The 126,805-nt window shown below is 39.7% G+C and overlaps 6 protein-coding genes across 18 annotated transcripts; 2 read left to right on the top strand and 4 right to left on the bottom strand.

The window, feature by feature from the left end:
• Positions 1-6,685: 6,685 nt before the first annotated feature.
• MYADM (myeloid associated differentiation marker) lies at positions 6,686-16,250 on the bottom strand. Of its 4 annotated transcripts, XM_039335096.1 has the most exons (4): positions 15,909-16,247; positions 11,754-11,798; positions 9,358-9,404; positions 6,686-7,646 (listed from the first exon to the last, which is right to left on the bottom strand). In XM_039335096.1, the coding sequence occupies exon 4, from the start codon at positions 7,633-7,635 to the stop codon at positions 6,730-6,732; it is 906 nt and encodes a 301-aa protein (XP_039191030.1). In that variant the 5' UTR covers positions 7,636-7,646; positions 9,358-9,404; positions 11,754-11,798; positions 15,909-16,247; the 3' UTR covers positions 6,686-6,729. The 4 variants fall into 4 exon arrangements, with proteins under 4 accessions (XP_039191030.1, XP_039191028.1, XP_039191031.1 ...); XM_039335094.1 differs by lacking the exon at positions 9,358-9,404 and having other exon boundaries at positions 15,909-16,250; XM_039335097.1 differs by lacking the exon at positions 11,754-11,798.
• Positions 16,251-22,082: 5,832 nt separating this feature from the next.
• ODAD1 (outer dynein arm docking complex subunit 1) lies at positions 22,083-52,831 on the bottom strand. 2 transcript variants are annotated; one of them, XM_039335091.1, is made up of 16 exons: positions 52,667-52,831; positions 51,215-51,383; positions 48,698-48,780; positions 45,618-45,717; positions 43,714-43,903; positions 42,657-42,779; positions 42,459-42,572; positions 41,420-41,487; positions 32,218-32,405; positions 30,595-30,720; positions 30,300-30,382; positions 28,887-29,055; positions 26,879-27,042; positions 25,962-26,065; positions 24,311-24,389; positions 22,083-23,549 (listed from the first exon to the last, which is right to left on the bottom strand). In XM_039335091.1, exons 3-16 carry the CDS (start codon positions 48,762-48,764, stop codon positions 23,505-23,507), a joined length of 1,620 nt encoding a protein of 539 aa, XP_039191025.1. In that variant the 5' UTR covers positions 48,765-48,780; positions 51,215-51,383; positions 52,667-52,831; the 3' UTR covers positions 22,083-23,504. The 2 variants fall into 2 exon arrangements, with proteins under 2 accessions (XP_039191025.1, XP_039191026.1); XM_039335092.1 differs by having other exon boundaries at positions 48,698-48,777.
• Positions 52,832-63,169: 10,338 nt separating this feature from the next.
• On the top strand, positions 63,170-79,959 carry EMP3 (epithelial membrane protein 3). Its single transcript, XM_039335090.1, has 5 exons — positions 63,170-63,383; positions 70,445-70,530; positions 75,951-76,053; positions 76,595-76,735; positions 77,523-79,959. The coding sequence occupies exons 2-5, from the start codon at positions 70,453-70,455 to the stop codon at positions 77,690-77,692; spliced, it is 492 nt and encodes a 163-aa protein (XP_039191024.1). The 5' UTR covers positions 63,170-63,383; positions 70,445-70,452; the 3' UTR covers positions 77,693-79,959.
• On the bottom strand, positions 79,700-104,507 carry TMEM143 (transmembrane protein 143). 5 transcript variants are annotated; one of them, XM_039335081.1, is made up of 8 exons: positions 104,375-104,484; positions 103,681-103,876; positions 100,569-100,676; positions 98,097-98,291; positions 95,052-95,188; positions 87,710-87,989; positions 85,992-86,202; positions 79,700-85,886 (listed from the first exon to the last, which is right to left on the bottom strand). In XM_039335081.1, the coding sequence occupies exons 2-8, from the start codon at positions 103,873-103,875 to the stop codon at positions 85,738-85,740; spliced, it is 1,275 nt and encodes a 424-aa protein (XP_039191015.1). In that variant the 5' UTR covers position 103,876; positions 104,375-104,484; the 3' UTR covers positions 79,700-85,737. The 5 variants fall into 5 exon arrangements, with proteins under 5 accessions (XP_039191015.1, XP_039191014.1, XP_039191013.1 ...); XM_039335080.1 differs by having other exon boundaries at positions 103,681-103,892; positions 104,375-104,435; XM_039335079.1 differs by having other exon boundaries at positions 103,681-104,025; positions 104,375-104,426.
• Positions 100,556-116,500, top strand: SYNGR4 (synaptogyrin 4). Of its 5 annotated transcripts, none has more exons than XM_039335088.1 (5): positions 100,556-100,695; positions 106,451-106,608; positions 107,791-108,028; positions 110,151-110,287; positions 115,976-116,500. In XM_039335088.1, exons 2-5 carry the CDS (start codon positions 106,513-106,515, stop codon positions 116,192-116,194), a joined length of 690 nt encoding a protein of 229 aa, XP_039191022.1. In that variant the 5' UTR covers positions 100,556-100,695; positions 106,451-106,512; the 3' UTR covers positions 116,195-116,500. The 5 variants fall into 5 exon arrangements, with proteins under 5 accessions (XP_039191022.1, XP_039191023.1, XP_039191019.1 ...); XM_039335089.1 differs by lacking the exon at positions 100,556-100,695 and adding an exon at positions 104,660-105,125 and having other exon boundaries at positions 106,464-106,608; XM_039335085.1 differs by lacking the exon at positions 100,556-100,695 and adding an exon at positions 104,660-105,125.
• Positions 116,501-117,546: 1,046 nt separating this feature from the next.
• On the bottom strand, positions 117,547-125,901 carry KDELR1 (KDEL endoplasmic reticulum protein retention receptor 1). The gene is made up of 5 exons (XM_039335078.1): positions 125,586-125,901; positions 124,060-124,160; positions 123,033-123,191; positions 120,762-121,014; positions 117,547-118,300 (listed from the first exon to the last, which is right to left on the bottom strand). The coding sequence occupies exons 1-5, from the start codon at positions 125,674-125,676 to the stop codon at positions 118,266-118,268; spliced, it is 639 nt and encodes a 212-aa protein (XP_039191012.1). The 5' UTR covers positions 125,677-125,901; the 3' UTR covers positions 117,547-118,265.
• Positions 125,902-126,805: the final 904 nt, after the last annotated feature.

Genomic DNA, 126,805 nt, shown 5'->3' with positions numbered 1-126,805 from the left:
GTTCAAATCTGTTCAAATGCCACCAGAACTGAACAGTGTGACTCTTTTGTATTGTTTGTATTATTTACGCTTTCAGTCCCAGACTCCATGAATAGGAAAGAGGACTGATACTTAGTATGAAAGAAGAAGAAGAATCCAAACAGCCAAGCCTTTTAGGTGTTACACAAATTAATCACAAGCTTTGGAGTTTCCAAGCTCTCTTTCTGAAGCAAGGGGACTAGATCAGGGCTTTTCAACCAGTGGTACGGGTACCACCTGTGGTACATTGACACCTGGCAGGTGGTACACGACCATCCTAGAAAAGTGGTAGCGGGGGAGGGGAATGAGCTGAACCAGTGGCAGCACCACACAAGCCTCAGCGAGAGATGGCTGGAGCTGCAGGGCTGTCAGGGCTCAGGAGAAGCGCCAGGATCAGTACTGCTTTCCAGCTGATCGGCGCTTCTTCGGGGCTGTCAGGGCTCAGTGGAAACACCAGGATCAGTACCAGGCTCCAGCTGAAGCTCAGCGCTGATCCTGGTACTTCTGCTAAGCCCTGAAGAAGCACCAATCAGCTGGAATGTTGCAGCATCTCCAGGGTCTTGTGATTTACATTCAGATGCTTGGCAACTGATTCATATTTATGGCAGTCACAGTGTCCCAGGGTCATATGAAGTGACCAAAACCTGCTACAACCACCCAGCAGATGGCGGGAATAAAAACCAAACACCCCCTACCCCACCTCCACTGCCAATCCTCAACAGAAATGCTCACAACAATGGAAACCTCGGACAGGAGGAAGAGCGCCACTGGGCGGGCAGGCAGGTGTCTTGCTCGGCTGTGGCTTGGGGTACACTTTTTTCAGTGCCACTGTAACTTCGAAGAGTCACTAAGCAAACTGTTGTAAGTCAAGGACTACCTGTATTTTATCACTTTTTTCCTTTTTTTCCTTTTTTGACATCTTGCTAGGTGACTGCTGGTACTTGGATGTTGCCATATCCTAAAAGTGGTACAATGGTGAAAAGGTTGAAAAGCCCTGGACTAGAAGACCTCAAAGGATAGATGTTGGGGGGGAAAAAAGTGAGACTGGTAAAATAAGGGAGGACCTTCAGAGGTGCAAAATGGATCTCGACAGGTCCAGAATATTATTACCAAGCATTGCAAATGCTGCAGCAAGTGAGATATCTATATGATACAGGTAATCCTCGACTTACGATCATCTGGTTAGTGACTGAAGTTACAATGGCACTAAAAAAAGTGATTTATGGCCAATTTTCACACTTATGATCTTTGCAGCATTCCCATGATCATGTGATCAAAATTTGGGCGCTTGGCAACTGGTATGTATTCTTGACAATTGCATCCTCCCGGAATCATGGAATCCCTATTTATAACTTTCTCAGCCAGCTTCCAACCAGCAAAGTTAATGGGAGAAGTCAGATTTGCTTAACGACTGCATATTTCACCTAACAACTGCAGTGATTTTCTTAACAACTCTGGCGAAATAGGTAAGGTAAAATGGGGCGCAATTCACTTAGCAACTGCCTTGCTTAGCGACGGAAATTTTAGGCTCAAATGTGATCCTTAATCAAGGACTACCTATAGTCCAGTGGCAGATTCCAACTGTTGCTTTTTGTTTTTTAAACGCCCTGCAGACAAATACGCACATCTGCACACTTCTTCAGTTTAAAGAAGTATTGTGTTTTTGGCTCCATGGTGATGTATATGCACTTTTAACAAAAATGATATAATTTCCTGCCAATAAGTTTCTCCCCTCTAAAGTTCAACTCTTTTCAGAATTAATACTTTGCTTGCCCTGATTGCAACAGTGAAGGGATATCTTTTGCTTCCTCAATTTGCTTTCTTTTAGCAGTTTTGTGCTCCTTCCAGATACATACATATGTGTTCCTCCAGCCACCCACTCTAGTCCAACAAATTTTGTAGCCATACCTGTCAAGTAAGAGTTATAGCTCATAAAGCTCAAATATATTCACATTTTTGTGGAAGTGCACAGCAGCTATAACCATCCCAAAGAATCATTATCACAGCTGTTGGGGGAAGGGGAGAATACTGAAGGAAAGTAGAAAGGCAAATTTGAGAGTATGTCATGTGCCTCACCAACTAAATGTGACAGGAATTTAATAATTCTTATCCAAATTGGACTACCAGATCTTGCCTGCAAAACCACAGAATACCACTAGGGGGCAGTATTGATAGGTCTCTTTGCTGCCATCAGAAGGTCATCCAGAATTTTGCAGCTCAGATCTGCTAGTCCTAATTTTAAAAAAGTGGGAGGGGTCAGCAGGGGAGAGATCCCTTATGACTCCAGAAGCCTCAAAAATGGCAGAGCATCAGCACCAGATTTATAACGTGCTTGTTAGTGTAGATAAACATGAATCCAGAAGACAATCTGAACCTCCGATGGTGAAGGAAATAGTGTTTCATTAAGCCACGTTTAGAAAATCCATGCCCATAAAAATACTCCCTTCCACATACGGGGCTTTCTGGTCCTTCAAGTTTGTCCTCTTCAAATTTGCCAACCTGGAAATAAACAAAGAACAAAAAGCAAACACTGCTATTCCACCAGGAACTGATCGGTTATCAAAATTTCCCCATACTGCAGAGAATGAAAATTGTTTGCATATACCAGCGATGGCGAACCTTTTAGAGACTGAGTGCCCAAACTGCAACCCAAAACCCATTTATGTATCATCGGTGCCGGATGGGCACGGCCCATTGGGTGGGCGTGGCTATGGTGGTAATGGCAGACTGGGTGGGACTAAAAAGTTCAATCAATCAATTCCAACTTTGCGAGATCTTTTTTTTTTCCCCCCCGCAAGAAGTTGAAATTGATTGATTGATTGAACCTTTTTTTTTTTTTTTTTTGCACACAGCGGCGGAGTCCTAAAGTGAAAAAGTTTTATAAAACCCAGCTGAAGGTCTAGGACTGGGGTGACGGTGTGCGTTCTGAGAGAGCTCTGCGTGCCACCTGTGGCACTCGTGCCATAGGTTCGCCACCACAGGCTTATACTGTACTCCAGTAGTGGAATTCAAATATGTGAACAATCAGTTCTCTATGTGGATGTCACTTCCGGAAGTCCATTCTGGGCCTGTGCAACAAAAAATTAGCTACCGGTTCTGCCAAAGTGGTGCGAACCGGCTGAATCCCACCACTGCAGTACTCCCATCTATAGCCTTACTTCATATACAAAAAAATCTATATAAAAAAGGAACTGCAAAGCTGGCCAGCTACCTTTCCTTCTCCAAGATCTGGAGCTAGAAAAAATGGACAGGCAAGAATTTCTCCAAATTGTTGGCAGTCCCATCGATGGCAAGAACAGAGGGCCAAAACTAGGAGATGTTTTTCTGTTGTGACTCCTTCTGTTGTGACTGCATACCATAGATTTATTTAACAAATAGCTGTAGACCACTGTTTTTCATTTTGGCAACTTTGAGAGCCAGAATTCGGTTCCCAGAATTCTCCAGGCAGCCTAGCTGGGGAATGTTGGGAGCAGAAGCCCATTCATTTAAAAATGTTTGAAAAACACTGGTGTAGAGTGAAGAAGACATCCAATGGAATGAGACTTATCATTATCCAAATAAAAAAGAGTCTTCCAAGAAGCTTTTTCTGTAATGCCTTGGGAACTATAACAGAATAAGAATTGAAAGGGATCTTGGAGATGTTCTAGTCCAACTTTCTACTCAAGCAGGAAACCCTGTATCATTTCAGACAAATGGTGTCCAATGTCTTCTTAAAAACCTCCAGAACTGGAATACCCACAACATCTGGAGGCAAGTCGTTCCATTGATTAATTGTTCGGTTAGGAAATTATTCTTTAGTTCTAGATTGCTTCTCTCTTTGATTACTTTCCATCTGATTGCTTCTTGTCCTGCCTTCAGATGCTCTGGAGAATAGCTTGACTCCCTTTTCTTTGTGGCAGCCCCTGAGCTATTGGAACACTGATATCATGTCACCCCTAGTCCTTTCATTAAACTAGACATATCCAATTCCTGCAACTATTAACCTACAGTCCTGTTTATGTGCTCCTGTTTTAAGATGATTATGAATATTTTTATTATATTATTATTGATGTTTTATTTTTGGTAAATCATCTAGCTGCATAGTGTTCTAAGAATCTAACAAATAAATATATAAATGGGCTGGCTATAAATTCTGTAAGTTCGGTATTTCAAAAATAAATTGAAAAGTTAGAGAAAGAGATGAAAAGACTACTTTTACTGAAGTTTTAAACAGTTAAGCCAAAAATAAATCAGCTCCGCTCTCTAATAACAATCCAATATTGGAGGATCATAGAAGCCTGCAGCTGCTATCAAAATGGTGTAAAAGTCCATTTGTTGAAGTGCCCTTAAGTCAGAAAAAAGCCTATTATTCCTGTAGCTATTCAGCTTCTTGGTTTCCAAATGCACTATTTTTTTCTTCAGAAATGATAGAAATAGGATTGCCACACTCCATTGTAACATTGCTTCTTTATTTTGTACACATAGATTCATTTGCATGTTTCAAAAAAAATACTCAATAAAAACATTGTAGATGAAGTTGCATGTAACTGAGACAAGAAGGAAGCTTACATTTCTGCCTATACTGCATGACATTACAAGTATTTTTATTTTTAAAAGGCAAAATAGAATGGTAAATGCAGTAGAAATACATACAAATAATTTCTCTTGCTGACCTAATGGGAAAGGACTGATGTGTTTTGAAATACAAAATTGGAAAGCAATATTATCTAATACCAAGTACTTGGAATATTTAAAAAAATATTGGATTAGTAACCATAAAGAAGCCAAAAGTTATGTATTTAATACTTTGCAAAGCTTGTATTTTTCTACTATGTTCTTTTTATTTAAAAAACAGAGGATGTCTTACACTTTAAAAAAATATCAAAACGTAATGAAAAACATTTATACCATTTTTCTGTAAAAGAATCTATTAAGTTAAGAAACTTACAGGCAAACATGTTTAACTCTTACTTAAATGCTGCTCCACTACTGTTTTATCTTTCAGCCTGGTGTAATCACAAATAAGTGGCTTTCCATTTCCCCAAATCAAAGCGTGTTCCTTGTAATCTCCTCAACTTTTTGTTAACTTTTGAAAGCAAAAACAAACAAACCTCTGCCTTTTTTAGAGTAAAGTTACTGCAAGCCTCAACAGCTCCTGCATAAGTCATTTTGCAGGACATGGGTGGATTTCTATTACAGATTTACAATTAATTCCTCCCCAGCAACCATGGAGAATAAACCCAAAATAGTGGTGCAAAGCTAGCCACCCCTCCAGCCCTACTTCAGTACAGTCCCCATTCATCCCAATGGAAAATGCAAGCAGCCAATGGCTCTACTGTAAACATCTATCTTTCCCCCCCAAAATTATATATTCATAATGAAAAACAGCAAGTATATTGGTAAGGGCAAAGAGTTCCGTCATCTTTGCAAGACGACAGAAAGAGGAGGAACCCAATATTTTTAAGGCACTAAAATGGAGGAATATATATATTTTTAAGGCCAAATAAAATATGTACATCAAGGCTCTGAATTCTTCTTTTCGGCTAGCAAAGTTCCTATTTTTGCTGCATACTTTTCCTCTGAATCTGACTGATGGTGGCTGTTGGCATGCATTTCTGAAGTTAGTAGTCTGGATACAGTGTGTAGCCAAGGTGGCAAAGGCAGAGAATGGGGAACCCTAACTGCAAGCTAAGCAATTTAAGGAAAATGCTAGGAAGTGGATTCTTGCAAGAATACAGGTAGTCTTCGATTTACGACCACAATTGAGCCCAACATTTCTGTTGCTAAATGAGACATTTGTTAAGTGAGCTTTGCCCCATTTTACGACTTTTCTTGCCAGAGTTGTTAAGTTAGTGACACGGTTGTTGAGTGAATCTGGCTTCCCCATTGACTATGCTTGTCAGAAAGTCTCAAAAGGGGATCACATGAGGCCAGGACACTGCAACCATCATGAATGTGAGTCAGTTGCCAAGCACCTGAATTTTGATCACATGATCATGGGGATGCTATAGTGCAGGGGTTCTCAAAGCAAAGCTGGCTGAGGAATTCTGGGAGTTGAAGTCCACAAGTCTTAAAGTTGCCAAGGTTGAGAACCCCTGCAGTGGTTGTTAAAGTGTAAAATATGGTCATAAGTCACTTTTTCCAGGGCTGTTGTAACTTTGAATGGTCACTAAATGAATTGCTGTGAGGACTACCTGTATCCTGGAGTGTAACAAATGAGCGTCACAGCATTCTCCCCAACAAGGATACTGCAGCCCCCCCCCCCCTCGACTTTTTTTCCCTTGACTGGCACCTGCAATTCCAACCACCATCACCACCATTAATAACCCTGAAGCTCCTGACAAACTATACTGGTGAAGATACACGCATGGGAATAGCCAAAGAGGATTAGGCAGAAATCTTTGTGAGCCATCCCAAGCTCTGCATACAACAAATGATCATTTGGCTATTATGTGCAATAGACCTGGGATGGAGAGAGGAAAAGAACTATTATGTAGCAAGCACAGAGCATGAATCCAGACTGAGAGCAAGGTAACTGAGAAGGCTGGAGAGAAAGAGTACAGGAGAGAAAGAAAATGAATTAGATCAGGATTGCAGGCAGAGGAGAGAGACAGAAGAAAGGAACAAATAAAAGCAAAAGAGAGAAAAGCATGATCCCTTCCTCTCTTTCCCCTTTCTTCTTCCCTTCTTTTGAGCACTGCTGCCTTGATTCGCCTTACTGCCAGCCACTGTCTACCCCTGGATAAATATCAGCCGTGTAGAATACACCAGGTCACCAAGGTACACCAGCAGATTGACAGCGGTTAGAACAGCTATAGTAAGATTCTTGTCCCAGTCACAGAGGTTGGGACTTCTACAGTATGAGGGTCGAGATGGCTGTCCCCCATGTTTTCTGTCAAACTTGTAGATAGGCCAAATAATTGTGGCGGTGGCATACATGAGCACAGCCAATAAAGTGTAGCCACTGAGGAATTTGTTGAATGGACATGGCAACCAGCCAGTGCATTCACCAATGCAGAGGATAATCACCACAAGGGATAGGATGAAACAGATGCAATAGACCGCCATGCACCACTTAGGAGCTTCTGGGTGGTCATAAAGAGGTGGTTCACTTATGAAGACAAAGATGATGCAGGCAATGAACGTCTCCACCACCTTCAGCAATCCTGGGACTGTTGCCATGTAGCCGGTCACTTCTCCTGGCTTAGCTCTGGTTATGCTGACCTCGGTGAGGTAAGCTATACAGGCTAGGCAAGAAAACACAGTGGCAGAAATGCGGTATCCCCGTTCATCATTAGAAAAATTCTGATGCCAAATGAAGAGCATCGGGTAGATGATGGAAGCAGAGAGACACATCAGAGTAGCATACATGGCGAAAGTGATGGGGAAGTTCTTCCAAGAGACCGGCATGCGATGCTGAAGGCCAGCAAACTCGACCACCAAGATGACAATGGTGATGGCAAAGCAGAAGCACCAGGAGAACATGCACCAGTCCCCATTGCGGCCATTCCAGGCGTTCCGGTTGGCCACTAAGCTGAAGGCCACACAGGTGAAAAGGGCTTCCAGGAGGCGAACAATGCCCAGCGTAGAGGTCAGGGCGCTGGTGTTGCCCACCGATTTTGAGCGGGTTACTGGCATTGTGCACAGATCTAAGGAAGAGAAGAAAGACACATAATGCAAAACTTTTATCACATGAAAATATACAATTTAGAATACATTTCCTAAATTTAGGGATAAGGAATATAGAATAGTGGGCAGATGTAAGAGATAACCAAACTTAGCTTGAGGGAGGGGTCAAACGCATCATCAGTCATGAGTCCCTGCGTGCCCACAATAGATCTATATCCAGCCTATCTTGAATGCCTCTCTTATCACCCGCTCATTTCCCTTAACCGCCAGTTGGTCAAATTATTGCAGAGTTTAAGCTTGTAATAAATCTTTATATTCATTTGAACTGCCTGAATCACCTGATTTCCCCAGTGTTTGACAGTAGCCTTCTCCAACCCTGCAGCTTTAAATAAGTTGATTCCCCGTCTTACCATTCCCAACTAGAATTCCATTCTTCCCTAGTAATAATCCAAAATAACTGCAGGACTACAAATTGAGGAAGACTAATTTATGTGCCATTGTCTCCTGAATACAGTAGAAGTGAGAGCAGGGATGGGAGAAATGTATCACTCCAGCTTTCATTGGACATGATCCGACGGCAGTCCCAGTCAGGATGGATTACAGATAGTCCTCAACTTACAACCATAACCGAGCACAGAATTATGGTCATAAATTGTGCTGGTTATTAAGTGGATCAGCATGTGACCCTGCCCAATTTTATAGACCTGTTTTGCAGCGGTCATTAAGGGAATGCCACTGTCCACAATGGCTTTTTTGTTTTTTTTTTGTTTTTTTTGCTGAAACCGGAAGTAACCACCACTTTCTGGCAAAAAAACATCTAAATCCTGGTCGCGTGATCATGGAATGCTGCAAATACAACCCACATGCGATCATGTGATGGGTGGAGGCCATCAGAACTTTGAATCTGGATCATAAGTAGCCCCGGGGAGGTACATTGTAACTTTGAATGGTTGCTAAGTGAACAGTCATACGTTGAGGCCTATCTACATATGAAATCTAGTCCAGTGTCTGGAGAATTAAAGAATCACAGGGCTGGAAGGCACCTTGGAGCTATTTTAATTGAACACCCTGCCCACAGCCGACCTTATTACATCCCAGACAAATGGCTGTCCAATTTTTTCTTGAAGACCTTTAATAATGGACCACCCATAATTCCAGGAAGCAGGCTGTCCTATTGATTAATTATTCTCACTGACAGGAAATTTCTCCTTAATTCCAGATTGGATCTCTCTTTAATGAGCTTCCACTCACTGCTTCTTGTCCAGCCCTCGGGTGGTTTGGTGAATAAGTCAACCCCCTCCATCATGAGATTGTCCGTTAAATTTCAGAAGACAGCTATCATGTTACCCCCTAAACCAGGGGTAGGCAACCTTGGCTCTTTTATGATTCGTGGACTTCAACTCCCAGAATTCCTGAGCCAGTATGGCTCAGCTTGGAAACTTCTCCCTTTCCCCTCAGCATGGCTGGCTCAGGAATTCTGGGAGTTGAAGTCCACGAGTCATAAAAGAGCCAAGGTTGCTCTTGCATCCCTGCCCTACCCCTTCTCTTTCTTAGGTTATACATGCCTTGTTCCCTTAACCTTTCCTCACACAGTTTAGCCTCCTGAGCAGGGGTGGGCAACTCTGGCAACTTTAGGACTTGTGGACTTCAATCCCAGAATTCCTGAGTCAACCACAGGTCATAAAATTCCCATACTAGCCCACCCCTGCTCCAGAGACTCAGAAAGCTCACCAGCCAGATGCCTATGTCCTGTGATAGCAACTGTTGGACATCAAAATCTACAAAGGAAAAAGAGGATAGTTCAACTAAACATAGACAATTTAATTTTATCCGTCTATTCTGAAGTTTATAATTCATTTATGTTATTTATGTATGCTATTCCTATGGGGGTTGGATTTATAACTAGAATTCTCCAGATAATATATAGTTCTTATCTTGATTTGCAGTACTTTTTTTTTCAGATTTGCTAGCTCACTAAATGCAAGTAAAGATTCTCAAGAGCAAAATTCTCAATAGGAGATAGAATCTAGAATTGACCCAACATTTTACTGAGGTAATTAAAGAGTTACACTTACAAAAATTGTAACTTGTAACTCCTTTGATAAACTTCAGTTAACTTAAACATTACCCCAGCCTGGCAGATGACCCTTGGGCTAAAATTGATTAAGTTCACCTCTCTGGCTCCAGTAGAGAAATGGAATTTCCTCAAGATAAATCTTTTCTGTCAAATGCTCCACTTTGATGCCAGACAATTGCATGTCATAAAAAGGATCTGCACATCTAAGATCACCCACCACAAAGGGATCCTCTCTGGATCTCACATACCCACAGGGCAAGGGCATCTCATTTTATATATTTAATAGGCTTCACATCAACTTCACAGCAGAACCCCTTGTCACTATATGTCCTATCATTCTCAGTTGGCCTAGAGCGGCTGAATCTTCCTTTTGCTGTCTGGCTCTTGGAAGAAAACCTGCCTCTATTTCAAACCATTGCCCTGCATTTTTCACTGGATAACCCAGTTTGGAATCAGATCAAGAAAAGTCTTCTAATGGGCTTAAAATAGGTACAAACTAGTAACAACGTACAAAATAAAGCTGTTTCCGTTTGTAAATGGAGATAAATCTTCCCGGCTTACACAGCATATATTATGAGTTGGCTATAAATAATGGAAGCTGAAGTCGAAAAGACGCAGAGGTTGGAGAAAGCTGAGTGGTATATTGCCCACCCAAAGCTGATATAGCACCTTCCTATTAGGTCTGTGGCAAAATAAGACGCAATTGGGAAATGGACAAGAATTTCCGGTGATAGTTACCCCAATTTGTCTGTGTCTCACAATTACATTACACACAATGGGAATTGCTATTTTTCAAGCGAAAATTGAGAAACATTTACTTCCTGCAGAAGTTGAAATGCACGGACAGCAACAAGGGCTGAGAAAGGGTGGAGACTTGCACAAGGGAGGGGTAGGAGAAAAACTGTGTTATCCATGTAAGGGCAGGAGAAAATCCCCCTTTGTCCAATGTTGGACATTTGGTTTTAATCAAGCTCTGCTTCTGAGCTGAGGGTGGGGGGGGGAGGAGAGGAGAGAGAGGGAGGAATCCCAGGCTTTAAGCCAGCTTCACTGTCTCCTTTCTGAGTCACCTCCCAAAAAATGCAGCCCACCCTTCCTTTTCCCTCCTGCAAATCCCGAAGCAAGGATTTCCTTTCCTGTCAGCTCCAAAGTGAGAAATGTTTCCAAGCAGTTCCTTTCAGTAGGCTGCAAGTGATAGGTAGGGTAGCCTTGTCCTCTCTGTGTATGGCAAGAAGAAAAGGAGAGCAAGAGCAGAAAAGGAGGGGGGGAGAGGGAGAGGGGGAGAGAGAGAGAGAGAGAGAGAGAGAGAGAGAGAGAGAGAGAGAGAGATGTTTGAAAGTAAATTGTAAAATGGCTTTTAATTGCCTGTTAGCACTCACTATATGGAAACTGTGTAACTGTAGAGGATATTTTGCAAGAGGCCGGAAGATTGTCCTATCCTACCCAGGCACACACAGCCATGCTGCTTCCCTGGGGACTACAGGGGGACACGGATGACAGAACAGCAGATTTTACAAAGCCAGACTAACCTACAAGCTGCTGTTTTGCACACAGTCAACTCAAGAGGAAGAAACTGTTAGGCAATGTCGTTTTTTTTTCAGGTGACAGAAAAACAAATTGCCTGAATGAATCCTGCTATCTTTTCCTTATCTTTGCACTAAGAAAATGAGGGTAGGATTTATCAATGTTCTTCAACAGGCTGCTTCTAACTATACAAAGAGCTTTCTTGATAACTTCAGACTTGTAACCTTTGATCTGCAGCCTGCAATGGAGCCGTCTAGAATAAATAGACTGTTTTCAATTTGACGCTACTGTGCATTTGAGTTGATTCATAACCTTAACATTTTTTTACAAGCACACTCTCTAACCAATACCAAAGGTAAAATTATATATACATCTCTCTCCATTCCTCTCCTGTAAGATGCATTTAAATTACTGTTTGTATCCCACCCTTCTTTTGCTGGTGTATGATTGTAATAAAGGTTCGATTTAATGCTGAAGGTAGAACAAGAACAAAATTCTACATGAAATTTTACTGCATTCATTCTCTCACCTTGCAAAATACATTCAAAGATGTACATACACTTGATGAAGGAACCTGCAAAAGTCAAGTTCATCAGTGACTTTAAGGCTGCCTCGGAACATCATAACAGGAGCAGAATGTAAAGGAAAATATAACTGCTATCTGAACAATAATGGATAAACAACTAATCAAGGGACATCCTCATGGACAGAGAGAAAAAGAGAGATTGAAATTTGCATTTACTAGTAGTAATGCTGACAGTTATTGAGAAAATATTCAGCCACCGTGCACTGGTGCAAAAAGCCTTGAGCGAAGAAGAGAGGGCAACGCCCAGGGTGTAGGAATACTTCTTACACACTGCAGGATACAATTGAAGCGTTGTTTCAAGTACAGAAAACTCTTGAGAGGCAGAATCTTAGAGGAGGTGGTTCCTATTTCCTGTTCCCTAAACCCCCCCCCCCCAGAATTGTGTCCACAGAAGCAGAAGAAATGGAAAAGAGCAGAACTCACTGGATAAAATGAGAGTTGAAAAGTAACACTGGGTGATGAGTAGAAGTGATTCAGAATATAGGTAATCCTCGACTTGCAACCATAATTGAGCCCAGAGTTACAGTAGTAATTTGTGTCATTCATTAGTGACCATACCCAATTACTATCTTTTTTGCATGGTCATTAAGCAGCAGTTATTAAGCAAATGGAAAAGCCATCAAACCCATTATACCCAGTGGGGTTTTTGTTGTTGTTGTTGGAAATCAGAAATAAATGCTGGTTTCCAGCAAAAAAAAAAAAAAACTAACTAAAAGGCCAAAAATTGCAGAACACTGCAGACAGACATGGATGCTATCAAAATGTGATCAATTGATCACAGGGTGGGGGTGGAAGATGCTTGGTAGTAATTTCTTGGCTTGTAATCTGGGGAGATCTGTCTTAACTTGGAATGGTCGCCAAGTGACCAATCTTAAATTGTGGACTTCCTGTATCTAAAAGCTCTATCCTTGCATCTCTCTAGATCAGTGTTTCTCAAAATTATCAACATTAAGAGGTATGATATGATGGCTGGGAAATTTTGGGAGTTAAGTTCACACATCTTAAAATTCCTAAGATTGTGATACCAAGGGGTCACTCCTTTCTTTTACGTGAACTGTTGCTTTGTAGATTAAACTACAGAATATATTTTATAAATTAAACAGATTAAACAGATTTCAGTTGCAATAGCCAAGAAATAGCTGTTATTATTATTTACTGTCAAAGCCCAAGGGATTTCTTATCTATCCTTAAAGAAACATGATTTCCCGTTTCCAAAGCATGGCATTAGATTTTTAAAGGTTATTTTTCTGTACATATGACTGTATGAAGAGAATTAATGTTTTGGAAAATCTGTTGAAAAATCTATTAGTTTTGCCCCATGGAATGGAATGTTGCTGGTGCATGTTTGCGTCCTCAACTTAAGACCACAACTGAGACCCAAAATTTCAACTGCTAGACAAGGCAGAGAATCACACCTGGTTTTACTTTTTTGGCCACAATTGTTAAACTAATCACTTTGCATGTCAGAAACCAGCTGGCACAGTCACAAATGGCGATGACACGACTTTGAGATGCTGCAATCATTGAAAATACATGCCAGTGCCCAAGCACCCCAATTTTGATCATGTGACTGTGGGAATGCTGCAGCATTGTATAGCAATGTTGTAAGTGCAAGAACTAGTTATCACTCTCTTTTTTAATGTCGTGGTAATTTTGAATGGTTGCTGAACAAATGGTTGTCAGTCAAGGACTACCTGCAGTGGTTAAGGCACCTGGCTAGAAACCAGGAGAGTGTGAGTTTTAGTTCCTCCCTTAGGAATGAAAGTTCACTAATTGACTTTGAGCCAATTACTCTCTCTCAGCCCAGCCTACCTCAAAAGGTTGTTGTTACGGAGAAAATTGGAGGGGGAAGGAGTATCACATACATTCGCCATCTGGAGTTATTTATAAAAATAATAAAGCTGGGATTTTTTTAAAAAAAATATTTTAAAAAAGCATCATCATGCTCTAGTAGTGCAAGGTTTTTCAAACTTTTTTCTTCCCAATCCAAGATTCCGTAATAACTTGATGGAGCTCCAGAAGAAATTAAGAGGACAAAAAGTTCACTCACTCAATCACAGTCTATTTTCTATCACAAAAGCTTTGTCTCTTGATTGAAGGATTCCAGGAAAAAAAAAATCTTAACAAACAGGTTCCACAGCCTGGAAATCTTTGAAATTTTCTGCCTTAGTGGATAACAGAAAGACTACCAAACTGGGCTGCAAAACTCTGAAAGACCAATAGATGGCAGCAAAGAAATCTAAAAAATGTAACTGTTGGCTGCCATCTAATGGTTTTGTTTGGATTTTTTGCAGCCTAGATCTAATAGTCTTAGTCCAATAGTTATGTAGTAATCATATTGCAATACCAACTAGGGAAGTGGGGATGAATTAAAAAAGAAACAATGCTTATCAGCCGAAAGTGTTACTATATTATAAACAACTAACAACAGCATAGAGCAGGGAGGAGAAATCTTTACAGTACAGATTTCTGTTTTCTGGAGTTTTGTCATAATGCTACCAAAAATAGGCTAAGGGTAACTAAGGCAAAAATATGCATTCTGCAAAAATAAGATTTTTTTTAAAAATACACATAATGGTTCCTACTATCAAGCATCTTGTGAACTGGGAGCATTCACAATGAAGTACATGACATAAACTTATGGATGTCAATCATGTCACACATAGATACATCCCCTTAGTAAAATACCTCTCTTCTCCTTACAGAAAAATGTATTCAACAACACAGCAATACACATTTTGTTATTCCATAGTGTCCCATCTACTGTACAATTATCCTCTGCTCTCATTAAATACTGCCCAGATTGTGCTTTGAATTGTAACATGCACAACACTCAAGACACACTTAGATGAAGCTTCAGTCTTGATGTGGGCCACACCTAGGATCCATTACAACATCCTTGCCTCACCAGACTAGCTTTAGGAAATATTGATCTTTTGTCCTGAGAAAATATTGCAGTACAGTATTAATAGAGAGACAGACACATCTCCCTTAATTAAAACGTTTGTGGTACCAAAAGAGCTGCATTCTTGGGGGAGGGGGGAAATGGGACCCTTAACTCTATTCAGACAAAGGTTTTTTTAAGGGCACCCATTATTTTCATCTACTGGCCAACCACAAGGTTGCACATTTTTTTCCTGTTATTCTTTGACAGTTATTTCAAATTATACTGCCTTTAAATCTGAAGGATCTATTTAGTTAATGCATTGAAGAAAAGTTTTCACAGATTTTGTTTGTAAACCTGTAAATTATGTAATAAAGCTGTGGATGGCACCATTTGAGCTAGGTTCATTTCAAAATCTCTTCAGAATTTCCTTATGGAGAAATCAGGCCTGGACTATCTTGAAATCTTTGCTCCCCCCCCCCTTTTTTTTTTTTTTTTATAAACCAGGGGTATCCAGCCTTGGCAACTTTCAAGACTTGTGGACTTCAACTCCCAGAATTCCCCTGGGATTAAAGTTGTCAAGGTTGGACACCCCTGCTTATACACTTTGCTGCTCATTTGTTCCATTAAAACAGCCTGTTACACACACTTCCCTGGAACAACACAGACACACCCGATTGCCAAAGCCACACTGGCAATGCATGCGTCTCCCCATTAAAAACAAAAAACAATACCTCCCTGGTTTTGCCTCCTGCTGCAAAATTAAATCAAGGGGCGGGGCCTTTTTTTTTTTCTTTTTGCAAAAGGGAAAAATCCGGAATGGGGCACTCTGATACGGCAACCTCCCCCAACTCCCTCGAAAAGCAGCTCTGCAAAAAGGTCGCGTGTGTGCGTGGGGGGGCAGCTCAACAAATGCACCTCATTTCCTCATAAACACTCAGCAATCCCCCCTCCCATTTCTAGCCTAAATATTCTCCCCCGGCCCAATTTGGCTTTAATTCTTTAAATTTCCCCTCAGAAAGCAGGAAACTAAGGCCACACCGAAAGGGTGGCTTTAAACTCTGGACGCCCCTCAGTTGCACACACTGTGTTTTTTTTCTTTCTTTCTCCCCCTCAACTTTTAAGAGCCCCGCCCCGCGGCTGCCTGAACTCCTTCTGAACTCCCCCCGTCCCACCCCAGCCCCGCTGTTCTTCTCCCAGAGCCCCTGTCTTACTTCCAAGGCGGTAGGGCGGGCGGACGGAGAGTCTGCACCGACGGAACCTCCTCGCGCGGGGCGAGGCGAGCTAGCAAAAGATGCTCCTCGTCGGACCGAGAAGACGAGAAGCGCCCGGGTTGGGTGGGTCTAGGCGGGAGGGCAAGTTGGGTGTGGCGCTAAAACGCCGGAGAAGGAGGAGGGGAAGAAGGGTGGGCCGTGGGCGGACGGAGAGGAGAGCTGAGGGGGTCGGCAGGAGCTCTGTTTGTGGCCGTTGCTGCTGGCGACCGGGAGCAATAAGCGTGACGCCAGCGGACCCACCCGAAAAGCAGCTTGGCTGGAGCCGAGCGGTGCCCACGTGTCTTTTGCACGGCGCTCCAGGTTGCCCTCCAGTTCACCGGTTGCTCTGTGTCTCTCGGAGCTGGGAAATCCCAGCTTACCAAATGTGGATGGCTCAGGGAGGGGTCCCCGCTGTTCCCTGGGCTTCATGGCTTTGAACGGGCGGAGAGGGGAGTTCCTGGAATCCATCGCCACATCTTGAAGCAGTGCGTTCGGTTGGCGGGTTGGGAATAGAGTTAGTCCTCGACTTACAACAGTTTATTTAGTGACTGTTCGCAGTTCCAATCGACTTATGAGCTTGAAAAGAATGCTGAAGCTGTTATTTAGTCTGAACTTTTGAATAATATGATTTTTTATAATTACCCTGGATTGCTCATTTCTGTTTGGCCTTGCAAGGGAGCAGAAAGATGATTCTTACAGAGTGGTGATGTGTTGTTGGTTTAGTTCAGATTTTTTTCAAAAGTGGCAACTTTAATGTGTGTATTGGAGAATTCTGGGAATTGCACACATCTTAAAATCGACAAATTTAAAAAGCATTGGCTTAGTGTGCTATGTGACAGCAGGGTTTCTCCATAATTTACCTGAGGAGTTTGTGACACAAGGGATACAGGTAGTCAATGACTTACAACTGTTCATTTTGTGACCAAAGTTGCATCCATTTTAAAGAATGTGACTTACAGGTCCTTGCACTTACAACCATCACAGTTTCCCCCCAGTCACATGATCAAAATTTGGGTGCTTGGCAACCAGGATGTGCTTATGACAGGTGCAGTGTCCCAGGTCATATCATCTCCATGTGTGACCTTCCCAGCCAATTTCCAACAAGCAGAGTTAATAGAAGCTAGATTTGCTTAATGACTGTGATTCACTTAACAACTGCAGTGATTCACTTAACAAGGTCATAAAGTCGTACGTGACTCACTAACAGCTGTCTTGCTTAGCAAGAGGAATTCTGTTCCAATTGTCATAATTCGAGGACTATAGTTGAATGAAACATATGAAGAACAGTTGCAGGGATTGGGTATATCTAGTGAAGAGAAGGACAAGGGGCGACATGACAGCAGTGTTCCAATATTTGATGACTGCCACAAAGAAGAGGGAGTCAAGCTATTCTCCAAAGCACCTGAAGATAGGACAAGAAGCAATGGATGGAAACTGATCAAGGAGAGAAGCAACCTGGAATTAAGGAGAAATTTCCTAACAGGGAGGACAATTAACCAATAAATCAGACTTGCCTTCAGAAGTTGTGGTTGCTCCATCACTGGAGGCTTTTGAGAAGAGACTGTGGTATAGGGTCTCCTGCTTGAGCAGGGGGTTGGACTAGAAGACCTCCAAGGTCCCTTCCATATCTGAAACTGAATTACCCTGGCTCTGTACTTCATTCTGCTACAGCTTTTAAAAGACCTTTTCTTGTTTGCCTGCTTACATCACATTTTGTATTCCTTTTAAAAGAAACCAAAAAGGGGAAGAGACAATGATTGTGAATAGCCCCTCTGTTCTTTAGAAAGGAGGAACTTCCAGGGAAGATGCTTTGACTACAATTGACCCAGCCTGTAACTGGGCATGCTGGAGAAATCTCACCATGGTTTCTCTCTAACCTTAGTCTTTCTCTGTTTCTCAGCAAGGAAAACAGCACAGAGACAAAAAGAGCAAGTCATTTGTTATAAAGACCAAAGCTGGGGAAAGTGTTGTAAATATCAGCCAAAATGATCAAAGGGAGAAGGATGGAGCAAAGGAAAAAAAGGGTAAAAAGAGCTTTTGATTTAAGGTGAAAGAAGGCATTGTTGAAATTAATGAAGCTATAAATACACAGAACTTTTATTTACCTGTACTAAAAAAATATATGAGACGTTTGCTTACCCAGTGGCATTAGTAGGCAGCGATTTGGAATGAACAACAACTAAAAGACTTACAGGCAGTCCTCGACTTAACAAGCATTCATTTAGTGACCTTTCAAAATTGAGAAAAGTGACTTTCAATGGGTTCTCACATTTATGGCTGCTGCAGCAACCCCGTGGTCACATGATCAAGTTCGGGCACTTGGCAACTGGCATGTATTTATGATGGCTGCAAAATCTTGGGGTCATGTGATCACCATTTGGTAGCTGTCCAGAGGGCTTCTGACAAGGAAAGTCAATGGGGGGAAGCTGGATTTGATTAATCATCACGTGAGTCATTTAATAACTGTAGTGATTCACTTAAACAGGGGTCTTCAAACTTGGCCCTTTTATGACTTGTGGACCTTCAACTCCCAGAATTCCTCAGCCAGCATAGCATAGCATTTAAACATGGCAAAAAAGGTCGTGGAATTGGGCATGACTTACTTAACGACCGCCTTGCTTAGAACAGAAATACTGGTCCCAGTCGTGGTCATATGTTGAGACTGTATTGAAGTAACTTGGGGAACTTCCTGCCACAGGAGCATATGCTTTTAAAGAGGGGTTAAACTAATTCCGGGAGGGCAGGCCTATTTCTAGCTGCTGGTTGCAGTACTAACCGGAATGTCCCCAGAGGGAGTTAAAAATAGTCAGAAGGACTGCCAAACTGCACAACTAAAGCCAGATTTCCTCCTTGTGGTCATTGTACATGCAACAGCAGAAAAGGATCAGGCTATAATTGTGTGGTTGTGGATACCATCTTGACTTTTCTGACCCTCCCTGTAACATCCCCGAGTACCATACAAAGCTTCCAAATTTGGGAGCAGTGAATTTGTTTACATTTTTATGTCTCCTATTAGTACAGAGTTTCCCAACCTTGGGAACTTTAAAATGCACGGACTTCAATTCACAGGATTTCACAGCCAGCCATGCAAGCTGGGGAATTCTGGGAGATGAAGTCCATGCATTTTAAAGTTGCCAAGATTGGGAAATCCTTTATTAACTGTGTTCAGAATAACAGACCTGGAAAGGGCCTTAGAGGTTTTCTTGTCCAACCTGCTGTCTTAGTAGAAGCTCAAGGATGCATATCACTCCTTGGATCGGTAGAATACTACACCCAGCTGATATATATTCACATTGATGGTCTTTGCTCAGCCTCTGTTGTGCCTGTTTGAAACCTAGGCAATACCCAAATGGAGGACAGGCTAACCAATTCTATATGATCTGAAGCTGCTCTCGTATGGAAGAGAAATCAGGAGAAAATACGACTATCATCAATACAGCTAAAAATATCAAAGATGTCTTGCTCCTGGTATGGGAACATGAATACCATGTCTGAAACAAGGTATTCTGGGAGTTGGTCCTTTGGTCTAGTATATTTTGATCCAAATCTGGCAGAAGTTCTTGCTTCTGTTTAATGGAGGCTGGTCCGAGAACCTAGGAATTTTACTCAACTATAGTTTTCCTGGCTTTCTAAACCACCGCCTTGATTTCCTTGTTCCAATCGACCACAATGTTCTCCTCCCAATTGTGCATTTTGTCATTCTAACTCCACAGCTTACTTTTTCCAAAAAGTAAGAATGCGGCTGACACCTTGTGGCTAATAAACAGTCCTACAAGAAGGCTTGACCTCTTTCCACAATTGGTCAAAATTACTCTTAATAAAAATGAGTCATTTTCAAGAGATCCTTGGCCCTTGGAGACACTGCTTTGTATTTAGACTGGCAGTAAAACTGAAATGGGCTGGATTAAACTAGTTAGGTGAACTCAGACATTATGTGAGTATCATGGCTTGGTGTGGTGGATGAACTTTGCCAACAAGATATGGTGCTCTAAATCATAATGCATTTGTCATGTTGTACAAATGCACACTATGAATCAGACTGCGGTTTAGACATTTCTTTTTAACCATACAGCAATCTGCAATTATAACTCTTGTTTATTGTTCCTTTATACAGCCTGATAGTGGGAGCTTTGTGGGCAGTATATAAAAACTGTAGAAAAGCACAACTATAAAAACAATCAAAACAATAACATCTGTATGGAAAAGAGCACTACTTGTAAAATAAAAACCAGGATCAGCTGCAGTTATTTTATGTTGTAATTACAGCATAAAATCACAGTACAGGGGCAATAAAATAGTTAAGTTGGAAAAGCCAGAATGGTTCTTAAAATGACAGGAAAATAAAAAGGTCTTTGCCTGAAATTTAAGAGACCATAATACGGATGCCAGGCAAAATTATTTGGAGTTGGTGCTGCACAAATGGGACACCATCACTACCAATGCTCTATCTCAGCAGTCACCTACTTTTGTCTTGCCAGGAACAGATACCTGGGAAAGACTTTAAAGTTCATAAAACTGAGCAACACTGCTTTTGAAGATGTGACCCTTAGAATAGGATGAAAACCAATTGACAAATAAATCTACTGCTGAACAGAACCTGTGCCTTTTGTGGATTAAGGTGCTGATTAACTCTCACCCAGTGCATTACTCCAGCCAGCTTTAGATCAAGATGCTGACTTTTTCACGTGTATGTAAGTTAAATTGGATACTGTTGTCCACTTATTTCATGAAGAGGCCAGTTTGTCTTAATCTTAATCTAGTGTGGCTTCCAAACAGGACTAAAAAAGCAGTTAGTCCTTTGGGGGAAAAAAACACCAAATACACAAGGTTATGTGTCAAAAAATTCAAGATAGTGGCCACAATCATGCCATCAGGTAAGGATCATAATTTTTTTTAACACAACCCTGCCCCTGTCCAGACATCCAAATAGTTGCAAAACAAACTCTTTCTTCTTCAAGAAATAGTTCCTTTCCAACACTATTGGCCTACATCTATAGATTTGGTTTAAAATAACCAAGGAATTTCCTCTTGGAGTCCTCTCCAAGTTGCGCAGATGTGAACCAGTCAGAAACAGAGAAAAGCAAATTACATCCAATCTTGCTTTGCTAGTTTTCTAAGAATGCTGCATCTTTCAAGCAGTGATATGCCAAACTCACCAGATGATACATGGCATCTCCTCCAAACTGGGAAGGCCTCCATAAGAGAAGCAAAGTTGTCTCTTTTCAGAAGAGTCCATTGAGCAAATGAAACTGAGTCACCAGATGTGTTGGGTTTTGGAGTGAAAGTCAAGATCACAGTTTTGGTTAGCGAAAGATTTTGACTATAGCAATCTCCAAGAATCAGATACAACTGAATGGAAGACCAAATTGTTTGGATTAACAGCCACAATCAACTCTCAATGCTTTAGTTATAGCAATGAAAATTATTGTTGGTAGTATTATTATGGTTTTTGTATGTCCTTAAAAAGTTAAATAGCATAATACTCTAGACATATATTACTTCTTGGGATAAAATGAGCTTCGTGGCTGTCTCTTGATGGGACCCTATTTTCCCAACAATGGGACTTTAGATACTACAGGTTGAGAACATTGTTAGATGCATAGGGTTTGTGTGTATATAAATAATGTCAGTTGCATAATTTAGTGCATATTATTTAATCCTTTGCTTGCTCATTACATTTACATCCACTGGGTTTACCACTGTTAATGCTTAACTATGCCAATATTATGTGAACATGCTTATGTGTTCATACAACATGCTAGATTAGGCTAAATGGCATTAGGTAATTTGTGGTTGTATTATGGCAAATCAATCATTGCTTTAGTGTATTGTGAGAAGCTAGATCATTACACTGTTAGATAGTTTTCTTGTTGGGTCAAGGTGTATTATGTGAGCACCACAATTGTGTTTTGTTAATCAGGGCTAAAGGCCTAGAACATTATATGAACCCAAATTCAGTGCTATGGCAGAGCTATTCTTCAAATTAACATTTTTCCATAGGGGATGCTTAAACTTTGGTTCTTCATTGCAAATTAGTTGCAGGGGTTAGTATCAGGCTCCTAATTTGGATGAGCAGGGAAATTACCTCTCCAAAGAACAGCAAATGCTCCAACAAAACCATCAAAAACAAACCAGTGTTGTCAATTAAACCTTTTAATCATCCACTTTCGATTTACACTGATCATCAAAAAAACCACGATAGTCTTTTTCACTTGCCACAGGACTGTGCATGTGTCAGCCCATCTGGGACCAGTCTCCACTTCTCCACCCATCCCAAACACAGATATACACACATCGCCCCTGCATTCCACACCCACAGGAATGGCAGAATTGAAAGCACCTATCTTCCTTCAGTGAAACTATCTGATTTTTTTTTTTCATGATGATCATCTTTGAGAGAGGAACTGCTTACCTAAGATACTTTTCTGGGACTCTGCCAAGAGGCCTGGAATAGAGGCCCTGTAGGGGAAAATCATTTGGGAGTTGGGGGAACAGCTTAAGTGGTTTTAGCTTTGTTGAAATAATGGGGGATCTTTTTTTTAAAAAAAAAATACTTCTTCCAAAAAGGGGGCTTAAAGAGAATGAAAAAAATAACTAATGGGAAGAAACTTCTCCTTTGACACACACCTCGATTACTGCAGTTTTCATGTATTTTTCAATTTACTTTGGGGGAAAAAACTTTTGCATATGCCACTTACAGAGCTCTAACTGGCAGTTGTAAATGGGAACTTTGTGTGGGACTGATACAGCCTCTTATTATTAGATGATCATGTGGTGAAAACCACACTCTAGGAACATGCTAGGTTTTTTTGTTTTTGTTTTTAAAGAAACACCCGTTCAAGATGTGGCTAAGTGCTTTAAATAAACCCAATTCCTGCTCAGATACATCAAAAGACACAATATACCCCTTGTGGGCCTCAAACACTCTGACAGCTAAGGAGACTAACGGTAGAAGGAACTGTTGTTGATACAAAATGCTGCTGGGGGAATAAAGCAAATTTGGTCACTTGTTCCCAAAAAGGATCTTATTTTAGAAGCTGGAAATTCTTGCTTCCTTCACCGGAATGGAGGCAAAGTAAAATACCACTGCTATATAGGCCAAAATGTTGCAACTGCGTTCTCTCTTTGCACGATAATGTGGAGTCAGATTAAAGGCATACTGTATAAACAAACAGGCAGCATGGAAGCAAACAAGTTTGGATGGTATGACAGTTATGAATTATGTACCACTGACACAATACATCTGTCCTGATCACATGAGCAGCCCAGAAAAGGAAGGAGGAAGGTTTTCCATGCTCGACAGCAGAGTGAAGACTCCTGCAGGATGAAGGCTACACTCAGCCACATCAACCTTTTCCAGACATGAGAAAGGATGTGGCAGAGGGCAACGGTGTAAAGAAAAATGTTTCAGGAACCACACTTGGAATGCAAACCTGCTTCAAGTTTTCTTCTTTGGTTGGCACAGCCCAGCCTGCAGTTAGATTCCTATTCACGTCTGGAGGCCTGAGGTTATTTCTTGTCTGTGCTAGTCCCAGGATACAGTCACTGAACTGCGCATTACGTGCTTTTCTTTAGAGAAAGTGCTGCTGCCTTGCTTTGGATCTGGAGGAGAGAGAAATCCATTCTATTATGGTTCAAGTAAAAAAAACATATTGGTTGGGGAAAGGTGATTTTCATCTATTTTGGATTAGTGTGTGAAAGAGCGCTGACTTAGGGGTACCAGATCCGAGTTGCAAAAAAAATAATAATTCTTGACAACTATTAGATAACAACACAGAGAAAGCTAACTGCTGCCTTCCAGATGTTTGCAGCTCAGATTCGGTAGTCCCAACACTATTGCCAAGATTCACATCTCTGGTGAGAGGTGGGAGAGGAGGCTGCTCAAAGCTGCTTCGGCAGGAGAGTTGCTGCAGCCCCTTATGCTCTGCAATGTTCCAGAGGACACCTTGAAGTGCAAAGGCTCTCCAGCGCCCACCCTCTTCTGAAACCAGGCTCCCTGGGGCCAGCAAAAGTATGGATTTGCTGTTGGAAGGATTATGTGATGGCTGAGGAGTTTGGACAGTTGAGGTTAGTCAACAAATACAAAGAAAGGAACTGAGACAGAACGTATGACCTACTTTCAAGGACTGCATTTGTAGGAAAATGTTTCTACAACGGGTTGGAACCACTATAGAAAGCAAAATGTGGCCAACTGTAGGAAATCATCATTCGTGAACAAGTTCCTTTTTGCACACACATGCATTCTGCATAAAATAGTCTATTTTATATAAATAGTGCACATTGGTAAAACAAGTTTTAAAGCATCCCAGTGTGTTAATTTTCATCTCAATACAAACTTAGCTCACTCTGTCTCTTGAACTCACCTCCTTTATTACTTTTTCTCTGAGCTCCTCATGAGTTAAAGGTCTGTTGTCCTCTTCTTGTATTGGCTCATGGCCAAGTCTGCAAACCCCAAAGAATGATCTGATTAACATTGTCCTAAATACTACAAATCTGTCCTTTAAAAAAAAAATCCTGTTCTTGAGCTATTCTAAAATCTGATTGCTCCTATGAGATTAGAAGAATAAGGGAACATTGATTTCATATTCCTCCCAAGAGTTTGGGCTTCTATTTTTTCCTCTTTTTTAGTTTAACCCACAAAACGGATCCTGCTGTATTCTATTTTATGTAGAATTCCATGTAGACTAGAAAACAATTCAGAAACTGGAGCTTTTCCACAACTGCTATCCCTATTGGCCTTGACCTCTAAATACCAGAATCCAAGCATCAATAAGGCCTCTGCCACATTATGCCCCCTCATCCCAGAGCAAATGTTGCAATATGGGAAATAATGTTCTCTGTTTTATAATTCACTTGTGACTTTGACTCTCATCAGAGAGTTTGAGCATCAAACTAAAGTAATTTTATGTCAATGTATGTCTTTGTTTTACTGATTTTTTTTTTATTTTACTGTTCCAGTTCTTGCTTTTTAAAAGTTTGCTTTGTATTCTTTTGCTGTGGATGTTTCCTGGCTTGAACGCATACACTACTTTTTCTATGCATTCTACTCTATGGAATCACAAATTTGGTACCTCTTAAAAAATAATTATATAAAATCCATTCTTTAAAATCCCATCAATCCTAGAGTTTAACTCAATCTTCAACCCCACCAAGCCAAAGTATGCAGGATACAGACCCCATATTTTATTAAGTCATAAAATACTTTGAATTTAGGTCAGATTGTTTTAACTCTGTCAACAGTAGTTTTAAACCATGATTAATCACTTGGCATGTGGGACACATCTGGCCAACTGTGTTAACAAACCATACTTAAATGAACCACGGTTCAGTGCAGCCTTCCCCAACTGGATATCTTTCAAATGCAGAGACTGCAAATCTCCATGAATTTAGTCATTTTTTCTTTGTTTATTACTTCCCTGTGTCACTGTTTATACTGCAAATTTAGGACAAGGGCTTGTCCTTTGTTAAATGCCATGCATAAACCTAGGGCTATTCGTATAAAAATTAAAGTAATAACAACAGTGACATTGCAGGCAAATCCAATTGACTCACCATGGATCAAGGGTCTGTACCCCATCAAATGCTACCTAAATATCCCTACCAGCAATCCAGCCAATAATGTGGGGTTCTGAGAGTTGTCTGTAATATCTGGAGAGTCAAAGATTCCTCCCTCATCCCTGATTTAGTCCAATTTCTTGCTCACGACAAAGAATTCAACGCTACAACTTCTCTATCAGACGGCTGCCCTGTGTGTCTAAAGATTTCTGATGAGGAAAAGCCCAGTAAATTAGTTCCAGCTGTCACGCTGCTCTTAATGGAAGGAACACTGAATCAGCATTCACCTGAAATTTATACAACCCAAAGCCCTTAACAATTCCAGGTTAGGGGACACCACAACAAAAAATAAGTTTCCCATGCCTCGCTCTGAATTTAATGTGGAAATGGGGACACGCCAAATGGAGATTTAGCCGGATATCCTTCTGGATTGTCTGGTTAATAACCAGCTCTCCTTACCCAGCTGTGGGTGGCCGAACAGTCATCGCTGTTGGCCGCAGCCCTGGTGTCTGCCCTAGAAGCAGCTGTGCTGTCTCCACAGTGTCATAGGGCTCGTCCTTGTCCTAAAAAGAGATCAAATTTAGAAGTAGGGAACAAAAGACCATTATTTACCCTCACCTAAAGATTTAAATTAAAAGAGACCCACTAGGCTACATGTATTAATCTGCCAGAAATGAGCAGTATGTGGCTCTTCAGATGTAACCGACTACTACAGCCTTAGTGTCCTAATAGACAGTAAATAAAACATAGAGGGAGCTGTAGTTCAGCAACATCTGAAGGGCTGCAGGTTGCCCACAAGGTTATCCCATTCCAATATATCAACACTAAATGGGTTGCAGCTATTATTAAAAAAAATTAAGTTTCTAATTTTTATATTTGCAGAAATATCACACACACACACACACAATATCAATAAACTATTTAAAAATCTGGGAATGAGTTAGGTAAAGCAAAACACTGAGAACTATATTGGATCTATGTAGACCTATGAGTACACGGGACCAAGCAGAGGTTATCCTATAGCAGGGCCGTCCAACCTTGGCAACTTTAAGACTTAGCCCTTCAATTCACAGAACATGGCTGGCTGAGGAATTCTGGGAGTTGAAGTCCACGAGTTTTAAAGTTGCCAGTTAGACATCCAGGTCCTATATAGCTTCAGTTACATATTTTTTCTGCAAATTCTAAGTGGATTTTTATGCAATAAAACATCTTCCAGTTCCCATTATAGCAATCTAAATTAGGTTGGGTAAGCTGGGAAAAGGAAACTGAAAGTCACCTTTTCCTAACCTGGGGGTAAAAAAAATCCATGCAACATTTTCTCCACACAGAGAGAAATGAGAAATGACCCGTCTCCAGTCTTGTTGCTGTCTGCATACCTCAGCCTTCTTGAAGGAATACATTGTGAGCAGCTTATTGACCTTCTGTTCAATTATGCTTAGGTAAATGGCAACGTTCTTATCCTGAGCAGTTGTTGTCCCGCCCAGCACTTTTTCCAGCGTGGAATGGTCACACTCCAGTTTCCAGAAGAGAGATTCAATTGCTTTGAGGAGGGGAAAAAGGAAAGTGAATCCTGATGCTTGCCATTAATTGCCATGTCCTTCATAAAGAAGCTAAGAGATCCTCTGCCTGCGCCTAAATTAATCAATGGCTCTGCACTGCACCTGGGGAGGGGGGGAACCTGCTTCCAACACCAATTTCCATGGGATAGACCTTGTCCAATCTTCTGGCTAGGATTTGCATGATGGATGGTGGGATAGTTGGTTTTCCAAGATAAAGGAAGACTAAAAAAAGCGCAGCAAGAGAAGTGATACAATCTTTTTAAAGGCCCACTTGTCTCCTGCTTAACGTACAATCTGCATACATGTGTGGTGTTGAAAAAAAGGCTTCTTTTATGCTGTCTGAGGGAACTGGCCATCAGAGCCACCAGGTAAGTCCAGGTTTTCATGTTTTGAGGAAAAACGCTCTCTTTTTGACAATATACCAGGGGTAGTCAACCTTGGCTCTTTTATGACTCATGGACTTCAACTCCCAGAATTCCTGAGCCAGCCATGTTGAGGGGAAAGGGAGAGGTTTCCCAGCTGAGCCATGCTGGCTCAGGAACTCTGGGAGTTGGAGGTCCACAAGTCATAAAAGCGCCAAGGTTGCCTACTCCTGCACTATACCCTTCAAATACCCAGCCTACTAACAAAGATGAGTTTATAAATGTGGCCTTTGGAAGTTGGACTAAATGCCCATTTCCGTGGCCATATTGTCTGGAGCCAGTGGGAATTTGCATCTACTTTGCCCAACTTTCTGCTCAAAGGAGGAAGCGTCTTTCTACATCCAGGTTACCCCCCATACCATCTGAACCTTCTCAGCAAGCAGTTTTTCCTGTTGATCAATGAACAATCAGCCAGTCACTAACCAATTCTCTGAGCTTCTTATTATTATCCTCTTTTCCTTCTCATGGTCCTGTGTCGGTAACTACTGAAGCTAGGTAACCATCATTTCCCCCCCCCCCCAGTGCTAAAAAATAGAATGTGACCATCTTTGAGGGACCAACATTTACTGGAAGGAGGAGATGCATTAAATGAAACCCCTACCTCAGTATATTGGGTAGTGTCACACTGAATAATGTTGGCTTACTGCTTGTTTGGATCATACACATCGCCACAAACTCGCTGCTTTTGCTGTGTGGGTGCAGCATCTGACGCAGAATATGGGAAGGGTAGCTAATCTAGTGCTAATTACTGTCAATGTGTGAACATCACCTTTGATGTCCATTAAGGTTCCTGGTTCTCCTGATATTCGCTGCCCATCATCATAGGTGGCTATAATTAAGCTTTTGGTCTTGAAGTCTCTGGGCTCCACATAAATCAATTTTTAAAAGTCAAGGAGAAAAGGGGTGATAGGGGGCAGTCTGGGGTACTAGGGGAGAGCTCTGAAACCAGTTTGGCTTCTGGTAACTTACCGTAAATGCCGGCGTATAAGGCGACTTCCGCGAGCGCTGAAATCGGCGCCAAAGACGGGGGTCATCTTATACGCCGAGTCGTCTTATAAGCCGGAAATACTGGTAGTTTCCGGCGTATAAGACGATGTTCTAGGAATGCGGCCCGGCTATAAAGACGGGGGTCGTCTTATACGCTGGGTCGCCTTGTACGCCGGCATTTACGGTAACAGATGACCTGGAATTCCACAATTGGCTCTAATCATCCTAGCAACAATCTCAAGAGGTGCCACAGTCCCCCAAAATATTGTACTCTTGAAGTAATTTAAAAAAAACAAAACCCATAGCTTTCATGATGAGGCAAGAACCAGTCCCCAGCTGCAAAGCTCCGGAGGAAAACTTGCTCATTATTACTTAACCATTAGTAAGCAACTCCTTCTTCTCCCTTCATCGCTCACCGCTTTTAAGCTGTTCCCAAATCTTGAGGACCCTTTTCAGGTTCTGCTCAGCCTGATTGGCCTCTTTCACCGTCTCCTCCTGTTGGGCTTCAGTTTCGTGGAGCTGCAACAGTTGCTGGGCCTCCCTTTGACTGTTCCGCTTTTGAATCTCCTGGATCTCATGACAAAGCTGGAAAAGCAAAGTTAAAAGATGGAAGGAACTTATTTTTTTTACCAACTACAGAGACATAGACTGTCAGGGATGGAAGGGGCCTGGGAGATCATTTGTTCCAGCCCTCTGCCTTGATCAGGAATCCATTAGACAATATCCCCATCAAAAGGCCATCTGCTCTCTGTTTAAATACCATTCTCCCAAGTTAGTCTCTTCCACTGTTGAACATCTCTTACGAAAGAAATATTATCTGATGTCCAGCTAAAATCTCTTTCTTACTTAAAATTATTTCTTTCTCAATTTCTAGAACAATTCAGAACAATTCTCCCCTTCCTTCTACATGATGGCTGTACAGAAGATAACTATCAGGTATCCCAGAGATTTCTTTTATCCAGGGTAACCTCAACCATTGTTTCCAACTGTTCCTGTTGCTCTTTCCAAGGCCCTCACCATCTTGCATTCACATGTTCCAGTCTGACACTGTGCTTCCTAAAATATTCCAGGCCTGTTGCAGAATAGAGGAATGACAAGTTCTCTCTTATACTTTTGTTGAAGCAGCCTAGAATGGCATTTGCTTTTTTTTTTTTTTTTTTTGCAGCTACATCACACTACTGGCTCATGTTTGGCTTGTGATCTTTCAAAATACCCAGACTGTTTTCACACGTACAACTGCCTAATTTGTTTATTTGTTTGTTTAAAACTCCCCCCACCATATTCATGTGCCTTTTGATCTGTCCTATCTAATTGCAAGATTTTGCTTGGGGTGAAAAACAGCAAGATGAATTTCAACCATCAACGTTAAAATCCTTCTAAATTCTGATATTGCCCTCATCTTTGTTATAGAGGCATGATGGCACAGTGGTTAGAAACCAGTATTGCAGGCCAATTCTGCCCACTGCCAGCAGTTCAATCCTGTCTCAAGGTTGACTCAGCCTTCTATCCTTCTGAAGTCGGTAAAATAAGGACCCAGATTTTGGGGGGCAATATGCTGATTCTGTAAACCACTTAGAGAGAGAGATATAAAGCATTGTGAAGCAGCATATAAGTCTAAGAGCTCTTGCTATTGCTACCTCTACAAACCTGACAAGATACATTCATGTGTATATATGCATTTATAAATTTCTAATTCAAAGAGGAGTGGATAGCACTTCAGTTCAGTGGTTGGGAAAGTCCCAGAGACAATCGTCTCTAGAAAATACTGCCCTTCTTAAAAATAAAAAAAAAAAAGAGAAAGAAGAGGAGAGACCATCTTTTCAACTCACCTCATGAATTTCTTCCCATAGTCTGTCCTTCTGGCTGTTTTGCTCATTGACATAGTTGAACTGAGCAAAATTTCTTTCCCTATCTATAGAGAGAAGGGCAAACATTATAGAAGCCAACATGTTAATAATCAGGGCCCAAATATCCAAGAGGCACTGGAGGGAGAATGGCTCCCAAATGTTCCAATCAATGGGCTCTTCCTGAGGCTGACTGACCTCAGTAGGCTGAGGCAGTGAACACCATCTAGTGCAAAATGATCCCTGTTTTTTTAAACTAACTGCCATTCACATACATCACCTTTAATAAATGTATCCAGAGCCATATTCAGATCTTTTGAGCCAGTGAGCTCCAGGAGTTTATCAAAGGCATTGCTGTAAGATTCAAGCAACTCTTCCTCACTGTCTTTCCGTCTCCGTTCTTCTTCTATTGAGAGGGAAAAAAATTAAAATAAAAGAAGCCCCAGTTCTTCTCTAATATTACTGTGCTAAATCTCTCTCAGTGTAATTCCCAACTCTGCAGTGCTCATAAACTGTTGAAGCCTGTCCCTTCTAACCACTGAACATACAAAACATTTATGTTACCATTAGATTGTTCCATCAATACATTTTTAATAACGTTTTCCCAAACTGTGTGCCAAACGTGGCTGCTGAGTGCTGTGCTAGAGATCTGAATTTGCTTTCATTCATATTTAATAGGGTCACTCCCAAATCACGTCTGTAACAATTTCCACCTTCTGTCTTATTGAAAACTGCAATTAGATAACATCTGGAAGTCTCTCAAAGGGTGTGAGATGTGGACCACTGCATTACAAAAACCAAGTCATGAGGCTACTGGAAAGCAGACCACAGGAGCCAAGCTATCCCCATCTAGAATCCCTGCAATTTATCAGCAAGCAACTGTACCAAGCTGATCCAAAGGCCTTCCCAATTCATCAAACAACAGAACAATGATTTTAAATAACTCTTACATTGTTCCTAAGTACCATCTGTGAAGAGGCCTTTGCCCATTTCTTAGACAAACTTCTTCTAAGATCTACATAAGTGAATGAAGCCTGCTTCTTCTTTTCACTGCACTGTTTTTACCCACATGTACATTTAAAAACAGACGTCTAAACTTCTCTAAAATTCTCCTGACAACCAAATGAACTTCCTTTATAGCCCCCTGTACCAAAAAGTAAACAGTACTTGAGGAAATAATTGGTATAGTCACATAACTGTTTACTCATTGGTCCTTTTTATACATTTTGTTGTTAATTTTAAAGTTTTATCTTTCAGCGCCCAATATATCCCGCCCCCACTGCCTTTGTGAGGTTGGCCCCAACCCTTCTGTCTTTTTGTAAGGGCCTAAAGACGTGACTGTGCCAGTTGGTTTGGAGCCCCAATGGGGAAACAGCGCAATGGAGGTGGTTGATTAACAGCAGATCCCACCTCCCCCCCCCCCACACACAGACACACTCCATCATAGCTCCATGTGTCCTTAGGTTGTAAGGTCTGATTTTAACATTTTATGTTTTAACTAAGATGTAATTGTAAGCCGCCCAGAGTTATCCTATGATAAGATGAGCGGCCAATACATTTTTATAGATAAATAAATAAATAAATAAATAAATAAGATATTTTAATGCTTTAAACCTTTGAACTTCTTTATACTGTTATTTATGGCATTGCAAGGTGCCCAAAGTCACTTGAGAGTGAGATGGACAGCCTATATATTTAATAAATAAATAAATGGCTTGCTTCAAGTAACTTAACAGGGACAGTTATCCAGAAGTCAGGCACAGAAAGTTGAATACCAGAACCGCTCGCTTTTAAACCAAAGAATTCCTCCTGCTTCATAGCTTGCTTTCCACAGGTTCGAAGTCACCTTCCCCTGCTAAAGATGGAAGCCTGCAAGTCAATCATATACATAATCAATACACACGTTTCTTTGCCTTGGCTCTCAGTGCTTCTTCAGTGAAGGTCCTTTCCTGCAGCTTGGTGTTGACAAATTCAGACATGCGCCGGTCATTCTCCAGGAAGCGCTCCAATTCTTTCATCTCAGATATGTACTGCTTTAAGTCCTTCTCTGCTTTGTCCCGCAGCTGGCCCAAACGGGTCTGAGCTTCATCCCTAAATTTATCCCAAATAAGAAATAAGGGCAAGATTTCAGAGGTGGAGAGAACCAAGAATCCTGGTTCCTAACTTCTCTTCGTAAGGTCAGGGCACAGAGGATTCCCGTTTGCGAAGAAGCTGAAGGCATCCGTGGGCCAGAAAGCTTCATCCAACTTTAGCCCAGTAACCTTCTCGCAATGGACTGAGTACAGGTTGAATCCCTGGTATGTCTAATTAAAAGAATTTCTGCTAAATTTGAATCCCAGCTTATCCAGCTTGGGATCTTCCAGTTAGATCAATTGATAATATTCTGGGGGGGGGGGAGAAAAGAGATGAGGTTAGGGGAAGGAATCTCTAATGCCAATGAAATAAATTTTATAAAGCAGACTGAACATTTACTTCACTAGTAGATGGGACTCCAATCTCTCCCCCCTTTTGCTCCTGCTTATTAGTGTCTGCCTTTCTTCCTTGTAGTTTTGTATTAGAATCACAGAATAACAAGAGTTGGAAGGGATCTTGGAGGTCTTCTAATCCAGCCCCCTGCTCAAGCAGGGAACCCTATACCATTCCAGACAAATGGTTGTCCAATCTCTTCTTAAAACCTCCAGTCATGCACCCACAACTTTGGGTCAAGCCGTTCCACCTATTAATTATTCTCATTGTCAGGAAACTTCTCATGAATTCTAGGATGTTTCTTTAATAATCTTTTATCCACCACTTCTTGTCCTGCTTTCAGATGCTTTGGAGAATAAGTTAGCCCCCTCTTCTCTGTGACAACCCCTCAAGTATTGGAAGACTGCTATCATGTCACCTCTAGCCCTTCTCTTTGCTAGACTGGACATATCTGTTCCCGCAACCATTCATTGTATGGTTTGGCCTCTAGCCTCCTAATCATCTTTATTGCTCTTCTCTGCACTTTTTCTACAGCCTCAACATCTTTTTAAGTGGAACTCTTGAAAAAATAAGAAGCAAACAATGTAAAATCTGAACAATCCATTAAATAACAAAAAAGCAGGGGGAATAGCAGCTTCTCCCAGCCAAAAAGAAAAGGCATATAAATTTATAAATAAATAATAAAAGAAGAGGGCCTCTGACCCATTAGGGTGCACGAATGTGAAAAAGACAGCAAGAATTAAACCTTGCTTCTGCTTTATGTAGGACTGCTAGAATTGACACTTGCTAGAATTCTTCTCAACGGCTTTTTTAGTTTTTGCCATAAACACATTGACCATGTCACGAATCACAGTCTACAAGCACAGGCATCGGAAATAAGCTGTGGCAATGTCAAAGTGTGACGTGATACCACTGCAATATAACACAATTAAGTACTTGCATTTGGATATCTGAGGTGAATACACAAGTCATGCTATTTGTGTCAAGGGACGTGTGTTGTCACTGCCCACCTGTTACAGATGCCCATGCCTGCTAAGCTTGTAGTTCTAACTCTTGGTTGGGAAAAACCTAACACTAGTTTAAAGTGTGCAAAATCAAATCCTCATTGTTATGTGCCATATACCTACAAACTAAGTGATATGCTCTCAGCAGCTGAATCAAACTAAAGCAGCTTTTAAGAACTCAGGAATCGAGCTTCCGGTGGGAGGCGACGGCGATGGCGGCTAGCTTTTAGCCGTCCAGCTGGGGAAGTGTCAGAGCCGCGGAGCGCAGCACGCATCAGCTGGCCCGCGGCTCGGAAATCCCTTCCCGGGCAAAGGGAAGGGACAGAGAACGCAAGAGTAGAGGTAGAACCCCTGAACCCCCTCTGGATTTATTTCTAGAGGGGGTGAAAGGAGTGTTCCCTCGGAGCTCTTGCTGATCTCCGCCTCCCAGCTGTTTTTGCTTCCTAGGAAGCAAAAGAAACCGCCGCTTCTATCTCCGTGTTTACAGCATTTTGGTGAGTAATTTTTAAACGGACGGAGCAGTTTAAAGGATTTTTTGTTATATTTTAGGTGTTTATTTTTTTATCTTTTGATTTTTACTATTTTTCCTCCTTTTTTTTGTTATACTAGTGAAAGGATTTAAGATGGCGTTTTGAAACTGTCGGAGTTTTTTTTCCTTTCTCTTTTGTTTTACTTTCCCTTTCTAAGGACTGTTTTTTGCTCCTGCTTTTGCTTTTGGTTTAGAATTTTTTCTTTTGAACTGTTTGCTCTTTTACTACTTATTCTTTGGATTTACTCTGGACTTTTAATGACTATAGTTTGTCTCTTTTTAAAAAAAATTTTTTTTTTCTTTCCTCCTCCCTTTTTGGCTGGAGGGGAAAGGGAAGTGACAATTGTGCTTTTTAAAATGGCTTCAAAGAGGCAGCAGCCTTCCTCAGCACCTAAGGTTATTTCTTCTCCTATAACTTCCACTGCACAGCTACAACAACAATCTAAACATGTACCACCGGCTCAGCCACCACCCTCCCCTCCTCTACCTGGACTTTCAGTACAAGAGGTTAGAGGCATAATGGGAGAGATTGTAGTTCAAATGAGAGAGGAAATGAATCAATTTGTTTCACAGATTAAATCAGAAATTAAATCTGATCTCAAAGAAGAGATAACGGGGATAAAGTCTAAATTGCAAGAAAATAATAATGAACTACGACAAGATATATTGGCAGCTGTTTCAGGTTTGGCTACTGTGGTGGTTAAGCTCGACGCAAGGCTTGAGGAAGTGGAAGACAAAGTTGACTCTTTGGATGACAAAATTCAAGACGTGGAAAGGAAGGTGGACTCCTCACAAGAAGATATTTTGATGTTTCAGTACAGACAGATGGAGTATGCCCTGAGGATTAGAGGCCTCAAGGAAGATATCAATCAAGATTTGGTGGAGGTGGTCCTTACTGATCTGGCGCTGGCCTTGGATATGGATAAAGGAGAATTACAGAGAGAAGTGGAAAAAATTTATAGACTCAACTCCTGGATTGCTAAGCAGAAGAATTTGCCTAGAGATGTGGTGATTTACTTTACAAAGAAGTCCCTGCGGAATGAGATTATACAAGCCTTTTACAACAAAAGATTTCAGATTGCCGCCCAAGATGTCATCATTCTAAAGGAAATCCCATCCAAAATTTTAAGAAGTAGAAAAGACTTTGCTTTTTTAACCAATGAGCTTAAAGTTAGATCGATGCCATTTAGATGGGAAATTCCGATGGGTATTGTTTTGAGCCATGCTGGGACACGCTACAGATTGAACACAGTTGATAAAGCTAGAGATTTTTATACTTCGGTCCTGGGTGCAGGCTCAACTTCATCTGGTCGGAAATCTTTGAGTGGTAAGGAAGCTGAGCAGCAATCTGAGGCATTAGATTTGGTTTCCGCAGGGATGATAGAAGCGGCAAAGCAACGCCAGACGGAGGCTAAAGAGCAGAGGATGACTCGTGCAGCCTATAAGCGTAAAGAGAAGGAGCAACGTAAAAAAGAGCCCAAAGAGAGTTCTCCTGGAAGTGCTTCACCGCCGGTGGGAGGAGCAAGACCCAAGAGTTATGCAACACACGCAGCTCTGTCAGATTTTGATGGTGTCTTCTCCAGGCTGCGTGCCAAGGGAGATGGCAAAGTTTTTGACCTGGAATGTTAATGGATTGAATTCTCCTCAGAAACGGAAAAAAATCTTTTATTATTTGAAGCAACATACCAATGATGTTATTTGTCTACAGGAAACTCATATTTTACTTAAAGACCAGAAATATTTAGTTAATGCTCGTTTGGGATCTCATTTTATATCTCCTGCTCCTGGGAAGAAAGGGGGAGTTGTTATATATGTTAAACAAAACCTACCAGCTTGTCTGGTAGAATCAGATCCCCAGGGGAGATATGTGATGATTGAACTTGGTATATATGGTAAGAAAGTACTTATAGTTGGACTTTACGCTCCAAATCAACAACAGGAACAATTTTATAAACAGTTACATCAAAAAATAACTTTGCTTGATTATAGATCAGTGGTATTAATGGGTGATTGGAATGGTGTCTTAGATACACTAAGGGATAAGAAAGGTTCCTCTCCTTTTCTTAAACAAGCAAGGCTACCTAAAGCCTTTTTTGACATGAAAGAAGACTGGGAATTAAGGGATTATTGGCGGGAACGTAATCAAGAGGAGAGAGACTTTACTTTTTTTTCTGATAGACACCAATCTTTTTCAAGAATTGACTTTTTCTTGATTACCACGGACTTGTATAATAAAGTAAAGAATGTAAAGATTTTTCCTAGATCACTGACGGATCATAGTCCAGTTTGGATGGAGCTGATTCAAGAGAAAGAGGAAAGAAGATCCTGGAGAGTTAATGAAAATTTGTTTAGACAAGAAAAGAATGTTCAAAAACTAAAGGAGTGTTTAAAGGATTATTTTGCTTTGAATATGTATAAGGGGACTTCAATGTCAATGGTATGGGATGCAGGTAAAGCATTTATGCGCGGTGTTTTGATAAAAATGAATAATTTTTATAAGCGAAATCAGATTCAGAAACGTAGAGAACTTGAAGATGAAATTAAATTAAAAGAAAGGGCTTTGATTTTAAATCCTTCTGATGAGAGTATTAAAGAATCTGTAAAGTTATTAAGGTCACAATTTAATATGTTGATAGCAGACCAAGCTGCAACCAACTTATTATTTATGAAACAAAATACATTTTGTAATGCCAATAAGCCTGGGAGATGGTTGGCTTATCAATTAAGAAAGAAACAGAGACAAAGAATAATAGAGAAAATAAACTATAAGGGTAAATTAGTTTCTCAGAAGGAATTGATTAAAAAATCTTTTTTGGATTATTATCAAAACCTATATAAATCTACTAATATACAAATGCTAGATATAAATAAATATTTAGCTGAGGCAAGTTTTCCTAAACTGACTGAGGATCAGAAATATGAAATTAATGGTTTAATTACTAAGGAGGAAATTACCTCAGCAATTCAACAATTGAAATTAGGGAAAGCACCGGGTACGGATGGGTTAACAGCTGTTTATTACAAAGTTCTAATAGAGGAGATGATCCAACCATTACATGATCTTTTTAATGGTATTTTACAGGGTTTAGAGATTCCTCCTTCATGGCGTAGTGCTTTTATATCATTGATTCCAAAGGAGGATCAAGATCTTACCCTACCAAAAAATTACAGGCCTATATCTCTTTTAAATGTGGATTATAAGATATTTGTAAAAATTTTGGTAAATAGGCTTATGAGGGTGGTGCATCATCTTGTGCATAAAGATCAATCAGGATTTATAACAGGAAGGTATATGAAAAATAATGTCAGACAAATTATTAATTTACTAGAATATTTAGACAAGAACAACCAAGTTCCTGCAGGGCTCATATTTTTAGATGCTGAAAAAGCATTTGATCAATTGAATTGGCATTTTATGTTAAGAGTAATGGAAGAAATGAATTTTGGTGAAAAGATATTACAAGCCCTTACGGTAATATATCAAAAACAAACGGCACAACTTATTGTTAATGGAGGTTTGTCGGAGGTTTTTACAATAGAGAAAGGTACTAGACAGGGGTGTCCTTTATCGCCATTGTTGTTTGTTTTAACATTGGAAATATTATTGATCAAAATTCGAGAGTCTCAGGAAATTAAAGGAATATATGTTAATAAAAAAGAATATAAGTTGAGAGCTTTTGCGGATGACTTGGTTGTTACTTTGTCGCAACCTGATTATTCTGTAGTAAACTTATTACAGTTGATTCATCATTATGGTTTGGTCTCGGGTTTTAAGATTAACGTAAATAAGACTAAAATTTTACCTAAAAATATGTCGAGTCAGGAGAAGCAGATTTTGGTCAACTTGACGGGTTTTGAGATTGTTAATAAGGTAAAATATTTGGGGGTGATGCTGTCTGTTTCTAATGCAAAATTATTTAAAAATAATTATGAAAGGTTGTGGGTCAGGGTACAGAAGGACTTGAAGAATTGGGAAAAGTTGCAATTATCCCTCATGGGAAGAATTGCAGTGATAAAAATGAATATTCTACCCAAGTTTCTTTTTTTGTTTCAAATGTTACCAATTTTGAAAAATGAGATTAATTTAAATGAGTGGCAGAAGGGTCTCAACAAATTTATTTGGGCAGGGAAAAAACCAAGGGTTAAGTTTAAAATTATGCAAGACTTCCGTGAGAGGGGTGGACTTAAGGTACCAAATTTGAAATTATATTATGATGCGGTGGTTTTAACATTAATTAGTGATTGGGTAAATTTGACAAATTCTGAGATACTTTACTTAGAGGGATGGGATTTACTTTATGGGTGGCATGCCTATTTAATATTTAATAAAAAAATAGATTGGGCTTTTAAATCTCATATTTTAAGAATTTCTTTACTTAGGATTTGGAGAAAATATTATAAAAGTGATTTTAAAGTACCATTATGGGCTATACCTTGGCATGCGATAGAAGGAATAAAAAGAGGGGTTAAAATGGATATGGTGTCTTATAGACAGTTACTTAAATGGGATGGACAAAACTGGCAATTAAAATCACGGGAAGAGTTAGCACAAGAAAATTTTACTTATTCTTGGTTCCAATATAGGCAACTATTAGATAGATGGAAGATGGATTGTAAGGTGGGTTTTCTTAGAGAAGATGAAAACCTTATTAAGCAACTGAAGGATCAAAGACAAACCCACATTAAGAGAATTTATGGGGTTTTAGTTGAATTGGACTCAGAAACGGAACTAATTAAAGATTGTATGATTAGATGGGCGCAGAATTTTGGTGAGCCAGTTTCATTGGACACCTGGGAAACTATTTGGGTGAGAAATGTCAAATTTACTCAAGCACAGAACTTAAGGGAGAATTTTTATAAAATGTTTTATAGATGGCACCTTGATCCACAAAAAATGTCTTATATGTATCCTGACGTGCAACCCAAATGTTGGAGATGTGGTTATAAGGAGGCTTCTTATTATCATATTTGGTGGTCATGCAGAGAGATAAAAGCATTTTGGATTAAAATATGGTGGAATATCCAGAGAATTTTTAGAAGGAGGGTAAAATTTACTCCGCAATTATTTTTGTTAGGTATTGTTACAGATTGTGATACAAAGGAGGTTGTATTGATGTTAAACTTGATCACAGCCGCTAGGCTGTTAGTAGGACAATACTGGAAGAAGGAATCTTTGCCTACATTGCAGGAATGGTTTCTTAAAGTAGCTTATCTGGCAGAAATGGCAAAGATTTCGGCTTTCTTAAAGCAACAAACGCAAGAGAAGTTTTTTGCTGTTTGGGATAAATGGATAAAATTTATACAATTTAGATTGGGTATACAAAAATATTATATAGTTTTTTCATAAGTTTTATTTTCATATATATTATAGATAATTTTTTTATATATATAAATATAAAGTTTTTAATTTAATTTTTATTTTTATTTTTTAAGCCTATATTCTGCTCTGGGAAGCTCAGGGGGGGGGGGAAGGGAGGGTTTTTTTTTTGTTTTTTTTTTTTTGGGAGGGCTGGGGGATGGGGTTTTTTTTTTTATTTAATATATGTATTGTTTAGTTTTATTTTTCTGTATTTGTTGCCTCTTGTTTTGTATTATTTTTCCTTTTTTGTAAAATTTATAAAACTTTCAATAAAAAAAAAAAAAAGAACTCAGGAATCCAGATTCCTAGCTTTCTTACTGTATTATATTGTTAGCCTGTCTAAGTGTTCTGAGATGGATTAGGAAAGATGGTAGAAAGTATCATATGTGAGACTATACTTGGCTTCACTAATCATGCTGAGCCATGATATGCTTATCCATGTTTACCAAATAACTGGCTTGATTCTAAACCAAAATCACAATTTACAAACCATAACGGCTGTGTTTTACACATACATCCTATGTACACTCTGACTCAGTTTCTAGTTCTTCTGTTTATGGAACGGCAGGAAATCCAACAGTATTGGACTTGAGAACACCAAAACAAGGGTAGATTTCATAATTTGGTAGATCAAGGCACCAGATGCAGACTGCAATGTTCATGCCACCTTTAGCTAAAATCACAATGCAAGATTATCTTTATAGTATGGCTTGTATTCATGTAAAAAGAGCGCAGAATTTCAGTGACCTCAAAGCAGACTGTTATTTTACATAATGTATATGGCCACTTTTAATATTAAAGACAGAATATTAAAATATTTTGCAGGAAGCATGGTTAGTAATTAAGAAACTGCCACAATGCATGGATAGAGAAGAGTACCCATGAAGAATATCAAGAAACTTCAACTGGTGCAGAATGCAGCGGCATGGGCAATTGTATGTATCCCTAGATCAGTGTTTCTCAGCCTAGGCAGCTTGAAGATGTGTGGACTTCAACTCCCAGAATTCCTCAGCAACTATGGAGTTGAAGTCCACACATCTTCAAGTTGCCCAGGCTGAGAAACACTGCTGTAGGTGGGCTCACGTTACACATGTGCTCCGTGAGCTGCATTGGATGTCAGTTTGCTTCCAAGTCCAATTCAAAGTGCTGTTTCTGACCTTTGAAGCCCTACATGGCATGGGGCCAGGGTTATCTGAGGGAGCACTTCTTCCATACAACATCTACCCATCCCATACATTTGGACAGGGCAAGCATTCTGCAGGTCCCATCCACAAAAGAATTCCATCTGACAGGACCTAGAAGATGAATCTTTCCTGCTAAGGCACCCATCTTTTGAAACATCTCCCTTCTGAGGTGAGGTTAGCCTCAACCCTTCTAGCCTTTCAGAAAGACCTCAAAAAGTGGTTTTTACAGCAAGACGGGGGATTCCCTGGTCATTGGGAGGCTGCACGCTGGTTATATTGTATGTTAATGTCTTCACTCTTGTGGTCTTGTTTTATGTATTCTTACTGTTCTAAAATGTTTTAATTCCTGGTTGTAATGTGCACCACTTAGGGTCATTTCAGATGAGATAGGCAGCCATACCAATCGGACAAATAAAGTGAAAGTGACAGATAAAAGGGAAGGCAGCATGACATTTAAACAGCAATCATGAACTAGTGGAAATATAAACACTTTGCAATATAAGACCACATCTAGATCCATGGACAGGCTCCCCACAATGACTTGAGCACTGCTTTCCTCTAACCTTGCATCATAAGCTGCAGAGGAGGTGCTGACCACATTGACAATCGTTTTACGAGTCTCCAGCAGTTCCTGAGACAGACAAACACAGAAAGAAAATATTTGTTGCAACACAACCTTACATTCTGCATAAAAGCTCCGTGTCCTTTTTGAAGCCCAGCCCATTCTCTCCAAAACATCCTCATGTTCAACTTAGCAATAGGTCTATTTACACATTTTTCTTCCTAATTCTCTTCTTCCTAAACTCTGATCAACCTCAAGAATGAAATTGGGCTTAATGATTATTCTTTAGGGCAAGGGTGTCAAACTGCCAGTCCGCGGGCCGGACACGTCACCAAGAAACCGCGCCCACCCCACTGCCGCCAATGGAGAAAAAGCTGATATGTCACGCAACGTCACGAGTGACATGTCTGCTTTAGGGTGTAATTCCACAAGCATAAAGTATCCTGTAAGTGTGTTCGGAAAATCTGCAGTGGCATCAAAAGCTGAAGAAGCTTCTACTTCTATGGAAAAAGTCAGGAAATCCATTTATCTTCAGCAATGAAGTAATATGAGGTTTCTTAATGTTTTCATTAACAAATAAAGCAAGAATCTTCACCATATAATTTCATATGTATGCAACAGCTCACATTTAGGAAACTACAGAAATGGGTGACCAAACAATGGTCAACTTGGGCTTTTGACAGATTGGAATATTCTGGGCAACTTTTTTAACAGCAAATGTATGCAGAACCCAATGTTCACTTAAAGCATCAGAATTTCATTGTTAAATTATGTTCTCAGCTTTATAATCCAAAATAACTTTCCAAACTGCATTTTTTAAGCCCATGATTTTCTATTTGCCAATTAAGTATCTCAGTTTTAAAATACCAAAATAGCCAATCACACCTTTCCATTCTGGGCAAAAGTTCTTGCTAAGCAACTGAATCCCAGAATTCTCTAACAGAACCTCATTATCTTGTAACGTGACTCCAGTCTTCCTTGAAATTCTGTTAGTCAAGAATCCCAACAAATTTAACAATTTTCTTTTAAATTCGCTTTACCTCCTCTAAATCTTTGTACTGTTGTTCAAAGTGATCATATCCAACTCGGAGAATGTCTAGATCCTCACGTAGTTGTGAATTCAAGACAAGCTGAGAACTGAATTCGGAGGAGATCTGGAAACAGAGAGCAGAATGAAGAAAGTTTTAGACCACCTACAAGTTCTGGCACCAAATCTGGGTATCCCTAACTATTTTTACCTTATCTAGTTGGTTTTCTACTGTTTGAATCTTTCTTTGCAAATGGGCTCTCTGTTCCTGGATCAGGCTGTCACTGCCCACCGTCTGCTTCCGGTCGGCCAAACGGTTCTCCCAGGTTTGGATCTATTAACCACAAGAAAAGAAATTAGTTAATGGAAGTGAAATGCAGGTTATTTTCAGACCCAAGAAATTTAATATTTGGAGAAATTCATATTCTCTCAGCTCTTTTGCTCTAATGTTTGATCTTGGGCTCTAAATGCCAACTCCTGCTGCATTCTTCATCCCTATATTTAGTCTAAATCTTAAATTCATTTACTCCTGCACCAATTTCCAGTTTTCTTTATCTGGATGTGAAAGAGATATCTACCAAAAAAAAAAAAAAGGCAGTATAGATAGCTATGAACATACGACCATAATGAAGCCTGCCCATTACAGTCTTCTGTCATGATGGTCATAAAACGGGTCAGTCTTGCAACCAAACCGATTTTACATTTTTTTGCAACAATTGTTAAGCATGGTTTGCTGAAAACCAGAAGTACAGATTTTCAGCAAAACCGCTATAAAGTGCAGTGACGTGAACACAGAATGCTGCAAACAGCCATAAATGTGGCCATGTTGCCAAGCGCCCAAAGTTCGATCATGTGACCAGGAAGGGGGCCTGACTTGTTGGAACTTCAGCTCCAAGTCGTAAGTCCCTTTTGGGTCAGTCTAACTTTGAACAGTCACTAAGCAACTGGTTGTTAAATCGAGGACTACCTGTAATTGGTTTTCCCTAATGTATGAGAACATTAATTGCTAGAATTCTCAGCAATGTGACCAAAGGGCTATGGGCATTTTAAGAACTAAAAACCCAATACGTCAATTGGATGCCAAGTAGCAGACAGCTATGTTATACATTTCCACACTGCCTCTTAAGACCTTGTATCAGGACATGCCTGTGTCTCTTGTTCTTTCATATCACAACTACATCAACCTTCTAAGGTCCCAGAATTCCAGCTCTCCAACCTGCTGCTTCGTCCCATTTTAGAAAAATAAGTCTTATCCTGTCTCTCTATACCTCCTGATCAAGCCGAGTTATCCGCTTTTTTTCTTTAATCATTTGCTCCTTCACTGCATCCCGTTCAGTCAACAAGGATCGGAGAGTTTCACTTTGGGCTTTTTCTTTCTTCTGGTTGGCGTGGCCCTCAGCCACAGCCTGTTTGTATCGTAGATCTTCATTCTCTTTTTCCAGGCGCTTGACCTCAACCCTATCCGACAAAAATGAAGTGGGGATTTTCAGAGGGGGTAAAATAGCGCGGCGAGATGCAGCCAGGTGGGCAGGAACAGGAGGTTCATGGCTGTGATGATGGTGACTTTTGGTTGGGAGTGGTGGCAGTGCCAGTTTGGGAGAGTTTGTGGCACAGGGCAAGGAATGGTTAGAGAGCTATGAACTTGCAGCTGAACATGTGAATGGGGAATGAAGAGTACATGGAGATTCAGGTGTAATGTGCATTTACAAGGCAGCCGGCACAGACAATCCACTCTGACATTTGCATTAGGAAATCTGTGAGCATAATTGTCTGAGGCAGATAAGACTGTTGAGATGATAGGACTTGTCACTGTAAAATAAGCAGGGGAGATAAAAATACATGATTCCCTTAAAAATGGAATAATTTATGAGTGCCTACATAGAAAACCAGGAAGGAACATTCTCCCAATAGTAGGCAAAATGAAGTAGTCTAAATAAGAAAAGGAAAGAAAGTAGGAATTCTCTGGGAATACACTGGATTAAAGGGCTAAGATGAAGATGGATAAAATCCTGGATCAATACTGCACAATTCTGCAAGCAGACATTATGGTAGACGCCAATTATTCCTACAAAATGGATGGATATTTATACAGCATGGTGTGGGGTGAGCCTCATGGCCATGTGGCATTAAATAAAAGCAGCTCATATGCATTCACAATTGACAATTATACGTTGCTAAGAGCATAGCAGTTGTCATGTGCATCAGCATTATGTCAACATCTGGGTCAGCATATGAAAAAGGAAAGGGAAGAGAGAAACTGGGTTTTTGTTTTAATGTCTCAATTTTTAGTCTTCTCCGTGCAGTAAGCTAACATTGGAAATGAGAGCTCAAGAAATGGAAATCCAAGAATGCGTGTGGGGGTGTCATCACTAACCAAAAAAGATGAGGCTAAAAAAGTATGAAATTATGCAGGACTGGAAAATAATAAGGTAAGAAATCAGCTAATTGGCTAACATGTTCAAGGTTGGAAACAAACAACGTGGACATCTGAGGGAAGTTAAACTGTTTCTAATGCTACTTCTACCAATAACAATTGAAACAGACTTTGCAGATTTTCTATAATTTCACAGTGTCTGTGGAGATTCTCAGTTGTCCAGGTCATGGTTGTCCCAAAGGTGCTTTCTTTCAAAAGGCAACTAGACTTTCTTTGTTTTTTTCCTTGAAGACATTTTGGTTCTCATCCAAGAAGCTTCATCAGTTCTGACTGAATGGTGGAGAATGGAAGGATTTATGTTCCTTGCAGTCATGTGGTCCTTACATGACTGCAAGGAATATAAATCCTTCCATCCTCCACCATTCAGTCAGAACTGATGAAGCTTCTTGGATGAGAAGCAAAACGTCTTCTAGAAACTCCAGCTGCCTTTTGAAAGATAGCATCTTTATGTGTTTTGAAATTAACACCATTCAACCCCCTGGCCAAAATAGCAGCTGAAGTTCAATGCCTCTGAAGTATGGAGTAGACATAACAGATATGAGCAGCCTCTTCCAAATCACCTTCATTTCTCTTACTTTGCCCCTAATATAAGATAAGGTCAATTAAACTATAATGGTTTAATTCTTGCATAAAATGAAAGGGAAAAGTAGCTTCTCCTCCCACCCTATGCATGCCAAACGTTTCACAATCATTTTGAGAAATGAAGAACTGATGAACAATATTCGATTAAATACATACATCTGTCTGCGGATGGTTTCACGAGACTCCAAGGCATAAGCATGGCGGTCACCTTCTAAAAGGCGGAACTGGCGTTGGAGCTTGGCCAATTCGCCTTCAGCTGGTGGAAGACAATATCGTGGGAAAGGCAGGTGGAAAGAAAGAAAAATGATAAGAAAGACTGCCCAATATGGTAATTTTTTTGCTAGGTCCCCTCCCAATCTCTGAAGGGTGAAGTAGGAATCCTTCTGAAAGACCTATTTATCACACTTGGAACAAAACACCTGGGGTAGGGATCACTGAGGTCAATAGTCCTACCACCATCAAAGGTGTTGCACTTCTCCAATAAAATCAAATTAACCAGGAACATTTACATAAATACAATTATATTTTTATTTATCACAACAAGACATTTCATTTAAAAGAAATCAGTATCTGATGTGTCCAATGGAAGACTTTTTAACGCGGAAGGAAGGGCAGGATTGAGAATCTTATCTCTATTTTGTCGTGTGGCCCTGTCCAAATAGATTGTGTTAGTTTGTGTAATGAGCAAAAAGATACTTTATGATCTATGTATGCTTCTCTGCATAAACAGATGGCCAATATTAATTTTCTGAATCAAGCCAATTTTCAAGCTCCAGTCTTTGTGCCTAGACAAGATAGTGAGGGACCTACAGATGGTCACCAATTATTTTTCTTTCTTTGCTAAATTTAACGCACCGATATTACTTTATAAAAAGCACCTTTAAGAACACAGAAAACTAAACATTTCCACTTAAATTCAGTTTTGCCTTTGCCCAATCAATATATGTCATTGTCCTATCACAATCCCCTTAACAGTCTTTAGAGACCCTCTGGCCTAGATTGTTCCCTGAAGTTTAACCAGTTGGCATCAAATCAGGACAGTTACTCTTGTTACTCATTTACCAGAATATTTTATTTTCCACAAATCTGTCAAGAATACCAAAAGCTGTATCATCTCACACATATCCATACGGAACCTAACCAATGGGGGAAAAAAATCTGCTTTTCTCTAGGATGTTGTCTGAATTTCAGATCATATGCTATGGCAGGGGTGAGGAACTATGGCTCTTTTATGACCTGCGGACTTCAACTCCCAGAATTCTGGGACTGTAACTCCTCCCCTCTGCTATGGGATCAAACTGAGAATACACAAACTTACTGTCTAAACAACATAATGCTTAGAAACACTAAAGTAGCCACAGATATCTTGCTTGCTGACCTGGCGAGTCCCTCTGCCCCATATAATTTGCTTTTCCAGAAAGATCTCGTTAAAAATGTAGATGAGAAGTTGGCTTGTTGAAAAGCATTGTCTTTATTTAGAAGAACGTTATCAAGGTCCCATAGGGTTTGTTTGAAAATAAAAATGGTGGTGCTTCTTCTGAACATGTGAAATACTTGCCTAGAAAAGGGGAATATGTTTTTATGCTCCTATTCTGAGCTGGATACATGCTTTATTCCATCTCTCTGCCCGTTTCTGTCTTGCTTTGGACAATTCTGAAGTCAAGGACAGGCAGAGTTTCTTGCTCACTCACAGTTTAATGACTCACTCTCTGGTTCCTCTTATTACTAGTGACTCATGCCCCTGGCTATCCCCATATGCTAGCAATGACTTTTGTGTTTCAGCCTGCTTTAATTTACTTCCAATTTCAAAACCAATACACAATGAAGAGCTCTAGCTTAAAGACTAGCTCACAAAATGTACCAAGGCATGTGGAAAACAGCCATGGTGCCCTGGTTCTGCTTCTTTGGCCCCTTTATTATTGAATACAAAGAGCTTATTTCTTGCCTGCATTTCCAAAAGCTGGCTTCCTTAGCAGCATTTTAATCTGTTTTGAGGATGAGCTCCCAATCTCCTCCAATCAAAAATTAAGGGAATATTATCATTTGATTCGATGGGGAGACATGCAAAGATTCTGTTACTTCTATTTTTGTTCCTCACCATATTTTGCACTATTGTTTGCTCAGCTCAGCGAGCTCTTTTAGCTGTGCACATCTGCACACTTTACTATACAGCTTACATTTTCTCAACTTTTTTTCTCCAAAGGTTTCACAGCTTTCCATGGCAGTACATCAACATTTCCAAAACAAAACCACAGCAACACCTCCAGTCAAATACCCTTTATGAAACTGTCAAGCTATATTTGAAATGAAGATGGTACAGATATTTTATAACAGATTTAGACTGAGAAAAACTGCAGCACATAAAATAGACAATGAAATTCTGAGAAACCTTCAGGAAATCCAAATGTCAAAAATACACTTGCTCTTTTAAGTCCTTAGCTACTGCCTGCCAAATCTTTTGATCTATGGGGATAAACAGCTTTCCAACAGGAAAGAAAAGCAGGGGGAACTTGAATTATTATGGCAGATTCTCCATTAGTGATTTAAAGTGACAGTTATCCAACTCTTGTGCCAAAATATTGTATTGTATTGTATTGTATTGCATTGCATTGCAACGCAGTGTAGTGTATTGAATTGCACTGCATTGCATTGCATTATCAACTCAATGATAGCAGGGTACCAATAGAAGTTACTCTTAAATCACTGTTAAAGATATGGCTTGGAAGAAAGATAAACAAAACTTTTGGATTGCAGCCTGAAAGTAACTTTGGAACAACCACTGTCCCAGTAAGCTAGGCAAAATTGGACCATACCTTCACCAAATCCAGATATTAGCTAATGGAATATAACTAACTATGGACATTTTTCAGTCAGCAAAAAAAAAAGTATTAATGTCAATTATTAGAGACCCAGTATAGGTCATCATTATCATAAAAACGAAATAGTGATTTAAATACATTTGATCAACTCCAGTGGATTTTTAAGTTCCCAGAATAAACAAAAGGGGACCCCTAATGTGAGCTGTAAAATAGCTTTTTGCTTTTCTATTTCAACACTTAAATCATATTACAGGCCTATTTCAGAGGCTCCGATATCTCTAATCCCAGTGAAGAATCTGGCAGTGCAGATGGTTCCTACTGTGATAACTTCCTCTTCTCCCCTAAAAGTTACCCATATCTTCTAGGTCTCCATCACCACCACCACCACAATATCCTCTTCCCTCTCTTGGGAATTACCTATGCCTTCTAGGTCCGCATCACTACCATCCGAACGAAAGCTCGAGGCAGATTTGAAGAATGGCATCTTCAGTTTCTACCTGCTGTGAGAAAGAGAGAATGAGAATTCAGAAACATTATATCGCTTTCTGAAAATAATTGTTTCATAAAGATAGCGTGTGAAAAATGGCTAAAAGCCTCAAACTGCAATTAAGGAGCCCCAGATTCAAATCTGCTCAATCATAACATTTCCTGGGACTGGTTTTGCACATCATGCTGAGCCATCATGTGTTACACATCTGGCTTAGCATGTTGAATAAATTTACATATTACTGTTGTAAAACTGATTTATGACTTGGCATGTGGTACAAATCCAACCAATTTATTTTCTCCAATAAACTGATTTACGCAAACCATGGAACTGTAGAATGTGCCTTAACCACAAGCCTGTTTTGTTCTTCTTGTTTAGGGACGAGCAAAGTGTAGTTTTGCAAACTGCTATTGGACTATAGCCCCTATAATGACTCCTTACTACCTAAGCCACTAAGAATTGTTGGTCTACAGCAGGACTTCTCAACCATGGCAATTTTAAGAAGTGTGGACTTCAACTCCCAGAATTCCCTGGCCAATCATGTTGGAGGAGGAAGAGCAGATTAAAATACAAATGACTATCATTTAAATGGCAATGATGAAACAACTTAATACCTTTCCCTTTAAAGTGATACTCCATAAAGGTGAGTATTTCAGCTATTCCTGTAAAAGAAATCCTCATCAAATGCTCGCTTCTGATACTTAGTATAACTTAACTTGTACAATGTACTGAATATCATCCATTTTCTCAATTCAACATTTTTTTTCTTCCATGGTCATCTCCCAAAATAGAGCTATAATGCTGAAATGCACAACTTGTAAATGTAGTCATTCCGATAGTTTTGTGCCAGCTAAAAATTATATGTAATGGAAAGGTTTACCAAAAGTATTGACATACTCTTCTTCTATTAAATGACAAATAAAGATAAATATGTAGAGGACAGAATATAAAAACTGTGAACTAGAAAAAATCTTCTGTAGAATTGTTTGTAATTCTATTTGGGGAAATATTAAAAAGGAATATCTAGATGCATATCTGTTAAGATTCAAGCCTGGGTATGGGATGAAAATTGCATTGGTTGCTCTGCCTGGTAGCCTTTTATGTGAGACCAGAAGGAAGAAGTATCGCCCTCCTAATCTTGTCAGATTTGCCCACAGCTTTCATACCATCCAGCATGGTATGCCTCTGAACCGAGATTCTTACCATACCACCACGGTATGCCTCTGAATCAGGATTCATACCATACCACACCACCATGGTATGCCTCTGCAAGAGTGCATCCACCCTTTTTTAGGGGTTCTTCTTATTCCTGAACAGCCAATATCTTGACAGAGAGAATGAAATAGAGCCCATTATGGACTGCCACGGGCCCTTTCTCTCTTCTTATTTAACACCTACATGAAGCCACTGGATAATGTCACTCAGCAGCAGAGGGTGCGTATCACCAACATGCTGATGATATTAACCTTAAAATTTCTGCATTGGGATAGAAAAAAATGGTGCTATGAAGAGTCTGACTGGGTTATTTGGACAACTCTGGATGGGGAGGAACAGACTTCAAGTTGATGCTGTGCAAGGTAGAATGGTAAATTTTCAATCTAAGGATAAGGCAAGATTTCCTATACGATATGAGTAAGCCTGAATATGAGAGAACATGATGTAACATTGTTATGCCACATTTAAAATCAGGCTGTCACCAGGAGATAATGGAAAAATCTAGTCATATTTATCTCTTCTCCAAAGTGTTGAGATGACAGTCCCCAGAATCGAATATGGCCCTAAATTATGTAGCTTGGTATTCTGAGAATTGTGATCCCAACACAACTGGAAGGTAACAGATTACAGAGGTCTGCCTTCCAGGTTCCTTGAACTGATTGAACTGGTAGAGCTTACAGTTACTTTAGCAATTTTATTGCAAATGTCTGCAAGGTTGAAAAGACAAACCACTTTTCATAAAGTTAACAGCTGCATACCTTTTCAGCAGTTAGGTCCATTGCTGTCTCAAAATTTGTCTAAAGAACCAGCTGAAAGACCACATAGATTCATCAGTGATCCCAACACTGTTTAAAAATTATTTCTCTTGCTCCTTAGCTTTATCCTCTTTTCTCCAAAAGAAATATTTCATATAGCACAAATATTCTTTTAATGAGATAGAAAATGCATTCAACCCTTCCACTAAAGTTGTTTTTACTTAAAGCAATTCTAGGAGGAAACTTTAGCTAACATGCAGTTATTTGCCCAACAAGATTTAGGAGTTTGTTAGAATCAGTTTCATTTCAATATCCTTGCCTGAATAAGACTCGGTTCAAAAGCACAGAACCTTCTTCATTTTTATCTTCACATTCATCACTATCTCACAAACATTTCTCCTTAGACTAATAATTTCCTAGCATCTGAAACCTGAATTAAATCGGCACTCCCTCCCCAACAAAAAACAATAAAAGTACCTTGTTCTCTAGAGAACCCTATGACAAATATACAATTAATATTTAGGCAGTCAGTATTTTGGTATGCTCTGATACAGTCTTCTGCTCTCTTCTGCCAACATCACCATTGCTTTTGTTCAGTCAGTTGTTAGCAACCATCTCCAAGAAATGCATCAGCTTTCCACCAATCCTGATGAAAGATGGGAGGAGGAGAAGAAAAAATGAAAGTTATACCCGACTAATTGAAGTGATTCCTTTATTCATCTACAGGTAATTTAGGACGACAGCCAAATAAAATGGATTAAAAATTGGAAGTCAGAATAGAACAAAAAAAGGTTAAATGAATTACAATGAGAAAAAAAAAAAACATAAGAAAGTGACATTCCTTGACTTTTAAAAAAGAAAAAAAAAGTGCTTGATTGAGAGCTGTTAAACCATAGTTCTAGCACTTGTTAAAAGGGCAGTAAGATTAAATAAATTAAACAAGATTGCACAAGAATGTATATTTATTGTTAAACCCAAGAAACTTTTAAGTTTACCCAAGGACAGTGATACATTGCTTGGTTTCCTATCCCCATCATCTACTTTATATTCCATACATTTCTGCAATTTTCTATCATGTTATATGCTATAAAGTTCTAGTCTTTCAAGTTATGCCAACATCCTGTTCAGGCCGATCATTGTTAATTGTCCCTAGAACTTCAACATAACAGCTGCCTAGTCAAATACTGTACCATTTTTAAACCTTAGGTGTTGCTTTATTCTCTGCACTTTCTACCTAAAGGATGTACTTCCTCTACCCCAAAACCTTTTCTTGTATTTGCTTTATATTTAACCCTCACTCCAGGCTACTTTCTTTTCCAAACTTCCTTCTTGGACTTCTGCTTCTTTATAGAGTGATGCCACATTCTACTGTTCATTTTGGTTGAATCTCCCTCCAATGCCTGCATAATACGGTCTCAGACTCCTGTACAGAGTAAGAACACCTCCATGCTCTGCAGTGCTTAAGGTTGAGGTTGCCACTTTTGTTTATTATTGTCTTAAGGGCTTGCATGACTTTAATAACAAGTCAAGCTGCTCTGAAAATATCAATGATATAATAATATGGCAACTTTGCCCAGGATGCACCATCAGTAGGCTCTGAATAGTCCCATGGTGGGTACACAGACCTAGTCCTCGTTTCAATATGATTCAGAACTTGAGACCCCAAAGGTTAAATAACTGAAAACACAATAGTTCCTGGCAACTTGTGAAGCTATTACACTATGTGTAATAAAGCAGAATTAGAGGTTCTTCATAGGAGGCCCCGAGTCTTGGGATAACCCCGAAGCCTGACTTCACCAAATTCTAGTCCTGGGACTCTGACCTTGCCTGATCACTTGGACATCCAAGGACCTGGCGGGTCACGCTAGAGCCCCACACAGTCATGTGAAAATGGGGGAACAGTCGTACTCCCAATTTAACAATTCATACCAAAGCCCTTTCAACATGTCAGCCCTTAAGGTCCTGGAAGGCCACACGGGAGAGCTGCAAAATCACATGGCTACAAATAATGCTGGCAAGCCCTGTTTAATCACAGCAATCCGCCTAACAGGCCTCGGTTCCCTTCTTCCCTCTCTCCTTCAAACTACGGCGGCCTTAAGCCCCACCCCTCCCAATAAGCCCTTCCTCTTACCTCCCAGGCCCGCCCTCCCACTGCGCATGTGCGAGCCTAACAGTTCCCTCCTTCGTTCCTTCTTTTCTCTCCCCACCCTTCCAAGACTCTCGTCTCCCCCTCCTGCTCCCGCTCGGGCGGAGCCTCGTTGAGGGGCGGCGCGGGCGGGTTGTCATGGCAATTTTCCATCGCTGAAGTCTCATGCAAAACCACATCCTTCGTTCAGTTTGCCCCGCTGAAACCGGTTGCCACGGAGACGGTTTTCGGAAAGGAAACTGGCAAAGGCGGAGAGATCGGGTGGGGGATAGCAAGAGGAGCAGCCGGAGAGAGGGTGGGGAAGGAGCAGGCAGGCAGCCTGGGGGAGACGCGGGGACATCTTGCACCATCCGCGTGATTGGGAGAATGTGTGTGTGTGTGTGTGTGTGAGTGTGCCCGAGAGATAACTTGTGATGTACGTTTTCTGCTGGGCTGGCAAGATGTCACAAGCTGGTCTTTGCTCTGCTTTCCGTTCGCAGTGCCAGAGGATTAATGACAGAATTATTTTATTAATTTATTAAATTTATTGGCCACCCATCTCGCAGTTCATGGTTATTCTAGCTAAGCAGATTGCAATGTCATAAAATATGCAAATATAAAAACAGTTATGGATATAAAGCCAGATAAAATGGCAAAAAATTGAAACAAATAAAAAATCCTGGGATTGGAGTGGAGGGTTGTTGGTGGTGGTGCCTTCTCTATTTATTGCACCAACCACTGCCAGCCAAAAACTTCTCCTTCAGGACTCCCAAGCTAATCCTCAAAGCGAAGTTTTTAAGGCTTTTCTTGAAGGCCAGAAGGATGAGGGCAAATGTCACCTCCTGTAGCAAGTCCCAGAGGTGCTTTTTCAAAAGGCAACGGGACTTTGTTTGTCCTTGAAGACATTTCGCTTATCCACAAAGCTTCTTCAGTTCTGACTGACTGGTGGAAGAAGCTTCTTGGATGAGAAGCAAAACATCTTCACAGAAAAACAAAATCCAGTTGCCTTTTGAAAAAGCACCTTTGGGACAACCATGACTTGGATGACTGAGAACCTCCATAGACACTCCTATGGCAAGATGTCTCAAAGGACAGGGGCCAAGGCAGAAAAGGCTCTTCTGGATCCCACCAGCTGAAATTCCTTGATTGATAGGATCCGCAGTAGGCCCCTTCTGCCAGCATGAATGGGGCAGCCATTGGAGAAAGATGATCCCACAGATATCCTACAGACTGATGCCATACAGGGCTTTAAAGATAATAACCAACACCTTGAATTGCACGTGGAAGCACATCGACAATGAGTGCAGCTGTTGTAATAGTGGTGTTACATGTGCCTCCCTAGGTGCCTCCAAAACTGTCTGAGCTTCTGTAATCTTCTAGGGTAGCCTCATATAGATCACATTGCAGTAGTCCATGTTTGAAATGACCAATGCTTCAGTGACTGAGCACAGGGCCCCACAATACAAAAAAGGATGCAGTTGGTGCAGAACAGGACTCTCCTAGCCATGATTTGAGCAGGAGTCATGAGTTTAGGAGAAAAACCAAATTGCGCATTGGGTCTGCCTGGGATAATGCAACCCCATCCAGAACTAAAAAATTAGGGTGAGAGGTGTCACAGTTGGGATAACAGTTTTGTTGGAAACTGCCTATGGCACATTAAAGATGATGTAGGAAGTAAATTTCATAAATAAATGGACATAGAATGTCTTGGATACAATTCCCATGGAAAGCTTGAATGCATTTCTGCATGTTATGCTGCAAATCCTTGTGGCTTTAGAGGGAGACCTAGAACCTGGTAATTGGCCGCACAGTTTATCCCATTGCAAGGGGTAAGTTACTAAAACAATGACATTAAATTGAGTTCATGAGACTTGGGAGGGGCAGATTTGTGTAATACTACAATCTCCTTTAATAATTAAGTTGGCCATCAACTTAAGGGAGAATAACAGCTTCAGACTATGGATATTGTTAATTTAGAGCACCAGAGATCTACATCAGAATGTAGGGAATGTGAAAACACATCTCTCCATTTTTAAAATAAAAATTTTAAAATACACAATCCTCCATCAATGTGTATACTGCCTCTCTTCTAGAAACTCCAAATATAATACTCCTTTTTCTGATTGATGGGTACAAAATCCATGACTAGGAATAGATTTGTATAGTGTATTATTTCACACTGGTTCTCACATTAGTCTGAAGAGATACAGGATTGAAATGTAGTGAAAGATCAAACACTGCACATGTCACTGTGAGTATCATAAAACTGGAAATATCACCTCTCATCTGCTAACCTTTGTAGAAATATAAGATAGATCTGAATACTGGCTGTGCAAAAGCATATCTAAATTGTACATTTATATTGAAATATTATTTAATCCTGTATTTCTTCATTAAATTTTGTTGTTTATTTAAATCAGACTATTTTATTAATATTTGTAATGTAGATTTTATACCGACAATCTCCATATCAGTCTTAAAATATCACATTTGGTGCCATGATATAGAAAGGAAACTGAGGTTAAAACAAGTATTTTTAAAGAGAATTTGAATTCTGAGAATTTGCTACAAGAAACAATTGTGCAAACTATTATCATATTTAAATGGACTCTTAAATTTGGGGTGGATCAACTTGAATTCAGATTCTGTAATTCTAATTAGGGCTTCTTATTCTTATTTGTATTTGGAATAAAAAGGGCAGACCTTGAACTGACAGCTTTTCTGTGGGTATAGTCTTTGGATTTTGATTTGAAATAATTCCTTTGGGACCAGCAAATCTGTGAACCAATCAATCGATCAGCATAATAAATGATGCAGTAAACAGTAAAATGATAGAAATGATTGTATTATTCCTAACTGCAGGTGCTGGATCCTTTTTAAATGATTCTCTATGTTTAAGAAATGACTGCAATGAAAAACAAACACAGAAGAAAATAGACTGAGATATAACTTTGCTCCTTGGTGAGTCAGTCCTTTATTTGAAAAAAGAGGACTAGTAATTATGGGAAAGGTCTTAAAATGGAAGGAAGGAAGAAAAGGAAGAAAAAAAGAAAAAGAAAAGAAAGAAAGTCTACCCTTTAATTATTTTTTCTGCCGCCTGTATCAAAGGGGACTAATACCTGCCAATACTGAAAGTTTTTAAGAAGAGACTGGACAGCCATTTGTCTGAAATGGTATAGGGCAGTGGTTCTCAACCTTTTTAATGCCGCGACCCCCAACCGGTCGTAAGTCGAGGACTACTCAACAGATCGTAAGTCGAGAACTACTCAACTGGTGCAGCACCGTTTGCAGAATGGGACTTTTGGCGGGCTCAGCAGGGCAGAAACAGCCTGGGCAATTCCTATTGGCTTTTGAAAGCCAATAGAATTAGACTCTATTCAAGAGAGTCTATTCTATTGGCTTTCAAAAGCTAAGGAAAAGAGGAAAAAAATGGCGGATTGCATTGTTTGGTGACTTCCGTGAAATGGTCGTTTGACCCCAAATGGGGTCCCGACCCACAGGTTTGAGAACCACTGGTATAGGGTTTCCTGCCTGAGCACAGGGTTGGACTCGATGATTTCCAAGATCCCTTCCAACTTTATCATCATCATCATCATCATCATCATTATCATCTTCTTGTGATCAGTGCTTACCAACTAATTCCCAGAATTTTCATCAAAGGGTCTGCTGGCTTTGGAATGCTGGGAACTGAAATTCCAAGACCTGGACACTGCTAAGTCTGGGAAACTGTTATACTGTAATATCTCTATCACTGAACTTATTATTTATTTCTAGATAAATGAATACTTCGACATTTCATTCTGTTTCCTTATCTTCTTTATTTTCTTGCCTCCTATTCATTCTCTGGATTTGTCAATCCTTTTATCCCACAAGGCACAGCCATATTCCAGAAGAGGCAGTACTTGCTAAGAACTTCTGGAATCTCTTTAGGGAGCCGGTTTGGTCCAATGGTTAAGGCTAGAAAACGAGAGGCTGTGAGTTCAAGTCCCACCTTGGCCATGGAAGCCAGTTGGGTGATTTGGGGCCAGTCACTCCCTGAGTCCGACTCAGTTCACAGGGTTGTTGTTGTGGGGGTAAATGAACATAACTACTCCTTGGTGCTCACCTTAGGACCTTATTCCTCTTTCAGCTATTTGTCTAAAATGTTATAGGGCAGACATGTCAAACTCGCGACGTCATGTGACATCGCGCAACATATCGGAGCTTTTTCACCATTGCCGGCAATGGGGTGGGTGCGGCTCCATTTTGATGAAACCAGCCCATGGGCCAGCAGTTTGACACCCCTGTTATGGGGTCTCTTGCTGAGCAGGGGATTGGAGTAGAAGACTTTCAAGGTCCCTTCCCACTCTGTGATTCTGTATTCTGCTTGAATAAAGCTTACTTGGAGGGATTCACAGAACTCCATGAGGAAGAAAGGTGTATATGTAAAATACCACAGCTTTGTTTAAAATAAAATTGAAACATCTAATGCAATTTATTTGTTTCGTTCTTTCTTGATGGAAAGGTGTGATAGCAATCTAGTAAGTAAACAAAATGTCTTTTACTAGTCTTTAGGCATTTTGGTGATAAATTTGATGATAGTATATTTGTTAAATGTACAGTTTTTTTAGGCCCTCCAGATGGTATACATAACACACATAGCACTTCTTCTGTGACATAGGTTGGATTGGGAGCTGAGTTTATATGACTGAATGTGGCTCCAATCTGGCTATCCCTGCTCTTAATTCAATTCCTAAAACATTATACTACACAGTTAGATAGTAAATATACCATATATAATCAAAGACAATCTGCAGATAAGCCAAACCCAATTTTGGAGGTATATTTTGGCACCTAAAATTTTTGGGTTATCCATGGATATATACATTATAATATTAATCTGAATAATGACTTAAAGCTTGTTTTAAAATGGGGCCTTTCTTTTGCCCCTTCACGACGTGTGGAATATACATAGCTTGACTGTGTAATCCCATGCTTGTTTAATCTCAACATTGGAGATAATCATTAGGTTCGTCCATTGCACAAGTCATTAAGTGTTTAATATATGGTGTATTTTTTTAATTAAGCAAACTGAGTCCTCAAAGGTTATTGAGCAACAAACCAGAGTTTATAAAATACTTTTTTTTCCTTAATGTTAATTATGTCCAATTCTCAGAGACTGCCTGGACAAGAGACTGCACAAGCCTCTGCAGTTTTCTTGGCACTTCTTTTCAGAAATAGTTTGCCATTGCCTCCTTCCTAGGGCTGAGAGAAAGTGACTGGCCCAAGGTCTCCCAGCTGGCTTTGTGCCTAAGTCAGAGCTAGAATGTCTCCCAGTTTCTAGTCTGGTGCCTTTATCACTACACCAAACTGGCTCTCAAAGTACAAAATTAGGGTCAAAGAACAACTAAGCCCAAGACACATTATGGTTTAATATAGAGTTTGAATGGGATAGTATTTTAAGGCTGCAAAATTATTTTTAAGGGCTATGGAACTTTGAAAGTAGGTGGAGTTAACTTACCTTTTCTTGAAGTAAAATTTGTTCTATTCAGATATATATTTTGCATATGAATTGCTCTGGCTGCTCAGTTGGATAGGCAATTATACATTTTTTTTAGAGGATGGAATTAGGTTTGCAATTCATCTCTCTGTCCATCATTGTTAACTACACTGAGCTGTCAAGAAGATAGTAAATAATTGGATGAAAATAATCAAATTATCTACCTACTACAGACTTAGTATTACAAAGCACACTGTTGTTTTTTACACATAGCAGTATACATGGATATTTTCCCTGAAAGTGATGCAGTCTTGTGAAGTTGTTAACCAGAAATGCAACAGTGGAAGGTTTGGTTGAATATAATAGGCAACTAGTTTGAATGGCACTTTGTACACTATTTTTTTCTTTCCCTCAAGGTTCACCATTTTTAAAAAATAAATTTATGTTTCTGTTTCTGGCTACCTCTACCTCTATATATTTACTATAAGCATCAGATCCAGGTAGCAGAAATCCATAAAACTCCTGGCTGATAGCAAAGAGACGCAGAAAATATTAATCTCTCATTGCCATCTAATGGTCATCCTCTATTTTTGCAGCTCAAGAAAATAAGTTCAAGGGTTAGATCTCCGCTTTTATAACCAGGTACAGCAACAGGCTGTGATAGGCCTTAAATTCCAAATCTTATATTTTGGAGTTGTTTTACAAATGCAAATGAAAATCTGTGGTTTTCAGATTTCTAAAAGTATTTCTTTATACAATGTCTGATTAATTATTATTTGCCCCAATAAAATGATGTATTAATAGCCATTTAATGGGGATCTGGACAAATTCATTATTTGGAGACTATTATGCCACAAATATATCGGGAACACAACACCAAGAATTCTTGATTAGAATTATCTAGCTGACTGGGAATTTTTGGATAGCAATCTCAGTGCAGCTGGAAGGTACTCAATTTGTTTAAAGCATGATTGATTTCTTAATTAGACTTTTTAAATAATGATAACAGTGACTTGTTTATTAAGAATCTTTCTCACTTAGATGTGGTTCTTTGAAAAGACACTCACCAAACTACCTGTGGAATTGGATCACTTGAAGTGGATAGAAACTTGAAATAAAGCATTTAAATGCTTCTTTTCCATGGGTCTTTCTGATATTGCTTTAAAAATAATATATATTCACCCATTCAAATTATGTATGTATAGTGACTTGATATTATTATATGACAAGGATCTTTTAGTTTAAAGGCTTAAATTTACATTATAATGTAATTATAATAGAATGTGATAGCATAAATTCTTTATAGAACATGTTTTATTCTGTATCTTTACTGTGCTTAGCTATAACTGCAAAATATATAAAACTACTACTAATGACTAAATGGATTCTCTACATTCAGAGATAATATACCACTGAGCACCAGCTGGATAAGTGGTTGGCCACTATTAGAGAATTGAATTAGATATTAGTCTAGCAACATTTCTCTCTGTGTGTCTTTTTTTTTTTTTTTTGTACCTTTCCCCTTCAGTTCTTCTTCTCCAGTGCAGTAGACATATTTTCCTGCCAGGAAAAATAACTGCCAGCTGAGGATAATGCCAAAAGAATCTAAGGAGGAGAATTACAGTCCATGAAAGGACATGGCAGAATAATATTAGCTTGCCTTTATGGGGTCCAAGTCTATGTGTGTGTATTTGTTAGAGAATCAAAAAGAGCTGTGGAAAAAAATGCTATAAAAATAAAAGAGTACATGTAGTCCTCAACTTATGACCACAATTGAGCCCAACATTTCTGTTGCTAAGTGAAACATTTAAGTAAGTTTGCCCCATTTTACAACCTTTCTTGCCAAAGTTGTTAAGTGAATCACTGTAAGGCTCTACATTTAGGCAAAAAAACCCAAATGCACAGGTATAGTGTATAGGTGGTGCCTCACTCAACAGTAGTAACTGTGAGAGGGATCTCGGAGTCCTAGTGGATAATCACTTAAATATGAGCCAGCAGAGTGCTGCAGCTGTCAAAAAAGCCAACACAGCGCTAGGCTGCATTAAGAGGATAGAATCAAGATCACGTGAAGTGTTGATACCACTTTACAATGCCTTGGTAAGGCCACACTTGGAATACTGCATCCAGTTTTGGTCACCACAATGTAAAAAAGATGTTGAGACTCTAGAAAGAGTACAGAGAAGAGTAACAAAGATGATCAGGGGACTGAAGACTAAAAGGAACAGTTGCTGGAATTGGGTATGTCTAGTTTAATGAAGAGAAGGACGAGGGGTGACATGATAGCAGTGTTCCAATATCTCAGGGGCTGCCACAGAGAAGAGGGAGTCAAGCTATTTTCCAAAGCGCCTGAAGGCAGGACAAGAAGCAACAGATGGAAACTAATCAAGGAGAGAAGCAACCTAGAACTAAGGAGAAACTTCCTGACAGTTAGAACAATTAACCAGTGGAACAGTCTGCCTCCAGAAGCAGTGAATGTTCCAACACTGGAAGTTTTAAAGAAAAGACTGGATAGCCATTTGTCTGAAATGGTATAGGGTTTCCTCCCTGAGCAGGGGGTTAGACTCGATGACCTCCAAGATCTTTTCCAACTCTGTTATTCTTTTATTCTCTAGTTGTTAAATTGGTCAAATTATTGTTAAGTAAATCTGGCTTCCCCATTGACTTTGCTTGTCAGAAGGTCACAAAAGGTGATCAGGTGACCCCGGGACACTGCAACTGTCATAAATATGAGTCTATTGCCAAGCATCTGAATTTTAATCACATGGTCATGGGGATGCCACAACAGTCATAAGTGTGAAAACTGGTCATAAATCACTTTTCTTAGTGCTGTTGTAACTTTGAATGGTCACTAAACAAACTGTTGTAAGTTGAGGACAACCTGTAGTGATGCCTAACTCTGGAGCATTGTTAGATGGAATTTGCTTTGGGCTGTCCTGCTCTGAAAACCAGACTTATCAAAAAGAAAATTGTGCAAGAGGGTGACCCCATTTTGAACTCGCATAGTAAGCAACCCAAATAAAACATTAACGTTCAGAAACATCCTGTTGACAACCAAGTATATACTGTCAAGGCCATAGATTTTCCAGTTATAGGGATGTGAAAGCTGGGCCATGTCAAAAGTTGAACGAAGGAGAAGCAAATAGTGGCAACTGGAGAATATTACTGAGAATATCCTAGACTGAACAAATCATTTAGCCCTTGATGAAGCAACAGTAAATTGCTCATCAGAAACACTGAAAAAGAAGCTAAAGTTTAAACAGTTTGGGCACAAAAGGCAAAAACAGAAATCATTGGGGAAGACCCCAATCCTGGAAAATTGAAGGCAATTGAAAAAAATGTACGGGCAGTCCTCCACTTACATTTGGCAACCATTTGAAGTTACAATGGCCCTGAAAAAAAGGACTTGCACTTATGGCTCCTGCAGCATCCCCGGGGTCACATGATCAGAATTTAGGCGCTTGGCAACAGGCATGTATTTACGATGGTTGCAATGTTCCAGGGCATGTGATCGCCATTTAAGACCTCAGTTGGCGTGTGACAAGCAAACCTAATGCGAGAAACCACATTCAATTAATGACCACAAGATTCATTTAACTGCTGCAGTGATTCACTTAACATAGAAAAAAAGGTTGCAAAATCAGTTGTGACTCATTCAACAAGCCCCTAGCTTAGCCACAGAGATTCTCGTCTCAAGTATGGTCTTAAGTTAAGGATTACCTGTACAGAGAAGAAAAGATGGCTGGATTTCTGGACCCAAGCATGACTTTACAAGAACTCAGAAGGACCAGATCCTGATACCCATTCTTGGACAATGAAATCCATCAAGTCGTGAACAATTGGAACCGTCTGAATCCAACAGGGTGCCTGATATACAATACTATATGTATGGTAGCTTCTACGGCAGTGGTTCTCAATCTGTGGGTCGGGACCCCATTTGGGGTCGAACGGCCATTTCACGGGGGTCACCAAACAACGCAGTCTGCCATTGTTTTCCCCTTTTCCTTAGCTGTGCTACTCCCTCTTATTCTATGGGCTTCTGAAAGCCAATAGAATAGATTCTATTCAAGAAACGGCGATGTATACTGTAAGTGGTTGAGGGTCACCACAACATGGGGAACTATTATGGGGTCGCGGCATTAGAAAGGTTGAGAACCACTGTTCTACAGCCTCTAATAAGATGTTATGCCTGAATGTTGAGCTGTACACTCAAAATATATGAGCACAAGAGTGTAAGAACACCAAGACTGCCCCTTCCTCCCCATTCATCTTTTTGGGTGAGATACAGGCAGAAATCCAACAGGCGACTCTTTTTCCCTCCCTCATGGCCAGAAGTGAAGGGAAAAGCACTACATGTAGTCCTTGACTTACAGCCATTTATTTAGTGACCATTTGAAGTTACAGTGACACTGAAAAAAGCATTACTGTATTTCATACTTAAGGTCATCCCTATGATCAAAATTTGGATGCTCGGCAACTGGTTCATATTTACGACAGTTGCAGCGTCCAGAGGGTCACGTGATCCCCTTTTGTGACCCTCTGACAAGCTAAGTCAATGGGGAAGCAGATTCACTTAACAGCCATGTTACTAACTTAACAACTGTGGCAATTACTTAACTACTGTGGCAAAAGGCGGTCGTAAAGTGGGTCAAAACTCACTCAACGTCTTGCTTAGCAATGGAAATTTTGGGCCCCACTGTGATCATAAGCCAAAGACTTCCCATATCTGCCTCTCCTGGCAGCTACTGGCAAAAATGAGCCGGAGGCATCGACATAAGGGAGCGCCCCAGCCCTCCGGACGTCTACCAAAGCGACCCCCCCTTTCCCCACTTCCCTTCTCAGAGGCGTCAGGCCAGCCACGCGCTCTCTGTTCCCACCCAGCTGGCCAGATGCCAAGGGCAGGGCGAGGAAAACGTGGTACGAGCAGGATGAACTAAATTTGTGTTAAAAAGAAAAAAAAAAGCAAGCGGGGGCAGTCGGAAGAAGTCCTGAGCGCCAGGGAGACAGATCGACTGCACTTCTGCCCAGCCCTGCGCTGCCAACAGGTAACTAAACCCGCCCGGCTGGGTGGGCGGGAAGGGGGGAAAGTTGCGAGTGGGTCGTTCTGAGACCGATCGAAGTGGAATCGGTATGTGTATGTGTGTACACACTTTCGAAGGGGCTTTAGGAGGGAGGGGTGCGAGATCTCATCCGCTTAGACTTGGCAAAAGGGGTCTCGTGAAAGACGGGAAGGCAACGAAGGACAGCAGGCGATTGCTGTACTTTCTGGAAAAGGATCGGGAGAAAGGAGAGAAACAGCGCCGTCCTATTAGACGGCCGACTTACTCGCTCCCCTCCCCGCCATCTATTCTACCCTCCTAGATCCCCCCCCCCTTCCTTTCTCCAGCTTCGTTAACATTCGCGCCTTGCTTTCCGGGCACGGGTCGTTGCCTTCGCTGAAGTTTTTTTTTTTTAATTGTTTGGCACCATATTTTTGCTAGCCTGTTAACAGCAGTCTTTAAAAAAAAGAGCCCCAAGATACCTTTTGCTTCCATCTCTCCATCAACTTTTCATTTAAAATTATTGGGGGGGGGGAAGGGGAGAAACTGGAATGGCCATCTCCTGAATCCCCAAATTTTAGCCAATCGTGATTCTTAACAGATTTTCAAAACGCTAATTCTTGGGAGGCAGGGGGATGTTGGAGAATTAGCAGGAGACTGGAGTGCGAGAAAGTTTGGCATAAAATAAACTTTTAAGGCTTTCAGTTCTGCCCTTATTCCACACCCACTTTACTGGGGAAAAATCTGGGTGTGAGAAGTTGTAAGGAAGGGGATGGATGCGTAGGATCCTCTGGGTGTATGTCTGTGGCATTCCTCACTTCTGTCCTTGCCCTTTGTTGGAGCTGCTGCTAAAAGTTGTCATTCAGCAACATCTGGAAAACTACAGATTCCCCACATCTGGATTATATTCTTCCTAAAATGGGTCTATTGTATAACAATCAAATGCAAAATTTAATACACTTGCTGTACCCTGTTAAGTAATTTATATACAGACAGCTTTTGAAAAGGGCCTTTTGAAAATGCTGGATTTCATGCAGATTGCCTTATAACTTTAAGATTTAAATACAGTTAGTCCTCAAGTTAAAACCCCAACTGAGACCAGAATTTTGGTTGCTAAGGAAGGTGGTTGTTAAGTGTGTCACGCCCAATTTTACCTTTTTTGCCATGATTGTGAAGTGAAGTGAAGTGAAGGCAGTTAAGTGGCTGTTAAAGGAGTCTGGCTTTCCCCATTAATTTTGCTTGTCAGAAGCCAGCTGGGAAGATCCCAATGGTGATCATGTGACTCTGGGCTGCAGCAATCATTGTAAATACATGCTGGTTGCCAAGCGCCCAAAATTTTGATCACATGATCATAGGGATACCGTGAAGGTTGTAAGTGCAAAGAATGGTTGTAGATCACTTTTTTGACTGCCCTTGTAACTTCTTATTGTTGTTAATTGCGAAGTCGTGTCCGACCCATCGCGACCCCATGGACAACGTTCCTCCAGGTCTTCCTGTCCTCTACCATCTTCTGGAGTCCATTTAAGTTCACACCTACTGCTTCAGTGACTCCATCCAGCCATCTCATTCTCTGTCGTCCCCTTCTTCTATTGCCCTCAATCTTTCCCAGCATTAGGCCCTTCTCCAGTGAGTCCTTCCTTCTCATTAGGTGGCCAAAGTATTTGAGTTTCAACTTCAGGATCTGGCCTTCTAAAGAGCAGTCGGGGTTGATCTCTTCTAGGACTGACCGGTTTGAACGCCTTGCAGTCCAAGGGACTCGCAGGAGTCTTCTCCAGCACCATAGTTCAAAGGCCTCAATTCTTTGGCGCTCAGCCTTTCTTATGGTCCAACTTTCACAGCCATACATTGCAACTGGGAAAACCATGGCCTGGACTATACGCACTTTTGTTGGCAGGGTGATGTCTCTGCTTTTTAGTATGCTGTCTAGATTTGCCATAGCTTTCCTCCCCAGGAGCAAGCGTCTTTTAATTTCTTGGCTGCAGTCCCCATCTGAGGTGATCTTGGAGCCCAGAAAAATAAAATCTGTAACTTCTAACTGTCATTAAATGAATGGTTGTAAGTCAAGGACTCCCGTAGAATTTTAACTTAAATCTGGAGTCCAACGCACACATACTCAGAAAAAAGTCTCATTGGCTATATATTTTGCTGAATAAATAATGTACAGAATATTGTATAGTTCATTCTATGCAAACTTACATCTCTTTAGATACAACGGTGCTTGCTTTTAAGCTTATGCTGCACTATTCAAGGTTTCCCCTTAGTTTTTGCAGGGCAGGGAGTGCTGCTAAGTTTGCAGAACTTATTTTTGTGCATGTTACCTTATAATTATGCAGTGTTAAGCATCTTTGCAGAGTAACCAAACTTTCCAAGAACTGGGGGCCTTTTGATTTAGCAGTCAGTTAACTCTTTCGCAGCCTTCCTAGCCTAGCTATCCTCTGATCACCTCTTGGACTGGAGAAGGTTGTTTACTGCCTATGTCAGGAAACTCCAATTAGTTGGTGGGGAATTATTCAAGGAAGGGAACGCCTTTTTCTTCTGAAAAACGTCACTTGGCAGTTATGTCCATGTGAAACAGAAAGCAGAAGAGAATTTTAACAATCGAAGTTTAGTCCATGGAGAATTTCTGTTTAGATTACAAATGAAGGAAATGCCCCTTCAAACATCATAGTGCCGCATTAATGAAGAAGCAGATCTGAATGAAAAGACCATCACATGGTGGATAATGAGATCCACTAAACTGCAGCCCTACTCTGAGTTGACATATCTGTAATTATCCTCTTGTTTACACTCATATTGTCCAATTGACCTCCCCCTCCCAGATATATTGGGACTACAGCTCCCAGAATTCTCAGCTACAGAAGACTTAGCTCTCTCAGCCTACCAGACTGGGTCTCTTATTTTATTCTGAAACAGGGATACTTAACCCGGAGTCCATAGAGTTGAGTGCATAGATTTCACATGTCTGTGTGTCTGTGGACTTTTTGGGGGGGGGGGGGAAATATTTTATTAGTTTTTTAATTTTTAAGAAAAAGTACTCAGGACACACCATGGTGTTTGGGTAATCAGACATTCCAAAGTAAAAACATAAATAAGCAACTCAACTCAATACATTCACTGTCTCCTCTCTATTTCCCTTAAATAACATAATACGTTTAAAATATTTCATTTCTAAATTAAATTTCTATTACTACTAAACCTGTTTTAAAACTTTATCAGTTTACAATTACTAAAATCAAATTTCACTTTAACTCAACAAGTTATCAATTCAGGTATCCCTTCCAGATATATTCTAGTTCTTAATTTCTCTCATCCCTCTTTTTATCACCAATCTCATTTATTTCTTCTTCCATTACACAATAGCTATCTTAATTAAAAAATAATGTTAATTCACTTCAATTCATTACAGAAACTTCAAATTTCATCCAATTGATTGTCATACCTTATCACATCTATGTTATTGTACAAAAAATCATCTAAGTTAAAACACTCCATTAATTATTAAAACCATCCCAATCTAAAAAAATCAACATTTTTTCAATTCCAATACATAATTTTCATCAAAATAAATCTGTTATTCCAAAAAGTATTCTTAATCTATTTAAAATATATTTTCTAAAAATCACCCTTATATATATGTTTATATTTTTTCTTGCTTCTAACTCTAAATCATAATCCTTAAAACAAACCATAAATCAAAAATTGCCTTTAAATCCATTACACATTTTTAAATTTCTCTTTTTAGTCTGGCTTTTTTCCTGTGCCAAGCAGGTTTCCATAGGGATGCTTCCCTTTCAGCCAGTAGATCTGTCTTTGTTGCTTGCAGTAGCCTTTGCAATAATAGCAATCCCATCCTCTGCATTAGAAGTCTGTATCTCTCCTCCTTGAAGGGTCATTGCTTTGTAGTTTGAAGTCTCAGTCTTTGCTTCTTCTGTTCCTCAAAGTTGCAGATGGAAGGTTTGTAAGATAGAATAAGTTCCTCTTTTATCTCTGTTGATTCCTTTTCTAATATATTTTGATTTATACCATAGTCAGATATAGCCTGGACAACCATTTGAACATTTGAAGTGAAATCCCTAGATCTTAGTTCTGTAGTAAACTTTTTCATTGTAGCACATATTTCTGCAGTAGCCTCATAGATCTTTTCCAATATAAGTGTTCAGTTTAAATGTGACTGAAGTTTCTCCATTTTGATAGTAATTAAAAAGAGTCTCTTTTTTCTTTTTTGTGGAGGCTATATTTAATATAATTTAGGCAATATCCACCCCCACAGTTCCCACAGTTACCCAGCTTATCTTTCCTCTTCAAAAGTATTTTGAAGGTCAGCTATCTTCAAACCAAGTAACCAGAGGCTGCAGTATTAAATTTTCGCCACTAGATGTCCTCAGTAAGTTAAAAAAGGTCTTTTCCAAACGCCATTTCCCTTTTTCTATCTTTTAAAGTATAATGTGAAAAAGAAATAATCTTCCAGCATAGGATGATAGTACAGTTCTTAGAAAAAGAGGAAAAGAATAGAAAAAATTTTTTTTTTCTGTACCCCCAAAAATATAAAAGTAAATATAATCTTTAAAATTTTGTTCTATTTTTATAGAACACCTTTCTTCTCCAAAAAATGTAGAAGCTGCCTTTTCAAGCCAGGGAAGTAATTCCAAAAAGGCTCTTTCAGGTAGCAAAAACAAAATAAAATAGAATAACAAAGAAAAGTCTCACCTGGATTCACCACGGGGGTTCTTACAGCTTAGATGTTCTTTGACTTGCGGTTTGAAGCAGCAGGGTGATTGGCCATTTTACTGGTCGATCTTCTTCTCCGTCGGCCCTCAGAGATGGCTCGGACAGCTGAGGGAGCCGCCGCTCCTCATCATCCGAACAGAGCCTCCTCGACAGAAGTTGCACCCTCCAGGGCGACTTTGGACCCACATAAGGGTCTGCCGGCGGAGGGAAAGCTAGCCGACGAGGAGAGAAGTCTCCTCGTACGACTAGAGACGCCGTGAACCGGAACCAGAAGTCGTATCTGTGGACTTTGATGGGATAACATTTACAACTAATTTCACTATTTTATTTTATACATTTAAAAACATGTTTCTGAGAAGTGGCTTGTAGGTTTTACCTGGCTCCAAAAAGGGCCCAAGCCACAAAAGGTTAAGAACTGTTCAAAACATGAAATGAAATGTTTTTTCAAAGCTCAGGAATTTGAAAGCCATTAGTAAGACTTGACCCCAAAATGTTTTCTTGCTAGAGGAGGACGACAATGGTGCTATTGTTGTCTCCCACTGCTCAGATGAGATTTTATAAGATTTAGGCCACTTCCATTTTTTATTTAAGTAATAATAATATATGCCTCCCAACTCAAAATCATATGATTAAAGCTCAGAGAATTGGTCATCTATGCTAGATGTTACTTCAGGAATGAGTAACATCCCAACTATTGTCAAGTCAAAAATTCCAATGCCTCATATTATTGACCAAGCTACGGGTGGGGTTGAGCTATAATTTTCAACAGCCCTGGCCAGCACATTCAATAGTATGAGCTGAAAGACATCTTGGACTCTCCAAACCAATTGAATTAATCGATTAACTATCTTTCTTCATAAGATGAAGGTGATGAATTATAGATAGTCCTTGACTTACAACTATTCATTTAGTGACCAAAATTAAATGAAATGAAAAAAGTGACTTATGACCATTTTTCACACTTATGATCATTGCAGCATCCCCATGGTCACATGATCAAAATTTGGATGCTTGGCAACTGGTTCATATTTATGATGGCTGCAGTGTCCGGGGTGTGTGTGTGTGTGTCATGTGATCATCTTTTCTGACCTTCTGACAAGCAAAATCAATATGGAAGCCAGATTGATTTAACAACCATTTTACTAACAACAACTGCATTGATTCACTTAATAACAATGGCAAGAAAGATCGTAAAATGGAGCAAAACTCACTTCACAACTGTCTCACTTAGCAACAGAAATTTTGGGCTCAGTTGTGGCCGTATGTCGAGGATTACTGTATTAAATCTGTTTTAAATGCCAGATCAATGTGTACATTATTACCTGGTAATAAATTGGACAGTGTGAAAGAAAAACACAAATCTGAATGATGTGCCTCATCTGCAAAGCCTTATAGTTAGGGGAACTTTGGCACTAAAACAAACTGGAAAAAAATAGCGCCTAGCAATAAGAAACAGATGAGAAAAATGTTCGTATTTATTGATTAATTATAAACTCAGCTCCAGATTTCCTTTCTCTGCTCTGTACTGCCTACTACAATGTTTTTAAGCTTTAGCAATTTTAAGAGTTGTGGGTTCTCCGTCGCTGGAGGCTTTCAAGAAAAGTTTGCACAACTCTTTGTTTGAGATGATACAAGATCTCCTGCCATAGGCAGGTCCCTTCCAGCCCTGTGATTCTATTATTCTGAGACTTGTGGACTTCCGCTCTCTGAATTCTGAGAGCAGAAATCCACATGTCTTAAAGTTGCCATGGTAGAGGAACACTGATTCCCTTTTTTGCCATTTGGAGGAAAAACCATTTGTGAGTGTGTGCACGTGTGCAGTCTTGAAGGGACTGAAAAGGGCAGCAACATATCTAGGCAATTGTTAACCCTTTCTACCTCCCTCTTCTTGCCCACAGCTCACATAATTTTTAAACATCTGGATCACATTAAGCCAGGCTTACAGCCACAGGAATTTAAACTAGCTGCAGGAGCCCAGATTCTGCTTTCTCTGACGCAGAGCAGGAGGAAGGAGGAAATACGTTGCATTTAAGGAAGGACTTCAAAATCTGAGCATCCCGAGACAATTTGGAATAAACTGGCTAAGGTCTGAGTAACGGGAGAAAATTTTTCATTTTTTTTTCCTTTGGATTTTTTGTGAATCCTTGAGAAGTGATATGGAGACAGCTGGATAATACAGAGAAAGCTTCTGAAAAGCAGAATCTGGAGAGAGCAGAATTTATCAGTTTGAGGAGACACAGTGGGATTAATGTTGCTTGGGAATACAGTAGTTCCTAGTTGTTTTAACCAGCCACGAGGAAGGAGTAAGCTTAATCTATGTTTTTCTTCTCTCCATTCAGCTTCCAGGATGAGTTTCCTTCTCTTTGCGGTCACAGCCCTCCACGTTCTTATCCTCATCTTACTCTTTGTAGCCACCTTGGACAAGGTAAGAAAGAACTGAAATATTCCAGTGTTTAATCTGCAGGTTCAATGTTTCGCTTGAGAGCTGCTTAGCTATTCTACATTCCCTACCCTTCTGTGCCTAGTACTGTTATGCTACAATTCCCAGAACTGTCCAGCCATCTGGACTTCACAAGGGGTGATTCATGATTTAGTAAGCTTGACTCTAGAGACAATTTCCTCTGACTCTTTGATGAGGTACCAGGTTTTAATCAAGGATAATAAATATTTTTTCTCAGCATTTCACTTGAAAGAAAAAAAATGTAACTATCAGGCATGAAGAATCAGGACTATATGTTAAGTTGCAGTTAAGCTGATTTATTGCTCATGCCTACCTACAAGAATCTAATCAACTAATGATTAGCACTAAATTGGTGCTAGATAAAAGTCAACAGAGTTCAGTGGGGGGGGGGGCTGGATTTGGAACACTTATGACAACGTAAGGACTCCAGGATGATTGTTTCCTTGACTCCACCTTCCCCCAGGTTCTGCCTCTTCTCCTATATCAGCAAGCCATTCTAACCTCCTTATATATTTTAGTATATGCTCATCACCTGTTTATTCAGGAGATAAAATGTTTGCTGCGAGGATGAAGGTCTTACACATACAGTAATGTGGGTTGGAATTAAGGAAAAAATGCTGAACAACTTCTACCCATCCTCACTATCTGTTGCTGAAAAAACAGATAAAAACGAAGGACATAGTGAGGTAGTTGGCTTGATTTCACACTTTTTGCATTATAAGCTTGGTCACCATCAAACCACCACAGTTATGTGATAGGAGGCCTGGTGTCAAGAGAAGATGGAAAACACTACTTCAGTTTTCAGTTCAGAAAAATAAGAAATTGATCTGCTTTGGTTGAAAGCTAAGGATGGCTATGTCATCTGGTTGTTTTCTTCAAGATTGCTTAGCCAAGGACTTTGAGCTAAAGCTAAAGGACAGTTAAAGGATATTCAGATGTGCCCCAGATGATCTTGGCTTCTACACATTTATTCATCTCTCTATTAAGAATAATAAGATTTATTCACGTTAAACATCTGTGAGGAATTCAAATAAATTGATCGGAAGAGAATCCCTTGAAAAAGCCAGCCACGATTTTTTATTCAAGATAATTGCTCCTCAGATGTCAAGAGCAGAGCCTAAGAGAAGGCCATAGACACTTCAAAGAATCCCCAATGACATTACATTCCTGCCTGAAATTCTTCTTGCTCCTTGCATTTCTAATTGGTGTTTGTTTCTCCCCAAAAGAAGAATATATTTACACATTTTATTTGCCCATGTTTAGGAGAGCCCTCTTAAATGGTAAACAAAAATGCATTTGGGAAACAAATGCCAACTAACAACTCTGACTGGGAATATGATACAGCCTGAAAAACCTTTATGAGCTGAATTTTTTTAGCATTATTTTTGAAGTATATTTCTTTTTTCCCCCTCCTTTAAGTTTAAAACAGATTTCTTTAAATAAAAGATCGTTCTATTCTGCTTTATACTGATCCCAAAGAAAACGTCTCTATCCTCATATTTTGTTAGTCTGACAACTAGTATGGGGAAGATTATTGATATTAATCCCCTCTGATTTGAGATGGCTTTTTTGGGTTTGTGTATATCTGTTTTGAATGGTGAATTGTCAGTGGCTGCATTTTGAACCTTTGCTGGGGAAAGAGACAGATAACTCTCTTGAGCAGACAAATCTGTGTCTCTTTCCTTGCTTCAGGAATCTCTGACAAATCCTTCAGGACTAGTAGTTTGTTGATTTAAAAAATCACAAAAGCTTGCCTGTTAACACAGGAAAAGGCTGGGTTACAACCATGAATCCTATTTCCATTTTGAATTATTTGCATATATGACTTGTTTAACTCATTAATATGTTTATCTTGAATGAGGAATCTGTTCTTTTCCAACAAAACAAAATAAGCCAAAATTACCCACACAGCTGAATTCCTCCAGACAGTGTTTTTCAACTTTGGCAACTTGAAGGTGGATGAACTTCAACTCCCAGAATTCCCTAGCCACCAATGCTGGCTGGGGAATTCTGGGAGTTGAATCCACCCATCTTAAAATTACAAGGTTGAGAAACCCTGCCTTAAAATATTAGTTTGTGTTTGTGACATTTGCTGGATACATTACATTGTGTCCCCTGTTATATCACTTGAGATCAAAGTAATTTGTTTTCTCCTTTTGTTTTCTCCCCCTGAAACTGTTTCCCAAACTTGGCTTTTTAGTAGTACCGTAGATTAGGGTTGCCACTAATTACACTCTCAGGAGACCTAAATACAGGCAGTCCTTGCCTTACGACCACAATTGAGCCCAAAATTTCCATGGCTAAGCAAGACAGTTGTTAAGTGAGTTTTGTCCCATTTTATGTTCTTTCTTGCAACAGTTTTTAAGTGAATCACTGCAGTTGTTAAGTTAGTAATACAATTGTTGAGTGATTATGGTTTCTCCATTGACTTTGCTTGTCAGAAGATCACAAAAGGGGATCACACGACCCCCGGACACTACAACCGTCATAAACACTTGCCAACTGCCAAGTGTTCAAAGTTTGATCATGCGACCATGGGAATACTGTAACAGTTGTAAGTGTGAAAAAAGATCGTTAAGTCCCTTTTTTCAGTACTGTAGTACTTCGAATGATCACTAAACAAATGTTTGTAAGTCGAGGACTTCCTGTAGTTGTTTTCCTTTCCCTCCTGCCCATGGGGAAAAAGAAGAAGAGTCACCTGTTGGATTTCTGCCTGTGTCTCACCAAAAAGATGACTGGAGAAGAAGGTGTTCTCATATTCTTGTGCTCCTATTGTACAAGGGATGCTGTGTGGTCATAAGTCAGTTTTTTCAATGCCATTGTAACTTCGAACAGTCACTAAAGGAATAGTTGTAAGTCAAGGATTACCTGTATAGGACATCTTTAAAAAAAATCAGACGTTCCACTGTCCACTAAGAGAAGGAAATGAAAGAACAGAGTAAGGAATGGGGGACAGAATGGTCCCACACCAGGAAAGAAGAATTGAGAAGAGAGACATTCAGAGACTTTATAGGGGGAGAGAGAGAGATTCAGGAATGTGTGGCAGCCTCCAGGGCTTGGCTCTGTTGTTACCAGACTGCACATAAAACTAATTAGAGAAGAAAAACTTGAAGAGAAAAAGCTGTGGAAAAATATTTTGGAAAGTCAGAATGTTTTCAAATGCTTCTTGTTCCCTTAAGTAAATTTTGCCTCTCTGATTCCACAGGAGGGGGAAACAAATTTTACAATTACAGTACAGGCACTCCTCAATTAGGACCGTCATGAAGCTTGCCCATCATGGTTGTAAGTCGTGACCGTAATAAAATGGGTCTTTCACATGACCGACTCCATTTTACAACTTTTTTGCAGTGGTCATTAAGTGAATCACCATGGTCGTTAAGTGAATCGATTTTCTATAAAACCAGAAGTGCTGATTTTGGGCAAAACTGTTGTAAAAGGCAGTCATGTGACCATGGAAAATGCAAATGTCTGTAAATGCAGCTGTGTTGCTGAGTGTCCGAGGTTTGATCATAAAGCTGTGAGAAGACAACCATCAGAATTTTGAATCCAGATCATAAGTAGCCTCAAGGTAGGTCTATTTGACTTTCGGTTAGTCGCTAAGAGACCAGTCATAAGTTCAAGGACTACCTATATAATGTGCGGTTCAATTTCAAGGATTCATTCATTCATTCATTCATTATAATAATAATAATAATAATAAAGTTGGAAGGGACCTTAGAGGTCATCGAGTCCAACCCCGTGCTCAGGCAGGAAACCCTATACCATTTCAGACAAATGGCTGTCCAGTCTCTTCTTAAAAACTTCCAGTGTTGGAGCATTCACCACTTCTGGAGGCAGATTGTTCCACCGGTTAATTGTTCTAACTGTCAGGAAGTTTCTCCTTAGTTCTAGGTTGCTTCTCTCCTTGATTAGTTTCCATCCATTGCTTCTTGTCCTGCCTTCAGGCGCCTTGGAAAATAGCTTGACTCCTTCTGTGTGGCAGCCCCTTCTCTTCATTAAACTAGACATACCCAATTCCATCACCCTTTCTTTATATGTTTTAACCTCCTGTCCCCTAATCATCTTTATTGCTCTTCTCTGTACTCTTTCTAGAGTCTCAACATCTTTTTTACATCGTGGTGACCAAAACTGGATGCAGTATTCCAAGGGTGGTCTTACCAAGACATTGTAATGTGGTATTAATACTTCATGTGATCTTGATTCTATCCCTCTGTTAATGCAGCCCAGCACTGTGTTGGCCTTTTTGGCAGCTGCAGCACACTGCTGGCTCATATTTAAGTGATTGTCCACTAGGACTCCAAGGTCCCTCTCACAGTTACTACTATTGAGCAAGGTACCCCCTATACTCTACTTGTACATTTGGTTTTTCTTGCCTAAATGTAGAACCTTACTTTTTTCACCATTGAATTTCATTTTGTTAGATAGCGCTCAGTGTTCAAGTCTGTCCAGATTCTCCTGTATCCTAAGCCTGTCTTCTGGAGTGTTGGCTATTCCTGCCAGCTTCGTGTCATCTGCAAATTTGATGAGTTCCCCATCTATCCCATCCTCTAAATTGTTGATGAAGATGTTGAAGAGCACTGGGCCCAGAACAGAGCCCTGGGGCACCCCACTACACACTTCCCTCCATGTAGATGTGGTTCCATTGAGGACCACATGCTGAGTACGGCCGGTCAGCCAGCTACGGATCCATCTGGTGGTGATGCTGTCTAACCTGCATTTTTCTGCCTTGTCAAGTAGTAGGTTGTGATCTACTTTATCAAATGCCTTACTGAAGTCCAAGTAAATTATATCCACAGCATCCCATTCTGCCTATCTATCTATAGAAGCAACCTGGAGTTAAGGAAAAATTTCCCAACAGTGAAAACAATAAACCAGGCTTCAGAAGTTGTGGGTGCCCCATCAGTGGAGGTATTTAAGAAGAGGACAACTATTTGTCTGCTTGAGTAGGGAGTTGGACTAGAAGACCTCCAAGATCCCTTCCAGCTTCTATTCTATTCTATTCTATTCTATTCTATTCTATTCTATTCTATTCTATTCTATTCTATTCTATTCTATTCTATTCTATTCTATTCTAATCTAATCTACATCCATCTATCTATCCATCCATCCATCCATCTTGCCAAGCTGCAGTTGTTACAACTGTTGTTGGCTATTGTTTTTGAAGTAGCACACTCAACCCTCTGCTCAATAAAGACTTGTCTACTGTAAAATTACTGGTGTTTCAAAGGGCATGGTGGAAACAAGATTTTATTTGAACTCCGCAACTAGTTATGGGTTGGAGCCAGTTTATTAACCTTCATTCACCTATTTGGAAAGGTGATCCTCTTCGGCATCATCTTTTCTTCCCTAACTCCTTTTCTTTGCTTTTTTTTTTTTTGTTCTAGTCATGGTGGGTTCTGCCTGATAGAGAAACAGTGAACATCTGGTATGAATGTTTGATAGAAAACCAGCGCCAGAACTGGACATGTCATCCAGTGTCTGATAGTAGTGAGTATACACTGTGTGTTTTGTGGAAATGGCCCAGGACCATCTATGTCAAGCGCTAGGCTAGGGAAACCAGGAGATTCAGGCAGTTCAAATGAGTATAAAGATTTGTTACAAGCTTAAGCTCTCTGCAAGAATTTGAGCTACTAACGGTTAAAGGAAATGAGCGGGAATTAAGAAGATATTCAAGGCGGGCTGGATTTAGATCTCTTGTGGGTGCGCAAGAACTCGTGACTTAAGACGCGTTTGAACCCTCTCTCGGGCTCAGCCTGGTCAACTTCTACAATCTTCAGGGAAAGGTCAAACTTGGCTAGAGGGTGGAAAGAAGGTTGCATGCTTGCCCCCATCCTGCGTCAAGATATGGACGCATTTATGGAGCCTTCCCCAAACCGGGTGCTCCTTAAGATGTTCAGCTCCCAGAATTTCCCAGTAAATACGACTGAAACACTTTAGCCATTTGGGCTGCTGGAAAATTTACTGGAGAAGGCAGATTGGTAAGATCTGTTCTTAATGGTCTTTTCTCTTCAATGGTTTCTTTCCCCAGAATGGCTTCATGGAGTCCAAGCGTTCATGGTTTTAAGCCTTCTCTTCTCCAGCTTGGCTTTCATTATTTTCATGTGGCAACTCTACACGATGAAGCGGGGAAGCCTGTTTTATGCCACAGGAATTTTCCAGATATTGACTGGTAAGGGTCCCATTTGAATGTTGCAAAATCATAGAGCAAGAGAGAGGTGGTAGCATCTACGAGGAAGGAAGATTAGGACTGAGTTGTAGGGGAGCGTAGGTTTCCATGTGCAAGATGTAAACAGCAAGGGGTATTGCATAGATCAGTGTTTCTCAACCATAACAAGTTGAAGGTGTATGGACTTCAACTCCCAAAATTTCCCAGCAGGTTAAGGTCTAACTTAATTGGAACGATTTGCAAAGTGTTTAGCTACTGTGTTGGAACTCTGGATGAATCTGGTTGTGAATCTGGTTATATTCCATTTTGCCCAAATTATCTTTTTAATATAAAGACCTTGCAAGCCCCAGTGAAGAAGTGGAGCTCAGAAGGAAAGCTTGGCTCTTCAAATAGCCTTCAGAGGGGTGACTTTAAGATGGGTGGACTTCAACTCCCAGAATTCCCAAGCCAGAATTGCTATCTGAGGAATTCTGGGAGTTGAAGTCCATCTGTCTTAAATTTGCCAAAGTTCAGAAACACTGATCCCAGCTATTCCAATCAGAATTACCAATAAGAAGTTGTAGTTCAACAACATCCCAAACACCATAAGTTCCTCACCACTCTACTCACTTATCTCTAGTGATCCTGGGATGCCTATTGCAGATCTGAATAGGTGGCTGGTGGGATTTTGCACTATATAGGAATTGTCTATATGGATGGGAAGAATGTAATTATTCTTTAGGTTGCTTGCTGAAGATGGGGAAGCAAGATGGAGCTTGATCCTAATCCACCTATTTTGGTTCCTTCCCAGCTGTCTCGGTGTTCACAGCTGCCTTGATCTACACTATCCATGTGGACACGTTCCAGCGTGGCCGAATGCCTGGCGGCTCTTACGGTCACTGTTTCATACTAGCCTGGCTGTCTTTTCCCTTGGCCCTCATCAGTGGGATTGTCTACATCCACCTTCGGAAAAAAGAGTGACTGACAATAGGGAAACCTCTCCGTTTATCTTGGAAGGAGACTTGTTCTGCTTTCAATTTAGCTATGCATTCATTCTTTGCAGTTTTTGAAAGCACTCGTGGCACAAAATTCTATGCAATGGGTAACTTGATCCGTGGGAGTTCTTGCACTGTAAGTGCCTGATTTTCGTTTTGCATACGGGTAGTCCTCGACTTATGACCACAATTGAACCCAACATATCCGTTGCTCAGCAAGACAGCTTTGAAGTGAGTGGGGCCCCATTTTATGATCTTTTTGCTACAATTGCTAAGCGAATCACTGCAGTTATTAAATGAATCATGTGGTCCTTAAGGGAATCCAGCTTCCCCATTGACCTTGTTTGCCAGAAGCCAGATGGGAAAGATACAAATGATGATCAGATGATCCTGGGATAGTGCAACTGTCATAAATACATGCTAATTGCGAAGCACCCAAATTTTGATCAGGTGACCACGGGGCCCTTAAGTATGAAAAACGGTCATAAGTAACTTTTTTTTCAGTGCTTTTGTAACTTCAAATGATCAGTAAACAAATGGTTGTAAGTCAAGGACTACCTGTATTTTTATATACCTCCCATGATATGGGAAGTTAAAGGTGTGCCATCATACACTGGGCATTGCTTTAGTCTCTGAGAGGTTACCATGAAATACATGAATATTTTGCTGGCAAAATGATATGACATGCCATCCTATCAGCCTATTCTCCTAATATCTGGAGAAAGGTTTGCTTCTTCTTTTTTGTAATTATGTACATGTAGATTATAGTCCCCTTTTACTTTTGCAAATGAGGGAACAATATATTCCTCCTGTAGTGTTTTTTTTTTAAATAATAATAATAATCTCCCTTTTTGATAACCTGCAGTATGGCAGTCAACCCCTCCAACTTTTTTTATAAAATCAATTTTTATTTGAAATACATATTTTAATGGGAAAAACATGAAGATGCATTGGTAGTGCAGATATAAAATATATTTCTTTTTTAAGTTTCCGCAAATGGAAGGCAAATTGAAATACAATGTAAAAGGATTCTCGTGTTTGTTTTTTAAACTCATTTTAAAATGGTGGTTAAATAAGAATCTGTTTTATAATTTGTTGGTTTTATTGCAGATACTTCTGTCTTTTCACATTTGCCTCTTGGGAGATAAAATACTGTGTGGATAAAATTCCTATTAAATTGCAGTTGGAAAAATCACTTTAAAGTTTGAAGAACAAGCCACAGGAGTCTCTGCTTATTGCATGTTCAGAAAAGTTTTGAATAATCTTTTAAAAAGTGTTCTCTTATTATTGTATATGTAGGAGCATTTGTGAGGGAGGTCAAAAAAATCAAGATGGCAGCCATGACTGCAATTGATCCTTTTTGTATACAGCACTGATACAAAATTAGTGAGCTTCAATTATGTACTTGCTATTGTACAGCCATTTCTACTTTAAAAAAAAAAAAAACCTCCATTCCCACAGATTAGCTTCATCCAATCTTTGGAATGCTTCCCTTTCAGAATATTCTACTTAGGAAAAAGTCAATAGGGAAAATAATTACTTATCCCACAATAGATTTGTGGGATAAATAAAGGATTTGTTCAATGGGATATTCTTTATTTTGTATCTAAGATCTTTGTTACTATTTCTTAAAATAGTACAGGTAGTCCTCATTTAGCAACCAAAGCTGGGACTGGCAACTCAGTAATTAAGCAAAACAGTCACTAAATGAAAACACGACTGCTTGTGATCTTACTTCAGCTTCCCTTTGCTTTACAAATCTGTAAAGGCCATAAACATAGAGAATTGACTGCAAAGTTATTTTTTCATCACCATAACAACTGCGAATAGACACTAAATGAGGTGGTCGCTAAACAAGGACTACCTATAACTTTCAGTAACTTTATTCAATGAGTTACAACCAATTGTAACAATCTATTCGGTGGATATACATTGGCAACAGTATTTGTTCTCACTCACATTAAAATACATCAGGTTTTTGTTTTTTTCTAGCTTTTTCCAAATGTTTCTCCCTATATTCTCAACCTCCTGGCTGAGAATTACAGGGATTGTAGGCTGAATATCCAAAAATCTGCAGTTTAAGGAATGTTCACAAAATTATACTTGTGTACCATCTTTCTTCAACAGGTTTGCTTTTCCTTCAACTTGATTGCTAGTGCCATAATTGATGGTTCTACCAATGTCCCTTTTTGTCTTCTTCCAATGGCTTTTATATTTTATACTTATTTTAGAAATTAAAAAGCAATGAAAAGAGCTGACAGAGCTGTATCTTCCTTGTTTGGTATGGCAAATGCTTTTTACTCCTAATTCCATAGCTGTGGTGGTGGTGCAGTGGTTAGGATATAGTATTGCAGGCTGACTCTGCTGACTGCCAGGAGTTCGATCCTATCTGGCTCAAGGTTGACTCAGCCTTCCATCCTTCCATGGTCAGTAAAATGAGGACTGTTGGGGGCAATAGATTGACTCTGTAATCCTGTTAGAGAGGGTTGTAAAGCACTATGAAGTGGTATATAAGTCTAAGTGCTATTGCTATTCTCTTAGTTTTCACAGGGGAAGCTCGTAGTTAGAAAGGAGACCATGAAAGATTATGATTTGGGTAATTTGTTTAGTAAACACGAAGCAACCATCAACTCTGTCGCTAAATGATATGGTCACTAAGTTGAAGATCATGCGACTGCAACAGGCTTGCTTCTATTTGGTTGTTAAGTGAATGACAAGGGGTGTCACATGACTGCAACTTCTGTGTCCTCCATTACTTTGCTTGTCAGAAGCCAGTTGTGAAGCATGTGAATAGCAGTCATGTGACTGCAGGATGCGGTGGGGGCCATAAGTGTGCCCTGGTTGCAAAGTGCCCAAATGGGTGATTGTATGATTGGGATGCTCTGATGGTTGTGCAACAGAATTTGTGTCAGCTGCTTTTTTTAAAAAATAATTGTAGCTTTGACACTGCATGAGGCAGTCGGTAAGCGAGGATTACATGTAGCAAATTGCAACTTAAATATAATCCACACAGCTAGTATCGAGGTTAGCCACAATCCAAATTGCTGTTGTTCATTCACTACCTTGCAGTCTAATTGGGCAAACTACTTTTTATTTACAAGAGGTCCTCAACTTACAACAGTTCATTTAGAGACCCTTCAAAGTTACAACTGCCTTGAAAAAAAGCGACTTATCACTGTTTTCAACACTTAACGACAGTTGTGGCGTTCTCATGGTCACATGATCAAAATTCAGATGTTTGGCAACTGACATATATTTATGACGGTTGCAGTGTCCCGGGGTTGTGTGATCACTTTTTGTGACCTTCTAACAAGCAGTCAAAAGGGAGTCAGATACACCTAACAATCATATTACTAACAACTGCAGTGATTCACTTAACAACTGTGATAAAAGGTCATAAAATGGGACAAAATTCATTTAACGACTGTCTCACTTAGCAACATAAATTTAGGGCATTGTAGTCGTAAGTCGAGGACCACCTGTGTCGTGGGATTTGAACATTAAACTGCTTACAAGCTTCGCCACAATCATTATTTTCACAGATAAGAACTAAGCGGTGGACCAGCTGGTTCTCGGCTCGTTTATTTTGCCTGTGTGGGGTATAAAATGGGGACAGGTTGCTTTTGGCCTGCCTGTTCAGTGTAACTACTGGACTGTATGCCTCTGAGACAAAGTAATTACTCCCATCCATATTAGGCAAAAGTGCAGCTTCAAGTCTATGGAGGGTGCTAATTTGCCATCTGGCAAAGCACAGATCTGTGCCTGGAAATGAATAAATATTTAATCTTGTTGAGATCTGAAGATTCTATCCACTGCCAAGCATAAATAGGAGCTGCCTTTTCGTAGGAACACAGAGGACTAATAGAGCTCAGACTTACAAAAAAAATTGCACTAAAGAGGAGTTACTAGGCTGGACGTTTCTGCAGAGGATAAATGATTGCTGGTGGGATTCAAATATGTGAACAACCGGTTCTCTGTGTGGTTGCCGCTTCTGGAAGTCCATTCTGGGCCTGGGCAACAAAAAATTAGCTACCAGTTCTGCCAAAGTGGTGCGAACCGGCTGAATCCCACCACTGGAAAGTATGCTTGTAGCGTTCAGTGCAATTGCTGAATTTTTTAAGCCACCGTTTTTTCAAACTTAGCAACTTTAAGATGTTTGGACCTCCAATCCTAGAATTCTCATGCTAGCTGGGAAATTCTGGGAGTTGAAGTCCACACCTTAAAAATTGCTGTGTTTGGAAAACATTGTTTGAAACAAGCAGGCAGTAATATAATGCAATTATTGTTTATTCCGTAGAATTTTCCATCCCAATCTATTCAATGCAAAAATATGTTAACCATTATTAATAATTTGGGAAAGATGTTCAGATAAAAAGATCACCTCACCAACGTAACCAAGTTGCCTCCATTTTATATCTACCATAAAGAAAGCTGGGATAGTGTGTCTTATCACAAGATTTAAGTTGCAGCGGTTTTGATCTAGGGGTAGATCTGATAGCAGTTAATCCTTGCAGTTTCCCTCAAGTTGTACTATTTGACGTTATAATTTCTTGACAACAGTATGGCTAGTTTTGCTACTACCACCTCAACTTTTTTCAACTATCCAGTCTATAGTTCGGGAATCTACTTGTGGTCTCCCATCCAAGTGCTAACCAGGAATATCCCTGTTTACCTTTTCACAAAGAGCAATATATTCATATACATGTACTATATATCCAAAGGGTTATTTTAGATTTTTCTCATTCTACTGGCTTGGGAGAGAATAATTTAATAAAAAAAGGTCAGGCGAAGATTGATGTGTAATAGTGGAGGAAATAATGAGAGCCAAGTAGACAGAAGACTAGAAATTGAAAGATTCTGTGAGAAGTAAAAGTAGGAATTGACAAACTATTAAAAATAAATTGTGGTTTAGCATATTTGGGATGTGTGTGTTCCTATGAATGTTGGAAGAAACCAATTTCACCTGTGGCATCAAAGTGCAATGTAAGATGTACACGTTTTAGGAGACTGGAAGCAGCTCATCTCAATCCGTCCCTTTATTACACCTACACAAGTTGATTAATCTCTCTCTTTTAAAAAAATAACATCTAATGAGCAAATGTTAAGCAGGGTGTAGAAACATTTTCAACATCGCTGTAACCGCAAACAGCTGCTAAACGAGATGGCCATTAAGCAAGGACTGCCTTTGTTGAGGAAAAGGCAGAGTTGTTATTGCTTTGAAATCAACCGTTGTTTTGCCCAGATGTCAAATTCTAATATAATATCTAATAAGGATATTATTGGGGGCTGAGTATCTGCCAACTCAAATCAAAAAGAAACTGCCCCTGACTATGACACTTATACCGACCACGAGACACGTGATCAGTTTCATCTTTATTGAGAGTCTTTAGATATGGGTAGTCAGATGTTATTCTGATTTTTAAACCCTCCACCGAGAATTGAATTCACCATCATGCCTTAGACGACAACATACAATCCATTAGTTTTATAAGCCCTTCAGGTCCTGATCCTCAGCGGTAACTAGAAATGCTTCTAAATGATGTGCCTTCCTTTGAACTTTCAGAGAAATATTTATACAAAAGTACATTTGTTTTTCTTCTCTTAAGAGCTGAAGGGAAGATGGACTGTATATGCCAGGGGTATCAAATTCACAACATCGCGACGTATCGCAACTTTTTTGCCATTGCTGGCAATGGAGTGGGCGCAGTTTCGCTATGATGCATCCAGCCTGTGGGTCTGCAGTTTGACACCCCTGGTATATGTCATTTGGAAGCGCACCTACAACTGGTAGTTAGTCCGTGACTTACAACCATTCATTTAGTGATTGATCAAAGTTAAAATGGCGCTGATAAAAGTGACTTATGACTAGGCCTCACACTTATGACCATCCCAGCATCCCCACGGCCATGTGATCAAAATTTGGGTGGTTGGCAACCAGCATGCATTTACAATGGTTGCAATGTCCTGGGGTCACATAATCGCCATTTTCCATCAGCCAGCTTCTCGCAAGCAAAGCCAATGGGAAAAGCCAGATTTGCTTAACGATTACATGGTTCGCTTAGCAACTACAGGGATTTACTTAACAATGGTGGCAAAAAAAGTTGTAACTGCAACATGTTCCCAAAATTCCAAGTGCTGAGACTTCAACAAACCAGAACTGAAGAAGCTTTTTGGTTGAGAAGTGAAATGTCTTCATGGAAAAACAAAGTCCAGTTGCCTTTTGAAAAAGCTCCTACGGGTTCAGCAAATCATACATAACCAGACATACCAAAGAGAGGAAAATGCAGAGATGCACAAAAAAGTTTATTGCACGTAAGAAAGAGACCTTTCTGTATATCCCACAAACTACAACTTCATTCCCATTTGGTGGAAGCGGATAATGTGACTTTGTGATTAGCAAAATAAGCTCAAGGCTTTAAGCCAAACCAAAGCTATCTGTTCTGAAGCTCATCTCCTACCTCCATCCAGATTAGGCAATCACCCTGGAATCACTTCGGTCAGCATCTTGAAAGAAGGTTACTAGATAACAGCACTGGTCTCCTTGCAGGATCCCAAATGAACAGTGTGGAAATGTTCTCAACTGAATCATTATACTACAATGTATTTACTTTTGGATCTCTTGAGACCAGATGAGTACATTTTCCTCACTCACCTTGAGACAAAAAAAAAAAAAGGTCTATGACCTTTCAAAAGAAACTAAGAAAAATTTAGATTGCTGCTCCTGCTGCTCCTGTCATAATCTCACTTGTGTGGACAGAATACAAATCTGATATATCCTTCTCTGTGGCAATTCCCCAAAGAATACAGATGCTCTCTCGAGACAAAGGGTGATGGGAAAGAGAACTGGGAAGGGCTTCATGTCTTCCAGCTAGAGGTGCACAAGGCTGCACCTGTTCCAAGAACACTCTTTAGAATAAAGTACATGGGCACAAGCATTGAACATACATCAACTACCAATCCATATAGACAAAAGTCAGATATGCAGGGAGTCACCCTAAGGGTAGAATAAGAACAGATTCACATGCAGTGAAAACGCCCCAATTCATGCACCCAATAATTCTTTTGATACGATAATAAGCCATCAATTCTTAGTGACCACAAAGGTTTTCCCCATGACAATCTTTTTATGACCTTGTCTTCCAGCAGTGCATCCACTGCCCCCTTTAGCTATGTGCAAATTCCCAGACTTCAAATTTGAGAAGCAAATGTGTGTGTTTTAGTGTAAACAATTACTGGACCAAGGGGAATAGGGTTCTGTTCTTCCAGTAACTCAGAACTTACCTATTGCATTTTCTCCCTCCATACACAGCCTGAACTTGCTATTTTGTTCAGGACCACACAGGATGGAAATCATCCTGTGCCACCTATAATAAAGCAAGGAAACCTAGCATGCAATATGGCTTTCAAGCTTGCCATTAAGCGTATACTGTGCAATTCAAAGTGCTATAGAAGGGGTTTAATATATTTTTCAGAAATGCCCCCAGCAGGCTAGCACATGATATTAAAAACCCATCTTGCCCTAAATGCAAAAGAGATTCACTGCTTTGCACAGTGCTCATTTCAAATGTAAACTGCTTCCACTCATTCCTTGGAGAAAGAAAAATAAACAGCTCAAAGGAAGGGGGGGGGAGAAAGCAGTGTGTCTAATAAAAAGTGCTGATATTTTAAAAGCAAGAAAATTCCTCTCTGCAAAGAAGAGAATCTGAGGTGCATTATGGCTTTGTATAATGAGGCCTAATGTTGTACCCCAAATAGTATTTTCGTAGTATGCAAAGGTTAACATTACAGCACATTTCCAACAGGATATCTGGAAGAAGAACTGTTAAAGGAAGCACATCTCAGGAGCTGAAATCCAATAGCTTCTAAGGATCCATGTGGTACAAGTAACTACACCACAGGGCACTGTTCTCTTAATGCTTTGGAAAAATAAGGTTCACATCCTCTCGCCTTCAAAACCTGGCATGCTCAATACCACAGGGACAAGGCTGATTTAGAGCCCCAAATACCAATTAAAACAATCCGAGGAAGCTCTTATCCAATGACAGGATGGGCTGCTCCCTTGACTTCCAATTCCTTGAGATGCTTCCAGGCACGTTCGGCACAGAAGTTAATTTCCAGCCCAGAGCGCAGGCGCAACCAAGCCTCAACCTGTTTCCTCAGATGTTCAACAGGATTGGAGTCTGCAAACGCAAAGAGAGGAGTCAGAGACCTCACGGGAGCTGAAACTGATTCTCAGAGAAAGCCCCCCCCCCTTTGCTTTCTGGCATCCCTATCCCAGCCCGTACCTCTCTCAACACCTGCCTCCTTTGACAAGGGCTGCTGTTGTTGCTGGTGGCAGCGCAGGAGGAAACTGTGTGCCAAGATGACTTCCTTGGCGTGCTCCTCCTGGGCACGCAGGGTGAGGGCATCCAAAAGCTCTGAGTTATTGGAGGTGCTGCGGTAGTACAACATATGCACCAGTTCGAGAGAGTGGATGTTCCTCCGCTGGCCAAAGACCTAAGAAAACAATGCAGAATACAGGTATTCCTCGACTTACAACAGTTTGTTCAGTGGCTGTTCAAAGTTGCAATGGCACTGAAAAAAAGTGAGCTACACCATTTTTCGCACTTATAACTGTTACAGCATCTCCACGGTCACATGATCAAAATTCAAATGCTTGGCAACTGACTCATGTTTATGACAGTTGCCGGGTCTGGGAGGTCATGTGATCAGCTTTTGCAACCATCTGACCAGCAAAGTCCAAGGAGAGGCCAGATTCACTCAACAACTGTGTTACTAATTTAACACCTGCAGCGATTCAGTTAACAAGCCTGGCAGGAAATATGGTAAAATGGGGCAAATTCAACTTAACAAATGTTTCACTTAGCAACAAAGATCTGGGGCGCGATTGTGGTCATAATTCGAGGACTCTCTGTACAGTATTTGGCTCCTTAGGAGTGTGGGGAAAGGGAAGATCAAACACGTGAGAGACACAACAAAATGCAAGCTGAGATCCTGGCCTCTTGGAGGAAGCACACCAGAGAGAATAGACACCTCTCTGTAACATATTGGGAAGGAAACCACATACTTATGATATGCTAAAATGTTTATCAACATTTCCAATATGGAAGTGCCTTACACTTGGGTCCCGATGGCCAATGTGCATTCCCTTTGAGCAGCCTCTCTTTACTGCTGAAGTTAAGGGACAAGAATGGAGAAATCATTTCCTGCCAGTGAAGCAGGAACCACAGAAATTATTACAAACCCTAACCAATTTAAGACATAGAGAAACCTCAGCCTGCTGCTTCTTGCGAGGAAGTCCTGTAAAGACAAACAAACAAAAACAAACAGGGAAATCCCAGTCCTAAGCAAGACATGACACTGTCTCCTTTGCATTTATCACAATGCAACTTTTCTCAACCCCAAAAGTTAAGTGCAGCTTAAGCCCTCAAACAGTTGCCTACCTCTGCATCAAAAGTATTTTGCAGCTATACATTTTCGTCCCAAGCAAACCTTGATACCAAGGTCTGGACTCCCTTCCCGGATACATTTATTCAAAGAAAGCCAAAATGTCTGTAGGAAGACATAAATCTTCCTTCTACAGGAAGTTAAAGACCTCCTCTCTCAGAGCTGTCTCTCTGACAGCAGCTCTCCAAGTACTGAAAAAGAGCTTTTTTTTTTTTCCAGCCATACCACATGAGATTTCTCTGAGCAGAAGACATGTGTTCTGCCATAAAGCTCTTGACAGCTGTATGGGATAGAGGCCAAGCCTGCTTCCTGCCCTAAAAGAACCTCAATTAAATTAAGCTTGCTCCTACAAAGATAATCATGTCTCTCCATCTCCCTAGTCCAGGGCCCCCAAGAGCTCCTTCATGAATTGCCTATGAATTGTAACCGTTTGCGTTACCGAAAGGGGAAAGTTATTAAAACATTATATTGCTGTGTTTAATTAATTTGAAGGTCTGAGCAGGATATTTATTGGCTCACAGCTCTGAGTTTCTGGAAATACTGGAGATGGACCTACCTTCCAAGCCCGGAAGGCCATCAAGGCAGCAAAGAAGAAGAGTAGGGTGGTGGTGCCTATCTTGAGGTCAGAGAGCACCACCATGCCCACATTTACAAAGAGGGCCAAGCCACTCACAACCAGCATGGTGTTGAGCAGAGCTCTGTGGAAGATGGAGGTGCGGACTTTGACCAAGGGCAGCAGCTGCTCCAGACCTTCCAGAGGGATGTCCTTAAAGCATTTCAGCACCAGATGGGCATTCTTGGATCGGGCAGCCACTATAACTCGTTTGAAGTAATGCCTGGGTTGGAAGAAAAAGAGGAAGAACAGAAGAAAAGCAATGTTAAGGGAGTGGACACAGATTCTTTAGAGGTGAGCCAAGGATTCATGGCCTGCCACACTCCTAGACAGTATTGGCAGACTCCCCAAAATAAATACAAATTTAAAAAGGCTGAAATCTTATGAGAAAAATGAAACTCCCAAAATGTTGGTGTTTTTCCAATACGAACCGATGAATGAAAGCTGCAATCTACAGGTAGTCCTCAACTCCCGACCACAATTGAGCCCAAAATGTATGTTGCTAAGGTAGACGTTTGTTAAGTGAGTTTTGCCCCATTTTACGACTTTTCTTGCCACAGATGCTAAGTGAATCCCCATTAAATTAGTAACATGGTTAAGTGAATCTGGCTTCGCTGATGACTTTGTTTGTGAGAAGATCGCAAAAGGGGATCATGTGACTCTGGGACGCTGCAGCCGTCATAAATGTGAGTCAGTTGCCGAGCCTCCGAATTTTGATTACTGGACTATGGGGATGCTGCAATGGTCATAAGTGTGAAAAATGGTCATAAGTCACTTTTTTTCGGTGGCGTTGTAACTTGGAATGATCACTAAATGAACCACTGTAAGTCGAGGACTACCTGACATGTAATTTCACTGTCTTTGCATAAGATACTGGGGGTGAATGGGATTAAAAAAATGTCAATATTGGGAGGGTTGTGTTTGGTTTTGTGGAGGAAAGGAGTGCAACTGAGCCACCTGAAGAGATGGCTGCCCTGATCAGCTATTTCAAGGTTCCTCTCTCCCACCCTTTTACTTCCACGGCCAAAGCTCTAAATTCTGCAACAAGATATTTAAACAAACACATTGCTGGCCAGTTATTTTGGTTTTCTGAGAGGTGATCAATGCATTCGCGTGCTAGGTTGGTCATGTGCTTATACAATCTAGTTCAGAACATTCTGGAGCTAAGACGATTTTGGTGTCCTAGACCAAGCGTAGGCAACCTTGGCTCTTTTATGACTCATGGACTTCAACTCCCAGAATTCCTGAGCCACAGCCAAGGTTGCCTACCCGTCCTAGACAGTCCCCTCTGTTATGTGAATGCTCTTCCCATCATTTTACCTCAGTACCTTCTGGCCAGCACAAACAGCTATAGTAGGGTGACTGCCCACACAGGATAGAAAGTGGGTCACATGAATGCACAAAACAAGGTCATTATTCAAAGAACTGCAGCTACGCAATCACAATAACAACCTTTACTTTCAGAGGGTAGATACTGCCAGTGAAGACATCTCTAGCCTTCCAAATGCATCATTCAAAATAAGGCTTTACAGGTAGCCTTTAAGTTACAACAGTAATGGAGCCTGCCCATTACAGTCAAAGTCAGGTGGGCCATAAGTGAGTCTCCTCACTTAATGTCCTCCCATTCCTGCTCTCCTCAATGCATTTGTTAAAAAAATCATGCAGTTCATTAAGTGGAGTATGGAGTGCCTCGGGTGGGGGAGACACTGTGGGGCTTAGCACAGGTACAAGTCTATCTGCCTGGGGCCTCCTCACACCCCAAGATACCCCATGCTCCACTTCCTGCCCCTTGGGGGTCCCCAAAGTTGCTTGGGTTTTCTACTCATCCCCCTAAAAAATAACACTGGCAAAGCTTTGGGTTTTCTTTTTTCTCACTAATAATAGCCTTAGGTCTGCCAGCATTAGCTGTGTCAGCATTACTTTTCATTCAGAAAAAGACAGCCACTTGTGCGATTGTGCTGTATTGCCCAGCAACAAAGTGGCCTGTTCTTCTTCTCCACCCAGACTACCTGAGCTCTGGAGTTCTTTAAAAGGTAAGTCAGCAATCAGTGACAGGAGCTAGGCTGGAGCGTGCCGAACCCAGTGGGGTGGCAAGGCAGGCCCAGTGTGTATGGGGACCCAGCAGGGCAGGATGGAGAAGGAAATGGGGAGCATGCCGCAGCACCGTAAAGGCACACAGCCACAGAGATGCTGTAGGAGATGTAATTTCAGAAGTGAGTCATAGTAACTTTGGGGGAGGGCTGTCATAACTTCAAGCGGTTGCTAAGTGACCAGTTGTAATTCGAGGACTACCTGTGTAAAAGCTGCCAAAGCAGTCCAAAGCATGAGATACCTAGGAGAGCTGCAATACGTGAGGGACCAGCTAGCATGGCAGTGTGTTGACAATGTGCTGACAGTGGAAGATTATATAGTGCAGGGGCATGAGGGGTGTGTAACTGGGCCATGGAAATGGCTGGTGAGGGCCCGCGTACATCCTGACTTGTGCAAGCAGTGGGTGAGTATGTGTGTACACGCTCCATTTGTGTGAGCGGCAGGTGTGTGTGCAGGACGCTCACACAAATGGAGCTGTGTGCACATGAGGATGCTTGCCAGCTACTTGCGCAAACCATCCCCTCCCCCCGCACACCGGCCCACCAAGCCGGAAACGGGGAACTCTGATATAATAGACACAATAATTAAATCACTTGCTATACATTCAGTTCAATGAAACTGGTAAGTCTTTGGGGTAGATCAGTGCCAAAAAAAATGTGGAATTTTCCAGGTCAGTGCCTTATCAAGCTAAAATATCAATACAGGGTGAATGCCAAGAATATGCCAAAAAACAAAAAAATTCCTCTTACGAGATTTCAGATAAAAGAATGCTACAGATAGTCCTCAACCTACGACCACAATTGGAACCAGAATTTCCATTGCTAAACAAGATTAACTGTTAAGTCACAGCAATTTTAGGACCTTTTTTGTTACGGCTGTTAAGCAAATCACTTTGAATTATGTAGTTGTTAAGCAAATTCAGCTTTCCCCCACTGACTTTGCTTGTTGGAAGCTGGCTGGGAAGCTCACGTATGCCTATTACCTGACCCCAGACACTGCAACCGTCATAAATACATGCTAGTTGCCAAGCACCTGAATTTTGATCACATAATCCTGGGGGTGATGCAATGGTTTGTGAGGCCTGATTTAAGTCACTTTTTTCCAGTGCTGTTCTACCTTTGAACAGTCAATAAACGATAGTTGGAGTCAAGTTCAATCTGTACTGTCAGTGGCTAAGTACTACCAAGTCAGGACCCTAAAAGGTTTTGAGAGCTTTCCATATCGCCAGAAGCTCCATTACACTAAGGGGATCTTCAACTGGGACCATTTGCTACTGATAACCAGACCATTACTCTGAACCCCCCAATTTGGCAAAGACACATCCATTGTGGAATAGTGTGACAGAATCTTGGAATAAATCTAGCACTGGAGGCAAGTTTGAACTGGAGCTGGAATAGGTAATTTGCTTGAGAATAAAAAGAGCTGGAAAGCCCTGATGCAACTGTCGTATCTACAGAAGAGCATATTCTATCAATAAGGCTGTAGCCATAACAGCTGTGGAATATTCTGCAAATTTTGATATGGTCCCCCATGAAATTCATATCCTGACTTCTATATTGAAAACACTTTGTCCTGCAGAATGTGCTGAATCAAGGAATATGCCCCAAACTGAAGTGCATTAGCTCTAAAACTGGGAGGAATCAGAGGTGACAATGCCAAATTTATAGAAAGACAGAATCTTTAACATAAAAACAATATCCCAGCTTATCTGGTTTCTAGATAGTATCACAACTGAACAACTACAGGTAGTCCCCGACATATGACCATAATTGAGCCCAAAATTTCTATGATTAAGCAAGACAGTTGTTAAGTGAATGTTGCCCTGTTTTACGACTTTTGCCACAATTGTTAAGTGAATCACGGAAGTTGTTAAGTTAGTAACACGGTTATTAAGTGAATCTGGCTTCTCCGTTGACTTTGCTTGTCAGAAGGTCGTAAAAGGGCATCAGGGGACCCTGAGTCCATTGCCAAATGTCTGAATTTGATCATGGGGATGCTGCAACGGTCATAAATGTGAAAAACAGCCGTAAGTCACTTTTTCAGTGCCACTGTAACTTCAAACGGTCACTAACAAACTGTTGTAAGTCAAGGACTACCTGTACTATATAAAAATATGCAGGCTTTAAAGATAATGTTTTTGGAGCCATCAAAAGATAAAAAAAGATTTTGAATTGCAACAGTCAATCTCCAAGAGGAAAACAGAGAAATCCCCAATGATTTTGTCAGACATTTATATCGAAGCTGAAATTCCGGAGAACAACACAGGCAAATAGGTTTCTGTAAGCAAGCAGGGAAAGGGAAGAATAAGTACACCATCACTATGTGGAGAGAGATGGCTAGATAAACTCATTGTACTACAAGAGAAAAAAATGAGGCCGATCATCTTTTTTAGGGTTGTGGAATTCTTGGATTAGGAACTACAAGTAATCCTCAACGTACAACCACAATTTAAGCCCCGAATTTGTGTTGCTAAGTGAGAAATTTGTTAAGTGAGTTTTGCCCCATTTTATGACTTTTCTTCCCATATTTGTTAAGTGAATCGCTGCAGTTGTTAAACTAGTAACATGGTTGTTAAGTGAATCTGGCTTCCCCATTGACTTTGCTTGTTAGAAGGTCGCAAAAGGTCACATGACCCCCAGACACGGCAACTCTCATACATGCGAGGCAGTTTTCAAACATCTGAATGTAAATCACACGACCATGGGGATGCTGCAACGATCGTAAGTGTGAAAAACGGTCACAAGTCACTTTTTTCAGTGCCGTTGTAACTTCAAATAGCCACTAAGTGAACTGTTGTAAGTTGAGGACTACCTGTAGTGGTATTTTATTGGCATGGAAGTAACTCAATTACCCTTTTGACAAAAAGTTTCTTGAGGGGTTCTGATACAAGAGCTCTGAAAAAAAAAGAGGGCAGATTATTATGGGTCACAAAATGTCACGGTACTGCCAATATAGATGATCTGGAGCAGGGGTGTCAAACTCGCCGCGTCACGTGACATGTCACGATGTATCACGACTTTTTTTCCATTGCTGGCAATGGGGTGGATGCAGTTTCCCCATGACGCATCCGGTCCGTGGGCTGGCAGTTTTGACATCCCTGATGTGGAGGATGCCAAAATCTGGAACAAACAACTAAAAAAAAATGTTTGTACAAAAGATGAGATGATTACAGCCAAATCTCTCCATCCCGTTAAGAGAAAGAATAGGATATACACAAAATTAATAACAAATAATAATAAAAATATTATAATTTTCTCCCCAAATATCTTTTCCCCTGAATGTTTCCTCAAAGCTGAATGGGACAATGTGGAAAACTGGGAACATTTCTGTGAGACTTCTATTCTGGTTAAGATGCAAATTAAAAGTACAACCAACTTGATTGCTGAAAATTAACTGTCATCTCCATGGTTGAAACTTTCCATAGTTGAAAAACTGAAATCTTTCTGGCAAGTCTCATTTTTCATTTTATGATTTCATTCCATAATCTATTCTGCTTCAGAACAGTCCTGCAGTATCACATGCCAAAAATATCATATGTTGCGTGGCGTCCTTAATCAATTTGGACAAATCATAGTCAAGCATGACCAAATCTGCCATAATTTGTAAATAAAATAAACAGTATGGTAATTTGCTATGTCAAGCTATGTTAATTTTGCTATGTTAATTCATGAAGAACAAGCAATACGGTATTTTGTTATGCCTAGTAATATTATATTAGCATTAATGCAATCTTCTATAAAAATAGCTGGCAAAAAGTAGGAGGGTCCTGTTGGAATATAACTTTTTATCTAGGCCAGGGATAGGCAACCTTGGCTTTTTATGACTCATGGACTTCAACTCCCAGAATTCCTGAGCTCAGGAATTCTGGAAGTTGAAGTCCACGAGTCATAAAAGAGCCAAGGTTGCCTACCCCTGATCTAGGCCATCACATTCATTGCCATCCTGCTATAATGGGTAGAATGGACCTTCTAGGATGAAAATCTTTATATCCCTTCCATTTTTACTATTTGTGCCTTTAAGTCCATTTTTTGACTCCTGGCAACTGCCTTGCCGTTTTCTTTGGCAAGATTTTTCAAGAGTAATTTGCCACTGATTTCTTCTTCCTAGAGCTGAGAGTGAGCGACCAGCTTAATGTCACTCTAAGTCCACAGTCCCTAAGGCAGAATTAGAAATCACAGATACATCTGCTGTTACAAGTTAAGAATTGGACAATAAATTAAACATGTAAGCTTATCACCATCCAACAGAGTTGTTGGAAATTGAGAGCCATATACATTTTGATGTTTCTCAACCTCAGCAACTTTAAGATGTGGTCTTCAGCTTCCAGAATATTCTAGCCAGCATGCCAAAATCTACACATCTTAGTTGCTGAACTTGAGAAACATTGATTTAAAGGAACTGGGATACAGTAATCAAACCTTGTCAGAGCAGGGATGATGGAAAGGAGCACCATCTGGCCAACCCAAATGCAGCTTAGATTTAGAATGTCCTAAAAAAGCTTCCGCGGGTAAATCTTAGCATTTGATGCACAAAAACGTGGGTGGAAACATTTAACTTCTAAGAAAGAGCATTCTTTTTTTTTTTTTGCCCTGAGAATATATTTTACAGTCTTCTATCCACAGAAATTTCAAGAAAAAGATCAGTAAGCTTATTTTATGAACGTTTCACTTGGAAGTCATAAAGCATTTCCCTCCAAGTTGTTAAGCATCCCATCTATAGTATCTCATTTACAACAGCACATAAAACTGGGTGGAAGGACCACAGCTCAGTTAACAGTTTTACAAGCAAAGAGCTTCAGGTTTATGAGACAAGAAAAGAACCACATAAATTCACCACACCATGCAATTGATTTCTTAAAGATGTGACTGGGCCATCTTGAAAAGGTGAGGAGAATGGCATGTTAGACTACATCCAGGATCAGAGATAATACGCTTCTGAATTTAGTGGCAGAGGAATACCTTGAGGGCAAAGTTGCTCTCAATATTTGGTGGTGGAATCCTTTTAAAGTCCTACTCAGACTACCAGAATGCCAGTCTATGGTCTGTTCCATCACTTGTTCTTCTTAAGACAAAGTAGATAACACCAACCTAGATGGACAGAAATCTGACCTGTTAGAAGGCCGGGTCTTGGGAATACGCCCCCAAAAGGATCTCCAGGTGGCAACAGATACTAAGGAGACCATTTTTTTTCTTGCCTGTCTGCAGGAATCCGAGCAGTGCTGAAGAAGTCCGTCCTCTGGGCTCGAGTTGCAGCCATCACCCGCAGAGGTCCTATCCGTTGGCCAAGAGCCCAGAAGGTGATGTATTCGTACTGATCCAAATTCACTGTCACCTGAAGAACGGAAGCCAGAACTGACATGAAAATACAAGTTATTAGGGACTCCCACATTCTGAACATTACAAGGCGATGGGGAAACAAGCCATCTATCACCATAATACTGCTCAAGCCAGCTGTAAATACCTGTCACCTGCTCAAGTCCCCAGATATGTGCTGAAAGTGGGCTTCTGCCACTTGAGTCAAACTGCATATCAAAATCCAGTATCTTCCCAACTCTGCTGAGCAGTACTTGGTAAAATGAGACAGCCAAGTTTGTAGCCTGCTACCTCTCATAGCACCTGTTAGCTCTGGGAAATGGTAAATTTATTTGTTTTTTATTCTGCGCTTATTATTTTTATAAGTAACTCAAGAGGACAAACCTACAGTACGTAATGCTATTTCCTCCTTATATTTTCCCAACAACTCTGTGAAGTGAGTTGGGATAAAAGTGACTGGCCCAAGATAACCCAGCTGACCTTCATGCCTATGGTGGGACTAGAACTCGCAGTATCCTGGTTTCCAGGCTAGCACCTTAACCACTACACTGAACTGGATCTCTAAGGAAAATACAATGGCTTGTATTTTTACCAATTCTATGAACCAGCCATGGCAACTTGTAGCTGATCTGTAAACTCCAGAAGAAGATGTTACAACAGGCAAATCTGGTTCAAAAGGGGTGGATTTTCTCACTCACCAAAATACTATGCTATTGTGGCCTTGGTGAAGTACACCATGGATCTGAGAGGAAGAGTCAGCCTTAGCCCCAGTCTGAAGTGATCAATAGATTCAGGTTGATCCCAGGTTCAATGGGTCACCTGACTGCCTCCAAAGTAACAAGAACAAATTTTATATACTTTGCAGTGGCTGTTAAATACTGCTGGGTTAAGGCTGAAAACATCACTTTAACACTGGAATATCTAAGGTTTTTGTTGCTGTTTCAGGGATGGGTTGTGAAGAAGATAAAAGTAACTACATGCCCCCCCCAACAGAAAACTCAACATGCCAAGAAATATATATTACATGCTTGGATGCTAGTGGGTCAGGACCCTACATCTATAATGGGAATTCTATGCCTAATGTAAATATTTTTTATGTGTGATTTCTCTGACTGCAATCGGAAATGGGGAAGTTTTTGCTTACAGTCTCATTATCTCAAGCTAGACACTATCCATTTCCAGCACTTCTGTCTTTTCAGACTCTTACAGCCAAAAGGCAAATCCTACCCCTTCTGTTTTAAAATTTGATGAATTGGGATTTTCTTAGTCCGGGGTTACACACAAAGACAAATTATATATGAGTAGAATCATTTGTTTGGCTCTATAATTTTTCTTATGTTTTTATGGGTCTTTTTTAGTAAATACAAAACAGATGCAAAAATAAACAAATAAATAAATAAATAAATCAGAATCTACCAAAGGATAGGCAATGCGATCCCCAAAGTTCTGTTTTGTGGCCTTCAAAAGTCATAATATCAAACTTTGGAAGCAAACTATCAAGATACATGATTTATGCTTTTCTTTTTCAGCTGAAAACTTTTTTTTAAAAAAAGTATAAGTCTTCCTTTAGATTTAATACCATTCAGCATCTACCTGCTGCCTCAAAAAATAAAGAAAATTATGATCCCTAGCAGCCAAGATATCCTGCCACTAGCCAGAATTTTGTACTCTCTATGTATTACTGTATGTATTACCTGCATTTCATTTCTTAATAGATAGTAGCAACGTTTTACGACATCTTGTAAGATGCCCCAAACTATAAATATAATGGGCAACATACAATTTTCTAATAAAGAAACTACATGTTAATTATGAATAAGGCACAACATAGGCAGCGCTTTAGATGGTGCTAAAAGCTAAAAGACAAATCTATGGAGAAAAAGGCCAAACATTTTTCCAGCATCAGACAGTACATGCCTCTTAATATGGTCATTTGTAATTATGAAGGTCGAGGAACACAAACAAGCTGTCGTTCATATCCTGGTGATGACTTTTTGATTGGCACTTGACCAGTTATAGGGGAAAGAAACTGTGTGTCTTAGTTGCTTTCAAAGGATATCCTGCTGGACAAGATCAAAGTAAGGCAAAGTGAAAGACTGAATAATACTGAGAAGTTTGGAAATTTTTATCTGTGGGCTTGGAGAGTTCCAATACCATCCAAAGAAATTCTAAGATTTTGTTCCACTCATGTAATTTGCCTTTGTGCATAACCCCAGCTTAAGAAAATCCCACTTCACGAAACTTTAAAAGTGAGGGAAAGGGATAGATAGGATTTGCATTTTAGCTATAAGAATCTCAAAAGACAGAACTGCTGGAAACTAATAGGCCTTGGCTTAAGAAAAATGGCACTGTTAAGCAAAAACCTCTCCATTTCTGATTGCAGTCAGAGAAATCATACATAAAAATGATCCATACAAACAGAAAACCATCAGGGAAAAGATGAGAGTAGGAAGAGAGGTCTAGAATAATTTACCACACCCGATGTGTCATGGCCAACTCGCCGCAGGACAACTTGCTGCACGACAATTCAATACTGTAGTAATCAATTCATTCAGTTACTTTTTTTTTATTAGTGACCATGTTTTCATTGAAATTATTGTAACTTGTATTTCTGGATTGACTATTATTATTGGCCATGGTTCCATTGAAATTGATTTATCTTTTGTACTTGTTGAGTTCTCCTGCAAGGAATTCTCCTGTGGCAAATTGGCTGTGGCAAGTTAAGCCACGGCGAGTTGTACCATTCCAAGGAAGAAAACCTGAATAACTAAGATTACAAAAGGTGTGTCAAGGAAAATCCACAAGGTATTTAAAATGTCAGCTTGTTTTACCATTTCAGGACCCCTTCATCCTCTATCACATATAACACAGATGGGACACCTGAAGGAAAAAGGTGGAGTGGGGGTGATCTTTATTGCAGGCCACACCTGGACTTCATCATGAGGGTGATTGACAATTAGTGCATAAGCCAGTGCTTCTTCTGACAACTTGTTGAAGTTGGCCTGATCCAATAGTGGTTCCATCTTGGCCAAAACTCTCTGTTCTTTTATTAACCGTTCGGCATCTGTCAAACAGAATTCCTGCAATGTGTCCCGATCAGGATCAATAGGTGTATAGAGTGTCTAGAAGGGGAAGGCATAAGTGAGAAGATTAATACAGCATACTTGTTTATCCCTGGTCACCGTGGGCAATTTATTATTGAAATCATCATCACAGCAACAGTGGGTGAACAAGTAGAAGGAATGAATTACTGATAGTCCTTGACTTATAACAGCTCATTCAGTGACTTTGAACGTTGCAGTGCATTGAAAAAAAGTGACCAATGACCATTTTTCACCCTTACAACCGTAACAGCAGGAGTCTTCAAACCTGGCCCTTTTATGACATGTGGACTTCAACTCCCAGAACTCCTCAGCCAGTGTTGAAGTCCACAAGTCATAAAAGGGCCACGTTTGAGGACCCCTGCATTACAACATCTCCATGGTCATGTGATCAAAATTCAGATGCTTGGCAATCAATTCATATTTATGATAGTTGCAGTGTCCCAGGATGACGTGATCACATTTTGTGACCTTCTCTGAAACAGATTCAATGGGGAAGCCAGATTCACTTAACAACCGTGTTACTAACTTAATAACTGCAATGATTCACTTAACAATTGTGACAAGAAGGGTCATAAAATGGGGCAAAATTCACTTAACAACTGTTTCGCTAAGCAACAGAAATTTGGGGTTCAACTGCGGTTGTAAGTCAAGGACTCCTTGTATTCCATCTTTTCTCTACCAGTTATTTAGTTTCCATGCTGAAAGGGCAGAGAGTGTAGCTTTTTCTTCACCAATCAAGAATAGGAATGTAACATTTCACTGACCCTCGTCCAGAAAATATTGGAGGAGGAGAGTCATCTAAGACGCCGGTGGTAAAAATCAGAATGAGTTTGGCAGCATCTTTTCTGACTATAGTAATACATTTTATTAAAGGGCGTAAACTTTATTGTGTTAGCCGGGAAAGATGCTACCGCTCTCCTTCCGATTTCTCATGCAGTAAATGTGTACCACAGCAGGGGTCTCCAACCTTGGAAACTTTAAGACTTGTGGACTTCAACTCCCAGAATTCCTCAGCCAGCATAGTCCACAGTCCAGCACAGTCCAACGTCCACAAGTCGTAAAATTCTGTATTCTATACTAGAGTACAGAAAATTATGCTGATCACTTTTTATGATTTCATCTCCTTTGGGGTCAGTATTTTAGCAATTTTTGGTCAGGCAAGCAAGCAAATAAATGTCAATCTTGATTCCTGCTCAAGATTGGAATGGTAACCTGCAGGATGCAGGAGAGCTAATTCTCCGCAGCTCTTTTATTTTCAAAACAAAATCACCACATAGGGTGAAAGCTGACTGGAAATGTTGTTATCAGACCAGCTGCAGACATTCCTGCACTCTATAAACATTTTTGGGATGAGCAATAGTCATAATGTAACTGATAGTTATTGGGTCTTGATTCAGAGAACACACTGGATCAATTTTAAAATACACTAACATACTGCAAATCACGGTTCAGTTTGTGACTGAGAAATGGCTTTACTGGAAGTCTTGGACTTATGATCCCAAATGGGATTCTATTGCTAAGCAAGGCAATTAAATTCCATTATTGTTTAATGTCATTCCTGATTTTACATCCTTTTTTTACCACGGTTAAGTGAATCACCGCAGTTGTTAAGTGAAACCAGCTCCCCGCCCCCTTGACTTTGCTTATCGGAAGCTGGTTGGGAAGGTCACAAATGGCGATCACATGACAGCGGGTCAGTGCAGGTATTGTAAATGTATGTTGGCTGCCAAGCACCCTTATCTGATCTTGTGATCATTGAGATGCTGCAACGATCGTTAAGCGATAGGACTGACCATGAGTCATTTTTTTCAGTGCCATTGTAACTTCGAATGGTCATTAAACAAATGGTTGTAAATCGAGGACTACCTATATTACAATCTGACCCATGTTCAAGATTGAGACAAATTGCCACGGCTTCATATTCATAATGGAAGGATAGATGGGGAGGGTAGAGCAATTTCTCCCTCCTTTTGTGTTTCCATTCATTATAAGGAAAAGGAAGCTTCTACCTGTTATTAGCAAAGGAAGTCAGGCAACCCAACCAAGGAGGCACATAGTTACCTCCATTTCTCTGCCATCCTACTTAGCAAGGAGCTATTTTTATTTAGAAAAATGGCAAAATGCTATGTTTTTTTGTTTTTTTAAAAAAATACATTTAAATATTTGGGGGGGTTCTCAGTAATACTAAACACTCTTACTAACAGTTGTTGTCCTAACAACCACCTCCCTTGCTATCTTCTACATAGACTGGAACAATTTTTATAAATTGACTGCAAAAAGAAAGTTTGCAACTACCTGTAGCTGCTCCAAAACAGAGTAGTAATGGTGTACAAGGGACGAGTCCACTTGAGACACAAATTGCAAGAATGAGATGCGTTCTTCGGGATTAGAAGAGTGGAACTCCTGAGAAAGGGGAAAAAAGGTAACCCAGTTCATCCCTAAAATGGCCAATAAGAAGCAGTTGTTTTAATGAGATGTTCCTTGGGTAGTACCGTACCAAAAAACAGACAGTCCTCAACTTACGACCACAATCGAGCCCAAAATATTGTTGTTAAGTGAGACATGTGTTAAGCGAGTTTTGCCCCATTTTACGTTCTTTCTTGCCACAGTTGTTAAGTGAATCACTGCGGTTGATAAGCTAGTAACACAGTTGTTAAGTGAATCGGGCTTCCCTATTGATTTTGCCTGTCAGAAGATCGCAAAAGCTGATCACATGACCTTGAGACACAGCAACAGTCATAAGTATGAACCAATTGCCAAGCATCTGAATTTTGATCACATGATCATGGGGCTGCTACAAAGATTGTAAGGGTGAAAAATTGTCATGTCATTTTTTTTCAGTGCCATTAACTTTGAATGGTCACTAAATGAACTGTTATAAGTTGAAGACTACCCATAAATATAACTGTTTAGTCAGGTTTGGTGCACTGCCATCTCTGTAGTTATGAATTAGTGGCCTATCCTCGTGCTGCAGAATCATTATCCTTATAGTTTTCCATTTATTTCCAGCAACTTCTCTTTAATACAGCTTAAATACAGCTTAATACAGTTTTTGAACATGACCTGTAATAATATCCACAATAGGAATTTTGCAGTCATAGCTACTGGGAAATTCCTCTTTCCCCAATTCAAAACTGGTCTACAATGGTAAGTAGCCTAAATTCTTCAATAGGCATGTCTGAAATTTCATTGAGGTATGGGCCTCTTCTTATGAGTTCCATCTCGATAGATGAATTATTGGATAACAGGTCAGTTAGCTAACATTTCTAGTAATCAACGTATCTGGGAATATTTGTGCAGAATGCCAGATTGTGAATTTCTATCTATTAGAGAAGTTACCACTGTTCAATAACAGAATACATGCTTTGCATGTAGAAAGTTCCATTTTAAAAATCCAATTAAAAGGAGTACAAAATAGTAAATATTTTGATATTCTTGAAATTATAACAGTTTAGGATATATATGCAGATTTGACATAAGACAACTTTCTAAAGTCAGATGTTTTAACAGATTCAATAGCAACATGCAGCTCAAACATCTTTTTAACAAAGCAGGTAGTCCTCAACTTACAACAGTTCATTTAATGACTATTTGAAGTTACAACGGCACTGGAAAAAAAAGACAGGAGCATTTTTCACACTTACTATTGCAGCATCTCCAGGGTCACGTGATCAAGATTCAGATGTTTGATAACTGACTCCTATTTATGATGTTTGCAGTGTGTCCTGGGGTCATGTGATCACCTTTTGCAACCTTCCGACAAGCGAAGTCAATGGGAAGTCAGATTCATTTAACAACCATGTTACTAATTTAACAATTGCAACAGTTCACTTAACAAGTGTGACAAGAAAAGTCATAAAATGGGGCAAAATTCACTTAACAAATATCTCAATTAGCAACAGAAGTTTTGGGCCCAACTGTGGTTATAAGTCAAGGATTACCTATAATGAAATTTACATCTTCAGTTATATGCTTTGTGTCTCCACCAATGAGAGAAAAAATGGAATATTTCATAAACAGACTTCAGATTTCCAATTCATACTTTTATGTTTCTCCATTTTTTTTATCCATGACTATAGTAAAAATGGCCAATTTGGCAGTAAAGAACTTCTGGACAAGAAAAAAAAATCCTTATTTCTATAAGTTTCATACATCATTATTAAAATAGGTAAATATAGTAGGATCAGTATCCTTAATTTGTCCTATATATATATATAAAATAAGCATTATAACTGAGCACTAATCCAGGTCTACAGTGCAAAAGGCTTACACTCTGTGTAATCTCCCTCTGCCTAGTAGTAAAGATATTTCAGAAGAATTCACTTCATGTTCTCCAGATCACTGTTGTCCTAGGTACTCCAGATCTTAGAGGTCAACTTTTTATAATCTGTGCTCAGTATCTGGACTGCTTCTGTCTAGTAAAGGCTATTCTACCTTTCTAGAGTGAGTCTCTCTATTACAAGCCTTCCCATGTTAAATGAGCAAAATATACAGTATTTTCCGATTTAATGATAAAAGATCCTAAACATCAAATGATCAAAGCAAACACAAAAGGCTTCCAGGGCAACATTATGATGTTGCTGTTCATCAACCATCAAGGCATTTAGATAACTATCAATTGTAACCAGAATTCCTCTTTCATTCCCTTTTATATCTTTTCTCCTTCCTACAAAAGCTTGTAATTTGTCACCCTTTCATTTTTTTCATGCCATGCCACTCATCATACATAGGATAACTGCCTTCTCCTCCTCTCCATATGCTATACTTTTCCTCCATTTGTTTTACTTTTGTTTAGCAAAATTTAAATCACTGTTTCCTCTACTCTTCAATTTCCACACAAACAGCACTTTGTTTCAAGAAGCGTTTTCATTTCTTCAGAATGTTCTCTTCCAAAGGTTCATCCCATTTGGCCCATCTCACCACTTCAGAAACTTCACCCCATCAGGAAAGATTTTTAAGATTGGCTTAATTTAAACTCTACATGTTCATGAAACAGACCCTACTTAACAGGCAAGGGACCTGCCTTGAGAACTCTGGGATGAAGAAAAATTAGGTTCTGCAATCAAGATTGCAGATAATTTGCGAAAAGAAAACACTTGGTATACTAAAGCAAGCACTGACTGGGCCAAAAGAAACTAAATTTTGGAATCTGAACAGATCATGCACATCAAGTAAACCAATATACAATATATTACCGTACAACATTTCACACTATTGCTGTTTGTGTTGACTATGAGAAGGGATGACACGTTTTGCTTGCTTGTATGATTTCACCAAGTGCTATCCGCACGTTCTAAAATTTGCTTATGCTGTTTTGAGGCATGAAATATTTTGAAAGCTGAGAGGGGTGATTGTGAATGTTGCTTTTGTGCAATGCATTCAAGGGATGTCAGAAGCCTATTTTTACCTTTACCAGGGCTTCAACCAGTTGATTCTTGGAAAACGGGATGTATTTCTCCTGATAATCCACTGCCCAGTTCTGTGGTTCTGTTGGCTTCCACATCTTCCGATATTTCACCATTGTGGCAGCAAGGGAGGCCTTGCCACGCAAAGACAATCCTATAATCTTGGTGCCCAGGGCTAACCGGGTTATGCTCAGCATTCTGGGAGACTCCAAACCTTAACAGTTAAAAAATGGCAGCACAGTCATATCTATCTTCCTTGGCTAAGTTTCCTCAAACTGACATTGTTTTGCAACCACATTGCTTGAAGAGCTGCAGCAGGCATCTTTTGAAGCAGCAAATGTAGAAAACTTTGAGAAATCAAGTAGAGCAAATCAATCTTTTTTATAAGCTGCTGGTAAAGAGTGCTCAGTTAACATGGAGGTACCATGCACAAATGACAAGGTACTTTCCCCACTACCACCACCCGCAATCGCATGTGAAAGCTCACAACCAGGACAGAACAACAGAGGTTAAAAAGTCACAGGTAAAATCATCAGGCTATCCGAACTGTTGAAATTAAAGGCCCCGACCAACTTACAACCCAAGCAGGTTATTTTTGTCTCCCTCTTCACACAAACAAAAAAACCCTTTCAACTACAGATCCAATTCAGACACCCCCCCCCCCCAAAGTCCACTATTGGAGCAACGAGCTCTGACCTTTAAATAGAAGCCTGACATTGAATTTGGTGGCACATGCGCACAATGTTTCTTTTTCTCTTCCGCCCTCAATTCTAATCTTTCAGCAGCTATTCCCGGGGAACTTCACGTTACGTCGTGCGCTTGCGCAGTGGTTTAGGTCGATTTTGTCGCGAGCTAAACTGGGCCCATAAATCAGAGATAAAAATTTTTAAAAAGCTACCCGTAAAGGATAAAACTTATTTGCCCATCAATTCTGTTCTGATTCAGCAAAATACCATTTAGGGTCAGAATGGAGCCATTCTGTATCATTCGCTTTTTACTCAATGAGAACTACTGAAAACATTTCGATTTAAGAGAAGCTGAGTTTGTTGTTCTATACCATTTTTCTTTCCTGTCTCTATGGCCAAACCACGGGGCGCTTGCAACAATCAAAAGAATTCCATAGTATCGGAAATTCTTTCCAATCCGTTTATGCACATGCGCAGTATAGCTTAATTCGTCCTTGTTTGGACCGGCAAAAGATGACTGCAGTTCCTCCGCCGGGCACGCGGGATTCTATAGAATCCTCGCCGGCGTCATTCTAACTCCCGCCCCTAACAGTCGTTTCCAACTGCCCTGTTGAACGCTCCAGCGTTCGAAAAGAGGCACTGGCAGCTTTCCCGACCATTCAGGTTTCGAGTTCTCTCAAGCGCTTCCCCCCCTCCCTCCATGGGCACGTGACGAGATAGAAAAGGCGGGAAAAACTTCATTCCCTCATTTTCCCCAAGGGGTAAGTGAGGAAAGAGGGCGCTTCCGAGATGTTCTAGGATGATCAGGAAAATGTAAAGCGCTGAGTCCTTCATTTCTGAGTAGGCTTTATCGTGCAGTCCCTTACAATGTTTAATTTGAGCTTCTAAGTTTTCTCCCATCTGCCATTTTCAGGATGTATTGTCCCTGTTCATGTGTAGAGAGTAGAGATTGTGAGAATTGAAGCAACTTCAGGCTGAGGAAAGGAGACTAAATTAAAAAATAAGGGACACAGTTTGGGTTCTTTGTTACAATACTTTCTCCAAGGCAAAGAATATATGTAGCCATAGTTGAATATTGAGGATAACAAAACAGTATAATTACCATGAGGGAGCAACTTATTTTAATATATTTAATTGCATTTTAAATGGATCCTTATTTAGAAATCAGAGGCTACACAGTTTTCCTTTTCCCTTATTTTATTCTAACAGCACAGAAACAATGCCTAGATTAAAATTGCCCAGCAAATTTGAGCAGAGATTCAGTCCAGATCCTCTGTGCTAACACTCTTGCCATTGTTTTTCAATGGTTCTCAGGTAGGAAAAGAAATCAAAGGAATAGGTTTAGGGCTGCATTTACACATGGAATTTAAAATAATAGATCAATTTGTAAATATGTACAACCAAATAGGTAAGTTTATTTCTTTGAAGGGAGTAACGCAAGAAATTTGAATAGTAAAACTTTTTTACACATAATTTTTTAGACAAAACTAATCAGATTTGCAATATTTACCATGAAATTAGATTCTGAGAACAAAATGAAAAGGCATACTAGGTAAATAACACCTTTTGAGCAGTATTTGATTGCGCTCCGTCATTGGGGTGCCAACTGATATTAGCCCTCTTTTCCACTAAGAAATTTAAATATGAGCTGAAAAATGATATTTAACTATGTACTCAAAAATGCATGAACTCATATAATTGATGTTCCGGAGCATATCTTGGAGTGATGGTAACAAACATGTAGCTGTCTAAATAAAATTATATTTTGAAACTTGTATATCAGAAGTATGGCTATCACTCACTAAATGCTGCTAGTTCATTTTGTTGTACAACTAAAGGAACATTTTAATTAAAAGTTATCTTAAAAGATAATGGAAAATTCTATATATTGCTTCAAATGTTTCATAATCACAATTTTGTTGGCCACCTTTCACATGCCTAGTTGGTTAGATTAAAGTCAGGCTGTGCTAAGGCAGAAATAGAACTCCGAAAAAACTACTCTATTTTTTTAAAATGTTAGGTGTTGATAGATACAATCGTAGCAATATTTGTATTATCTTCTTAAAATCCAGATAATGTTTGTCAGCTTCAATTCACAGCAACTTTCCAGATTCAACTTTGTTCTAATGATAAAAAGTCAACTACAGGATGAGAAAAATGACTTCAGTCTTGCGGGACCTTTCAGACCATGACATGGTGCACTTCTTCATACAACCTCAGATTGTTGCTAGAACACTAGCAGGGGTGAGACAAAATAACTACTTAATCATGGCTTCTATATTTGGGATCACATATAGTTTTTGAAGCAGTTTTAACTTCAGAATTCTTTCATAGTGCTCTAATAATTAGGAACCAAAAAGAGGCTATGACAACACACATTATTAGGATAGGTTGTACTATATCAGAATAATCATAATATTTTTATTCTCAAATATAATCCAGTCCTTTGCTTTATAAACAAGTAGATAACCTGTGACCCATTGGGTTATTTCAGAGATATTTCCTTACTAAAACAAGAAACAGAATGGCCATGGGTAGGCAAAAAAGAAGTGAGAGTGGGAGCAGCTTCTGACTTCCTGCCAGCTTTTTCATTGATTTTCCTTCTAGAAAGCTGAACTGCCTGCCTTCTAGTTTTCCTAGCATTTGGGTCCACATCCCAAATTCTGTTATCTGAATAATAATACATATGTCTTATACTTTTCACTTAGTGTAATCATTTTGTATACAAATGTGACTACCTCACTTGCGTACTACAGTACTTGTAAAATAAGGTTTGTTATTTTGGTTTTTTAAATTACGATCAAGCTGTTAAGTTCAAAGCCACAAATGATGATTTGAATAAGATTAATGTCTGATGAAAATCTTAAATATAGGGAACATTTAAAGCGCAAGTTGCTGATAAATTCCTATCAAATCTATTGAGATCTTCAAGGCTTAGCCTTGGCATATATACCAAAGGCATGTAAGCTGCATGCATTCTCAGACATGAGTATGGTTCAGCATGGGTTCAATTCTCCAATTTCCTGAGTTATTCACAAGCTTTTTATTGAACTGCTTGTCTTGAGGAAGAGATGAGATAATTATGTGCCTTCCTGTCCATAGAAAATTCAGGTGAATAGCACCTTGGTGGACTACTTGGAAAATTATTTTCCACCATTGTTTTTCTTGTTTTAGCTGTGCTATAGACTGTATATCCTTTGGGGCAGAGGTAACGCTCTGACTCCCATAGATAAATTTCCCTGCTCCTTATGTTGGCTGTAGAAGAAGTGAATGATCAGGTTGATTTTTCTCTCTGTCTCAGTGCAGATTCAAAAGAATGATGTTTAGATCAGTTACAAGAGTTAATTGCAAAAAACGTATTTCATGTAGTGCACATAGTATTCAAACATTTGTATTTAATATGTCCATTTCTTTCTCTTGCCTCAGGTGTTCTCTCTGGTAATATTTGCCTCCTTGGTGACTGAAGGATATCAAAACTTGACAACCTCTTCCCAGCTACATTGTATTTTTAATGATAATGGGGCAGTCTGCTGCTTTGGCATCACAGTTGGTGTACTTTCTTTTCTCCAGTGTCTCCTCTTTTTAGGCTGTGATGTCTATGATACTTGCATTACTAATCACAAGTTCAAGTATGCTATCCTTGTACTGGATGTTACTTTCTCTAGTGAGTAACTTTTTTGTTATTTTGAAAATAATCATAGGGTTAAATTTCAATATTTAACAATAATTAGCAGATAGCTGATGCCTGAGAACCCCAATATCCTAAATATTTATACATCTATCAAAATTGTTCTCATATTTTCTCACTCCTATACTATCCCTCCAGATAGCAAGCCATTACAATCGTGATGTCTCCCAACCACCTCTCCCCATTGAAATCACAAGTTCTATCAACTTGAAAATATCAACCTTATTTTACAATCCAACTGCTGTTAGATTTGATCTACGTTTGACCATGTTGTGATTATACTATTACTGATCTTCCATATGAATCTATCCAGTTATTAAAATTTGTTTCAGAGGCCCTTCTTTGGGTTCCTTTATTATTTGTATTGACAATAAGCAGTGATGAAAATGGGCACATTTCTAGGCTTTGTACCTTGTTTCCAGGGAGAACAAGTTCTCTTCCATGTGGATCTTCTATTAAAATAAAATAAAAAAATTGGGGCCCACTGTAATTATTTTATTGCTGTTTATTGCCTTTATTTATTGTTTTTAATGTCTGATAATTATAGATTTCTTTGAGAAGCTAAAAGCTTTTCCTTAATGAGGCAACAGTACAGAGTCAATAACTGAAAATAAGAGATAGAAACTCTGTTTTCCTGTGCCCACTTTGCAGTTTTAGGGCATTTTATTTTTTTATCTTGTTTTCTGCGTTTTTAGCTATTTCAAATTGCTTTCTTTTTCTCCCCCAAAATGTATGACCTTACGATAGTTTATTTATTGATCTGACTGATGGTGTACAGTTTCCTATTAATATTTACAAAGGATTAACTACATTATTTAGATTATAAGACCTAGCTCTCTAGAGAAGGCTCTAGTGTTGGGAAAGGTGGAAGGAAAGAGAAGAAGAGGATGACCAGCAGCAAGCTGGATGGACTCAATCATCAGTGGGTGCACTGATGAAACACTTTAAAGACCATATTAGGGACTGATCACTATGGACATTTTTTTAAATATGGTTGCTAAGAGTCAACAACTTGATCATCATATAGTTACTCATTACTTAATGACCAGTTGCTTAACATTTGAAGTTATGAGGGACTTCAAAACTACTTTTGATCCATCCTTGAATTTCTGACTGCCACACCCCCTCCTTGTGTCACATTAAAGATGCTTGGCAACCAGCTAAGAATTAGACCAGTTACAGCATTCCACCAACACAAGTGCAATTTGCAATGTTTTTTTGCCGTTTTCTAGCAGAAAACGGCAAAAAAGTGCCCATTAGATATGCTTGATTCACTTAATGATTATGTGGGGGGGGGGTTTAACAATCACTTGATTTGTTTAACAGCCACAGTGACTCACTTAACAACCATTGTAAAACTAGTTGTGAAATTGAGTCAGGTCACATGGTAATTCTCTTAACTGCAACAACTTATGACTAGAATTCTGGGCTCAATTGTGGTTGTAAGTTGAGGACTACCCGTAATCACTTTTTAAATATTTATACAATATATCTTTATTACACAATCTTTTATACTATTCTGGGGCTGGATAGTGAAGAGTAATACACTTATTAAATCTGTACCACTAAGTGATATATTATCTTCATTTTTAGAACAGAAAATGTTTCAAAAATAGATTATAGATTCAGATCCTGATTCGATTCCTTAATAGGAGGATGAGTTTACAGTAGTACTTTATATATCATCTTTATGAATAGATCCAAACTTTTCATAAAATATTTTCATATTTTAAGAATATAGTTCATATCATATCTAAATCATATCTAAATCTTATTTAAATAACTTTGGAATAATTTATTCCAAAATTATTTTAATATGTGCTGGTTTGAAACTGAAACAAAGCTATTGTTGCACAAGTCCAAATCTTAAAAGTTAAAGAATCCTCAAATATCTTACAGTACCAACATAAAAAAATCTATTATCCAATAATTTTTAAGTACTGGTGGTCTAGAAGTGTCCTTATACAGGGTTTGACAAAGGAATTTAAAAAATTAAAATACTGTTCTTTTTTCAGATACAGCAGTGGGTCTCACAGGGCTTATGCTAACATACAATTTATTTGTTTGTGTCTCATTCTTAGTCATCTTCTTTCCTCAGTGACATGGACATGCCTGTGGTTTATTGGATTCTGTATCCTAGCCAATCAGTGGAATCGGTCAACTCACTCCTACCTGCTGGGAACTAGTGCTGCACGGGCTAGCATTGCCTTTGCCTTCCTTTCTGTTCCATGCTGGGTGAGTCAGTCAAGTACATCCATTATTATTTCAGAATGAGTCTGCCATGGAAGCAGAGTACATCCCTGCAGAGTATCATTAGCCACAAAGATAATTTCACCTTATTAAAGCCAAATGAACTGCCTTAAGGAAGCATATATCATTAAATCAGATGATAAACAGCATAACGGATGGTGTTTACTTTTCAGTGAAATTATTTTTTTAATTGTAAATGTTTGGTTCAGCATGCAAAATATATGTATTTGATCATTTCTTAAATGTACTGCTACAATGTAGGTATTTCAAAAGAATGTATCAGACTGAGCTAAATTAAACTAACACTCCTATGTAACATTCAGATTTGAAGTGGTTGCCAAATAGACAATCATATTATAAATCTAATTATCTTATGATTCCGCAGATACCACTGAACTACAATTTTCTAGCAGCCTTCACTAGAATGGCTGATTACCAATAGAGAAGGGAGATGGGAGTTGTAGTTAAGTGACATTTAGAACACCACAGGTTCTGTACCTCTGCACTATTCTCAGATTTTGTCAGAAGCTTACACAAGATGCCTCATGTTTGTGTATTGAAATAATATACATTTTCTGTTTCTATTTGATTTCTGCAGTTTCTGTATCTTCCATTGTTTGTTGGCTTTCCTTGTAATTTTCTGTACTATCATACTTAGAGGTCCTTGGTGATCTCTGAGCTTGGTTATTTTCTTGCAGATGTTTCATTACCAAACTAGGGAACGTTGTCAGTGCTGATGATGAGTAAAAACAAACTCAGAAAGTACCAGGGACCCCACAATTCAACCCTGAGCTACAATATTCTCTTTTATTGGAATCATACCTGAGTCACCCATTTCCTGCAAAGATTGCTTCCAGGGCATAAATAATTTTGCATTACCATGAAATGGGCCCCTAATTCCTTTAGACTGGTAATTAAAGTTGATGGTTCATTTTGAAGACATCAAACCGACCTACACTATAAGCTAATTTTCTGGGATGTTAGTATTTTAAGTATAGAAATACAACAAAGAGGAAAATATGCCTACCTTCTGTTTCAAAACTTTAAAGTTACAAATCTGGTTTCTTTAATTTCTGGGAATGAGAAAACTAGCCCAGGAATGAGTTCTGAAGTAGGTTTATTCCTTCATTTGTTATGGAACTGGGTGACTCACATTTCCCATAAAAAATATAGAATAAATCAGGAGGAGTCTGCATGCACAAGCAATGGTAGTACTCATTTATTTACAAACTTGGCACAGAAGAAAGTCAAGCAATTCAGAACTCAGGCTAGTCCATGAATGATGTTCTTTAACTCAGGAAGACTGAACAGTTAACATACATTTTACATCCAGCAGGGACCATATTGATAACAACTTACTTGACCTCCTGCCAAGCTTAGAGCATTTTAATTCCTGCTGCTTACTCTGCTAGTTTACTAAGTACATTTTGCAGAAAGTACACCTTTGATCAAGTGTTAATTTAAAGACTGCAGAGAAATTGCAGATTTTTTGTTAGTTTCTCTCAGTTATGAAGAGAGATGATCACAATTAACAGGAAATTAATGAATTGAGACTGAACTTTGTAGAAGCAATTTGAATCTTTCTTCTGCAAGTTGTGTTTTTCTGAGTGCTTTATAATTTTATCACCAATTTAACCAGATGGATTGTTATGCTTTCATAGTTTCCTGGATTCCTTAGAGCCCTTTTAAAAGCTTGGTGGTAATAAACTGCTTTCCAAAAGTTGAGTATAGGGGTAGTTAACAGTGTCAAGATTGTAAAAAATATACCCGTGTCTAAAAAAGTTACCCAAAAAGAAGATGACCCTGAATTGTAAGGTACTTCAAGGAAGAGTACACCGAAATAAACAAGTACAGGAAAAACCCTATCATATATAACACAGAATTAATACAAATTTAATTAATGGCTGCTGATTATTGTTTTTTTCTGTTCAATCATGTCTGATGCTCAGAGACTACCTGGACAAGTCCCTGCAGCTTTCTTGATGCACTTTTTTTTTTTTTTTTCAAAAGTGGCTTGCCACTGCTCCCTAGGGCTGAGAGAAAGTGACTGATCACCCAGTTGGCTTTGTGCCTAAGCCAGATTAGAACTCAACAGTTTTCCAGTTTCTAGCCTGATGCCTTAACCACTACACCAAACTGGCTCTTGATTTTAAATTAATTGCCTGTAAAATAAGATACCCAATTTATTTTTAAAATATCAATCATCTGCATCTATTTATCACATTCTACTCCATCTTAAGAGAAATGATAAAAAAGAAGCAACCCTTCCCACCTCATGCTAGAATGAAAATGGGGAAAGGCTAAGGAATAGACGTATGGGGAATGCAAGGAAAGAAAAAGGGGGAAATAAAACTGGAGATGAAGTGACGGAAAGAGATAATTGAAAAAGAAAGGAAAGTTCAAGATTTAGTTATTACTAAAAGTAGGCAAATAATTTCCTCTATTAATTTTTAGGAATATTAATTATTTAAGAATATTTCAAATAATCAGTCACCTGTGCCTTTCAGTAACAATGGTATGAGTCATTGCAGCTTCTGCTCATTTGTTTAATAGCAATATGGAAAAACCCCTTCCGATTTCCAGATAATTATTTGGAGAAAAGTATAGTTTTATTGGGTAAATACAATTAATTCTTTTTCCCAATACCACTACCTCAACTAAAAATCCATTAAATCTGTTTAGTTGAATTTATGCATGAATAAGGCCACTTTTCTTAGCAAACCAACTAGGAGTCCCTAGAGCTTAGCATTTTTCTTGGTAACCTAAATTTTCTTCCCAGACCTTACAATTACATTCTCCCACCTTATCCTGAATTCTTAAGCACTATCTTGCAGCCTTTTAAGACAAAGAATGATACAGTAGTCTCTACTCTACTATGTATCCCAAACATGGATTATTAAAAGCCTCTTTCTTTGATAATACATTGACAGATCTACCATTCAGCGCAATGTAATATTATTTTAAAAATATTGCACTGCCTACAGAATGTATGGATTTCTCACAGATATGGGAAGAAAATTATTTTTTCAAGATGCAGTTCTTGGGACAACATTAAACATACAAACAGTTATTATCACTTTAAGCAAACAAAATCTAACATATGATAGATCAAGCATTTGTAGGTCTATATTTGGGTGTGGTGCTTCTTGTCTATTGTACATACACTCTGAATGTCAAACTGTATAGATTGTGTGTCAATGGCCAGAACGTATTCAGGCCACTTCACTGGTTCATTCTACCTTCTACTGTGAGAGGGATCTTGGAGTCCTAGTGGACAATCACTTAAATATGAGCCAGTAGTGTGCTGCAGCTGCCCCAAAAAAGCCAAAACAGTTCTAGGCTGCATTAACAGAGGGATAGAATCAAGATTATGTGAAATGTTAATAACACTTTATAATGTCTGGTAAGGCCACACTTGGAATACTGCATCCAGTTTTGGTCACCACGATGTTAAAAAAGATGTTGAGGCTCTAGAAAAAGTGCAGAGAAGAACAACAAAAATGATTAGGAACTGGAGGCTAAAACATATAAAGACTGATTGCTGGACTTGGGTATGTCTAGTTAATGAAGAGAAGGACAAGGGGTGACATGATAGCAGGGTTCCAGTATCTCAGGGTTTGCCACAAATTAGAGGGAGCCAAGCTATTCTCCAAAGCGCCTGAAGGTAGGACAAGAAGCAACGGATGGAAACTAATCAAGGAAAGAAGCAGCCTAGAACTAAGGAGAAATTTTCTGATAGAACAATTAATGTGGAACAATTTGCCTCCAGAAGTTGTGAATGCTCCAACACTGGAAGTTTTTAAGAAGAGATTGGACAACCATTTGTCTGAAATAGTACAGGATTTCCTGCCTGAGCAGAGGTTGGACTAGAAGATCTCCAAGGTCCCTTCCAACTGTTATTCTATAATTCTCAGAGTCATCACAACTCAGAAACAGAATCATTGCCCAGAGAAGTTACATAATCACTTAGATGGTGCATTTCTGTAGCTCTCTTAAAGGTAAGCCTTTTCAGGAGTCTTTTTCATCACATTTGGGTCATTGAGATTCTTTTCCCCAAAGCTTGCTAATTTCATGACAAGAATCTCAGTATAAATTAGTTGAAATTGAAAAAATATATTAATACCTATTTTTTAATATTTAATTCAGGGCAAACCCTGTTTCAGCCCAGACATCTGATCAAGTCCACTTAAATAGTAAGAGGAAACATATTCCCAGTTCCTAATGTACTAAGTCACTTTTTGGTTGGACTGAGCAAGGGCCTATTTTGAACATCAGCAGAATATGTGCAAAATTTAAGAACCAGTCCAGAATGGTGTATGTTCTACCTATATAATAAAAAGGAATATCCACCAAGTGTTCATTTGGGAATTCAATGATTTCTCATAGTAGTTGTTAATGTGAATGTTTCTTTAGTAAGCAACTAGGCTAACAGGTCTTATCTCTGTATCCAAAGTAAGGAAAATGAAATGTTTTATCACTGTATGGCCTCAGGAATACATATTTTTCTCTTGAGGACTCCAATTAGTTTACAAGATATAGTTGTAAAGAGCATTTGTAATTTTAGTGGTTCCAAATAATTAATGGCCAAGGAAAATTTTATCTTAGATCTATCCATAACAAGACTGTGCTTCCTATCTATTACAAAGGACCTTCTTGGGCTGTAGTTTTTCATTGAAATCCAGCATGACTGTGACCATATATGTGACTCTTGAGAATATAATCATATCGTCATTGATATTTTGATATGTAGACTTCATAAACAGAGCATATGTATTAGAGACTTTTATCATATAATGTGGGGGGGGGGGAAGGCTTGGACTCAATCCAGACTAAAATCAAAGATGTTCTTGCTTTCCTCTCAAAGGATCAGGTCCTCCAATCTAAAGTGTTAGATAGATGCTATTGCATTTTCCCCTCTAATCCTCTGCTAGCCCAGCTGCCTAATCTTAAAGCTAATATTTTTTTAGACACAGTACCGTTGTAAAAATCCCAATTGTTGATGGAAATTTGCCCTGGAATTTACAAAAATTTACAAATATTCAATCAATATTTTGATACTATTTAAAATTCTATGGCTTCACTTTACTTACCGGTACATTTTCTCTGAACGTTTACTGAAATGTACATTTTAGTTCAGGAAGTACACATATTTAGTAGGGGGAAACAATTGCCTGTATTTGATATTTATAGTATCTTAAAACCATATTTGGATATTTGTGGCTTGTAGATATTTATATTTGTAGTTTTATCCACATATTGTCCTGCGTTGCAAGTGGGAAGAATAGTTAATTTGTAGATATTCTGTTCACTGCAGAAAACATACATATCACGTTAAGGACTCAATACTTGTTTTCTGTTTTCTCCTAAAAATCCTATTCTGAAAAGTTTTCTCTTTTTCAATTCATCATTTGAAGATGATTAAACTCAGTATATTTCACTTATTTCTGTTGGAAACAAAGTGCTTGTTGCAAAATAGCTGAAAAAATATTACATCAAGCTAAATACGTCATCATTTCATAAACCTTCTTTACAAACATTATTTTAGAAAGGCTAATATTTTATGCATTATACCATATTTAGTAATATTATCCTACATCACCCAGGACAAGATCAAATTTCTTATCATAATAGAAGACTACAGATACCTGACTTGACACCGCTTCTCTTCCATAGGGATACCTAGCCTATCTGGCTGTGAAAAACCTGTGGGCTGAGCCACCTGTGCCGTATAAGCGGACGCTGGATGAAGGATCTGTTGCTCTAACCACCCTTTCTACATCCACCACCACCTCTCTTCCTAATAATATGGGGTTCCCTGAAAATGTGGGTGCAGCTTCCTATCCATCCACACCTGTACCCAATCGACTAACCTTAATGAATACCGATAACTAGGCAGTTATTTGTCCCTGTAGTAAATAAACATTTTACTAAAAAAAAACAAACCCAAAAAGTCTTAAGTTGATTTTACTGAAGCAAAGCAAAAATAAAGATGGATGGGCAAGCAATTTGTAAGCACAATATAACAAGTGGTCATTGTGTGTTAATAATAATAATACAGAAAAGCCTCATAAAGCCTGAATGTTTATCTAGATCAGGGGTAGGCAACCTTGGCTTTTATGACCCGTGGACTTCAACTCCCAGAATTCCTAAGCCAGCATGGCTCAGCATGGAAACCTCCATTTCTTCTCAGTATGGCTGGCTCAGGAATTCTGGCTCAGCAGGGCAGAGACAGCCTGGACAATTCCTATTGGCTTTTGAAAGCCAATAGAATTAGACTCTATTCAAGAGAGTCTATTCTATTGGCTTTCAAAAGCACAGCTAAGGAAAAAGGGGAAAAAATGGCGGACTGCGTTGTTTGGCGACCCCCGTGAAAAGGTCGTTTGACCCCAAATGGGGTTCCGACCCACAGGTTGAGAATCACTGGTGTAGCACAAAGTACAAATTTTTGCAAGGAGTTCCAGGGAAAATGTAAATGATAAAGTGCGCTACCCCATTCTAATAATGATACAATATCGAGTTATATTTTTAAGTAATCAGTTTTCTACAGGAAGCAACTGTGGAACTATGGTAATTCACAATGACCAAAACCAGACAACTTAATTGCTGCTGAATCTTAATTATGTAAATAAGCTCCAAATCTTAGCCTAGACATTCATTTTCTAATGGCTAATCACAATTCAAAACAAATTTCAAATTTCGCTTTATAAATGTAAGAAAACCAGCTACGGAACCATAGTAGAGAATTACTTCAACAGATAGTAATTTAGTATGGCTATTTAGAAATGGCTCTTTCCTACACTGAATTCAATGAGATTTATTTCTAAGTTAATTGTATAAAATTGCATGTTGTGTGTGCAATCTTGCCTTCATGGTTTCAAAGCAAATATTCCAAAGATTTCGCTTTTGAGTAAGCATACATGTACTTTAAATCAAGGTGTAATACAAATTGGAAGTCTAGATTGGCTGAAACATGGCTTCAATTAGTTTCACTGATTGTGCAGGTTCATAGCATTAAAATTGTTCTTCTCATATGAAAACATACAACTTTGTTATCAATTCAGGGATGATGTACCAAGAAGCAGCAGTTACATGGCATTTATAGAAAACATGTTCTATACAAGCATTTAATATAGACCCCAGGAGAATAAGTCACTGCTTTAAGAGAGATCAGAAAAAGCAGGATAAAAAAGTTAATATGGGACAATGAAGACATGAATAACACAATATACCCTGAAGCACAAAGATTACAAACACAAAAAGCAGAATTTATTTTTATTTAAGTTCCCATCCTTTCCACAAAGGCACTAATTAATAAGGGGAAGAGTTTCGGTTTTATTTATAGTGAATGAAGATTTAACCATCAAATAATACAAAAATGAAGAGAAAGTAAGTGAAAGTATTTAAAGGAGAAGGTATTTTCTTGCCACTAATGTTTCAAAAAGTGAGATCCAAGGAAACCCAGACTTATAGTAACAATTTGTAAGCATTCTTGTCTTATCTGGATAGTTCTGTAGCACCAGGCCTTCATGAACAGAAAAGCTTGCATTTCATATTAGCGTTTATCAATATAACACCCAAACTAAGAGGATACAGATAACAGACTTTTTAAAAAATGTATTTCCTACTTGTGCTGATTCATCAAAAAATAATACTCAAGCATTATAGACACAGAGAATGATCAAAATGGGTTTAAAAAACCCAAAAATCTACAATCTACATATTAACCAGGAGTAGTCATTAGCTTGGGATTCAAGCTGTGCTTCACTTCACCCCCAACTATAGCAGTCTGCTTTGTAGAAGGACCATCCATTGTTGTTTTGTCTCAAACCACGCTTAGATCAAAGTTCAGGGTGGAAGTTGAGATCAATAGGACACTAATATTTTAAAAGAAATCTCAATTTTCTGTGAAGCTTTCCTTTCATTCTCCTTGGCCAAAGTATTTAGTTGCAGTCTCGATCTTAACTTATGCAGGCAAACTCAACTTCTTGCCTTTTAGAACTGCAAGAGGAAATAGAAATAAGAAGAGGTAAGAACTTAGAGACGTGTACTTCTTTAAACTTTAGGCAATGTACCAAATAATATGGTACCATTGCTTCTAGAGAGAGAAAAATGTATTTTTAATAATATTTTAATTAAACCATTAACCAAGAACATCAATATACATAGTACATCATAACATTTGTGCTCTTATTTCATATGCTGATAGCAATGCTTTATTTTTATCTATCCATCCATCAGATTTAGATATTGGCCATCTCACCCTCAGAGTGACTCTGGGTGATGTACAGATAAAAGCATAAAAACAAAAACCACATAAAGATATATTAATAAAGGGGAGCCAGATAAAACAAGGACAAATAAATTAAAAGTCAGGGAGGACTTGGGGAAGGGGATGTTAGTCATCCTATCAAAATAGCACTATGAGCACATGATATATATGCATTAGCAATACTGCCCAAAACTGCCTTTTGAGGACTGAGCAATTTTACTGGGCATGGAATACTAACATACCATTATGGGAATCAAAAAATGAAAAAAGATGTAGGGCAAGAAGTCATGGCAGAATAGAAATAATACATACTGCTCCTTCCACTGTATCTATTTCAATAACAATTCCAATTGTCTGCCTAGTAAAAGCAATACAGGCACTCTTCAACTTAACTTAATTGGGAGCAGGACTGCTGTCATTAAGCAAGGATGTATACAGTATAACCATTGTGCTTAGTGCCAGAAATCCAGGTAGTTCAGTTGCTGTTGTTAAGTGAATGCCCTGGTAATTAGGTGAAGCAATTTCCTGGTGGCTTCCCACAATCTACTCAATGGGGAAGCTGGTAAATTAAAAGCCCAAATGTTGCTGGGTGGAAGAGAGGAGTGAGGGGATGTGAGGGACAAGGTGTGAAGTGCTTGAATTTTCAGCTCCAAAGGCTTCTGAAGCCTCTCTACTCTGGGCATGAAAATCCTCCTTGGCTGAAAACTCTGGATTTCAGCACAGTGTTTTCAGCCAGCTTCCAGAGAGGCTGGAGGCTGAATGAAAAAGTTTCATGCCAAAAGCCAACGAGGAATCTGCAGAAGTAACTGTGTGCCAAAGGAGAGCCCTCTCAACTTGGGGTGGGTGGGTTTGAAAACACCCTGTGCCAAACCCCTGCTTGGATTTCAGCATGGAGCTTTTTCAGCCAGGCCCCAGAGACGACAGAAAAATCTCTTAAGCAGGCAGCAATGGCTTACAACCTTCCCTTCTGGTTTTCCCACTGACATTCTGGGGAAGCCAGCAGGGAAGATTGCAAATGGTGACTGCATGCTTGCAGGACGCTTGGCAGCTGGTCGTAATTGCAAACAGGATGCCAAGGGTCCAGATCACAATCACATGACCATAGGGGTACTGCAACAGCATAACTTCAAGGACCTGTTGTAAGTTCCTTCATTCGTTGTCATTGTAACTCTGAACAGTCACTGAATAAACGATCGTAAATCGAGGACCACTAACGAGTGGAAAATATAAGTTGCAGAAATCCAGAATGTTTTTTAAATCAAGTAACAAGACCTGGGTATTCTTAGCAACTACGCAATGTCAATATCTGTTGAAGAGGGACAGAGTGGGGAGCTGGACTGAAACGGGATTTTTGAAAGAAGACATCTCTAACTGGTAAATTAAATCTTTTTCTTATGGTTGCTTTTAAGTCTCTGTATATTTTGTAATTATACTTTAGTGGTAAATGTATGCCTATGTGCATTTACAGAGGCATACATTGGCAATATTAAGAGTTGTGGACTTCAACTCCCAGAATTCCTAAGCCAACCATGGAGATCTTTATGAATGAACATAGACTGAATAAAATCTTAGACATTTTTTTAGACACATTTCGTTAAGGATTTCAGTACTCAACGAACAGTTCAAATAATTTTGATGCTACAAGTAAAAATAGTAAGAAAGCAAATACCTATTTGTCAAGCAATTATTATTCTTTAATAGAATACCTAATTTGATTTCCAATCCAACAGATTTCATTTTATTCAATCCTACAGAAATAGCTTTTTAGTGCTCACTGTTTGGAATATGTGAGCGCTATTTTTGCAGCTTCTTTTTAATCCTAGGGAAAAATGAGTGATGAAACTGCTAATTAATTTGTCAGCTTACAATTAGTAAAGAGCTATTAGTTAATATACCTCCCAGCATCAAAAAGAATTTAGTTGAAGAGTGCCCTCTAGTGAACTTCCAGCTTAGCAGTAACATTTAGTCAACACATATTGAGACATGTGGTTGAGATGTCGATTCCCAAATAATTTTAAAATCCCAAGCACCTTGCTCAAGGCCAGAGAATTATTTATTTATTAAATACATTTATATGGCCCCCCAATTCAAACCTGGTGACTACAGGTGGCAGAGCACTTCTTCTCTATCTCATACTAATGGGATTTCAGTCAGCAGATCTAGTTTCCACTTCTTCTTGTTGCGAAATACCTTTTGTAATGTAGAGGTAGAAGAAATCGCAGTACAGTATCGTTTGCACCAAACCAGCCACAATGGCAATGAGGTCGAAGAACCCCTCAAACTGGTAGCGCCAAATCCAGTTGAACAGGTAGAGGGCACGGTAGACTCCCAAAGCGAAGAGGTAATGACTTGTGATGGTCTCTGCCTCACCTGTTTTACTGACCATGAAGAGTTGTGGCAAAATAGCCACTGACTCTAGGTAGATGGAGAAGGTCCAGAGAATCTGGAAGAGTCCAGGAGAAAAATAGTTTTGCATTGCCGTCACAGCAATTATTCAGAACTGAACATTTGTGTGGTCCACCATCGCCCTGCAAGATTCAGGACAGATTTGTGTCATAGACTTAGGATATGTCTGCTCCAACTCACTTTTTGATATTTTTGTCTGTGAAAGACTGCAAGGCCTAGTGCAGGAGTAGGCAACCTTGGCTCTTTTCTGACTCGTGGACTTCAACTCCCAGAATTCCTGAGCCAGCATGGCTCAGCTTGGAAACCTTTTCCTTTCCCCTCAGCCTGGCTAGCTCAGGAATTCTGGGAGTTGAAGTCCACGAGTCATAAAAGAGCCAAGGTTGCCTAGCCCTGGCCTAGTGCAACATGTATCTCTTTGCAAACTGTCCTCAATAAACTCTTCTACTGGGTGTTTTGTGAATTCCATGTACCTCATCCCTTAATAGGTTACAGGTAGTCCTCAACTTAACAAGAATGGAGCCTGCCTGTTACAGTCATGATGGGTCATGCAGCAGGCCATCACATGACTGATTCAATTTTACTGTCTTTTTTTTTTTTTTTGCAGTGATTGCTAAGCAAATTGCTATGGTTAAATGAATCCATGATCGTTAAGTGACTGTTGTTTGCTATTGGGCATTTTCTCCCCAAACTGGAAGTAAACGCTGGTTTTGGACAGAAATTCATATGGTCACATGACCACGGGACACTTCAAATGGCCATAAATGTGGGCTAGTTGCTGGGCGCCCAAAATGCAGTCACGCAATTGTGGGGGTGTATGTGGACTGGCTATCAGAACTGAGTAGTAAATACCTTTGGGGAGATCTGTCATAATTTCAGAAGTCATAAATCAAGGACTACCTGAAGGTAGTAATCAAGGTAATCAAATATGACTGCAGGACTTGGGTTTGGCTAGTCTAAAGAAAAGAAGAAATGGGGTGACATGATAACAGTATTCCAGTATTTGAGGGCTGCCACAAAGAAGAGGGGATCAATCTATTCTCCAAAGCACCAGAGGGCAGGACAAGAAACAATAGCTGAAACTGATCAAAGAGAGGAGCAACCTGGATTCAAGGAGAAACTTCCTGACAGTGAGAACAATTAAGCAGTGAAACAGCTTGTCTCCAGAAATCGTGGGCGCTCCATCACTGGAGGTTTTTAAGAAGAGACTGGACAGTCACTTGTCTGAGATGGTAGAGGTTCTCCTGCTTGAGTGGGGGGCTGGACTAGAAGACCTACAAGGCCCCTTCCAGCTCTATTCTATTCTAATTGACTTGAGAGAACAGTCTATATGGATGGCAGCACTGAGTCAAATATTACCTAATGTCTAATCATCATCATCACCATCTTAGAGGAGAAACTCTTGGAAATGGCTACAGGCCAGATCAAAAAGTTAAAATCAACATTATCACTATCACCCTCGACTAAGGCAGTGAGTGCATCACACTTCTGCATTCTTGCCCAGAAAACTACATGAATAAGATTGCCAGAAATCAACCTTGTCTTGAAGTCTGAACTTTTCTGCCTAAGGGTGAATCCAGGCTGAATCAGTCATGCTTGAACTGCACTGAATTCAGTGAATCAAGATGGTCAAGATTTGGCAAGTTACAGCTAAATTATGTCTGGATTCAAGTACTCTCTTGACACTTCTGTTGCTGCAACAGAAGTTTGTTGGTTTGTTGTTCTGCTGATTTGTTGTTTCTTCTGGAAAGAACAGCTTCTGGTTTAAACAACTACAGGTATATCACAATTCTATTTCAGTACCATTTAGTCAACACATAAGCAGATAGGAATAGCTGAATACATATGGCACTGCTTTGAAAAGCAAAATTAATTCAAGCTTGTAATCATAAAAGGAACTAGCTATAAAGTAGCAGAACAAGCAGGGATTAGAATATTAAGAATGGCCATTTGCCAATTAAATGAGTAACTTTAACAACACGACTCGAACACATCATATAGCTTGCAAGTTAGGTATCTGGGTCTTAGGCTTGTTTACACTAGCACACATTTCATTACCTCTAGGGGTGTGAAATCATGATTTACTAGGAACGCTAACACTGCTGTCGGAATAACCAGGAATTCCACTCTGAAGGTATCATGGTTGCCATCATAGGTGGCTTTGAATTTGTTATAGATCATCCATACCGTAGCATAAGAACAGGCAACATACACCACCTGCAGGAGATAACATTGGTCAAGAACTGTCATTGAGATGAAATATTATAAACTTCTTATAAACTAGATCCCTTCTTTACATTCCCTCATTTATATGAAGTATGAGGAACTTGAAACCTTCCAGATATTGCTGAACTACTGTTCCCAAGCAACTTGCCAATGATAGGTGCCCAAATTTTCAAGTTCAGCATTATCTGGACGGTCACCAGTTCCCACAACTGTTCTAATGACAACTTTAACCAATCATTAAGCTGTTTCTATCTCTAATTGAAGTACACTGAGAATTGGGACACCGATCTCAGGAATCAACATATTCTGCCACTGTTTTTCAAGGCCAGAGGTATTAACCAACATACTGATTTTATCCTTTAACTGATATAATAATATACTATCTGCTTACATTTAGCTTATCCAGGATTACTCACAGGGCAAATAATTTCTTTAAGACTAAAAACTAACATTGCTAACAATTGTCTAATACTTATTCTCTGCCAAAGCAGCACCTGATATCCACGTCAAAATCTTCTTCATCAACTTAATTCTTTGTACTGTACAAATGCTGCTAACATGACAAGTTCTGTTACAAATAAATGAAGACTTCCTACTTACCAAGCAGGACGTTTCACTAAATTAGGAGGATATACTTTTGGATTCTTTTGCATAAACCACCATTATAAAAGACTATTTGCCTTATCTCATCCTCTTTTATAGCTGATAGTGGTGCCACATTATTGAAGCAAAATGTGCATACAGAAAGAAGTACAAGACAACAGAAACTTGTAACTATTTTATTTTCTGTGGCACTGAGCCTGTTAACCTTCTAACTAGTCACAATAACACACTATATAGTCCAACATCACTCCTGTACCTTCATGGAGGTGTTATACAACGAGATGTAGTTCGTAAATAGATCTAGGTACCGAGTAGTGAAGACAATGGCAAAGAGAGCTTGGCTCTTCCCAGAGATCCCTGCAAGAAAAGCACAAGGCACCATAACTCATGATCAGATAAGAAAATAATCATTTTTGACATTAAAAAAAAAGAGCAGAAAGTCATTATCTTGATCAGTGGCTCCAAACCTTTTCTATACCCCGCATCCCTAGAACGCTTCTGATATAGTCTCGCACCCCTTACAAAAGGTCGAAATAACGGCAATGAATTATGCGTATACACTATAATTTTGAAAACCCTGATCTTGATCCTTAGGAAAAACAGAGAAGATGCTTTAAAACTCTTCAGGATTCATCATCCAATGTCATAACTCCTTAACACAAAGAAAGTTCATAGCATTCAAACATTAAGAAGACTCAGAAGAGGCCTGGAGCTGGCACAATAAGAGGTAGTCCACAATGAGAAGGCATCATTAGCAAGGGCAGTGGTCTTTCCAAGATCTACTCATGCTTTTTCTTCCAAGTCTAAAAAAATTTACACCCACAATCTGGTTTTCCTCTTTTTCTATAGGGCAGAGATGGTGAACCTTTTAGAAACCCAGTGCCCAAACTGCAACCCAAAACCCACTTATTTATCACAGGGTGCCAGGTGGACATGGCTGCGATGGTCATGGCAGACTAGATGGGTGGGGCGAGGGTGGCAGGGGCCAGTCCCTCACCATCTTCGGGGCATGGCACACATGCCCACAGAGAGGCCTCTGAGTGCCGCCTCTGGCACACATGCCATAGGTTCGCCACCACTGCAATAGGGCCAAAGGGGATTGTCAGAAGGAAGAGATCATCCAGTTTTATCCAATCCCAGCTCAAGTAGTTTCCATTTCGTTATTCATTGCTTTCAACAAATTAGTTTTTTAAAAAAACAAGAACAACATTAACTTTTCTGTATTAATGCTTCCTTTCTCCCTGCCCTCCAGATCGTCATTCACTTTTTCAAAGCAATTCTTTCTCTAAAAGCAATAAATAAGGGACTTTAAATATAGAACACGGGTTTCAAATATTAACCCACAAATACTGGGTCTTTCTAAAAAACATGTCATACCAGATACATATATATTAAGGGTCACAACAACCCAGTTGAATTCCAGAAATATAAATCTATAGAAATAAAAGTTTTTTTTTTTAAAAAAAAGGATAGACAGACAGACAAAGAGACAGAATGCAACTTGTGTCACTTTGGAAGGTTTACTCTGAAGTAACCTGTCCTATAGCATGGAAGTTAACTCTCATAGTATACATAGAGAGGAAGGATTTAAAGAAGAGAGGATAGAGCAATTTGGTAAATTGCACGTGTGTATCAGCTCCCAAGTTGATTGAGCCTCAGATCCATACATGCACTACCGATAGTTCCATACAATCACTTTCAGGCCAGAAATAAAGTCACCTAGAGACATAGAGAAGGGATCAGTTGATCTCCCCTTTCCTCCCCCTCCCCCGTTTCCCTTACCAGCACAGGATCTGGTCTTCCAGATCTTCAACAGCAAGATGATTATAGCCAACAGATGCGAGATGTCTCCCAGGAAGCGGAACAGATTCATGGCGTTCCGGATGGGCTGCCGGAGAAAGCTTCGCTTACTTTCTCAGTGGGAAATCTGCCGAAAGAGGAGCGCGTTGGGGGTGGGGTGGGGAAGAGGAGATCCTCAAAAAAATCCGAGGGGGCGATGAAGGAGAAATGGCTTTATTGTCGCCCACCTTTGGCTCTAAGGCGACTGGCCGTATTATCCGAGGGGGGGCATAAGGATGGCTGGGAACGAAGGCCACAAAAGGGGAGGGGAAAAAGTCTGGCCACACCCACAGGTGGGCTGGGTTAATCCAGCGGGTGGGCGGGGCAGTGGGATAGAAGAAGGAGGCTTGCTGTAGTTCGCCGGCGGAGACCCTCCGTGTGGGAGGCCGAAAGGGGGCGGGGTGTCTTCCTGGGGAGACCGTTTTGCAAGGAATCTTTTTTAAAAAAGAGCAATTCATATTTCTGTGGAACAGCCTTCCGTCTGGCTGTGGGAAAACGGCCGGGGTGACCCGCGTGGCCCGATTCCTTCACACCCACCAGAAAAGACGCTAATGAGGGGAAGCAAAGGGTGGGAGAGCCTTTGCTCGCTCAGGGCTGGGCGGGCTGCATTGTGTTGTAGCAATTAAAACACGACCAAGAATTTTTAAAGACCCGAGCTCGGGTCTGATTTGGCGGGCATCTTGCCCGAAGCAAGAAAGAGGAACGGCTCTGCTTTTCGGGGAGGGTGCCCGGGGGTTTGCCCGGAGACTTGCCCCCCCCCCCAGGGGCGCCTCCCCACAAACCGTTCCGCTCAGCTGGGGCCACGTTTGCAGTACACCAGGAAAGGGAGTGAGCATACTATGTGGCATAAATTGGGACACACAAACACACGACCAGGAAACGGATTGAGCATACCACGTGACACTAATTTGGGACGTACACACACCTTAAACACAAATCTATGAGATACTGTTTTATGTCCCTTTCTATCCCAATGGCTTACAGGTAATACAGGTACAGGTTCTGCTTGAGCAGGGGGCTGGACTAGAAGACCTCCAAGATCCCTTCCAGATTCTATTCTATTCCTCGGCTTACAACAGTCCATTTAGTGACTGTTCAAAGTTACAGAGGCACTGAAAAAAGTTGATATGACCATTTTTCACATGACAGTAGCAGCAGCCCCA

The sequence above is a fragment of the Crotalus tigris genome, unplaced genomic scaffold (assembly GCF_016545835.1).
Source record: "Crotalus tigris isolate CLP2741 ecotype Arizona unplaced genomic scaffold, ASM1654583v1 scf7180000017639.5415321, whole genome shotgun sequence".
NCBI lineage: Eukaryota > Metazoa > Chordata > Lepidosauria > Squamata > Viperidae > Crotalus > Crotalus tigris.
The sequence above is the reverse complement of the archived record's forward strand: the minus strand, read 5'-3'. Positions and strand labels throughout refer to the sequence as shown.

Coding starts and splice junctions, on each gene's coding strand:
- MYADM (XM_039335094.1), bottom strand. CDS start 11,781: ATGTACATCTTTGAATGTATTTTGCAAG. Junction 7,647..11,753: donor CTTTGAATGTATTTTGCAAG/GTGAGAGAATGA, acceptor TCTCTTCCTTAG/ATCTGTGCACAATGCCAGTA.
- ODAD1 (XM_039335091.1), bottom strand. CDS start 48,764: ATGCCATTCTTCAAATCTGCCTCGAGCTTTCGTTCGGATGGTAGTGAT. Junction 30,383..30,594: donor TCTGGATACATTTATTAAAG/GTGATGTATGTG, acceptor TTCTCTCTATAG/ATAGGGAAAGAAATTTTGCT. Junction 24,390..25,961: donor GTTCGGCCACCCACAGCTGG/GTAAGGAGAGCT, acceptor TGGGGTTTGCAG/ACTTGGCCATGAGCCAATAC.
- EMP3 (XM_039335090.1), top strand. CDS start 70,453: ATGAGTTTCCTTCTCTTTGCGGTCACAGCCCTCCACGTTCTTATCCTC. Junction 70,531..75,950: donor TTGTAGCCACCTTGGACAAG/GTAAGAAAGAAC, acceptor TTTTTGTTCTAG/TCATGGTGGGTTCTGCCTGA. Junction 76,736..77,522: donor AATTTTCCAGATATTGACTG/GTAAGGGTCCCA, acceptor GTTCCTTCCCAG/CTGTCTCGGTGTTCACAGCT.
- TMEM143 (XM_039335081.1), bottom strand. CDS start 103,875: ATGCTGAGCATAACCCGGTTAGCCCTGGGCACCAAGATTATAGGATTG. Junction 95,189..98,096: donor ACCCTCATGATGAAGTCCAG/GTGTGGCCTGCA, acceptor TCCGTTCTTCAG/GTGACAGTGAATTTGGATCA. Junction 87,990..95,051: donor GCTCGGATTCCTGCAGACAG/GCAAGAAAAAAA, acceptor CTTCCAACCCAG/GCATTACTTCAAACGAGTTA.
- SYNGR4 (XM_039335088.1), top strand. CDS start 106,513: ATGAGAAAAATGACTTCAGTCTTGCGGGACCTTTCAGACCATGACATG. Junction 106,609..107,790: donor TTGCTAGAACACTAGCAGGG/GTGAGACAAAAT, acceptor CTCTTGCCTCAG/GTGTTCTCTCTGGTAATATT. Junction 110,288..115,975: donor TCCTTTCTGTTCCATGCTGG/GTGAGTCAGTCA, acceptor TCTCTTCCATAG/GGATACCTAGCCTATCTGGC.
- KDELR1 (XM_039335078.1), bottom strand. CDS start 125,676: ATGAATCTGTTCCGCTTCCTGGGAGACATCTCGCATCTGTTGGCTATA. Junction 123,192..124,059: donor TGTATAACACCTCCATGAAG/GTACAGGAGTGA, acceptor TATCTCCTGCAG/GTGGTGTATGTTGCCTGTTC. Junction 118,301..120,761: donor CTACCTCTACATTACAAAAG/GTATTTCGCAAC, acceptor TTCCTCTTGCAG/TTCTAAAAGGCAAGAAGTTG.